General features: G+C 48.9%; 2 protein-coding genes across 3 annotated transcripts; one reads left to right on the top strand and one right to left on the bottom strand.

Annotated features, from left to right (window-relative positions):
- Nucleotides 1-66732: 66732 nt before the first annotated feature.
- Nucleotides 66733-72252, top strand: FABP6 (fatty acid binding protein 6). The gene is made up of 4 exons (XM_044241022.1): nt 66733-66802; nt 67977-68152; nt 69328-69417; nt 72153-72252. Exons 1-4 carry the CDS (start codon nt 66736-66738, stop codon nt 72204-72206), a joined length of 387 nt encoding a protein of 128 aa, XP_044096957.1. The 5' UTR covers nt 66733-66735; the 3' UTR covers nt 72207-72252.
- Nucleotides 72253-81301: 9049 nt separating this feature from the next.
- Nucleotides 81302-135353, bottom strand: CCNJL (cyclin J like). 2 transcript variants are annotated; one of them, XM_044230280.1, is made up of 6 exons: nt 134981-135353; nt 134093-134207; nt 106692-106905; nt 84557-84859; nt 83231-83390; nt 81302-81782 (listed from the first exon to the last, which is right to left on the bottom strand). In XM_044230280.1, the coding sequence occupies exons 2-6, from the start codon at nt 134156-134158 to the stop codon at nt 81359-81361; spliced, it is 1167 nt and encodes a 388-aa protein (XP_044086215.1). In that variant the 5' UTR covers nt 134159-134207; nt 134981-135353; the 3' UTR covers nt 81302-81358. The 2 variants fall into 2 exon arrangements, with proteins under 2 accessions (XP_044086215.1, XP_044086206.1); XM_044230271.1 differs by lacking the exon at nt 134981-135353 and adding an exon at nt 134604-134729.
- Nucleotides 135354-143084: the final 7731 nt, after the last annotated feature.

The following is a 143084-nucleotide window of genomic DNA, read 5'->3' as shown; positions in this document are numbered from 1 at the left end:
CTTTCTTCCATTCTTCCTTTTCTTCTCCCTCCCTCCCTTTCTATCTTTCTTTTTAGATAAAAGTCAGTGTTTTTAAAAGGACTGGAGATCTGGGACTCCAGATGACCTGATATTGGACGAGGACCCATGACCAACTAGGAAGAAGAGTATCTTGGGAGGAGTAGGCTGTTGTGGCATGTTTGAGCATAAGGAAAAATCAGAGTCAAAAGTAATTCCTCACAGGCCCTTGGTTTGCATGACAATGAAGGCAACTGGCAGAACGTCACCTGCTAGGGCAATGGGCCACTTATTTCTGAAGTCCCCCCAGAGCTCCGGTGAGAACAGGCGGATGGGCACATGGAAAGATTCCAGGCAAAGATCTAGATCCAAATGTCCCCTCCTTGGGGAACCTGTGTGGAGCAGTTGGTGGAGTGTCGTGCTCTTAGTTTCGACTCAGGTGGTGATCTCAGGGCTGTGAGATCGAGCCCTGCGTGGGGTTCTGAGCTCAGCACAGAGTCTGCTTAACAGTCTCAACCTCTGCCTCTCCCCTGCTCTCCCTCAAATAAATAAATCATTAAAAAAGAAACATTTTTATAACAAATACATGCGCATAATGAATAATTCAGACTACTCAGAAGAGTAGAGTGGAAGGTAAGCCTTCTTTCCATCCTAATTCTCAGGTTCTTGGGTACAACTATTGTCCTCGTCTTCTTCTGCTACTGCTGCTGCTTCTTTTTTTTAGTAATCTCTACGCTCAACTCAAGGCTCAAACCCACAACCCCGAGATATCAAGAGTCGCATGCTCCACCAATTTAGCCAGTCAGTCACCCCAGGACTATTGTCGTCTTTCCCCCAATGTATTACATACCTTCAGCTCTCCTAGTCCAAGCATTTCCTTTCCCATGAATTATGTCAATTGCTAAATATCTATGGAGCCTCTTCTATGTGTCAGACAGTAGACTAGACACTGAGGATACCATGATAAGCATGCAGACACAGTCCCTGGCCTCAGGAGCCTATAGGCTAGTGAGGAAACGCATAATAGACAAGTAATTGAATATGCATAATTATTCAACCATAATTGTGAAAAGTGCCATAAAGGAAAATTATAGGCATATAATATGGCTGGCCAAGGAAGTAACATTTAAGCTGGTGTCTGAAGAATGAGTAGGAATTAGAACAAAAGGGAAAAAGTGTTCTTGCCAGGGAGAACAGCATATGCAAAAGTCCTGCAGAGGGAAGGTGTTTGGCAGGAGAGATTGGGGGAAGGCAGGTGTGACAGCACAGAGTGAGAGGGGGCTTTGAGGTAAGGTTCAAGGGCAGGCAGGGCTGACTCAGGTAGCGATCTGGAAGATCTGGCAACCAGCCCAAAGCTTTCCAGAGTTGTCACATAACAAGACCCTATACCAAGCACTTTGCAGAAAGCAAAATCTTCCAGAAGTTATTTGAAAAAATAAAATATAGACAAATGAAACAAGGGCCAAGAGCATGGAATTGGACCCAGGTGGGCAGAACAGGGTTCTCAGGTGGGTTAGGAGTCAGATTGGAAGTTTCATGAGGTTGGAAGTAGAGGGAATGTAGTTTGGAATTAAATGCTTACTTATGTGTGTCCGCAGGAAAGCTGACAATTTCTCTCTATCTTGGGTTCCTTATCTAAGTGCAAAGATGTTATGAGGCAGCAGAAAACCTTCCAGAAGTTATTTGAAAAAATAAAATATAGATAAATGAAACAAGGGCCAAGAGCATGGAATTGAACCCAGGTGGGCAGAACAGGGTTCTCAGGTGGGTTAGGAGTCAGATTGGAAGGTTTCATGAGGTGGGAAGTGGAGGGAATGTAGTTTGGAATTAAATGCTTACTTATGTGTGTCCGCAGGAACGCTGACAATTTCTATCTTGGGTTCCTTATCTAAGTGCAAAGATGTTATGAGGCAGCAGAATAGGAGCTAATATGATAAGAAAAATTTGCTTAATTTTTTAAATTCAAAATTTGAGAAAACTGTAAATTCATATGCAGTTGTAAGAAATAATACAAAAAAAATCCCTTGTACACTTCAATGTTAGCATGTTACAAAATCATGGTATAGGGATATACCCAAAAGAATTGAGAAACTCACAAAAATCTTTTTCCCTCTTTTTTTCTTTTAAAGATTGTATTTTTTTTTAAAGATTTTATTTATTTATTTGACAGAGAGAGATCACAAGTAGGCAGAGAGGCAGGCAGAGAGAGAGAGGAGGAAGCAGGCTCGCTGCTGAGCAGAGAGCCCGATGCGGGACTCGATCCCAGGACCCTGAGATCATGACCTGAGCCGAAGGCAGCGGCTTAACCCACTGAGCCACCCAGGCGCCCCTAAAGATTGTATTTTTAAGTAATCCCTACATCCAGCGTGGGGCTCGAACTTACAACCCCAAGATCAAGAGTAGCAGTCTCTGGGGTGCCTGGATGGCTCAGTGGGTTAAGCCTCTGCCTTTGGCTTGGGTCATGATCTCAGGGTCCTGGGATCGAGCCCCGCATCGAGCCCCGCATCGGGCTCTCTGCTCGGCAGGGAGCCTGCTTCTCCCTCTCTCTCTCTCTGCCTACTTGTGATCTCTGTCTGTCAAATTAATAAAATCTTTAAAAAAAAAAAAAAAAAGACTAGCAGTCTCACAAACTGAGCCAGCCAGACACCCCTCTCTCTTGTTTTAACTCCTACTCATTCTTCAGATGCCAGCTCAAATGTTATTTCCTTGGCCAGTCATGTTATATGCCTATAATTTTCCTTTATGGCACTTTTCACAATTACAGTTAAATAATTATGCATAAGCAATTACTTATCTACTGATGCTTTTTGAAAGATTTCTTTGCTTTTAAAGAGAGAGAGGGAGAGTGTAAGCACAGGGAGTGATGGGCAGAGAGAGTCTTTTCTTTTTAAGATTTTACTTATTTATTTGACACAGAGAAAGTGAGAGAACACTAGCAGGCAGGCAGAGGGAGAGGGAGAAGCAGACCCCTGCCAAGCAGGGCACCTGATGTGGGACTCAATCCTAGAACCCTGAGATCATGGCCTGAGCCGAAGGTAGTCACTTAACCAACTAAGCCAACCAGGAGCCCCCAGAGAGAGTCTTAAACAGACTCAGTGCTGATGCGGGGCTCCATCTCATGACTCTAAGATCACGATCTGAGCTGAAACCAAAAGTCCAACATTTAACCATCTGCACCACTCAGGTCAGGTGCCTCTATCTATTGATACTTTATATTGATGTCTATTGAAAAGGGTCTTAAAGAGATATTTGTACACCCATGTTCATAGCAACATTAGTCACAATAGCCCAGAGATAGAAGCAACTCACAAACCATAAGAAACTTTTAATCTCACAAAACAAATGAGGGTTGCTGGGGGATACGGAGGTAGGGAGAGGGTGGCTGGGTTACGGACCCTGGGGAGGGTATGTGCTATGGTGAGTGCTGGGAATTGTGTGAGAGTGATCATTCACAGACCTGTATCCCTGAAGTCAATAATACATTATCTGTTAATTTTTTTTAAAAAGCAATTCAAATGTTCACTGATGGATAAATGGATAAACAAAATGTGGTATCAACACACAGTGGAATATTATTCAGCCTTAAAAATGAGAGACATTATAATAAGTGAAATAAGCCAGTCACAAAAAGACAAATACCATACGATTCCACTTATATGAGGTACCCAGAGTGGTCAAATTCAGAGAGACAGAAAGTAGAATGGTAGTTGCCAGGGGCTCGGGGTGGGGTGGGGGAAGGACAAAACAAGCATTATATTTAATAGCTACAGAATTTCAATTCAGGAAGATACAAAGAGCTCTGGAGATTGGTTGTATAACAGCATGAATGATGTGAATGAATGTACTTAACATTACCGAACAGTGCGCTTAAACATGGTTAACATGCTAAATTTTATGTGTATTTTACCACAATTAAGAAAAACCTTATAGTGTAATAACACTACCAGGATACTGACAGTGACACAGTCTTCTCATTTTAGTTAGATTTCCCCAGGTTTGGGGCACCTGGGTGACTCAGTCAGTTAGGTGTCTGCCTTTGGCTCAGGTCATGATCCTGGGGTCCCAGGATCAAGTCCCTCATTGGGCTCCCTGCTCATCTGGGAGCCTGCTTCTCCTCTCCCTCCGCTGCTCCCCCTACTTGTGCTCTCAAATAAATAAACAAATAAATACAATCTAAAAAAAAAAGATTTCCCCAGTGTTACTTGTACTTATTTGTATGTGTGTATTAACTCTATACAAAGTATCACCTGTATAAATTCCTGCTTTCACACCACAGTCAAGATACAAAATATTCCATCACCACAAGGATCTCTCGTGTTGTCCTGTTGTAACTACACCCATCTCCTTTCTGCCTCCCCTTTTCATCCCTCACCCTGCAACCATTCATCTGTCCTCCATTTCTAAAATTTTGTCATAATTTCTTTTTTTTTTTTAATTTTATTTATTTATTTGAGAGAGAGACAGAGTGAGAGAGCATGAGAGGGGAGGTCAGAGGGAGAAGCAGACTCCCCATGGAGCTGGGAGCCTGATGTGGGACTCGATCCCAGGACTCCAGGATCATGACCTGAGCTGAAGGCAGTTGCCCAACCAACCGAGCCACCCAGGTGCCCCTTGTCATAATTTCTGTTACATAAATGGAACCATACAGTAGGCAATTTTTTGGAATTGTCCTAAATTCCCTGGAATACTTCCAGGCTGTTGCATGGGTCAGTAGTTTTATTCCTTTATGTTATTAAGTAGCATTCCATGAGGGGTAGGTACTTCAGTGTGTCTGACTGTTCACCCACTGAAATAGGCTGTGTCTATTACACAGAATAGACAAAAGCCATGAGCATTTGTTATACGGGCTTTTTATGTAAACGTAAGTTTTTTATTTTTTAAGGGTAAATGCTTAGGAGTGCTATTGCTGGGTTATAGGGTAGTTGAATATTTAGAGTATATTTTCAAGAAAGTGCTAACCCATTTTCCACAGTGGGCATACCATTTACATGCCCACTATTAATACAAGAGTGAGGATTCTCTTCATCCTCACCAGCTTCTGGTGTCATCACTAGTTTCTACTGTAGCCATTCCGATGGATGTGTAGGGATAGGTCATTGTAGTCTTGCTTTGCTTTGTTTTGTTTTGCGAAAAAGAGGGAGAGTGAGAGCAGGGGGAGGGGCAGGAGGAGAGGGAGAGATATATATATCAACACATAATGTATTATTGGTTTTAGAGGTACAGGTCTGTGCTTCATCAGTCTTATATAACACCCGGTGCTCGTTACATCACATCCCCTCCTTAATGTCCATCACCCAGTTACGCCATCCCTTCAACCTCCTCCCCTCCAGCAGCTCTCCCTTTGTTCCCTATAATTAAGAGCCTCTTATGGTTTGTCTGCCTTGAAAGAGAGAATCTTTTTATTTTAAGTTTTTTTTTTTGAAGATTTTATTTATTTATTTGATAGAGAGAGAGAGATCACAAATAGGCAGAGAGAGGGGGGAAGCAGGCTTCCTGCTGAGCAGAGAGCCCAATGCGGGGATTGATCCCAGGAACCTGAGATCATGACCTGAGCTGAAGGCAGAGGCTTTAACCCACTGAGCCACCCAGGCGCACTGAAAAAGAGAATCTTTTTTTTAAAAGATTTTATTTATTTATTTGACAGACGGAGATCACAAGCAGGCAGAGAGGCAGGCAGAGAGAGAGGAGGAAGCAGGCTCCTTGCTGAGCAGAGAGCCCGATGCGGGGCTCGATCCCAGGACTCTGAGATCATGACCTGAGCCGAAGGCAGTGGCTTAATCCACTGAGCCACCCAGGCGCTCCTGAAAGAGAGAATCTTAAGCAGTCTCCACACTCAGGGTGGGCTCACTCTCATAACCCTGAGATCATGACCTGAGCCGAAATCGAGTCTGATGCTTAACTGACTAAACTACCAGACCCCCTGATTATAGTTTTAATTTGCATTTCTTAATAATTAATGATTTTGGATATGAAATGTGCTTGTCATCTGTATATCCCTTCTTTATTTTTTTTTTTTTATTTGTTTATTTGACAGACAGAGATCACAGGTAGACAGAGAGGCAGGCAGAGAGAGAGAGAGGGAAGCAGGCTCCCTGCTGAGCAGAGAGCCCGATGCGGGACTCGATCCCAGTACCCTGAGATCATGACCTGAGCCGAAGGCAGCGGCTTAACCCACTGAGCCACCCAGGCGCCCCTGTATATCCCTTCTGATGAGATTTTTTCTTCATGGCTTTTACTAGATGCTAATTAGCAGATTGTTTATTTTTTTACTACTGAGATTGAGAGTTCTTTCTATATTTTAGATACTAGTTCTTTGTCAAGTATGTGGTTTGCAAATATTTTCTCCCATTGGGTATTTTGTCTTTTCATTGTCTTTGCATGAGCTTTTATAGAACAGAGTTCTATACTCTTTTATTTTTATTTTTAATTTTTTTAAAGATTTTATTTATTTATTTGTCAGAGAGAGAGTGTAAGCAGGAGGAATGGCAGACAAGGGAGAAGCCTTGCTCAGTTCCCATCTGAGCAAGGAGCCTGATGGGGGGACTTGCTCGCAAGACCCTGGGATCATGACCTAAGCCTAAGACAGATGCTTAAACAACAGAGCCACCCAGGTGCACCTGAATTCTGCTTTTTTGTGTAAAGTCCAAGAACTCCTTGCCTAGCCCTAGATACTGAATTTTCACCTAGTTTTGTTCTTAAAGTTTTATAGTTTAGGGTGCCTGACTGGCTCAGACGGGAAAGCATGTGACTCTTGATCTCAGGGTTCTGAGTTTGAGCCCCACATCAGGTGTGGAGCCTATGTAAGTAAATGAACTTTATAGTTCTACATTTTATGCTTACATTTAGGACCCATTTTGGTCTAATCTTCGTATAAGCTGTGGGGTTTTTGCTGTGGTTCACTTTTTTAATCTATGGATCACTGACGAGATTAAGATGCATTCATTCAGGGTCATGATCAGACTATCTACATTGAACAATCAATAGCATGGATGTTTAAAAAATCTACATTAAAACCCTCTGATGAAATGATTTACAACTTTCCACAGAGCAGAGACTAAAATCACCTGTATAGATATTAATCACCTGTTATATATAATTAGTCAGAAATACAATGCTTGAGCCTTTTCCCATATACATGAGAATCGTCTAAAACAGGTCTTCCATGACTGCAGCGCTGCCACCATGGTCCTCAGGTGACTTCACAGATCTGTGGTGCCCCGCAGCTTCCCTGCCACTCCTCTGGCTCCTGGGCTGAGCTCTACTTCCAGGCAGCAATGCGAAACTTACGCCACAGTCATAGCTGCTGCTGCTCGAACCACCAGAGCCACCCTGGTTTTGTGGTTTGGCAAACTATTGGCCTCCACCACGACAGGGCCCAAAGCTTCTGCTTCTAAAGCTTCCCCCTTTCCTGGGACCAAAATGTGAAGATTGATTGTAATTTCCCAAATCATTTTAGCTTCCACCACTTCCCAAATTTCTTCCATTATTGCCAAACCTATTATAACCATCCCCATGGCTACCATATCGACCACCACCATGACCACCGCTAAAGCCACCTCAATCGCTGAAATTTCCTGCATGGCCGAAGCTCTCACACCCTCAAAACCACCATTACAATCACCACCAAAGTCTCCAAATGACTTCAAGGTCTCCACCTGGAGGAAGCACTAGCCTTTGCTCAGTTATGTAGGATTTCCTTATTTAGTGGATGCAGTCACTCATCACATGATATTTCTCTTCTTTTCCCCAGATTTATTGAGATATAATTGATAATATTCTTTGAGTTTAAGGTGCACAATGTGATGATTTGATATACATATATACTATGAAATAAATAAAGTATTTATTTATTTGAGAGATAGAGAGGGAGAGAGAGCATGAGTGGGGAAGAGGGGCGGAAGAAGAGGGCGAAGTAGACTCCACGCTGAGCAGGGAGTCCAACATGGGAGTTCATCCCAGGACCTGAGATGATACCCTGAGCCAAAGGCAGACGCTCAACCAACTGAGCCACCCAGGCATCCCTGTGAATATCCATCACCTCAATTACGTTTTGTGTGTGTGTGGCAGGAACATTTAAGATCTATTCTGTTCGTAAATTTCAAATACACAACACAGTTTTGTGATCTATAGTCACCACGCTGTCCATTAGATCCCCAGAATTTACTCAGCTTATAATTGCAAGTTTGCACCCTTTCACAATATGGTGTTTCTGAATGACAATCTTGTCTACTGAGTCATGGTCCTCAAAAATTCAAAAGCCCCTCTTCTTGCCACTGCCTTGGTCAGCCATGATTTCATCACTTCAATTTTCCCATTCTGTCCAAAATAACCTCTGGGGTGATGTTCCTCAGTGTCTTCTTGAAGGCTGCCAATGAAAAATTTTTTCCCAGTTTTAAGTGGGTGCCTGGTCTTTGAGAATCTTCTCCCTCTCTCTCTCTCTCTCTTTTTTTAAGATGTATTTATTTATTTGACAGAGAGAGATCACAAGTAAGCAGAGAGGCAGGCAGAGAGAGGGGGAAGCAGGTTCCCTGCTGAGCAGACAGCCCGATGTGGGCCTCCATCCTAGGACCCTGAGATCATGACCTGAGCTGAAGGCAGAGGCTTAACCACTGAGTCACCCAGGCGCCCCAAGAGAATCTTCTCTTGAGACAGTCCTCTTTGGTTCCCCCCACACTGCCATCCACCTCGTGTGGCCTCACATTCACAGCCACACTCACCTCTTCCCAGGGGTGACACAGGTGACAAACCCAAGGCTCCCAGAGCACTTGCTAACTAAATGAACCTCTCCTTACTACGGAGTCCCTGAGCCGTCCTGACTGTTCAGAATGGCTCCTTGCAATCTGCTGAGTTGTTTCAAAACCCTGCCTCCCAGGAAGAGCTTGTAGAGCCGCAGCTGTTCTGCTTTCCCAGAGCCTCTGACTAAGCAGGGAGGCGTTGGACGGGAAGCCTGTGAGGGTGCTCACTGGCAGTGACCACAGGCAGAAAGTGGACTTGCTGGACTCACAGTCATCACTTCTCTCTTCCTCACTCCTCATTCCCAGCACACAGAGCTGGTCCCCTTCCCCGACTCCTTTAGGGCATGCTGGATTAGGTTTTATCTAAAATAAATTTATATTAACTCTGTTTAGAGATATTTACATAATTCCCCTAGAGGACTAGAGACTCTCTTGATGTCCCCCAAACAAGTTTGGGACTCCTCCACCAGAAGCCTTTGGGAGTTTGATGTATTGTCGCTTTTCTGATTTATTCATTGAGTCCATTTTATAATTAATCATGCTGGACGTAACCATGTATGGTGTCTAGGCATGTGCCAATAAATTTGCACTATTTATCTTTTTCTCTTCACCATATGCCTGCAAGGTAGGCATTTTTAATGCCAATTTTACAAAAAAGAAATTGAGGTTGAGAGAAGTTAAATAACTTGCCTAATAAGGGAACTGAAATTTGAACCCATTCTTTCTGATTTTAAAGCCCATGTTGAAACTGAAAACCCACAGAACAGGAGAAAATTTTTGCAAATCATATATCTGAAAAGGAGTTATATCAATAAAAAGACAATCCAATTTAAAAATGGACAAACACATTGGCTAAATATTTCCTGAAAGGAGATAAGCAAATGGTCAACAAGCAAAAGAAAAGATGCTCAAAATCTTCAACCATCAGGTAAATGCAAAGTAAAACTACAAGGTGTCACTGATATCCACTAGGATGGCTATTATATTAAAAAGACAGGGGGGCCTGGGGGACTCAGTTGGTTAAGCATCTGTTCAAGTCATGATCCCAGTGTTCAGGAATTGAACCCTGCGTCAGGTTCCCTGCTCAGCAGAGATCCTGCTTCTCCCTCTCCCTCTGCTTCTCCCCCTGCTTGTACTCTGTCTCTCTCTGTCAAATAGATACACAAAATTTTAAAAATTAAAAAGACACAAAATAACGGGTTTTGGTCAGGACATGGAGATACCGGAACCCTCATACATTCTTGATGGAAATGTAAGGAAGTCCAGCTGCTTCAGAAAACAATTTGGCCATTTCTCAAAAGTGTAAAATAGAGCTCCCGCATGACACAACAATTCCAATCTTGAGTAAATACCCAGGAGAAATGGAAACATATGTCTACACAAATACTTGGATGTGAAAGTTCCTAGCAACGTTCTTCCTCTTCTCCAAAGAGCAGAAACAACTCAAATGTCTATCAATTGAAGAATGAATAAATAAAAGGTGGTATGTCCACACAACGGAATGCCATTTGCCAGTAAAAATAAATGCAGTACCACTGCAAGGACATGGATGGTGCTAGAGAGTACAATACTGACTGAAATAGTCCGAGAAAGACAAGTCCCGTCTGATTTCACTCAGATGTTGAATGTAAGAAACAAACAAACAAAAAGGAGTGAAGAACAAAAGAGAAACAAACCAAGACACAGATTCGTAACTGCAGAGAACAAACTGACGGTTACCAGCTCAGAGGTGGGTAGGGGGATGGGTGAAATAGGGGATGGGATGAAGAGGCGCTTGTTGTGATGAGCACGGGGTATTATGCAGAAGTGTTGAGGCACTATATTGTACCCGAAACTAACATAAGACTCTCTGTGAACTATACTGGAATTTAACATAAACAAACAAAAGCCAGACAAAGGACTGACGCATGCCATAACCTGGATGGAGTTTGAAAATGGAACGTTAACTGAAAGAAGTCACACAAAGGACCACGTACTGTGGGATTCCACTTACAGGAAATGTCCAGAATACGCAAGTCCATAGAGACAAAGTTAGATTAATGGTTGCGCAGGGCTGGGGGCTGTTGCGGGGAATGGGTAGTGACTGCTGGTGGGTAGAGATTTCTTTCTAAGTTGATGAAAATATTTAAAATTGATTTCGGTGATAGCCACATAGCTCTATGAATATACTAAAAAACACTAACCTGTATGCTTTACTTTTTTTTTAAAGATTTTATTTATTTGTTTGACAGACAGAGATCACAAGTAGGCAGAGAGGCAGGCAGAGAGAGAGGGGGGGGGAAGCAGGCTCCCCGCTGAGCAGAGAGCACAATGCGGGACTCGATCCCAGGACTCTGGGATCATGACCTGAGCTGAAGGCAGAGGCTTTAACCCACTGAGCCACCCAGGTTCCCCTAACCTGTATGCTTTAAATGGATAAGCGTTACTTGAAGTATATCGCAGTAGAGCTGTTATAAAAAATAATAACACTGTGTTACCACCTGGCTTCTCGGGACTTCGTTCCTTATTCAGGGAGCTGCTCAACAAACCTTAATGAGTAGGTACCACGTGCCAAGCACCATTCTGGTCACGGAGGATACAGTGGTTTGTAATGTAGAGAAGGGCCCTGATCTCATGAGGCTTACACTTTCATGAAGAAAGGCAAAATATAAACGAATAAGTTTTCAAGATTCTGATACATGCTATAAAGAAACAAATGGGGGTTTTAAGATGGAAAGTGACTAGGTCAAAGGGGAAGTGAGCTTCCCCTTCCAAATAGGATTGCCAAGCAAGACTTCTTTGAGGGGTGGCTTCTAATTAATTGATTCATTCATTCATTCATTTAGTCCACTCCTCTGTGCTCCCCCAAGAGTTACCATAGGAATTTGTTCCATTGCCAGCTCAGCTTCAACCAGTGTTTTTTCTGATTGAATGATCTGTTTTCTCGCTCAAGTCAGTGCCCCTCTGAGTTGTGAAATGTCTTTATGGCATCTTTCCCTTTCTCTGTCTGGTCGTGGCAGGAGGGAGGAATGGCTTTCCCTTGGGACAACAAGTAAAAATTATTCAGCAGTTGCAGAGAAAGCCCAAATATAAAGCAAACATTTTCTCAAAATCAGTGCCATGGACTAAACACTGGTTTTGTTGGAATTCCTGGGAATGCCCCTCACCCTCCAACACTTGTCGGCTAATGGGAAATGGAGAGCCACAGGGGATGAAACTTGTAGTTGGTCAGGCCTTGACGTCTGTTCAGTCCCAGGGGCCCTTTTGAAGAGCACAGTGAGTTCAGGGCTTTCCCTGTCTTGACGCTACTCATCGCCCAGTGGTGCATATAGAACTAGGTAACCCTGAAACCCCTGACTTTGGAAGGCTCACCGCCAAGTGGAATGCCACCAGAAGTGGGTATTTCTGAGCTTCAGCAAGCAGCTCTTTTGCCTGAGGTGGAGGGCACAAAATGCAGACTGATCTTGGAAGACAAGGGGAAGAATTGGTTGTCCCAATTCTGGCCTTGGTTCTGCCATTGACCAACCCTGTATCTTAAGTCCCATCAGTTTGGGAGGTTTTAGTTTCTCCATTTGTGAAGTGAGGGGATTGGACCAGTGCTGGGATGGCTAAGACCAGGCTTATATTCTGTCACACATACCCCTCCCATGGCAGATGGCACTGATCCATCATGGCCATGGGCGGGTGGGGGAATGGGTGAAATGGGTGATGGGGATGAAGGAAGGCTCTTGGGAATCAGTCTCAGAATCCTTTTCTATTTTTTTTTAATTTAAAAAAATTTTTAAAGATTTTATTTATTTACTTATTTATTTGACAGAGAGAGATCACAAGTGGGCAGAGAGGCAGGCAGAGAGAGAGAGAGAGAGGGAAGCAGGCTCCCTGCCAAGCAGAGAGCCCGATGTGGGGCTCAATCCCAGGACCCTGAGACCATAACCTGAGCCAAAGGCAGTGGCTTAACCCACTGAGCCACCCAGATGCCCTCAGAACCCTTTTCAATACAAATCACTATATTGTAGTGATTTTCTAGTCAGCTACCAACAATGGATCAGAGTTGGCACACAGTTTGGTGCCTACTGTCCATGAGCCTAAACTGGGCATAACCAGCTCTGATATTCTAATGAATCTGAACGCTTAGTTTTGTAATCACAAGAGAAGTAAGGCCTGGGAGGTGGTAGAAAAGGAAGATGGGTTTCAAGTCCAGCAATGTCACTTACTGGTTATGCAATCTTAGGTGAGAGCTCGTTCTCTTTGGACCTGAGTTTAGTTTTGTCTATAAAATGGGATTGGAGTCCCTAACACAGAAAGGATGGAACTCATTAAATTAGGTAATGTTTGTTATGTCCTTTTTACTTGCACATAAGTGTGCAGAAACACTCAGCATATGTGTATACCAAGAGACTTGACTTCTGTCCTGCTAATGCTACCCTCCCCATCCCAGGCTGCATGACAAGTGGTTTCTGACTTGTGCCACCTAGAGTCCCCTCCTCCCAGGCCTGTCTTTTCTGTCATTGTCAGATTGTTCTCTGGCCTCCCAAAGGTCCCTGGGGCCTGCTGGCATGTCAGGGAACTCAGGGCAGCCTCCCAGTCTTCTCTGCAAGGTAGAACCATCAGAGAACCGTCAAAGATTAATGAACTGTGGGCTTTGCCTTTGGCTTTCACTCTTGGCCTCTGCTTAATGACAGCAACATCAGATGCTGGATTCAGGTGGGAATGTAGTTTCCTAAAAGCAGGACTGTAGCTGGGCTGTTTTTTTGTCATTCGGTATAGATACCAGTGGCCATTGTGAGAAAGCTTAGTTTATAACTTCTCTAGGCCCTAGATGGCAAATGTACAACCCAAGTTCCACCAGTACCTAGCCCCCACCCCTTCCCCAACCTCACCATCACCATGCTGTCTTAGAGCTGGGTTCTCTGGGAAGTAGCGTCTGAGACAGATATGCATGCAGGAATTCCTGGAGATGCTTTCAGGAAGAGCAGCTGTCGGGAGAGAGGAAAGCAGGTTAGGGGATCAGGGAGAAGTTGCATTATGATGGAGCTCCAGAGCTGGAATGACCCGTGCAGAGTTGCCTCCTATTGTTGACCCCCATGTTGCTCAGTGGGGGTGGTGCTCTTTCAGCCCAGGGCCAGCCAGGCCTACCGAGGGGCTCAGCTGAGTTGGTGCTGATAATACTCCAGCACTCCTGGCAGCAGAGAGAATGAACAGTTCAGTCCTAGAGCCGTGAGCCTGCAGCAGCCCCTCAGAATCCACTGCATGGGTTTGTCAGACACTGCGCTCTTCCCTCCAGGTAATATAGGCCTTCAGAATTCTCCCCTGGCCTGTGCTCCAGCCAGCCCCCAGCAATCCATGAAGCATGTGATGCTGGAAGAGACCTATTTGTCATCCCTATCCTAACCTTAATCCTTCATTTTACAAATCGGGAAACTGAGGCTCAGAGAAGGAAAAGCCCTTCCTTGTCCAAAGCCACACTGATAAGTTAAAGTCAGAGGTGGGACTAGAATCCAAGCACCTTGACTCTGAAACCAATGCTCTAGACCTGTATTATTTATTATTATTGTTTTAAAAAAATATTTTATTTATTTATTTGACAGAGAGAGATCACAAGCAGGCAGAAAGGAAGGCGGGGGCGGGGGGCGGGAATCAGACTCCCTGCTGAGCAGAGAGCCCAATGCAGGCCTCAATCCCAGGACTCTGGGATCATGACCCGAGCCGAAGGCAGAGGCTTTAACCCACTGAGCCACCCAGGAGCCCCGACCTGTACAGATTTAGAATTAAATTATTCAAAGTTAAATAAGATAAAGAATTTTATTCTTCATTTGCACTTACCACATTTCAAGTGTTCAACAGCCACATTTCAAGTGCTCAACATCTAAGACCATGGGTTACTAGAAGAGTTGCATTACCATGGAAAGTTCTATTGGGCAGCACTGCCCTGCATCCACGACTCATGCTGTCCTTTTGTTCACAACTTCAAAAGTTCGGGCATCCCCCAAACACCTTTGTTTCCCTTAGCAACCCATCTGTCAATAGTTAGTGATGGCAAGGTATATGACAAGAGATGTCTAATGTGGATGTTAACAGAACTATCTGCCCAGGTGCAGGCTCTCCTGGGGCTATTAGAGACCCAGAAATGGATGGTTCTCCTCAAAAGGAAGTCACCGTTGTTCTGGAGAGATGGACAGTTTGTACTTCATGTACACATCCTTCCATCCAACAAATTTTCCTGCGCCCAGTATGGATAGAGCCAGTTACTGAGCCAGGTGCTGGGGACACCAAGGTGATTAGACACGGTCCTTGCTCTCAGGATGTTCAGAGTCTGGCAGTGGGGAAGGGGCAGGGCAAACACAAGATACAGCTGGATGGGAGCATCCAGGAGAGACACTTGAAGAGTGTGTATGAGTTTGCTAGGTGGGTGAAAGATTTTACAACCACAGTGGATAGGTGTATGGTGATCTTGTGTCCTAGGGGACCTTTGGCAATGTCTGGAGACATTTTTGGTTGTCACAGTTGGGGGAAGAAGGTGCTACAGGCATCTAGTGAGGAGAGACCAGGGATGCTGCTCAACATCCTACAAGGGACAGGACAGGCCTCTACATAAAGAATGCTCCTTACCCCAAATGTCTGTAGTTTCAAAGTGGAGAAGCCTTGGGTTGGAGCTGCATTGGAGATCTGTGCATCCTGACCTTCAGTCCTACTGTCACGGAGAGGGGAAGGTAAGCAGGAACACGCAGGAATGACAAGCCCTTTTGGAGGACCTCAGGAAGACACTGAAGGATCTTAACGGATTCAATGGCAGGCTTAGCCTGGCGTGTTAGCAAGGCATCTAGCTGCTGGGTAGGAAAATGGGCTGGAGGTGCATGGAAGCTGGGGGATTGCTGGGGAGGCTGTTGATTTTAGCAGCCACAGAGAGCAGCAAAGAAGGGGGACCTGAGAGCTGTGGAGAGATGAGGGGCTTAGTGACCAACTGTGGTAGTACAAGAGAAGACCTAGCACTTGTCACAGTTGTGACTGAGTAACATTTTGTGTGATTAGCTGCTTAATGTCTTTCTTCTCCCCCCACTAGACTGGGGAGAAAGCTCCCAGAAAGCTCCAAGAAAGCAAGGATAACATTGCTTTTCACTCACTTCCTGGCCTTGGGAAAACTGATTATTTTGAGCCTTGGTTTGCCCATCTGTAAAATGCAGATGATACTGGTATCTTCCAGTAATTCTATTTCTGGGTATATACCCAAACGAATCGAAGGCACAGAACCGAACAGCTCTTTGTACACTCATGTCATAGCAGCACGAGTCACAGGAGCAAAGAGGTGGAAGCGTTCCAAATGTCTACTGACCAATGAATGGATACACAACATGTAACAGATACATATGACAGAATATTATTCAATCTTGTAAAGGGATGATGTTTTTGTACGTGCTATGACATGAATGAAACTTGAGAACATCATGCTAAGTAAAATAAGCCAGACACAAAAGGACAATATTTTGTGTTCTACTTCCATGAGCTGCCCAGAACAGGCCAATTCAGAGACAGACTGTAGAATGATATTTACCAGGGGCTGGCTGTGAATGTACCTAATGCTACTGAATTGGACACTTAAAAAAAATAGTTATAATGGAAGACAATCTGCTGAATGGAAAAAAAAATATTTGTAGATGATGTATCTGATAAGGGCTAATATCCAAAATAAATAAAGAACTCTTATATACCTCAACACTAAAAACTAAATAATCCAATTAAAAATGGGCAGAGCGGGCACCTGGGTGGCTCAGTGGGTTAAGCTGCTGCCTTTGGCTCAGGTCATGATCTCGGGGTCCTGGGATTGAGTCCCGCATCAGGCTCTCTGCTCAACAGAGAGCCTGCTTCCCTTCCTCTCTCTCTGCCTGCCTCTCTGCCTACTTGTGATCTCTCTCTGTCAAATAAATAAATAAAATCTTTAAAAAAAAATATGTGTACTTAAAAAAAATGGGCAGAGGACATGAGTAGACATTATTTTCAAAGGAGACATACAGATGTCCAACAGATACATGAAAAGATGCTCAACATCACTCATCATCAGGGAAATGCAAATCAAAACCACAATGAGATATCACTTCACACCTGTCAGAGGGGCTAAAACTAAAACACAAGAAGTAACAAGTGTTGGCAAGGATGTGGAGAAAAAGGAATTTGTGTGCACTGTTGGTGGGAATGCAAATTGGCACAGCCACCGTAAATACAGGATGAAGGTTCCTCAAAAACTAAAAATAGAATTACCGTATGATCCAGTAATTCCACTGCTGTGTATTTGCCCAAAGAAAATGGAAACACTAATTCAAAAAGAAATATGCACACCTATGTTTACCGCAACATTATTTATAATAGCCAAGATATGGAAGCAACCCAAATGTCCATCTGTAGATCAATGGATAAAGAAAATGTGGTACACATATGTATACATATATATTGGAATGTTTGTGTGTGTGTGTGTGTGTGTGTGTGTCTGATGGAATATTACTCAGTCACAAAAAAGAATGAGATCTTGCCATTTGTAACAACGTGGATGGATCTAGAGGGTATAATGCTAAGTGAAATAAGTCGGTCGAAGAAAGACAAATCCCTTATGATTCCACTCATATGTGGAATTTAGGGAAAAAACAAATGAACAAAGGGGCACCTGGCTGGCTCAGTCAGTTAACTGTCTGACTCTTGAATTTGGCTCAGGTCGTGATCTCAGGGTTGTGAGATTGAGCCCCACAATGGGCTCTGTGCAGAGCGTGGAGCCTGCTTAAGATTCTCTCTCTCCCTCGCCCTCTGCCCCTCCCGATCCCATTCGCATACACTCTCTCTCTAAAACAAAACAAAACAAGAAAATGGAAAAAGGGAAAAAAAAAACAAAACAACCAAACAAAAAAGGATACAAGCAAAAAAAAAAAAAAATCAGACTTTTAACTATAGAGAACAAACTCATGGTTTTCAGAGGGGAAGGGGGGGCAGTGAAACAAAGAGTACACTTATCATAATGAGCACTGAGTAATTTATAGAATTATTGAATCATTATACTGTATACCTGAAACTAGTATAACACTGTACATTAATTATTCCTGAATAAAAGTTAAAAAAAATTTTTTCAGCAGTAAAAAGAAAAATAGCTACAATGGTAAATTTTTATGTTATATATATTCTACCACCACCACAACAAAGAAAAATTAAATGAGATCACAAGGCCTCTTAGGAAAGGGCATAATAGATATTCATTATCATCACTTTTTCCCTTTAAGTATTCTTAAAAAGGGAGGAAGCAGAGCTAGGGAATTGGGAGCAAGCAAACTGGCCAACCCTGCCTGTGGTCTGCACAGGGACCGTTTCACAGCCGAGCTGACACTGGAATGAGATTTTGCCATAGAGTTGGATGGGGAAGGTTGGGGAGGCCAAAACTACAGCTCCTGTGAGCTTGAAACCACCATATTGTAAAGCTCTAGAAAGAGGTTCTACACCCTTAGCGTGAGCGCTGGTGGCCTGCCTAGCTGAGCCCTTCCGAGAGACTGTACGAGGTCCTTTGTCTTCACAAGGCAGGAATTTCTGGGTGGGAGGCATTTGCCCTGGTAACTGGACTGCTGACCTGTTCCAGCAGCTGCTAAATCACTGATATGCTTTCTCCAAAACCCCAGTGCACAGACAGAACATAAGTAAGCCTGGACATCCCAGCCTTCTTGCCACAGGCATGTTTCACTTCTTGCGTATAGACAGAGTAGCCAGAGCACCCGCTCTTAGGGCGTGAGTTGCCACCAGATCTTTGTATGTTCTTCATATGTTTTATTTTATTTCACTTTATTTATTTACTTTTAAGTACGCTCTATGCCCAGCATGGGGTTTGAACTCACAACCCTGAGATCAAGACCTGAGCTAAAATCAAGAGTCAGACACTTAACCAACTGAGCCACCCAGGTCCACCCAACCCCCACAACCATATATATGACTTCAGAAGAAAGACCTTTAGAAGTCATCTTACTCTAATCCACTCATTTTTTTTTTTAAGATTTTATTTATTTATTTGACAGAGATCACAAGCAGGCAGATACGGGGCTCGATCCCAGGATCCTGAGATCATGACCTGAGCTGAAGGCAGAGGCTTTCACGCACTGAGCCACCCAGGCGCCCCACCTAACCCACTCATTTTAGAGCAATGTGAACACAACACCAGGGAAGTTATGGGACTTGGAGCACAAGGGAGGTGGTTCGAATCCCAGTCGGCTACTTCTGAGCTTTGCAACACGGGCAAAGTTTTAAGTTCTGGAAGCCTCATTCATCCTCGGTAAAATAAAGATCGTAATACTTTCCTCCTGGAGGTCTTCTGAGGAATGCTGGCCATGCTGGAGTGTAAACCCGCGGGCAGCCACACTGCCTCACAGAGCCCTCCCCACGCCCACTCGCTGGCAGATCTCACGTCCTCGGTGTTTACCCTTACCTGAAATTGCTTATGGAGGTACCTGTTGGTTTCATTCTTCCTCCTCCCTCTGCTAGAGAGAAACTCATTCACTCTGGCCTCACGGCTAGGGCCGTATCCAGCACATAGGGCATTTAATCAACATTTGTGAAAGAAAGGGCACTCTAGAGTCACTCTGGGATGAGATCAAGTTTTATTTATTCAAATCAGCACACAACAAATGGGCACTTTAGGTGAATTATTTCAGTAGCTTTTGAGAAGCCATCAGCCCAAGGGAGATATATTTAGCTGTGTGGACCAAGAGTAGTTCGTATCTCCAGGGCCGAGAAAAGAAGAGAAAATAGAATGAGGGCTTTTGGTACCCGGAGCTCTTTTGCTGGAACCCAGTATCCAGGCAACCCAGGAGTACGGAGGGTAGAAGCAGGAAGAAGAGAGATGTCAGGTGGATAAGCCAGAGTGGGGAGAATGAAACGGCTCAGAGTCAGATTGGCGTTCCGAGGATGTGACTCTGAGCTGCATATGGGGTTGGCGTATTGAGGTTTTTAGAAATCATTGTGTTAAACAGTGAAATACATAGGCTCTGGGTCCAAAACTAGCCCCAACCCTTATTTCCGGTGTGCTCTGGAGTCAACCTCTGAGCCTCAATTTCCCCATCTGCACAATAGACGGAGAATACTACTAGGTACTTTACAAAGTTATTCTGTGGTTCAGGAAGATCAGTCACGTGAAGGTCGGCACAATGTGCTGTGGAAATCAGCTTCTAGGCCCAGCATGGAGCCACTCCTGCGTGGGGGGACCAAGTCAGCGAGAGGAAATTGTGGCTGCTTTTGTGTTGGTGTAAATGCTTTGCCAGACCCGAAATGCAGTCTATCCGGGCAGCCAATCCCCAAAAGCCAAGGGAGTTCTGGGCTCTATACTCATTTCCTGTCCCTTAAGCATTTTCTACTTTTCTCTTCCTTGTCACATCTTCTCTAACCTGCAAAAGCTTCCTGCCTTCTGCCCCATTTTGCTATTCTCTGGGCCCTTGCGGACAGAGACTGCCTGCTTCATGAAGTGTTAAATAAATGTGTTTGTATCACCTAAATTGTCTCCTTTAATCATTGTAAGCAGTGATCAGCACAAGAGAATGGCTGAATAATTCTTAGCTACACTTTCTTACAAACGAGATGTTGAGATAAAGCAGAGAGAGTGCCAGTTCATGCCAGAGCCTGGCTTAGAACTCACTGCTCTTGGTTCGCACTCTTTCCACTTCCTGCGGTGGCCGCTGTTTCTTGTCCCCAAGAGCCTTAGGTCTACGAGGGGAGCCTGTATAAGTAAACAGGAAATTTCAGGAACCTACAGGGTGATGACTGGACTCGTATGTACAGCGCGGCACACCCGGCCCCTGTGGCTATAGGAGCTTGACAGAGAACACCTCACCCAGAAGGAGGGCCTGTCGTTTGTTGAGCGCTTTCTCGTAGGTGCAAGACACGGGTTGAATGCTTCAAATGAATTATGAATGAATTATGAATCTTTAAAGCAACCCTAGGAAGTCGGGGCTGTCCTGACTCCCATTTTATAGCTGTAGAAACTAAGACCATAAGAAGTTTACCTAACTTTAACTTAGGGTGAACTCAGGTCATGTTAAGAAAGTTCTGAACAGGGAGATCTGGCTGGCTCAGTTGGTGGAGCACATGACAGGGTCATAGTCGAGCCCCACGTGTGGTAAAAAGATCACTTTAAAAAATAATAAATAAATAGAGGCACCTGAGTGGTGCAGTCGGTTAAGTGTCTGCCTTTGGCTCAGGTCATGATCCCAGGGTCGTGGGATCGTACCCTGCATCGGGCTCCCTGCTCAGCAGGAAGCCTACTTCTCCCTCTCCCACTCCCCCTGCTTGTGTTCCCTCTCTCTCTCTCTCTCTGTGAAATAAATAAGATCTCTTAAAAAAAAAAAAAAAAAAAAACCTTTCGCAGGGTCCTGGGATCAAGCCCCACATCAGGCTTTCTGCTCAGCAGGGAGTCGGCTTCTCCCTCTCACTCTCCCTCTGTGCTCTCTCTCTCTCTCAAATCAATAAATAAAATCTTTAAAAAAAAAAAAAAGAGAGTCCTGCCTAAGGATCATAGCTTCACCTCCTGCAAAAACGCAAGACCATACTAAGCCTTGCCAGGTTTGCACATATTCAAGGGGCATGAATCTATCTGTTTACAGTAGAAGCTCAGAGTTGAAGGGAGTATTAGCAACAATAATAGTTAATCCTGTGTCAACTACTGTTGTAAGTTCACTTAACCTTTGCAATAAGACTACAAAGTAGGTGCCATTATTTTCCTTGTCTTACAAATGCAGAAACGAGGCAGAGAGAGGTCAGCTGAGGGGGGCCCCTGGCAGGATGCTGCTGATGGCCAATAATGGGGCGGGGTGGGGGGGCAGACCCCAGGCCACAGGCAAACTTGTGCTCCTTGCGTTGCACTGTCCCGTCTCTTGGCCAACTACCTGCCCATTTGCACAATAACCTATTTGTCAACTCATGCGAGCCTTGGGGAATCTGAAAAAGAGCCATAAATGCTATCCTCAGACACACAGCTCTTTGTGATTTTAGGGGGTTCCCCAAACCACCAAAACTTCTCAGAGAACCTCCAAAAAAATAACTTCAGCCCAACCCAAACTTTCTACCTCTTATCTCCCTACAACATCCCCACAGTAGGCTTCAGTCTTGCTTGGCCATCTCCACGAGCGAGACCTTCTGGCCCTCCCCCGGCAGCTCTTTCTTTGAACGGCAAGCTTCAATAAAAACTTCTGTCTGTGAGATGATGTCTGTCTCCCAGAGACCACTGCACAGAGCCCGCAGCCTCAGAAAACAAGTGGGCTCTCGGCTCCCAGGCAGCTTCTTCACGACAGCCCTCAGTCCAGCCCTCCTCACCCTTCCTTCCTGGAAGGCTTCTGAGAGCAGGGGCCCCAGGCCCATCCTGTTTTGGCTGGTCTCCTCAGCCAAGGCTCCCGCTTTAAGCCAGAGGCACAGAGACAAGGGTGATGCTGCTTCCGAAAGGACGTCCTCATCCCTGCTGAGGGGCAGGTGTGGATGGAGGGAACACAAAGCCCTCTCTATCCAAGAAATACGGGTTCAGATACCTTTCCACTGGCTTGGTATGCATCCTTCGCCAAGACACTAGACTAGACTGCACGTTTCTCAGCCCTGATTCATCTTTGGGCAAAATTCAGGTGTTCATGAGATTGGGGTTGCAAACCCAAATGCTCACTGGGGCCGGGCTAATGATAGAAACGTTTCTCTTCTGATTTGCTTAAATCAGAAGGACTGCCACTCTGTCAGCCCTTCATTTCCTATTTCTGATGGTGCCATGTAGGCCATCTAAAGTAATAAGAACAAAAATGGCAAGCGTGAAAGAAAATGGAAACTGGCACTTGGTCTTGGTGGAGAGGACAAAAGGGACCGTAGGCCCTCCCCATACACAGGAGCAGCTGACCATCAGCGTCGCCAACTGGGGCCAGGTGGACCCACGGGCCCAGTGTTATCAGATCGTAGCTTCCTCAAGAAGCTAGACTGTGAATTTTTATGTAAAATCTCCCAATTTTCAAAATGTTGGCTCAAATTTTTCTTAAACAGTGGGAGGGCCAAATACAACATGTTCTGAACTGTGAGCCGCCAGTCTGCAATCTCTGGAGTTGGTGTTTTTAAAGCACCCTTTATGCTGGAACATTCTATGTGAGAAGTGAAGGGGGAAGGGAAGCGGGAAGGAGGCCATGAAGGAAGGAAGGATGGCAGGAGCCACAGAGAAATCTCCCTGATATCCGATTCAACTTCTGCTGAGCCTCCAAACCTTTGCAGGTTTCGCGGAGGGTTGGGGCAGAGGGAGAGGAAGGCCGGCCTTTCCACTCTGCAGAGCTTTGTTTGGGTTAACTGTCTTTTCCTCTTGCTTTCAGCTCTCACTGGGGAGAAACACAATGGCCCCAAGCCCCAGAAGTGTCTGAACACGTCTGAACAGGATGCTCCAGTTTGTGGTTTAAGTGGCGGGCCCTGGCTCCTAGGGCTGGTGGAGGGAGGTGGGGGGAGACTCAGCAGCCTAGGTCCCAGCAGGGACCCAGGCCTCTGCCTCAGGCTGTACTGCTCCCTGCTTCCTGCCTGGCTTCTAGCTCCGGAGGAGCCCCGGATGTCTTCCCGACTGGGCCTCTGTGTCAAGGAGGGAGTGTATAGTCCATGGTCGGTGTGGCTGACTGCCAGGCTGGCAGATGGCCAGAGTCCAGAGCTCACCGGGAAGGAGCATGAACAAGGGCCCTCGTGGGCAGCTGTGACCCAGAATCTTCCAGCAGAAGAGCAGTGAGGAGGGAGGGAGAATACCAGGGGGACCCTTCCCCCTATACCCCAGGCCAGCCAGGACACAGGCATCAGCCCGTGACAGCACGGAACTCCCTGGGGCACTAGACAAGCAGCTGTCACAAAAAGGGCTTCATGAGACCATTTTTATGGGGCTTTTTAGCTCCAACCTTCTGCAACTCTGTGATTCCACGACTATGATTCAGCTTTTCTCACTGTAGACTTCTCTCTCTATAAAGGACATCTGTGGTTTTCCCTTGCCTGGAATCCACTCCACTCCTTCTATTAGTAGCACCCTCGTCATCCTTCCAGAAACCACCCCTCTCCACTCTTAGTTCATGCAGTTTGGGTGAGGCTGACCTAGACTTTTTACCCACCTGGCTCGGTGGTGGGCACGTGTGCCAGGCCTGGAGTGGCTCGTCAGCTAATTTTTCTGCTTGCTGGATCCAATGAGATCTGATCCAAGGTATTTTGCTGGAACTCTTGGGGAAAAAAGGAATTGCTAACAATTGGTCTGGTGCACATCTGGAGGTGCTAGAAACCATCTGGCCATGCCAGCTTTCTTGAGAATGAAGCCATCACAGAAGATAGCATGGAATGAGAGGGAGAGAATTAGAAGAGGAGAAAGGGAGAGTGGAATAGATTAATTAATTAACTGATATATATGAGAGAGAGATGGAGACCTAAGAGTTGATAAAATGGGTTGAGCCCCTGGATTCAGCTTTAACTGATTCAGTATCTAATTCCTGGACTTTTCTTTTCCTTCCTTCCTTCCTTCTTTTCTTCCTTTCTTTCTTTCTCAGCTAGCTCCATGCCTGATGTGAGACTTAAACTTACAACCTGAGATCAAGAGTCACATCCTCTACTGACTAAGCAAGCCAGGCACCCCGTAATCCTGGGACTTTTCAGTGACGAGGTCAAGGATATGCTACTGTGGCACCAAAATTATTTGGGACAGAAGGCATTTGAGTTCCCAATATGACATATCAGCTTGAATACATAGCCTCCTCAAAGAACTCCATTGTCCTAAATCCCTTCTGGGAAGCAACCAGGAAAGACTGAGTAGGGAATGGAATGACCACACCTAACCAGACAAAGTCACAAACTATCATTTCATCTGTCTCCTAAGGGCCCCTTTATCTTTCCTTAAAGTCGTTTGTTTTCCCATAAGTGCCTTCTCCCTTCTCCCATTCCCCTAGGAACATGGTGTGTGAATCCCAAATTCTAACCACTGCCTTGAGTCATTTTTTTCCTGTGAATTCCTGTCTGGATGTGATCAAATCTCTCTCTCTCTTTTTTTTTGTTTAATTTGCAGGCCTCAAAAATGAGCCTAACAAGGTATAGGAAAAGTTTGTTGTTATTGTTGTTGTTGTTTTTGAAGATTTTGTTTATTTGACAAAGAGAGCCTACCATCAGGGGGCAGGGAGAGGGTAAGGGAGAAGCAGGCTCCCCACCTAGCAGGGCCTGATACCAAGACCCCGAGATGACACCCTGAGCTGAAGGCAGATGCTTAACCAACAGAGCCACCCAGGCACCCCAGGAAAAGTTTTAGATAATCAAAAAATCTCCCTTTGACATCGGCTTCCATGACTCCGCCATTCCACATAAGTCTGTGATTTACTCTATAATTTGCCTAAGAACTAAATGTTACTGTATCTATTTTTTAGGGCAAAGAGAAGCCAGCAGAGACCTGGGCCTCCGAAGATCTGCCTCAGTTGCCTGAAATCAGAGGCTTGCCCACACGAAGACTCGAAGATCCTGGCTGCGTGCCTGACCTGCCTCTACCCCCAGGCACACCCCAAGCAGTCCTGGTCAGTCCCTAGACCTGCAAAGCAAATGCCACTGGCCCCAGAGTGCCCTTTATTAATTCATCTGTTAATTTAACACTCAGTCATGGAGCACATTCAGAAATGAAGTTCTTACCGTGAGAGGTCTGAGGGTTTGGTGAAGAAGACAAACCAGTAAAAAGAATTTCATCAGAATGTGATTAGTGGAGGCTAAGAATAAGCAAAGGGAAGAGGCTCTGATCACAGGAGGAAAGCAGCAGGCATGTCAAAGGAACTTCCTGAAGGAAGTGACCCGAGCTGAATTCCATATGTTGAGGGGTCAGCAGATAGAGGGCAAAGGAAGTGTGTTCCAGGTAGGTGAGAGGAACAGCATGAGACAGAGGCTCCAGGAGACGGGAGAGGTGTGGCCTGTCAGGGGAGCTGTCTGGCACAGAGCTGTATCGGGGAGATGTGTCGGGGATTTCCATCAGGAACAGGGAGGCTAGGCTGTGGCACACGGGCCTTGAGGAGGACAGATTCCCAAATGCACAAATGCACAGACAACAAGCAACATAGCTCAGCCCCAAACCTGAGCCCAGGGCAAAGCTGACTCAGGCCCACAGAGAAGAAAACAAGCTGGCAGATCCTAGTCGGGGTCCTGGGTTTAGGAGGGTACAACAGAGTCCTTGAGCACAATTACTGGTGAGAGCTCCTTGCTCACAGAGAAAGCTTGGATCTTCCTGTTGGAAATAACTATAGGTCCCTGAAGGCAGGGCCCTAAGCAAAGTCAGCCATCTTTTCTCCACTTCTCATTCCTCCTAGATTCTCCCCTTCCCACTTGGGCCCTGCTGGACCTGTGAGGACAGGAGCGATCATGGAAAAAAGTAGCCTTCTTGTTCAACCTCTCTGTGCTTGACTGTTCCTCTAAAAAATGAAGCTAATGATAGTAAAGATTAAATAAAGTAATGCATAACCAGTGACATAGTCATGAATTCATGCATTTACTCTCTTTTTATATTTCCCGTTCCCTGGGATCTAGATTGTTCTACGTGGCCTGTTGAGACTTTCAGTCACAGAGCCTTGGCCTCTTCCTGGACATAGGGATGGGGCATTGGTCATACCAGCCCATTATGATATCCCCTTCTTGGCAACAGCGATTGATCCCTTCGGTGGACTCAGGATTCCCGCAGGTCGACCAGCATCGGCCTTGGGGTAGGATCTCTCCCGCCTGAAGTTCCTGAGCTGGGGAACATGAGTTTGGAGAAAGTCCATCTGTCTGTGGATGAAATTACTTCTTAGAAGGAAACAGAGCCAAGATGGTGGCCCTAATGATGACGACGAAGGTGATGATGGTGTAGTGTACATCGCCATGTGCGGCTCGAAACCGAATCCACTCCTGGACTTCCCAGCTCCTGGAGCCAACTCATTAGCATTTTCCTGAAGCCAATCGCGGTGGGCTTTGTTATACACAGATCCAAAAATCTTAAGTTGTTTGTCATGAAAAGCCATGAGCTCAGTATCTGCCACCATAAGAAGCGCTCAGTGACTGGTCACAACACTGAAGAAGGTGAAAATGGTTCTATGCCTCCCTTACCACCACCTTGTTCCCTTCCAGAACACAGACGCTTCCCTTTTCTCCTGAGCTGGGGAACGGGCTGCTGGCTGTGTTGGCTTCTCATCTGCAAAGATGGGCTGGGGGAGAGGGGTACGGGGACAGGTGGGCCAAACCACCCAGTGCCTGTCAGTCAGCTTGGGAGCTGCGGCAGCCCTGCCCGGGGCCCCAGCCTGGCCACCGCATGTGATCTGAACTGGCGGCATGCTAGAGTGGACATCAACTGGAATCTGACTGGCCTGGTCTGAATTCTGTCACTACAGCTATGTGGCCTTAGTTACTTTATCTCTCTGGCCTGTGTTTCCATGTCTGGAAAATCAGGACAATGACAGCCTGGTTCAGAGAAGTTATGATGAGTAGATGGAAGATGGAAAACAAAACAAAAACAAACTCTAATATTATTGTTATGCTTACTATATCCAGGCATTGTTCTAAGCACATTACAAACCACTGGTCGAACGAACCTTGACAATAAGCCAAGGAGATGGGTACTAGTATCATTCCCACTTTACAGATGAAGGAACTGTGGCATGGACAGGTCAGGGACTTGCCCAGGGTCTCACAACTAGTATGTGGTTCAGCTGGGATTTGAACCCAGGCATTCCGACCAGCCTGCCTCCACATGCTCACCCATTCGTCAGTAGTGGTCCGGGCAGGAAATCGAAACCCAGGGCAGGGAGCTCAAGAGAAGGAGTCAAGATAAGCAACCAGTTAGAGAGGCTAGCAGAGATGGAAACCAAGCACAGGTGGGGCAACCTAGAGAGTAACAACTATAGGAAACCACCATTCGCCCCAGGCTGAGTCGGTATCACTGTAGCCCATGAGCCATGCCCCCCCCCCACCATGCAGGAGCAGGGGGCAGCTAGGACCCTGAGGGAAGGGGCCATCCTGTGGAGTCACTGCCAGAGACTGCAGAAGTGCTGGTGCTGGGGATACATCCTGCCCAGGACCTCCCATGGGCCAGACCTAATAGGAAACCAGTGGGCAGGGGAGCCTGGGGAATGTTGAGCCCTCGATGCGGAGCCCAGCCAGGGAAGGGCAGGGAACCACTCTGTACAGCTACCTCATCAACATGCAGGGCACATAAGGACGCTTGTGCTGTAAATGGGAATGGAAGACACACATTGTGGGAGCAAGGATTTAAGTCCCTGATTCCTGGCTCAAGACTGTGGTGAGCACGGGAGTAGCACGCAGCCGCTGTGAGCATCTCATGACACTGAAAAGCAAAGGAAGGAGCGACTGGTGCCCCTGACGATACCTCCTCCTCTTGGCCTTTGCACGTCTGGAAGCTTCTACAGATAGCTCTGCACCTGCACACAAGAAGCAAGCTCTCATTCTCTTTAAAGGGAGAACAGCCTGATTCTCCTCAGCAACTTCTGTGGGGTCTGAGACTGACAGACACAAATGCTGCTCAAGATCAGGGGGCAGACAAGCGGGTGGGGGCCTCCCGGCTCCCCACGTCTTCCTTTTGCAAAGGGCATCATCTCTGTCCCTGCAGAGTCCTCTTGTTCCCCTCCCCGATGCAGGCCCCCGAACTTCCTGCATGAGGAGCTAGGAGGCAGCTGCCACCTGCTGCCCTTGAAGCAGGCAGGATCCCACAGGTGACAGCAGAAACAAGGACAGAAGAGCCAGGCCAGGACACAAGAGCAGAGAGGGAGTCTGAGCCTGTCCTGCTGGGATGTAGAGATGGTCACAGGAACCCTGCCCTTCCACCTAGAATTCTGCCTCTAGGAATTTATCACACAGGTAATCTTACACAAGGGTATAAAGGTCTTGGGACAAGGTTACTCACTGTACTGTGGATGACGATTATCAGAAAACTGGGAGAAAAAGCAAGTGGCCAATTTGATTAAACAGATTATGGTGCATTTGAACAATGTAATGCTCTGTGCTCTTACAAGGAATGAGACCCTGCTCATATAGTCTGATCTTCTAGATACGCTGTGAAGTGAAAAATGCAAGGAACAGAACGGTGTGCCTAGTACGCTCACGTTTCGGGTGGGGGAGAGGTGTTTTCATGTATATTTACACAAGCATCTATTGCTATCCAAATCTGTTTGGTTTCTGAATTCAGATAATGAGGGTTCAGATAGCAGAGGATGGTGCATCATTGGAATCTTTGACTCCTGCATTTCATTTCAGATAGCAAACAGCAAGAGTTTGACAGCAAATAGCTTACCCGAGAGGCTATCTGAATCCATCTGGTTCCTGAGTTTAGGATCGTGTTTGGCTCACCAGAGTAAATACTGTGGATATCTGTGTAGACAGAGCGCTTGTGTCCTTGTATGTGTGGACTCTCCCTGGGAAGGCACACCGGAAGTAGGTCACTGGTTGCTACTAGGGAGGGTAATTCAGCTCTGAGGCAATGGGGTGGAAGGGAGACTTCTTTCTCAGCTTTGATATATATATATATATATATATATATATATATGATTTTTTTAAAAGATGGCCCCAACAGCGGTAGGGTCTGTGTCGCCTCCCGTTCAATCTCAGTGGATTTACATCTGCTGCGACCTATAAAGAACAGTGCACGTGCCACCCCGTGACATCAAGGTCAGGCAGCTACATCTGGTCCGCTTTCAGTGCTTCCTCTGGGACACTCTCAGCCCCCAGCTACCCAAGCTGGGAGAAGCCCAAGCCCCAGGGAGAGACCCCATGTGGGCACTGTGGTCCACAGCCCCATCTGAGCAAATGCCCGCTATGTGAGAAAGCCACCTGAGACGTTCGGCTCCCGTCGAGCTTTGGGTGACCACACCCCCAGTCACAGTGTGACCACGATGCCACCATGCTGGAGACCTCAGGTGAGAGCCATCCAGGTGAACCAAGCCACACACACTGAGGTAATACGACGTTGTAAGCCGCTCAGTGTGGGGGTGGTTTGTGCTGGGATGGCGGTATTACCTGTAGCCTTCATATACTACCACACATATTCACATAGGTGAATGGGGAGGGGTTTGGAATAGGTGAGGGGTGGAAAAGGCCAAGCCCACTGCCAGCCTGGGAGGGGGCGCAAAGGGCTGAGCAGCAGGGTGGGCTCTGTGGGAAGCTACCACTGCTCAGGTCTGGGAAAGCCAGCCCAAAGCTGCCGTATCTTTGCATTTTTTAAGACAAACTAGAAATCAGATTTTTATGTGCAATCTATTCCTGTTTCAGTGTTGGCAACTAACTCTTTCTTTCTTTCTTTCTTAACTGTGCAGACTGAAAAGCAAAACAAACACAAAAGCCTGCCGATTTGCCTCTCTGGACCTGAAGCTTCATCTCTAAGGAATTTTCAGTTCAGACATCTTGACTTTCAGCAGAACCTCTCTAGGGAGAGAGTGCAAATCCCAATCCCAAGCAGCTCCCATGGGAGGAAGGAGAGGGAGGGGTGAAGCTGTAGACCGCCCAGCCTCTCCGGCCACTCCCCTCCCCACCGGGGTGTGGAAGCAGGGGGTGCTGGGAAGCAGAGCCCCAGGGCACCGCCAAGCAGCGTGGGAGGGCAGCTGAGCCTGCTGGCAATCCTCCCCACAAACTGCCCGCCCTCCCAGAGCTGTCAGTCCGCTCCCTGGACACCAGGGGAGATTGGATTTCAGTTGCAATGGGAAACTACCCCAGCCCCACCCCAGCCTTTTCCTCACCACTTCTGTCCCCTTGCTTTTCTAAGGGGAACCCTGCCCCTGCCTCCTCTCCCAATCGACCCTCCTTAGCAGAGCCAGGGATGGATCCAGACCTTGACTGTCTCTCTGGGCCTCCTCCCCCTCTTTCTCCCCACAATACCTTCCATTCCTTCCTGAGCCTGAGGCCCATTCCATCTTCAGCTGACTTGTCTTCCTCAGATCCAGCTTAGCAGAGCACGGCGGCGGTGTGATTGATGAGCTCAGAAGCTCTGGCTGGCAGGCGGGTGGACAGCCAGGCAGAAACACAAGATAGCAGAGTTGCCCTGTAAGGTGGGGGGCGGGGCAGCCCACAGCTACCAGGATGCTACCTGGGGTCCCCCATTGCACAGGCTGATGGTAGCCATGCTAGGTAGAGCAGAGAACCAGGAGGGCCACTGGGTACAGGACATCACCCACAACGATCCTTCAGTCATTGAGAATGCTCCCTGCTTTTTTTCCTGCTTCAAAACAGTGACCCAAGGAGTTAGAGACGGTGAGCTTGTCTGTCATTCAAGCATGCCACTCCGTCCACGTGACTATCGTTTGCCCATTCCTTCATTCATTCTTACGACTGGACAGTTTGTTATGGGGATCAGCACATCCTTGTAATTGCTACTGTGGTCCTGGGAGGCAGGCCGGTTTGAAGCCAGGCTCCACGACGTCCTCACTGCGTGACCTCCCGTGGGTCACTTCCCCTCTTCAAGCGGCCGCTCCTCTCTCAGGGCTGCCACTGCAAGATTCAGTCAGATCCTACATGCAAAGTGCTTAGAACAGAGCCTGACATATAAAAGAGAGAAATAAATTCTTTCACTCAATACCCAAAAACTGAAAGCCTCTGATGTGCCAGGTTCTGGGGCTACAGCTCTGAGTGAGGCAGATGACTTCTCATACCGTTTAACTTTGAGAGCAAGAAGACTGACAGTAAACAAATAACTAAACCAAAAAACAAGAAGGGAACAGCATAGGTCAAGATCCTGCGGCAGGAATGAGTCTTAGAATATGCAAGCATCAGAAGAGAGAGAGAATGATCGGTGTGGCAAAAAAGCAAAGGGGAGGGGGGCGCCTGGGTGGCTCAGTGGGTTAAAGCCTCTGCCTTCAGCTCTGGTCATGGTCTCTGGGTCCTGGGATGGAGCCCTGCATCGGCCTCTCTGCTCAGCAGGGAGCCTGCTTCCTCCTCTCTCTCTGCCTGCCTCTCTGACTACTTATAATCTCTGTCTATCAAATAAATAAGTAAAATCTTAAAAAAAAAAGCAAAGGGGAGAACGTAGGACAGGAGCTCGGACCCAGGCAAGGCCAGATCAGCAAGGACTTGTAGACCAGGAAAAAGATTTTATTTTATTTTATTTTTTGCTTTTCAGTCTGCACAGTTTAAAAAAAAAAAAAAAAAAAAGACGTACTTGCCAACACTCTAAGCAGGGGAGTGGTATGATGGGGAGGTAGAAGAGAGAGCAGTGGAGCAGCTCTTGCGGTGGCCCGGGTGACGGCGTGAGATGTAGGTGTCCACCACGATGCCTGCGTTTGTTGTGTGAGTGGTGGAGCCCTTAACTGAAACGGGGCTGACAGGAGAGACAGTGTTTGGCAGCTCTATGAAAGAGAAGTGTCTTGCTTCATGCAGGGAGTCTGGAATCAAGGGTGCAGGGTGGCTGGCTGACTCAGTCGGTGGAGCGTGCAGCTCTTGCAACTCTTGATCTCAGGGTGATAGGTTTGAGCCCAAGTTGGGTGTGGATTACTTAAAAAAAAAAAAAATTAAAACGGAGGGGCGCCTGGGTGACTCAGTCTTTGAAGCGTCTGTCTCAATCTCAGCTTAGGTCATGTTCTCACAGTTGGGACATCAAGCCCCGTCTCTGGCTCAGCTCCCCCGTCAGAGTGCAGCCTGCTTGAGATTCTCTCTGTCCCTCTGCCCCTCCCCCTCCCCCTCTCTCAGAATAAATTTTAAAAATCTTTAAAAAAAGGAAGGAGGAGTACAACTCTTACAGGAAGAGGTCCCTGTCCTTAGGAATTTGTGGTTTCTTTGGGGGGGGGGTGTCAGAGAAATGAGCAGTGACGATCCAGTGTGATGTTTGCTGTGATAGGGAAGAAAGGGGGAACACCCACCCACACACACGGGGGAGGAGTCTTGGCTTCCCCACAAAGGACCTCCAGGCTGATGTGCTCCCGCTAGGCCTTCTCTCCAGCATCCCACTTGCCTTCCTCCCTTCCAATGCTCCAGCACACTGGCCCTTCCACTCTCCTAATAAGCCATTTGCTTTCCTGCCTCTGAGCTGTGCACGTGCTATTGCCTCTTCCAAGAGTGCCCCCACTCTACCTTCTGTCTCAGCCCTGTTTCTGTCCCGCTTACGTTCATTGTGACTTAAATTACTGTATCTTATTTTTTTGTGGAATTAATTGGCTGTTTCCTCCCCTAAGAATCTGTAAGCTCCCAGGGGACAGAGACAAAGTTTATCTTGTTCACTCCTGGATCCCAAATTCTTGGCACAGCCTGGCAGATGGTAAATGCTCTAGAAGTAGGGGAGGAAGGAAGGGAGGAAGGGAGGGAGGAGAAAGGCAGACAAGGTCTGAAAAATAAGTTGAGTTAGACAGGCAAAGAGCAGGGGAGCTGAGACTATTCTAGGCATAGGGAATGGCTTGTCCAAAGGCTAGGAGGTGAGAGAACATGGTATCATCAGAAAACTTAAAAAAAAAAAAGAAAGATCTCCAGCTCTCTGTACTTGCTCTGTACCCTGAGCCTGGCAGACAGCAGGTCCTCGGGAAGCCTGGAGGCCTCTCTGCACTCCTCCATTTGCAAACAGAAAAACTGGAGCAGAAAGCACAGGGCCTGGGAGCTCCTGGGGTAGGACAGTGCCTCCTTGGCACACCCAGGCCCCCGTCCACAGTGCCTGGCATAGACCGGCACATTGTAGGTGCTCCCTACTTTAGGGGGGTTCAATGATTCTGGAAGGACATTCAGCTGCAAAGTGACGGGATTGGATGATTCCAGAATGTCTGCTCTAGCCAGACCTTTATAGCACAATCTGTATGGGTCACAGATGAGGAAACTGAGGCTCCTAGAGGGGAATGGGTGTGTGCAGGCTCACACAGCTGGGAAGAGAGACAGATGTCGTGACTGCTGGTCCAAAGCCTCTCTCATCCTGTCCCCACTTCCCTGGAGCTGCCTCCTTCCCTCTCCAGCCTTTGCCTTTCAAGATGTCAGAAACCAGCACTTTGGAGCCAACAGGAAGTCCCTGAGTGCCTTTTACCAGGGTGAAGGCATTATGTTGCAGGGAGGGCAGATGGGGCGACCCATTAGTGAGCTAACACTGAGTTCCTGTCTGTTCCATTAGCGCCTCAGCTTAACCCGTTAGCAGCCAGGGGAAGGCGGAAATACGGCGACCCCCCCCTCAGGGATGAGTCACTGAGTAAGCCAAGTAAGCCGGCTTCCGCTTCGAGGGGGCTGAGGCAACAGAGCTGGAGGGTTGAAAAAGGGGTCTCTTTCTCTTTCCTCGGAAAGTGGGTTTCCTTGGAGACGGTGCCCAGGGGTGTTAGGGATGACAAAGAGCAGGCAGGACTCAGAATCACAGCACTTCGGGGCTCCTGAGAGGTGCCACCTGAACAGCAGAGAGAAAGAGCTGGTCTCTAACTCACTCCTGGAGAGCCCAGGGTTCCTGCCGGCTCCCTGCATCACAGGACCCACATGTGCTAGTGTTGGCTGCGGCTGAAAATACAGTCGCCCGCCCTCGGGGCACCGTGCTAACAGCTCTACAGCATCTTATTTGATTCTCGCAGCAACCCTGGGAAGGACACACTATCACCCCAATGTATATGGCAAAACTGAGGCTCACACTGGTGAAGTCATCTGCCCAAAGTCACACGGCTAATACATGGGAGTCAATATTTGGGCCCAGGCAACCTGCTCGCCCAATCCTTAGCGTCACCCCACCATTCTGCCAAGCGGCAGAAATAGGCAGAACCACCCTTTAATCAATACTGTCTGCAGAGCCCTTCCCACTGGTCACGCACTGGTCACGCACTGGTCACACACTGGTCACCCACTGGCTTTACTGTAACCACCTGGAGATGATAGTACCATCCTTCCAGGTGGAAAACCTCAGGCACAGGGAAGCCAAGGATCCACCTAACGTCACCCACACAAATACTGCCAGAGACAGGATGCAAACCCATTGGTCTCACTCCAAAGCCAAGGCTCTGGGCCATCCCACTGCAGGAGTATGACTATCGCATCCTAGGACAACCAAGTAAACGTGCCTACCTCCATGCCTGGTATCCAAACTGATCCTTCACTAGTTCCTCTGTTCATTCACTCATTCACTGCCTATAATGTTGAGCAGCTGCCCTGTCTGCCGGGCCTTTGTTTGCAAGGCCAATGGGATCCCAGCACTTCAGCTTACATTCTGCTTGGGGGACAGGACAGACAGACAAGCAATGCCACCATGGTAGGGATGAGCATTGGCTGTCACAGCATCATCTAGTCCTAGGGCACACAGAAGGCTAAACTGAGACTTCTGGTCCAATAAGCATTTGTCCAGAGAGAGGAACTGGGACCAGCCCAGCAGAGGCTCAGAGGGGTAAGACAGCTCCAGTGCTCCAATCCCAGACCCAGCTGCGGCCAGAGCTCTAGATCCGGTAGGGTGGGAAGAGCAAGGTGGAAGTGGAGATTCAGCAAGTGACTGGAGCACGGACTTGACCGTCACGACACTGGGGAGCTACTGCAGGATATTACGCATTTAGGAAGCTCAGGACCTGGAGTAAGTGTGCTGTGGGCTGGAGGCAAGTGCCTGGAGGTTGGCTTGGTGGAGTCGCCAAAATAAGGAGGGCTTTGGTGCCGGATTAGATCTGTGAGGCCTGTTTCTGACCGGGATGACAGGCGGATGGAGGCGGGGAGGTGGTGGTGAGGAGTCATGGAAGAGAAGTATGGGGGAGAGGCAAATTCTAGGGACCTGTGGAGTATGAAATGCCTGAGGGGCATCCAGTCGGTTCTGTCCAGAGTCTGGCTGGAATTTCTGACCTGGATTTTGGGTCTTCCTGGTCTTAAGGCTTAGCAGAGAACCGACTCCAGACTTTCTACCATGTTCCTCAATTTTCTCATCTGTAAATTGGGTAATAACATTATGTCATAGAGTTGTGAAGATTAGACGGATATATACAAGTAATGTATACAGTACCTAACATTAGTCCCAGGCACGTGGAGATTGCTTAACAGAGGTTAACTGAATACATACATGAATGGATCGTTCTCTGGGCTGTGGTGGCTTGAAGTTATTTGGGAAGAGTTGATGGAAAACTCAAGGAACATCTCCCTCTTCACTATTCAGGACGGGTTGGAGGGTCAGGGAAAAGTATCGTAATGCAAATGTTAAGCCCATCTGGTTAGTACTTCCTGAGAGTCTATCTCCCAGTGGTCAGATAGAACAGGGAAAGGAGATGCCAACGTCATCTAGCAAGTCAGGGGACAGACACCAGATACACTAGCCAGTAAGTGTCTTTGGGGAAATGTGAGCAAAGCTCAGGCTCCAGCACAGGGAGGGGTCCTTGACTCTGGAGGGGCACAGCCCTGGGGGACAGGAACAGTGCTGAGCAAAGGCCCTGCAGCAAGGCTGCAGGGGATTTGGTGTCACTTATTCTGAAAATACTTCCAAAGTGCCTCCTCTTTTCGCACTGAGGAGATGACATCGACGGAATGTAGGAGGTGAGGGGATGAGCTTCCCAGGCAGAGGAGACCATCAGCCGATGGCCCTGTGTGGGGAACGAGCATGTGGAAGGAACAGGGTAAGGAGGGCCGGTGTGGCTGACTGGGCTAGCAAGAGATGAGTCAGAGGGGGGCTGTGGCCCATGTGCTGGCCTCAAACTTCATGTCGAAATCCTAATCTCCAGGGCGCTGATATTAGGAGGTGGAGCCTTTGGGACATACTTAGGTCCTGAGGCAGAGCCTTCCTGAAGGACACCAGTGCCCTGATAAAGGGGGCTCCAGAGATAAGATTCCTGGCCCCCTTCTGCCATGTGAGACACAGAGACAGGCCCTGAAGAGGACCCTTCGTGGACCGTGCTGCTTCCCTGATCTTGGACTTCCAGCTTCCGGAACCGTGAGAAACACACTCCTGCTGTCGATCTGCCCCGCACTTGGTAGTATTTTGTTACAGCAGCCCTCACGGACTGTGTAAGAGGTCACAGGGCCCAGGCCATTAGGCCTTGTGGGCCACTGTAGGGACTTTGACTTGGAAGGAAATGGGACACATGCAGGGTTTGAGCAGGGGGACAGTTTGACTTGACAGATCCCTCTGGCTGCTATGTGAATAGATTGTAGGGCCTCAAGGAGGAAGCAGAGAGATCAGCGATAATATTTTGATAATCTGGGGGCAGAGTGTTCAGACCTACGGCAGGCGAGGATGCATTTGGAGTTGACAAAGACTCCTGAGAGGCTGGCTGGGGCCATAGAAGGGAGGAGAGAGTTCAAAGATGATGCTTTGTTTGGGCTTGAGCAACCGTGGTGTGAATGCCATTTATTGCAGTGGGAGGAGACTGGGGGGCACAAGATGGGAGACACAGGAAGAGAATCCTGTCAACACGAAACAAGCAGATTCACTATGATGAATACATGTTAGCTTTGAGACAACTGCTAGGCCTCCACGTGGGGGTGCCAAGTTAGTGGCTGGACCCCAGAGAAGTCAGAAATGAAAAAAGAAATGTGGGTGTGACAGCCTAGGGGTGCTGTCACAGCATAGGATGAGATCACCTAGATGTGCCTTGATTTAAGACATAGTTCAAGGACCACAGGTGAGGAAGGGGCGAGGGGCATGACATTCTGAAGCCTGAACGCGTTCAGGAGACTGAGAAGGGTCAGCCGGTGACACGCAAGGAAAAGGAAGACGTTTCTGCGGGAGAACAAAAGCGTTTCAAGAAAGCATTCTAGGCAAGAGGAAACACTACACACACAACCAATACTGGTGGTGAGTCTGGGAAGAACTGGGTGTGTGTGGATAGCATTGGAAGGAAGGGAGAAGGTGGCCAATAGAGACAGTGGGTTGGAGGTCTGGACGAAGTTGAAGAGATGCTGGTAGGAAGACAAGGGAAAAGGAGGGAGAGGAAATGCCAGTTAAAGAGAATGAGGACCCTAAAACTGTGATGCTGGTAATAAGAATTAAGGATACCAGGGAGGGGGTGCCTGGGTGGCTCAGTGGGTTAAAGCCTCTGCCTTTGGCTCAGGTCATGATCCCAGAGTCCTGGAATCAAGCCCCGCATAGGCTCTCTGCTCAGCAGGAAACCTGCTTCCTCCTCTCTCTCTGCCTGCTTCTCTGCCTACCTGTCATCTCTGTTTGTCAAATAAATAAATAAAATCTTAAAAAAAAAAAAAAAGGATACCACGGAGGGAGGAAGGGGCTGAGGTGGGTGGAAGGTGACAGGAGTAAGGGAAACGTTTGACCAGTGAAAGTCACTTTCAAGCAGCTTGCAGGAGAGAGTAATGCAGAGACCAAGGGGAGGTTGCGCCAAGACGGGCCACTTTGGCATATTGTTGATTTTAAATAAAAGTTACTGAAGGGACAGTCTGTGTAAGGAGGACACTCAGAGCCTGCTCTGTCCCCCTTGAGAGCAGGAAATAAACCTCCCACGTGAGAGACACCCGCCCTCTACCAGGAGGTGGAGAGACATCCTTACTCAGAGATGGGAAACTCAGAGCCCAGAAGGCTGTATGAACAGTCCTGGTATTTGTCACTGATTTACTCCCCCCGCCCGCAGCCCAAATTCTGTTTAGCATTCCTTACCGCCTGAAGTTTCCAAAGTTAAATTTTCTTTGTCCTGCTGATTCCTCACAGATTTATTGTCTTTTTGTCTAAAAAGTATAAAAACTGCCTGCCTTGTTGGGGCCTCAATTTCACTATTGGGCCTCTGGGGACCAGTACTAAAACTACGGAATTTTTTTTTCCTCCTGCCCATCTCTCCCACCTAAATTCTTAACCCAGCTGTTAGACCTCAGGTGTTTCCTTCCCTGTGGTAACAAGTCGGGCTGGGGCTGTCTGGGCTGATGGTAGTTAAGTCCACAGGCAGAAAGGACTTCGGGAGAAGGGAAGAGAAACGGGTTGCAAGGCTCCCCAAGGAGCAACCCAGAGAGTGACCTTACCGCTGCGCCCTAATCTACAGGACTGTGTGGGTAAATTAACAGCTTCCCTTGAAGGGGCTGTAAGGATAGGGCGGTGGCAGTGGGGGTGAAGGCGACATTCGGAGAAGAGGCTGAGTACCCAGAAGTTTGCTGTGGACTGCGGCTCTGAAGGGCCCCGGAGAAGCGTAGTCGCGGGAGGGGCTGGAGATTTGGATCAGATGAGGCCTTGTGCGGGGTTGGTGGCGGCCAGGGTTCCAGGTGACCGTCCGGGGACGCCGTGGGAAGCTCCGGCTTGCGGAGGATCGAACGGTGGCAAAAACGAACGGAGAGCAGCGAGCGGTTCTTGAGCCCCGCCCTTAATAAATGTTTGCTATTACATTTCTCATTTCTGCAGGCGACAATTGAAAGGAGCCTTCGAAACTCCCCGGGGCGGCCCTCCCGGCTCGCCGCAGGGGACTCGGGCGGGGCTCGGCTCCCGGGGGCGGCGGGAGGCACTGCGCACCCAGAGCTGCCCCGCCCGCCCGCCGGCTCCTGCCGAGTCCCAGCGCCCGCGCTCCCCCGCCGCGCGGGTCCCCCTGCTTTCGTAGCCCAGGGAGCAGGGCGTGTCCGCAAGCTTTGCAAAATAGAAAGACAAAAGGCGAAAGACAAAAGAAGGCTGGACAAATCCCTGCGCCCAGGTAGCCGCAGGCTGGGCACGGCGTCTCCTTAGAGCTGGGGGTGGGTTGGGGGTGGTGCGCGCAGGGGAGGCCCAGCGAGGGGGGTGCGGGCCGGCGGAGGCCTAGCGGAGGCGCCTCCTCTTTCCCGCCGGGTAGGCGGGCTGCCCGCTCTCCCCACCCTGCGCCCCGCAGCCCCCCGGGGCCCAACTGAACTAAAGAGGCCCCGGGCCCCCCCACCAGCACCAGCTACTCGGACTCCCGGTGCTGGCCCGCATCTGCCCGCGGGGAGGGAGGCAGCCCTCCACCCGACCCACCCCTACGCTGGCTGCCCGCCGCGTGCTTGGTGGCCTCGGGGAGGTTGCCGTCTGCCTCTGGGCCTCGGGTTTTTTCACCAAAAAAGCGGCTGCCGGACTCGATTTCTCCGAGGTCCCTCCAAGTTGGAGGGGTCTATGGAATGACCTCCCTTTTTCGGATTTGACACTCTTCTTCCCGGATGGCCTTCGAGTGGGGCCTGGTTTATTTCGGATGGCATTTATTCTGCCTCCTTGGGGCGAGAACTGTCCAAGTACAGCTGTGCCTCCCAGTAGCGGTCTGCCCGCTTTCTGCCCCACCCCCATAAAGAGCCAGAGTAAATACGGTAGGCCCTACCCTGTCTGTCACAACTACTCAACTCTGCCCTTGTGGCAAAGCAGCGATTTAAATGAGCCAGGCTATGTAAAGACCTTGTTAATGGCAGCTGAAATTTGAATTTATCATTCTCACATGTCAAGAAAATTTATTTTTATGTATTTTTTTAAAAACTTCAAAGCCATTCCTAGCTAGCCCACTGCACTAAACAGACAACTCAGCCACAGGCAACAATGGACAAAGCCTGGTTTACAGCCCAGGCTTTGGGGTGGGAGCTTTGCAGATGGTTCTTTAGCAGTTCTGGAGCTGTTTCCTCATCTGCAAAGTAGTGACAGATTGCAGCATGGTTGCAGGGATGAAGTCAGACCACAGATGAAGATACTGCATGAATGAGGTGTTATTTTTTGTGTATGTTGTTTTGTAGCTGATTATGTGTCCCCAGCAGAACATAGGGACTTAGGGGATAGGCCCTACACTCCCCTCCCCCCTTTTCTGAGTGCTTACTGTGACAGCACTGTGCTAGGTGATCACTGTGTAGTATCTCATTTAAAATCATCTCAGGCCTAGGAGATAGGCATATTCCGTAATCCCATTTTACAGGTAAGGAAACTGAGGCTCAGAACTAAGTTTTTAAGTTTCTTTATTCATTTGGGTTTTTTTTTTTCTTTCTTTTTTAGTTATCTTTTTACCCAATGTGGGGCTCAAACTCATGATCCTGAGATCAAGAGTCATATGGTCAGAGCTGAGATTGGAAGGGAGTGTTACATTGGCCTTCAGAGCCTCTATTCATCTTGTTTTCCTCTGAGCAAACTTGGAGGTACCTAGTCTGGGTATGGGACCTTAGGACAGCTTTTTTTTTTTTTTCTGGACATCTGTAATCTCTTTGGTCAAGGTATTCCAGGACTTTTTTCTGTCCATGCCTATAATTCTTGGTCACACCAACACTTTGAAGAGGTGGACCAGACAGAATGGTGGGCAGCAAAGCAAGGCTTACTGAGAGATACCAAAGTGATTGTACTGCACTCCCCAGGAGGAGGGGGGACCCGAAAGGGTGGCCACCAGAGTTTCTAAGTCTAGGGGTTTTTATGGGTTACTTGGGGGACTGTTTCAATGTGATTAGCCCTCCCAGCGCCCGTCATCCAATCAGACTTTTGTCCCCTATCTAGGCTATGGAAAAGGGTGCAGGGCTTCTTCCAGGGTGGTGTGAAATCCTTTTAAGGGTGGTTTCCTCTTGGGGGTGGGTGGCATCTTGTCCCTGCCTGCCTTCCAATTATCCTTCATCAAAGGGACAAGCCTTAACCCCATCAATGTGCAACTGTCACTGTAGTTTGTTGACATTTTTCAGAAGAGAAAAACCGACGCTTGGAAACGTTAAGTACGGACTGAGGTCTGGGGCTATCTGACTCCCAAACTGAGCTCTTTCTAGTGACAGCAGCTCAAGCAACTGCTGCACAGGCCCCAAATCCAGGAGCCCTCTAGGACTCCTCCCTTCCCTCCAGCCACGTCCAACATATTGGCAACTTGTTTTCATTCATCCTTGGAAATATTTTCCGAATCTTTGGGGCTGCTGTGATCTTTTAAAAGTTCAGATCAAGGGGGGCCTGGGTGACTTGGTTTGTTAAATGTCAGACTCCTGATTTCTGCTCAGGTCATGAACTCAGGGTTGTGAGATAACCCAGCATGGGGCTTCGCACTCAGTGGGGAGTCTGCTTGAGATTCTCTCCCTAAAATAAATCTTTAAAGATTTAAAAATTAAAGAATAAAAGTGCAGATCAAGTCCTGCCACACCCCTGCTTAGAAACTTGGAAGGTGGGGCACCTGGGTGGCTCTGTGGGTTAAGCCTCTGCCTTCTGCTCAGGTCATGATCCCAGGGTCCTGGGATCGAGCCCCATGTCAGGCTCTCTGCTCAGTGGGGAGCTTGCTTCCCCCTTTCTCTCTCTGCCTACTTGTGATCTCTCTGTCAAATAAATACATAAAATCTTAAAAAAAAAAAAAAGGAAAAAAAAGAAACTTGGAAGGTTTCCTCATGGACTTGGAGTAACAGGTGAAACCTTGCCTGGCCTACAGGGTGCTGTTCCCTAGTCCCTCCCTGTCTCCGCCCTGACCTCCCCTCCTGCCCTCCTTCCCTTCACTCCAGCCTCAAGGGCTTTCTTTTTGTTCCTAGGACCCCCCCCTCCCACTTACCTCGCCCTCAGGGCTTCGTATGGGAGATGGCCCAGGGATACCCTCCCAGCCAGGCTTCCCTGACCACCCCCCACCCCCGTTTATCACAAGCCTTGTGTCATTCTCTTCCTCTTTCCGGCAGTCCTGCTATCTGACATTCCGGCATTGGGTCCCTCCCCCAGGGGATGAGCTATAACTCCTCATTGCTAGATCTCTGTCCTTTTCCACGGGGAGATCATGAACTTGTACCAGAACCATTCAAGAGAACCTGATGGCATGCCTGGCCCAGTGTTAGCCAGTGCAGCAGGGCAACCACAAAAACATACTCAGTCCCAGGTTAGTGACGCATTGGTCCCCTGGGCAGAGAGAGGTGCACACGGTAAGACCAGACACTATATATGGGCCCAGGTTCTGCTGAAAGGGGTCCGGGCTCTAAGGCAGCTGGAGATTATTCACATGGCTCCTGAATCCTACCAGAAGTCCCCATACCCTGTCTCAGAGCTGGGCCTCTCACCCAGACTCCCTCTGCACTGCACCCCCAACCCTCCCTGGCTTTGATTCAGTCTTTGGACCTCAGTTTGCACACCACTTCCACCGGGAGGACTTCCTTGGCTCCTCAGATCCCACATTGATGGTAGGCCGGGTAGTAGGTCCCAGTTCAGCATTTTACACTGTCCACCTGTTTCCCTGTCTACATCTCACACACATGCCATAGGCCTGGCTGTTCCAGGGAAGCAGGGACCTTGACCAGCACACAGCGTGGTGCCAAGCACAAAGCAGGAGCTTAAGAAATACCTGTTTCCTGGGGTGCCTGGGTGGTTCTGTCGTTAAGTGTCTGCCTTCTGCTTGGGTCACGATCCCAGGGTCCTGTGATCGAGCCCCATAACAGGCTCCCTATTCTGCAGGAAGTCTGCTTCTCCTTCTCCCCTGCTTATGTTCTCTCTCTCACTGTGTCTGTCTCTGTCAAATAAATAAAATCTTTAAAAAGTACCTGTTTCCTGAGTTAACAAATGCACAGATAGGGAATTTCTTGGGAAGGCAGAATTTCATATTTTTCTTTCTTTCTTTTTTTTTTAAGATTTTATTTATTTATTTGACAGAGATCACAAGTAGGCAGAGAGAGAGGAAGGGAACCAGCCTCCCTGCTGAGCAGAGAGCCCGATGTGGGAATGTGGGGCTCCATCCCAGGACCTTGGGATCATGACCTGAGCCGAAAGCAGAGGCTTTAACCCACGGAGCCACCTAGGCACCCCAGAATTTCATATTTCTGAGGCCATGACAAAGGGATGAGACCCAGAGCCCTTCCACCTTTCTAGCCAGGGCCTACTCTGTGCTGTTGGCCTGGCCACCTCCCCATCCAGGGGCCCTAGTATCAAACCCCAAACTGGGGCTTTCTCTTCTTCCTCTGTTTTTTGTAAACAAACTTCACCCCCAACATGGGCCTTGAACTCACGACCCTGAAAGCAAGGGTCTCATGCTCAACTGACTGAGCCAGGCAGGTGCCCCATAAAGATGATTTGTTTGTTTTGATTTATCAGGTGCTTTTTTTTTTTTTAATAAAGATTTTATTTATTTGAAAGAATGAGAGAGCGCATGAGAGGGGGAGGGTCAGAGGGAGAAGCAGACTCCTCACTGAGTAGGGACCCTCATGTGGGACTCAATCCCAGGACACTGGGATCATGACCTGAGCAGAGTTGTTTAACCAACTGAGCCCCCACGAGCCCCCCACTTTTTTAAAGTAAACTCTATGCCCACCATGGGGCTCAAACTCATGACCCCAAGATCAAGTTGCATGCTCTACTGACTAAATGAATGCTGATGATGGTGGTGATGATGCTTTCTGTAATTTTTTCTTGAAAATCGGTCCACTATAGCGCGTATCTCAAGAGGTACAAAAGGGTATACATGACGTGTCTCCCTGCCTCTCCTCCCTGGAGGTCAGCTGCTGCTGGCCCTTCCCTGGGCTCTTCTCTCTGTGGTATGTGGCCCAGAGAGGCCTGCAGCCTGCCCCTCCTGGCTTCTCTAGCCACAGACAAGGGAGAACATCCCTCTTGGCAATAGTGGCCTCGCTCTGTAGCTGGGTCCAGGCAGAGTGATGGAGGGTGTGAAGACAGAGGGCCAGGATGATTCATCCCAGGCTGGAAGATTCCCAGGCTCTGGGCCACTGGGGAAACCCCTGCAGAGAGAACAGACCGTGCCTGCTGTCCCGCATTACAAGGTCTCTGCTGGTCCTCCTGGCCAGATCCCAGGGATGCCACCCAGCTTGACAAAGGGTGGGAAGAAGCCAAGGCCCTGAGGACGGAAGATGTCCCTCCAGTCCCCAGTCTGGCTCCTCTGGCCGGTTCTGGCTACAAGCCTTTCCCACCGAAGGGTAGTGGAGATGGGGAAAAAAAAAATCTCAATGACAGCCTCTCTCTGCCCAAACATAGGATGCTGGGTAAGTATCAGGTGATGTAGAAGCACCCAAAAAAGCAAACCTGCCCGGGTTCTGGGAAAGGGCATGCTGGAGGCTCTCAGGCACCACAGTGTAGCTAAGCCTCCAGCCTTGGGCGGGTTTTTTTCAAGCTGTGGTGATATCTCCATTTTCGAGTCACCACGGAGTTGTAAGGAGTAGAGAGTGGCAAGGCATCTCCTTGTAAAATTCAGTTTTGAGTTTTCTGTCTCTTAGACCAGGGAAGGCGGAGCCTCAGCGTTCGCAGCTGTCCCTGCCCCCCTTCTGCTCCTCGTTAGTTACTCTCGGCACCTCATCTAACCAGCAATGCATGTTCAAGACACCACCTGTTTGCCACCCCTGCCCTGGAGGTAGCTCGCCATAGCCCCACCAGCCCCAGAAGTAACCCCCAGGAATGGTGTCCCCCATTTCGCAGAGCACAGCCTGAGCTGCCCTACACAGTGGTCCCAAGTAGAGAGATGGCCTCAGAGGCTTCATGGGGAGGATGGAAGTGGGGGGATGGAAGGGGCTTTGAGAATCTGGCAGGCTGTTTCAACCTAGGCAGCCCTTCTTTGTCTCCTGTACCCTGGACTTCCCAGTATGACTTCACTTGAAACAAAGTGTCGCATTGATAGCAACAGTGACGCACCCTGTGAAATCCCTTTCCTTCACTGGAGAAGGAGGCTGGTTTTGGAGTCTGAGGACCTGCACGGCCTCTCTCTGTGTGACCTTGGGCAGGTAGTCCCTCCTACCTCGCTGATGAGAGGACTAAGGGAGCATCGCAGCCACAGATGGCTGCCCCCTGAGTCACGGCAGCGTGAGGACAGCAGGACCTTGGAGAAGAGGATGGGCTCTTCCATTTCTGATGGCAGCAAGCCACGGAGGGTTGACTTGGGGGCCAGATCCCTGGCCTCTCCCCACTCGATGCCTGTCTCCTTCCCTCTGCAGTCAGCATAACCAAAATGCTTTCAGAGGCTGCCCAGTGGCTTGAGACAAAACTGCCTCTAGTTGGGAATCGCAGGGCCTCTTGCTGCACCAACCAGGAGGGCGTTACAATGGAGGCAGCAGGAGGATGGAATGTGGAAGCCAGCAAAGGGCTACCTCCCTTGGAAAAGTCCACAGTCAGCGCCTCTCGCTCTGTCCCTGGAGACCCCTTGTTTGTGCTGCAGACTTCCTTCTGTTAAGGCTGCAGTAAACTGTGTGTGTGTGTGTGTGTGTGTGTGTGTGTGAGAGAGAGAGAGAGAGAGAGAGAGAGAGGGAGGGAGGGAAGGATGGGGAGAGGGAAAGAGGGAGGAGAGGGAGAGAGAGGAAGGGGGATGCGGAGAGGGAGACCCAGAGAGGAAATGGAGAGCTATAGAAGGCTGAGAGCACCTTTGGTCCCAAGGTCCCTAGTGAACACACCCACCGGCGATACAGCCTGGGGGGGGGGGGCAGCAGGAGGGCACCTCTGGCAGTGGAGTGTAAGGTCCTTTTCCCCTGCTGGAAGTGAGCTGAGGGAGAGGACTCAGTAAACCCTAGACCCGGGCTGAAAGGGGCATGGAGTGGGAGAGAAGGCACCCAGCCCGCTCTGGGCTCTCCCGGCCCCTCCCAAGCAATCCTCCAGCAGGTCCTGTCCACTGCCCACTGCCCACTGTGCCTCTAAGGTTCATCAGAACATGACTCCTCCTGCCCCACTGCAGAAACCACCTCTGTGTCTCGACACCTGGACTCCCCTCCTAGCTGGCCTCTTGCTTTCACCTCATCCCTTTTATCCTTTACTTTCCACAAAGCAAAAGGCACAGCCTACTAAAGATGCCAATCGGATCTTGCTGTCCTCCAGTTCGGAGCCCTGAAGTGACCACCTTAGCCCTCAGAATCAAATCAAACCTCTGGCGCAGTCTTGGAGCCTCTGTGGTTCCTGCCCTCTCTGACCCCAGCTCTTATTGCTCTTTCTCTCGCCCCGCCCTGTCCTTCCTTCTGTTTCTGCCATTTGCTGAGCTGCCCCCCCCCCTAACCCAGCTTTTGTAGGGCTCAACTTTTGCCTTTAGTTCCTGCGCCTGCTATCCGCAGTCCTGCGTCCCAAGCACTGAAGTGTCTGCACCCGGTGTTCTTACCAGGCCTTCCCTGCCCACCAGTGTGAAAATGACCTCCTTAGATGCTGGTGTGTCACCCTGTTGTATAGTGTCCCCAGCACTCCTGACCTTGTCCCTTTGTTGTTTGCCTCTCCCAGTCTGGACTCTGGATTCCCAGAAGTCAGGGACCTTGCCTGTTTTTAATTTCCACATCCCCAGACCCCGTTCGTCTGCACATTGTAGGGATCGATAAGATTTATTGAATAGACAAGGGAATAAGTGATAAGATGGTCTCAGAGCCCCTTTCTACACTCTGTGTCTCACTGCAGGCTTTGTCCTCCAGCTCAGCGGGGCTCACAGGTTGAGGCTGGTCCAGCCCCTGGTAATGGGGCAACAGATGCTCACCCAGGCAGCTCTGTGAAGGCACAGAGACGGCATGGGTGCAAATGCTGGGATGTCCCAGGTTACAGTGGAGAGGACATTTGTGAGATTTGTTACACTTTTCCTGTAACTCTGTTGGGCCAGTCATGGCTTCAAGAGTCCCCTTCCTCCTTCCAGTGGTCCCTTTGTGATTCTTTGTGTGAGTGCCTTGGTGTTACTATGCTTAAGCTGACTTTCCTCCAAGGAAGGACACTCCTGGATATAGTGGCAGGCCGGCCAGCCCGCCAGAGAGGATAGTGATGGGAAGGGCGCAGCCCCTCTCCCCTGGACCCAGACTGCCCCCCACCCCCACCTTTGCTGGCCAGGCTGCAGAGTGTGCCACCAGAGGGCGCTCCAGGTCTCGGCATCTGGGGCAGGAGAGGGTGCTCCCGGCTTTAGCCCTGTGTCCTACCTGCTATGGCTTCTGTCCCTACCCAGCTTCTCCCCACCCCTCACCTAAACACCTCTCCCTCATCTCCATCAGCCAACCCACTGTGTACCCGGTTCTGTGGTAAGCCCTAGTACCAGATACTAGGGTGCTCACTGCCTTGGCTGAACCGCAAAACCAGCGTGAAAAATCAGGAAAACTGCTGAGGATTCAGGTTTGGGGGCAAGAAGTGGAACTTGACAGTCTTCTCCATGGAGGGGGCCATGTGCCCACCTGCTCTACCCCAACCAGCTGCTCTTTAAGTCCGTCACTGCACCAAGGCCGTGAAACACAGTGTTAAGTCTGGGATCAAATCCTGACTCTGTGAGGGCTGGACCACCTTGGGTGGGTTCCCTAACCTCTCTGAACTCAGATTGCAGAAGTGTCAGCTCAGAGCTCTGCCTGGAGATGATTGTTATCATTATGGAAGGGGCTTGTCTACAGCCCCTCGAAAGTGGAGGTGGGAGCCCTGGACCCAGAATCCCATCTCCTAATTTCTAGGCCCCAGCTCCTCCTGCACATGTGGGCAGAGGCCACTGGGCACAGAGGGTGCTGCCTTATCTTGGGGAGAGGTCTCTGTCATCAGCTGATGTCCTAGGACCTTTTCCAAGTGTCTGTCATGTCCCCCCCTCCCTCCCTGGGTACATCTCCACCCTCCCTCCTTGACTGGCTATACCCGACCTCCCTTCAAAGACAGCACAGGGATGGAGCTGGGAGTTGGAGGAGGCTGGGAGATGCTCTCACCCATGTCAGAGGTGGGGGAGGGGGGGTGGTGAGCGGGGTGGAATGAACCATGCAGGGCATGATCTGCCAGCTTCCAGCACATCCTCTGACCCAGCTGTTGTACTTCAGGGGACTTGACCCTACAGATACAATCTTACAGATGTGAAACAGAATAATGCACATTTTCCACTGCTACTTTGTTATACCAAAAGGTTGGAAGCAACCTAAACATTCCTTCACTAGGCGATTGCTTGAATACATGATGGAGCCCCAGAATGGAACACCAGGCTGCTGGAAAACAGCAGGAGGACTCTTTGGCACCAGCATGGAACATTCTTCAAGCTCTACTAAATTTAAGAATCAAAGCATGACCGGCAGGGAGAATATATAAACACACATAAGTGTATACATGTTTGTGTATATGCATCACATTGCTCTGAAGGATACATTAGAAGGGATTGCTCTGTTGCCTGGGCAGGGCATGGGGGTCAGAATGGCAGAGGGGCCAGGAGTGTGAAGGGGGAATTTGCTTTGTAGCCTCTTTTCTTATTCTTGAATATTGAAATTTAGGAATATTTTACCTATTCCAAAAATTACTTTATTTATTCATTTATTTTAAGTAGGCTCCACACCCAACACGGAGTTTGAACTCACAACCCTGAGATCAAGAGTCAACATGCTTTACTGAGTGAACCAGCCAGGCACCCTGATTTTTAAGACTCTCCTTAATGAAAAGGAATTGGTGGCAAAAGAAGAATGATGTACCTTCTCTCCCCTCCATCCCCCTCTTCTTCAGTCCGGTTTGCTCTTTTTTTTTTTTTTTTTTTAAATTGTGTTATGTTAGTCAGCATAAAATACATCGTTAGTTTTTGCTGCAGTGTTGCAAGATTCATTGTTTATATACAACACCCAGTGCTCCATGTAATACGTGACCTCCTTAATACCCACCACCAGGCTCACCCATCCCCCCATCTCTCTCCCCTCCACAACCCTCAGTTTGTTTCTTGGAGTCTACAGTCTCTCATGGTTTATCTCCCCCTCAGATTTCCCCCCATTCACTTTACCTTTCCTTCTCCTCATGTCCTCCATGCTATTCCTTATGCTCCACAAGTAAGCCATATGAAAATCAACTTTCTCTGCTTGACTTACTTCACTCACAGCATAATCTCCTCCAGTCCCATCCATGTTGATGCAAAAGTTGGGTTTTCGCTCTTTCTGATGGCTGAGCAATATTTCATTGTATATATGGACTGGGAAAATTGGACAGCTATGTGTAGAAGAATGAAACTCGACCATTCTCTTACACCATATACTAAGATAAACTCAAAATGGATGAAAGACCTCAATGTGAGACAGGAATCCATCAAAATCCTAGAGGAGAACATAGGCAGTAACCTCTTTGACATCAGCCACAGCAACTTCTTTCAAGACACATCTCCAAAGGCAAAGGAAACAATAGTGAAAATGAACTTTTGGGACTTCATCAAGATAAAAATCTTCTGCATAGCAAAGGAAACAGTCAACAAAACAAAGAGGCAACCCATGGAATGGGAGAAGATATTTGCAAATGACACTGCAGACAAAGAGCTGATATCCAAGATCTATAAAGAACTCCTCAAACTCAACACCCAAAAGACAGATAATCATGTCAAAAAATGGGCAGAAGACATGAATGGACACTTCTCCAATGAAGACATACAAATGGCCAACAGACACGTGAAAAAATGTTCATCATCATTAGCTATCAGGGAAATCCAAATCAAAACTTTATAAGGTGTGACTGTGGGATGTTTGAGCATCCTTTCCCTTACCTGCTAAAAGACCCACTGAGCCCTTGCTTCAGAGCTTGCTGTGGCGACTGAGTGAAATTCCAGAGAGGACTCGCAGGGACCACACAAGGTAGTGCTCCATCCATGTCTTTTCCTCCCTGCTCACCGCCCTTCTGTCAGATTTTCTTTACCGGGAAATGTGCTATAAAAGAGAAGCCAGGGGTCAGCACCACCCGGTGACCAGCCTTGAGCTTGGGCCTCCCACTGTCTCTGAAGTCCTGTCCTGAGATTTACAGCCCCAAGGGCAGGCCTGGGATAGGAGATCACAGGTAGAAAAAACCTCTGGATCTCGGGAAATCAAAATAAAGGTAGGGGGTCTCCTCCTCTGTGGCTAGCAGTGTGGCTCCAGGGATGTGGAAAAGGCTGAGCCTTTTGCCCAACTTGAGACCCACAGTCCCCTAGTCAAGGATAAAATCCTAGTAATGATTAGATTGTTACCCAGGCCAGGATTTGCAGGCTCAGCGTGTCTACCCAGAAGTCCACAGCTAGGGGAGGTCCACTCCATCAGCTTTCCCTGCTGCGTGTGACGCTAGCGCAGGGGGACATGCGTGCCGGTACTCATGGACACCTCTCCTTATGTGTGCATGCACAGTGCTCCACACATTGCCACCCACAGGTGCATATGTGCACCTAAACAGGCACGCCGGTGTTAACAGACACACGCACACGGACACAGACACACCCACACTCGTTTCATGCCCGCAAATGAGGATCTACACGCTCAGAAACACCCACCTTCACATTCAATACATTTTGTTCCTGTTGTAGACCACTTCCAAAGATGGCGGCCGTGGATTCCTTTCTCCTCTGCACGTGCGTGCTTTTCTGCCTCTCCAACGGTCAATTCTATTTCTCTCCGCCTGAATATTTGTGGTAGAAGTAACACTCTGAGATTTCTAAATCCAGACTTGAAGAGGATTGGCAGCCTCTGCTTCCTCCTCCTTGTAAGTGAGCTGCTGTGTAGGAAGCTCAGCCTCCGAGGCCACCATGCTGTGAAGAAGCCCAGGCTCGTCATGCGAGGGGAGAGAGGAGCCATGCAGAGAAGCACTACCTCAAACATGGGAGGGAAGCCTCCGCCTTCCAGCTCAGCCCAGTGACTAGTGGAATATAGCGTCATGAGTCAGCACAGATGATGCTGTGTGGAGATGACCACCCCCACGCATACCCGGTCCAAATTCCTGACCCACAGAACTATGGGGACTGATCAGGTTTTGTGTCAGGTTTGGTCAGTAAACCCTGAGACTCCAGAACTTTTCTCCTACCAAAGTAGGAGAAAGGAGAGGGCCTGCAGGCCGACGCTCCAGGGGCAAAAGGCCACGAGCTGAGCTCTAGCTTGTGAGTTTAATCAATCCGCCACGTGCAAGGCAAGGAGTTCGTGACGTCTGTGACCGCTGCCCGTGCCTGTGTTGACTCCCTGGTCGAGAACCTTGAGCCGCGGTAAGAATCTGGTCGCCTTCAGCCAAGAAACTTCAGAGGAGGCCCAGGGTTCAGGGCACTCCTTCTCTGCTTTCCCATGAGTCTCCGCTGGGGAGGCATGTACAAGTCAGGTTCTATCCATCCAGGCACTGCGAATCCCCACAGTTTTGCTGTTTTAAGCCACTGTGTTTGGGAATGGTTTGTTATACAACAATGGGTCACGGAAACACCCATACATATTATACAGTCGTATGTCATACACACAAGCCATGTAGACTCAGAGATGTACTTGCATACACGCACACACCTGTCTACACAACATCCGTTCCCATTTGTCTTTGTTTAAACATTTTTATTTTATTTTTTAAAAGATTTTATTTGAGAGAGAGAACGAGAGAGCGAGTGGGGGGAAGGGCAGAGGCAGAAGCAGACTCCCCACTGAGCAGGGAGCCCTGGCTTGATCCCAGGACCCTGAGGCCCTGACCTGAACCTAATGTAGACCCTTAACTGACTGAGCCATCCAGGGGCCCCTGGTTTTTTTTGTTTGTTTGTTTGTTTTTAATTTATTTTTTTATGTTTCAAGTTTTTTGTTTTTTGTTTTTTGGGTTTTTTTGGAGTAATCTCTGCACCCAATGTGGGACTCAAACTCACTATCCAGAGCTAGAGTTCCAAGCTCTACCAGCTGAGCCCTGGTCACCCCACCCATTAGCTGTCCTGACAGAACTCTGTCAAATGACTGACATTCCTCTAAGCAGTCTTGTGCCCTTTTTTTTTTTAAGATTTTATTTATTTATTTGAGAGAATGAGCAAGAGAGAGCGAGAGAGCAAGCATAAGTGGGGGGAGGGGCAAAAGGAGAGGGAGAAGAAGACTCCCTGCTGAGCAGGGAGCCCTATGTGGGGCTGGATCCCAGGACCCTGAGATCATGACCTGAGACAAAGGCAGATGCTTAACTGACTGAGCCACCCAGGTGCCCCAGCCTTGTGCTTTAAAAAGCTAATTCTATCCTTAGCTCCAGGAGGGGATGTCTTGATTAGTTTAAGTGGAACTTGGTGGTCTCTGTCCTCTTAACAGAGACTGGTTTAGTTTTGACCATGTGACCAAGTTCTAGCAATGAGGCATGGCTGCCTGGTGGAGGGCAGGGAATAGGATTGGGATTTCTGGAAAAACTTGTGTTTTCCTTCTTAGGAAAGTCACCCCAAAAGCAAAGATGCATTTATATGTTACTGGATTCTTAGTGTCTCAGTGTGGGATTTGGAAATGCTGCAGTCACTTTGTGACCAGAAGGATACTGCATCCCAGCTGAGAGGTGGAAAGCACAGGTTCTTTTTTTTCTTTTTTTAAGATTTTATTTATTTATTTGTGATCTTGTACAAGATCACAAGTAGGCAGAGAAACAGGCAGAGAGAGAGGGGGAAGCAGGCTCCCTGCTGAGCAGAGAGCCCGATGTGGGGCTCGATCCCAGGACCCTGGGATCATGACCTGAGCCGAAGGCAGCGGCTTAACCCACTGAGCCACCCAGATGCCCTAAAAGCATAGCTTCTTAAAGATGTTTTGATCAATGCACTTAGTCAGCTTGAGAGTCCTTTCCTCCTTGTCTCTGAAACTCCAGTTATGTGAGATAATAACTATTGTTTGAGGGTTTTTAGTGCTCTATTTGTTTTCACTTGTAGTCTAGGCATCCAATTAATATCTCTCTCCCCTTCAGTAAACACACACTCCCACATGTCTGTGTACAAACAGACCCAGAGCCATTCACAGAAAACTACAGCTGAACACACACGCACTCTGCTTTGTATGTACACACAAGTGCATAACACTCCACATGTGTACACACCTTATACACAGGGAGAACACACATTCTCCCACACAGAGCTACAGGACACAGAGCTACAGGGACACACAGAGCTACAGTATGTATGTATGTGTACATACATACACTTTCACATGCGTGCCATTCCTCTTACAGTATCACAGACATGCATGCACCTGGGCAATGCACATTTCTGTACAGTGAGGCACAAAGATACACATACTGGTCACATTGTTATCAACACAAATTCGCCCATGCCTTCGCCATGTCTGAACAGCCATGATGAACATACCCACAGCTCCAAGGGTCTGCTTGGCTGTGAGCGAGATGAGAAACCACAGGCAGAGGCCAACAGCACCTCACCCAGGACTGACAGAAAGTTCTGGAAAGAGTTAGGAAAGAGGGACTTGCAGACCGGAACACAGCCCAGGAAGCATGAGGTCAATTCCAGTGTGCCTTAGATGTGTACAGCGGCTCCATGGTCATGGAAGCTGAACTAAACACAGCACTAAGAAAGGCCGGGAGGAGTCTGTTTCCACCTCGAAGGGGAAGGAAAACCTTTACCCCACCACCCAGCACTTCCTTCCATATTGACACAAAACCTACTTGGCTCTCTAAGGAGTTTTCTTTGCTTACTTCCTAGGCAAACAATGGACTTAGGTATTGCACAAAAGTGAGTTCTCACAATTTATGCCACTGGGCATTCTAGAGAGACAGAAAAGTATGTGTAAAGGCAAGTAGGTGCAAAGTAGCAGAGGCGGTGTGGGTGAGTCCAGTGATAATGAGTCTGTAGCTAGAGAAGGAGGGCACAGCAGAAAATGAGGCTGGGGAGCTGGCAAGGGCCACGTCAGGCCCCTGGGTTTACCTTTAAATTCCCATGGCCCATTCCCTCATCCTGACCCCTGGTGCCATGTGACTTTGCACTCAGACCTTCATCTGCCACCCATTGCTCTTCCCATGATATGCACAGTCATGAAGGAGATGCTGTGGAAGATAAGGTAGCAAGAAGCACATTGCCTTTCTGGCTTGTGTATGAGATGCTTTGGGCTTTATTTTCTAAAATCCCCTTCTTCTATATTTTCTTTTAACCCAGAGCAGTTGCCGAGAATATTCTGAAGTTAGCTTTTATTCTTTGACAATGTAAATTCATCTTTCAGAAATTTCATCTTCCCAAGTTTAGTAAAAAGCAATTTCCAGGGGCATCTGGCTGGCTGGCTCAGTCAGTGGAGCCTGTGACTCTTGATCTTGGGGTTGTGAGTTCAGGCCCCACATTGGGGGTAGAGATGATTTAAAAATAAAATCTTTAAAAAAAAATTCCCAATAGTACATATACATATAGTATATACAAATATATAGAGTAGAATCCCATTATGAATAAAATGTTCGTATGTGTGTTTATATGTGCATATCATGAGGGCTGAAAGACATTTATACCAACTGTTATACAACAGTTACACCCAAGTGAGAGGGTTACAGAGGATCCTTAATGTCCTTTAGAATTTTCTGCATTTTTGTGAATTTTATGCAAATAGCACAGGTTACTTTTATCTCCAGGAGAAAATGATTTCAAACTTTAAAAAAGTTTAATCTACATTTTTAAAAAGATTTTATTTATTTATTAGAGAGATGGAGAGAGAACACAAGTAGGCAGAGCGGCAGGGAGAGGGAGAAGCAGGGAGCCCAATGCGGGGCTTGATCGCAGGACTCTGGGATCACAACCTGAACCGAAGGCACTTGCTAAACCAACTGAGCCACCCAGGCGCCCCTACATTTTAGCTAAAAGTATAAAGCTGGTGGTGAGAAACCGGGAGAAAATTTCAGGGAGAGGCGAGAAGAGAACTAAATGAACTCTCGCATGAGAGAACACTCCAGGTCTTCAGGGGGCGTGTCCTGCCCTTACCAAGGGGGCCTGGCAGCCCATCCTCTAGACCAAGGCCAGTCAAACAGGTAATGGGGTCACAGACATAGCTCCAGCCTCAAGGGATGGCTGATCTAGGCAGGAAATGTGAGTCATGTGTGCATGAGAAGTGTGCCAGGCGGTATATGAGAGGTGAGCTGGAGAGAGAGAGCTCACTTGGGGGTCTGGATGTGGGTTCTTTTCTCAGATTTTACTTATTTGACAGAGAGAGAGAAAGAGAAAATAAGCGGGGGTGGGTGGGTGGTGGTGATGGCAGGCAGAGGCGGAGGGAGAAGCAGGCTCCCCGCTGAGCAGGGAGCCCCATGCGGGACTCATTCCAGGACGCTGGGATCATGATCTGAGCCCGAGGCAGACGCTTAACCGACCGAGCCCCCCAGGCGCCGCTGGAGATACAGCTCCCGTTGCCACTCTGGCACCCAGTGACCTTGGGCAAGTGGCTTCACCTCTGTGCACTTCAATCTTCTTATCTGTCAAAGGAGTTTAATGACAATAACAGGGATGCCCTGATGTTCAGATAAGATAGCCTATCTGTCACCCTTTGTGACCTCTGAGGTGTGGCACAGGACACCTCCCCCATAGGCAACAGAGCCTCAAGGCCCAAGCGTCAGCCCCGGCGGTGTAAATTCAGACACAAGCCGGAGACAAGTGGACCATTTGGGAAGAAGGCCACCTCTGGATGGGGCTTAAAACTCCCACCACACAGGCCATAGCCGGCGCAGCTCTGACATCCCCGAACAGAAGGTCAGAGAGCGCACCATCGCCTCAGCGCAAAGACCTGCACGGCAGGCTCCTCTCCACAGAGCAGTATAGCCCAAGGAGAAACAAAAAAAATAGGAGTAGCCACTGGCCAGCCTTCTCCGAATGTCCAATCCGTTCCATAATTTAACAGCCTCCTCCGGATAATTACTTTTCTCCTGCTTATGAGCTTAGAGCAATAGTAGTTTCCAATAACTAGAGACTTAATAAGGCTAAATTATAATGAGTGTCCTGCGGTATTACATACTGCATTAACACCAAATGAGTTCATTAGAAATTCATTAGGAGTGATTCCTATGATGGCCACAGGAATTAATCACAGTTAGCCAGAGGCAGGAGAGGGGAGGATGAATAATTGCACAGGCAACTGGATGAAGACCTTTTGGCACCTGACTTTGGCCTGAAGCCATATTTTCTGAGGGTCATGGCTGCTGGGGTTGCAAGTGTGGAGGTGAGGTTGTTTGGATGTTGCTGGAGCTACTTCCTGCACTTCTCCTCCTCCTTCCCGGCCATGGCCCCAGGCAGGATCAGACCTGTAGATGTCCGGGTGAGCAGTCTTCCTTTCCAGGCCTTAGTAGCTAAGGCATCATAGAGCGGACCTGCAGTTCTTGGAAGAACATGCACTCCCCTCTCCGTAAGAGCAGGTGCTGTCTCCTTTCTGAGCGTCTTGCCTTCATGTACGGGGTTACCAATCCTCCCGGCAGATGGGTTTGACTGTTAGCCCCATTCTGCCAGCGTGGAAACCCAAGCACAGAAATTTAATTGCCCGCCCAAGTGATAACGGCCAGTAGTTGGCCAAGCTGGGAATCGGAGTCTTAAGTGGAACACTGTAAGGATGGGGGACCGTTGAAGGTGAGTCGCTCATCTTACCTTCTTGCTGCCTGGGGCTATGTGCCGTCTTGAGATCTGGTGGTTTCGCTTTTCCAACCTTTCTATGAGCTACCCATACCCTCCCCAGAAATTTCTTTTTTGTTGGCTGATCCCTAAGAATCAGTGTCTGTTACGTGTATCTGCAGGAGCCCTGACTAATGTCTGAGTCGACCAGCAAGGACTGGTTGGAGTCCTACCACGGGTCCGCTCTCGGTGGGCTGTACTGATCACAGAGATGCATGTGGCAAACTTCCTGCTCTCCTGCTGCTTCAATCTCAGGTAGAAAAGCAACAGTAACTGTTCAATCCCCTGCAGGTTATAAGTAGAAGGAAGCCTGGCAGGGTAGACTACACCAGGGGCAGAAAAAGGCTTCTTGGAGAACACAGCACAGGAGCTGGGTAGGATCTTGGGGGAAAGGTCACTGTTGTGGACACTTTCTGGGCATCTGCCCGTTCCCGCAGTCCCCTTCCTCAAAAACTGTCCCTCTCCACCGGAGCGGGCGGTGGCCCTGTTGGTGGGTTGGAGTGTCTGCAGCCTCATCTATGCAGAACCACTGCATGGTTCTGGTGGAAGGTGGGGTTCACTTCCTAATAGGAAGCTGCAAAGGCCAGATAACTCCTGTGCCCCTCACCCAGTGGCAATGAGGTGCCTGCGTATGACCCTCTGCAGCTGGTGATGCCAAGAAGCAGGGACAAGCAAATCCATTCCCCGGGTGCCTGGGTGGCTTAGTCGGTTAAATGTCTGCCTTCGGCTCAGGCCCTGATTCCAGGGTTCTGGGATGGAGCCCTGAGTCTGGCTCTCTGCTCAGCGGGAAGCCCACTGTTCCCTCTCCCTCTGCTTGCTGCTCTGTCTACTTGTGCTCTCTGTCAAATAAATAGATACAATCTTTTTTTAAAAAAAAAGAGAGACTCCATTCTGGTGCAGGGCACTGGGAGATTGGAGGGGGCCATACCCACTGCCCAGGGCAACGGTGGCTGCAATGCCAGTGAGCCACGTTGCCATCGATAAGGACGCAAACTGCCCAACCCTGCAGATCCCAACAAAAGCACTGCTGTGATGTCACTGAGGCCATGGTTCTAGCTGCTTCTCCTCTCATGTCTGGGCTTGTTTTCCAAGCCTGACAATTCTGTGATCTAATCTATACTCTTTCAATAACTTTCTTTTCCGCTCACATCTGTTTCCATTGCTTGCACTAAAGACCCCTGCCTTCCTGCCCCCAGACGGCTGGACTAGAGCAGACACCTGACTCACGATGGACCCATCAGATTACATCTCCTGACTTAGCTTTTGTTAGTTGCTCAGAAGGCCCCGAGGGTCTGGGTGCGGGCGGGCAGGAGAAAAAGGACAGCAGGAAGCCAGGATTAAGTACACACAGAGAGAGAAGCTGCCCATGACGCCAGAAGAACTGGCTCCTGGCGCTTCCAGTTCCTGGTCCTGGTTTCTCCCTGTCTCCATTTCTACCCCTTGGGTTCTCCAAGTCGGCCGTGCATCCGTACATTAGATTGAACCATATGAAATTGTTTTGTAAGGTTAAGAAGATCAAATATTAGCAATTACGTATGGTTTAACCTAGTAAGTTCCCCCTTTTGGCCTAGCCCAGCTCGAGTGGGTTTCTTTATTTGCAACCTGGAGGTCTGTGTCTGCAACAGTCAGACATTCCATCAGTTCAAAAATAGAGCGGAACCATCGGAGACAGAGCAGAAACAGAAAACAAGGGTTTTCCTGTCTGCCCGATACTGTTTCCAGTGAGGGGCTGCCTTGCAGAAGGAAGGCTATAGGACTTCCCATCTCATCTCTACTGAGGTCACTGTCCTGTGCTGGCTTGCTTATTTATTTGAGAGTGAGCAGGGGGAGGGGCAGAGGGAGACGGAGAGAGAGAGTCCTCCCGAAGACTCCTTGTTGCGTCGGATCCCAGGGCCTTGAGATCATGACCTGAGCAGAAATCAAGAGCTAGCTGCGTAACCCATGGAGCCACCCAGGCACCCCCCACCCCGGCCCCAGACTGGTTTATGATCCATGGGTATCTTTTTTTTTTTTTTTTTAAGATTTTATATGTTTATTTTTTAAGTAGTCTCAACATCCACGGTGGGGCTCGAATTTATAATCCCAAGATCAAGAGTTATGTGCTCTACCCACTGAGCCACCCAGGTGCCACTGAATTCCTCTTTTAAAGGTTCAAAAATTTTTAGTAACTTACTTAGAGGTATACAAATGAAATTGAAGAGCCAGGATTTGACCCCAGGCCTTTGTGGGATTTAAACTCACATTTTCACTTCACTGATCTTTTTAATAAATTCTCTGGGCCTTTCTGATCAGTGCTTATGTTAAAAATTATAGACCAGATTAGTGGCTTTTCACTTTTGGGGAGGCCCCCTTGGAACACCTGACGAAAGCCAGGGACCCACTCCAGAACATTCATAAATGTGTTCAGAATGTTGCCTCCTGGCTCGGCTCACTGTTCTCCCTGGAGCTCACTCTCTGCCATAAATCTCAGGACCCATGAACCTCTACTAGAACCTCAGCCTCTTCCCGCCTTCCTCAAATAATACTATTCATATTAACTCATGGTCTTCAATAATGCCTCTGTTTTCTCCCCATCGTGGTGTCTCCCATTCATGCATGTACTTTTTCCTGTTGTCCAACAATAAGGACTGGTTGAATAAGTTGGGATACATCCGTACTGTGGATTGTTATATGGTCATTAAAGTGATGGCTGGGGCTGCAGTGGACTCGGGTGTTGGGAATGATGTACAAGAGTCGATAACTATCCAGTGATGAGGGGAAGGACTACTGAGTGTTGGAAACTTGACAGAGGGAGAACCATGAATTTGTGGCAGTGTTGCCCTCCCTTCCACTGCACTGGGCCTTTTCTTTTAATTCTAGACAGCAGTCCTGGAGATGGAACGTGGAAAGACAATTTTGGCAGGGGGCTGTTCAAGGATGGGGCCCAGGAAGCCAAAGTAACCAATGAACATTGACACAAACTGCCCAGCCCAGCCCAATTGACAGTCCTGGCAGAGGACATGATGCATCCACGGGCTGGATAGGAAAGGAAGTGAGCCTAAAATTAGGGGGTGGAGTGGGGCAAAGGGGATGATCTGGGAGGCTGGAGCTTCATTTACTGGGGGTGGGGACTGCTTTCTCTTGCTGTGTATCGCTGCCCCTAACACACACCTGGTGCTCAGGAAATGCAGATTGGATGAATTAACGAATGCATGGGTCCTAACTCTGCCATTAGAACCAGAGACTGACTTTCTGCTTCATCGGAGATCTGGCAGGATCCACAGCGGCGTTCAGCACCCCTCAGATCAGAGAGAACTGAGTTCAAATGCAAGCATGATCAACAACAAGCTGTGTGACTTTGGGTAAGTCACCTAACCTTTCTGAGCCTAGACTTTCTTTTCTGTAAATAGGGATAATAATAGCTTTTTTGGAAGTTCGAGGTGCCCTGTGTCAAACACTCAGCATGGTGCCTGGCACTTTGGTATCACTCTCGAAGTATGGCAAGAACAACAATGATCTCCAATACCTGGCTGGTTCTGGAAGCTCCATCCAAACTAAACTGCTGCATTTAGTCAGAGGACATGAGGGCAGGGACCTGAAGCCAGACTGTCATCTCCCCTTAACACCTTAGTGTGACATCTCTGAGCCTCCGTTTTTTCATCTACATAGTAGGGATGATGTCAGGACCTACCCAACCACTTGGTTGAGAGAACTGAGTATTAACTCCTGTCAAACATTTAGCACATTGCAGGTTTAGAATAGATGCTGGTCCCTCGGATTCCTCACCAGCTGAGGTGGAGCAGTGCAATCAAGGAGGCTTTGCTGAGGGCTGAAGACCAGGGCTGTGGGACATGTTAAGCTTGAGGTGGCATAAGACATGAGGCAAGGCTATTAGGTAGTCAGTTGGATTAAGTCCACAGGGGAGGTCTAAGATGAGCAAGCAGTTGGAGAGGCATTTGCATAGAGCTGGTCTTTAAAGCCTTGGTCAGGCGAGCTCACCAGGGGAGTAAGTGCTCCCAGAACAGACAAGAATGAGGATCAAACTCTGGGGCTTCTGACACTTAGCAGAGAGGGAGATGACTGTGACTGCAAAGCTGGTGACCAGACACAGTAGCATTGAAGCCACACAACTGGCCAGTCCTGGCAACACTGACCTAACACTTAAGATTTATTTTTTATTTTTTTTAATTTGACAGAGAGAACTCACAAGTAGGCAGAGAGGCAGGCAGAGAGAGAGGAGGAAGCAGGCTCCCCGCTGAGCAGAGAGCCCGATGTGGGGCTCGATCCCAGGACCCTGAGATCATGACCTGAGCCGAAGGCAGAGGCTTAACCCGCTGAGCCACCCAGGTGCCCCTGACCTAACACTTACACACAGACAACCCTCACAGACATTGCAGGTTCCGTCCCAGACCACCGCAAGTTGGACGACGTTTCCGGTTTCTGAGCACATATAAAACTTAGTTTACACTATGCTGTGATCCATTAAGTGTACAGTAGCGGCTGTCTGAAAAGACAACGTTTTATTGCTAAAAATGCTAACCATTGGGTGCCTGGGTGGCTCCGTGGTTTAAGCGCCTGCCTTCGACTTAGGTCATGATCTTAGGGTCCTGGGATCAAGCTCAGTAGGGATTCTGCTTCTCCCTCTCCCTCTGCTGCTCCCCAGCTTGTACTCCCTCTCTCTCTCTCTCTCTGTCAAATAAATAAAATCTTAAAAAAAAATCCTAACCATCATCAGAGCTTCCAGTGAGTCATAGTTACGAATCACAGCTCACCATCACAAATGTAATTCATGAAAAAGTTTGAAATATTGCTCGAACTACCAAATTGTGACACAGATACACAAAGTGAACAAATGTTACTGGAAAAATAGGACCGGTAGACTTGCTTAACATGGGGTTTTTTTTTTTTTTTTTAAGATTTTATTTATTTATTTGACAGAGACAGATCACAAGTAGGCAGAGAGGCAGGCAGAGAGAGAGGAGGAAGCAGGCTCCCTGCTGAGCAGAGAGCCCGATGCGGGACTCGATCCCAGGACCCTGAGATCATGACCCGAGCCGAAGGCAGCAGCTTAACCCACTGAGCCACCCAGGTGCCCACATGGGGTTTTGTTTAAAAAAAAAAAAAAAAAAAAAGGCAGCATCTACAAAGCAGAATAAAGCAAAGCAAAATGAAATGAGGTATGCCAGGCTCTGTGAAAAATGTTTTACAAAAATTAACTTATTTATTTTTTAAGGATTTTATTTATTTATTTGATAGAGAGAGAGAGAGAGCACAAGCAGGGGGAGCTACAGGCAGAGGGAGAAGTAGGTTTCCTGTTGAGCAGGGAGCCTGATGCAGGACTCTATCCCACGACCATGGGATCATGACCAGAGCCAAAGATAGACGCTTAACCGACTGTGCCACCCAGGCGCCTATTAATTAACTTATTTAAGTAACTCATGAGAAAACAGAAACACAGGAAGATAAATGATTTGTACAAGGTCACGCAGCCAGTGAGTGGCAGATCTGGGATTCAAATCCTGTCCTCTTAGCCTCAGAGTCTCCAACACGTCTGCTTTAAATGGTATGTTCACAAAGTCTTGACTGGGGGTCCCGAGGGATTGCTGAGTTTCTTAGCCTCTCTCTGACTCCTGAGAGCACAGCTAGGAAAATCATCATGGAATAAATTGTCCTCAAAGATCCCACTGAGCCTTGACACTCTAGGATCAACTCCAAGTTGCACTTGCAGATTTTTGGTTGAGGAAGGAAGTGGAAGGAGGTTTGGTTAAGGTATGTGTAACCCCAGTCAATCACTTACTCCAAGCAAGGTGCTAGAAGGTCCTGGGGTGGGGAGGTTAGGAGGAGGGCTTCTCCTCCAACCAGGGACTAAAGCATCTGCATTTCTCACTCCCTAGGCTAGTTACTCTCAGAATAATGGTGGCTGATTTGAGGCTAGAGCCAGAGTCCAGGTGGGAAGTGGGGGTGGCTCAGGGTCATTAGCCTTGGGGCTCTTCTTGACCTCCACTGGGGTAGAGTCGCTCTGTTAGCTCAATTGCCCCATAAAACCTCACTATGATATGGAGGCAGTTTGAGTTCATTTATCCCTCTTGGAAGGTTCACAATGAGTAACTGAAGGAACAGGTGGACCCCAACTGAAAAGGGAAAGGGGCAGGGCATGGGTGGGAGGAGGGATGGAGGGTCAGATGCGCTTGTAAACTCCCATGAAGGGGAAAGGAGCACCGCTGAGTCAGGCGTCCAGGTGCCAATGTCATCCTGTCCCACACCCCCACCACGCCTGCCTTGCATTTGATGTTGACCTTGGATGAGCAGCTATTGAGGAAAAAACAGTTCTGACAATGCAGAAGGAGGTCAATGGGAAAAGAAGTTAGGTGGGGCCCCGGGGAGGCTGTCTGGTCCATCCTGCTGGTTCTTTTACACATCCTCTGGCTTGGAGCTTCTCAGGGTAACTGCAGCACAACCACTGGGAGGGTAGTAAAGGCAGAGTCCAGGGGCCCCCCCCACCTGCCAACTCAGAACTTCTGGGGGTCAGAGCCCAGAAATTTCTATTTTTCACAAGCCTTCCTCTCCTTTCACAAGCCTGCACTGTAAAGAACACAACCTCAGGGTGCCTAGGTGGCTCAGTCGGTTAAGCGTTGGACTCCTGATTTCGGCTCAGGTCATGGGATTGAGCCCCTGCTCTATGCTCAGTGGGGAGTCTGCATCTCTCCCTCTCTCTCTACCCTACTCCTTCACCCTCTCTCTGTCAAATCAGTCAATCAATTAATCAATCAGTCAATATTTAAAAATAAAATATTCCAGATCCCATAACTTTGTGACTCCATCCTGGGGTTTTAGTTCAAGGAAATGCTTTCTAAAAAAATCATATAAAGAAACTCACTGTGGTCTCACATTTAATGGAGTAAGCTGGGCCCCCCAAAAGTCCACCAGTAAACATTATGCTTCCATTTCTAATAATAAACGCGGCCGCTCCATGGAAACATGGGACTGTGTTTTCAAACTAATGCTGAGCAAAGAAAAATAGAGTGGTGTATTGCATTTATGTAGTGATTATGGCCCTTATTTATCTGCCATAATTCAGGTCTGTGAGAAAGAAAACAAGGATGAGAGAGGAGACAGAAGCGCGAAAGAGGGAGGAAGAAAGCAGAAGAAAAGGAACGCTTATTGAGTCAGGGCGATGGGTTATGGAGGATTTTTGGAAATGTCTTTAGATGCTGTTGACAGTTGCTGGCATTCTCCACAGGGGCTCTGTGGCTTTGGGCAAGTTACTGCTCTAAAGCCCTGTTTCCTTCTTTGCAAAATGGGGAAAACGACTCTGACTGCATAAACTCCCTTTGAAGAATGAATGAGGTAATCCGTATAACACACTCAGCAGCGTGCCCAGTGCGTAATAAACACCTGATAAATGTAGCCGTTATTGCCGTTGCTCTGTCGTCATCAGTATCGAAGAGGGGAAATCCTCACATGCTCGAGGTGCGAGCGGACACGGCTCCAGGCTTTCCGGCAGGCAGCAGAGTAACAGATATAAACATAGATACAAAACCCCTTTGTTCCAGGGATTTCCCATCTAGAAATTCGTCCTTTAATAAATAATCTGACATGTATACCAGGGTGTGAAAGAGAACGTTTATCTCAACTTTCCAACTGAGCCCCGGCAGAGCGGCTCCGGCAAAGAAGGGCGGCATGGGGTCGTGACCGGAGAACACAGCATCACCATTCACAGGAGCGCCCACAGAGTGGGTTTCAGGAAGCGCGCCCCTCGGGCACTCAAAGAGTGCCATGAAAGAGATGGGAACTCCAGATAACACACATTTATGCCACGTTCAACAAAGCCGTCTGGGCCAAAGGAATGAGGAATGTTCCATTCCGTCTCGGTGTGCGGTTGTCCAGAAAACACCACAAGAATGAAGAATCACCGAACAAGCTCTCTAGGCTGGTTGCCTAAGTACCTGCCACCATTTTTAAAAAATATTTTATTTATTTATTTATTTATTTGACACAGAGAGAGAGATCACAGGTAGACAGAGAAAGAGGGGGAGAGCCTGATGTGGGGCTTGATCCCAGAACCCTGAGATCATGACCTGAGCCAAAGGCAGAGGCTTAACCCACTGAGCCACCCAGGTGCCCCACTTTTGAAAATCTATAGACAGTTAATGTAGATAAGAACTATTTGCTGACTGTCAAGGGCATAAAACTGAAAAAAAAATTATCTCAGAGTTATTTGTTATAGAAAAAGTTTAGAAATAACCTGAAAATCCAGCAATAGCTATGTAAATTACAACATACAGACAATAGAATATGAACTAAAAGGGTTTAAAAGGATTTACCTCCATGTCATGATACAGACATGTACCCATATCATTATGTAAAAATGAGGTCACAGGGCCGCACAGGGGGCTCAGTGGGTTAAGCGTCTGCCTTCAGTTCAGGTTATGATCCCAGGGTCCTAAGATTGAGCCCCGCATTGGGCTCTTTGCTCAGTGGAGAGCCTACTTCTCCCTCTCCCTCTGCCTGCTGCTCCCCCTGCTTGTGCCCTCTTTCAAAACAAATCAATAAAATTTAAAAAGCAAGCAAACTCGGTTACAATATAGTCTCATTTACATAAGAAGTATATGTATGTTTTAAGTTTAGAAGGATAGATACAAACTATTATCAAGGACCATCTCTGCCAAGCGACGGGACTGTTACTTGTTCTGACTTATGAAATGTTAATATATGTAACTTATCAGAAAATCCGTGACAATGATAAAGACGATGAGGATGTGGGTGTGTGTATGTGTGTGTGTTTATGGTCTTCTAAAAAATAAGGCCCCTGGCAGGAGTAAGGAATTCCAAGACTGGAGACTGAACACTGGCAAAATGGGGCAAAGTAGGTTTCACCTGCTCAGAAATCACTGGGTCCCAGAGCTGTGGTGAGGTCTGCTTTAGATAGAAATGATGTCGATTCAAAAAGAAAAAAAAAGAAAGAAAGAAATGATGGGGATTCACGCAGAGCTGATTCTGGAAAAGGAGACCGACTTGCAAAAATTTTCATATTTAATAATAAGAAAAAGGAAAGTCCTCAGAGAAGGCACAGTCAGTCGGATCTAGGGAGCAGTCCATTCAGACAGGTGGGACAGGACCTGGAAGTCTGGGGTCTGAACCCCCACCCTGCCAGCTGTGAGCTTCGAACAACACACAATCCACCGAGCTCCTGGCCTGTGGCTGGCAGGTGGCGGGTCTTTGGTGCACCATGGCAGCTCCTGCTCCAAGCTGCTCCCTGGGCCCCTGGGCTGCTGCCTGACCTTGCTGGCATTACCAGCACCTTGCTTCTGTCTCTCCTTGCAGGGCTCTTTGCTGCAAACTCATTTTTCCTTTCGTCATGGCCCTTCCCACCTCCACCACACTGTTCCCTCATCCTAGAGTATTGTCTCCTGTATTTCCCACCTTCTCCAACCCTCTGTTTCTCTAAACATCCAAGTCCTATGGTTCCTTCTGGACCAGCATCAAATGCCATCTCCTAGCAAAGATTCCCCACCCCCCAGCTGCCGTCTTGCTCCTTCCCTGTGCCCCAGGCCACACATCGGTGTTTGTCTAGGGACTGGTCACATTCTGCCTGCACGAGGGTCCTCCACAGTCCTGTGTTTTGTCTCTGAACTAGACTGGAAATTTTTGGGGGGAGGGCATATGTTTCGTCCATCCGTGTCATCTCGGTGCCTATCCTGCAAGCGGTAGGTGCTCCATGTGCTTTGGTGGATGAATGAGGGGCTGGAACACGTAAGTAAGGGGTGTGCAGAGCACGGCTAGAAGGTAGGAGAAGGATGAAGGGAGGGAGGGAGGGCAGAGGTGGCTGAGACCTCAGAAGCTCTGGCATTGCCATCGCCCTTGCTGGGAGTGGCAGAGGGAGCAGTCCCCCAGGTGAACAACCTCAAGGCTCTGCTGGGCTAGGTCCTGCCCATGTTGTAAAACAGCAATTGCTTCCTCTTCAGGGCTGGAGGGAGAGGTGGGGTGACTTAGGGGCCGAGCCCCAGCGTGTGACGGCAATTTATAAGCTGGGGCGCCGGGCCCCTCAGCACCACGACCCTTCTTCCTCATCCTCCAGCTGTCCCAGCAGCATGGCCTTCAGTGGCAAGTACGAGTTCGAGAGCGACAAGAATTATGACGAGTTCATGAAGCGCCTCGGTGAGTGAGGGCATGAGGACCCCTTCCCTGGGTTAGTTTGTCACAGCCAGCTTGGGGCCACCAATCCAAACTCCTTGTGACTCAGAGAAGCTGAGTTAGTAGTCCGAGGACACACAGCCAGTAGTTGGTGAGGTGCAGACTTGACTGGTTTACTCCTTCATTCATACATACGCTGCAGACCTGCTACAGGCGAGGGCCAGCCCGGGTTCCTGATGGGCTGCCTCAGCATGACATGCCCAAGGTCATGCTGTAGTTGGCGGCAGAGATGATGAGCACCCAGGACCCAGTGATGAGATGATGAGTGGTGCCGGGGGAGAGTGACCCAGAGGCCCGGTGTGACAAGCCATGCATTCATTTGGCCATTCAACAAACATGGGCCTCTTACTGCGCTAGGAACTGTGGGCCGAGATTAGAAAAGCGCTCCCCTTCACAGCTCCGTTTGCAGTGCCCATTGTGAGGAACCCATGGGACCGCGGCCGTGACACTCCTGCAGAAATCCTGGGGCACTCTCTAAGTCGAGGCAGTGCCATTGTCAAGAGTCAGAGGGAGGCCCCAGGGGATGAGAGGCCCTGAGAGCAGGGCACGTGCGCTCCGGGGCCTTGGGGAGACAAGAGCCCTTCTGAGTCAGTTACTGGGAGTGGCCCAGGAGGAACGGTGACTTGGTGTCACCTACAACAGCCTCATGTAGAATCGCAATGGCGCCAGTCTCAGTGGTAGACCTGGCTCTGCTGTTAGCCTCCGAGGAGAGGCTGGGAAGCCCGTTTCCTGCTCTGGGCCTTCACTGCCTCATCTGTGAAACACCAGTGTTAGAAGACAGTCTTGATGGTCCCATTCATCCAGGACCCTGGGGGCATGGCCGTGTCTGTTCTATTTGTGTTACAGTGCTGTTAGAAGAGCAGCTAGTATTTATCGTCAATTATATGCCAGGAGTTTTACAAAACACAATCACTTCAATTTCATCCTCGCAGTAGCCTTGTGGAATGGACCTTATTACCCCCATTTTGTTGATGGGAACACTGAGGCTCAGAAAGGTATCCAAGCTCTTAGTTCATGGTAGAACTGGGATTTGTGCTTTTGACCATCGTGCTAGCCAGCCACCAGGGAGGAAAGTCTTCCCCCAGAGCCACAGGCTGTCAGCAGCTCTTACATGCTGCTCTGCTCATCCCTGGTCCAGGACTCCCCAGTGATGCTATCGAAAAGGGCCGAAACTTCAAGATTGTCACGGAGGTGCAGCAGGACGGGCAGAACTTCACCTGGTCCCAGCACTACCCGGGCGGCCACTCCATGACCAACAAGTTCACCATCGGCAAGGAGTGTGACATGGAGACCACGGGAGGCAAGAAGTTCAAGGTGAGAGGCCACTAGCTGCCCTTCCCTCTTTCCCTAAGCCTTTGGCTAACGTCTTGGTCTCAAGCCTGTTCCTTGGGGCTGCACCCCAAACTGAGGCTCGGTTCTAGAGTCTGGCGTCCAGCCTTAAGCGCTTGAGTTACTCAGCAAGTTAGCCACCCCCCCCCCGTTCTTAATGCTTCGGCCTCTAACAAACACTGTAACGAAACTGTTAAAAACTGCTAACACTTGCCAAGCACTTAATGTATATTCCACACACCTGCTGAATACTTCACACACGTTAATGCAGCGAATCCTACGAAGTCCCAACAGTTACTATCCCATTTTACAGAGGAGGGCGTTAGGCTGAGCCCTGGGGTTCTGTCACTTGGCCCTGGTCACACAGCGCAGGCAGACCTTCACGCCCAGGCAGCCTGGCTTCAGAGACCATAATCATTTGCTCAGGCTGCCTTCCTGCATAGCCTACAGATGCATAGCCCTAGAATCGGACTCTGGTGGGTCCGAAACTGTAATCTTACGCAAGAAAGAAGTAAAAGGTGACTGTCCTGATCCCGCAGATCTTCCACCGATGCTGGGTCCCCTCTATTGCCCCCAGCCATGGCTGCCGCGTTACAGAATGAGTGCTCCTAATGTTCATCTTCTGGCACTTGTGGATTTTAACAATTTCTCAGGATGTCCTTCTGTGTCAGCACGGATCGACTTGCCTTATTCTTTTTAATGCTCACACAGTGTCTTACAGTATGGCAATGCTACCCTTCCTTTAACACGCCCTCATTGATAGACACTGAGGTTATTCACTGGTGGAGAGCTCGGAGGGCTGTTTCGGTTGCTTACAATGACAATGCTGCAATCCACATCCCAGAGGACATCATCATTATCCTAACAATAAGGATCCTAACCAACTCCACAGTTAACAAGGAGCGCTCCTCACGTGTGGGGCAGTGTTCCAAGCACTTTCCATAAGTCCTGTGAAATCCTTCAGTCTTCTTAGGAACTCTGCAGGAGGTACTGTTACTACCCCCATTTCAGAGGTGAGAAAGCTGAGGCACGGCGAGGTTGGGGGACTTGTGTGTGTCGTCTATGTCCTGCACCTCCGAGCCAAGTATAGTCCCAGAGGGGACTGGCCTGCATCTGGGGTCTTCGGCCAGCTCGGGTTCCATGTTATGCTTCTCTTCCAGGCCACCGTGCACATGGAGGGTGGGAAGATCACGGTGGAGTTCCCCAACTATCGCCAGACCTCGGAGATTGTGGGTGACAAGCTGGTGGAGGTGAGTGTCTGCTGGTTCCTGGGATGATGATGAGAACATTCTTGATGAGAACATTCTTCTGCCTCCAGCCCTGGCTCTAGGGGCATTTCCCACTTGCCAGGCTCTGTGCTGAGTGCCGGGGGGACATCATCTTGTTCAACCTTCACAATACCCTGCTAGGTAGGGATGTTTCCCTGTATCTTCCAGGTGAGAGCACTGAGGAGCTGAGAGCTGAGTGGTTAGCTGGAGGGCACCTAGCTTCTCTGACAGTGCTGGGAACTGACGCTTGGCAGTGACTCTGCTGCCTCAGCGGCCCAAGCGTGGAAGCCCATGGGACCCTCCCGCGAGTTTAAACCAAGGGGGGGGTCTGGGTGGGCCCCGAAAGGGCAGCCACCATGCTGCTCCACTCCCCCAAGGGACTTCAAGCCCTCCCTGCTAGATATTCTGATTTTTTTTTTAAGATTTTATTTATTTATTTGACAGAGGGAGATCACAAGTAGGCAGAGAGGCAGGCAGAGAGAGAGGAAGGGAAGCAGGCTCCCTGCCGAGCAGAGAGCCCCACGCGGGGCTCGATCCCAGGACCCCGGGATCATGACCCGAACCGAAGGCAGAGGCTTTAACCCACTGAGCCACCCAGGGGCCCCGATCTTCTGATTTTTTAAGAGAAGCTGGAACTTTGCACTTCTCTGTGAAACCTCCAGACTACTAAACGTTAGCAATGAATTAAACCTTTGAAAAAATGCTGGCAGCGGTAACACACACATCTGCCGCTGGACCCTTCCCACACCCGGTGCTCTGTCAACAAAGACTGGAGGTGCTGCTCTCCCTTTACCTCACTCCCGTTTCTTCCCCCGGGGTTCCAGAATTTTCCCCAGGTGAGAGAAATGGATGTGAAGTTAAAAGCAAAGGTAGGCTCTTCCACACTTCCTTCACCCCTTGGGAGCACATGTCCTGGGCCAGAGCTCCCTGGGGTCCAGACTACCCTCCCCAAGACTCTTCAGAAGGGAAGTGATGCGGGAGGTGGGGTTTGCCACCCCGTTCTCCCCTCTTCTCTTTTTCTCCCTCGTTTTCTTTTTCCTTCATCTCAAACCCAGCTAGAAGCCGAAGAGTCTCCATGACCTCCCATTATTCCATTTTTACAAAGAGGCCACAGAGGCTCAGAGATAACAAGTAACTTGTTCAAAGCCACACAGCTAGTTTGTGGTGGAGGCAGGTCCCAAAGGCTGACTTCTAGACTAGGCTCTCTGCCAGCTCTCCCCAGGCTAGTGGGTCTTTAAAAAAAAAATCTAAAACTAAAGAGATGCACTGTATTTAAAAAAAAAAATATATATATATATATATATATATATATATGAACAAAAATAACTCTCCATTTTTTCCTGGATGGAAATTGACCTCTTAGAAAATCAATAAATGCTTGGGACACATTGTTACATGAAATGTCATGGGTTCTGACTCCCAGAAGCAAAGCTCCCAGCTTGTGAGGTGTGTGGGGAGCACCCAGAGCAGCAGAACCAAAGCAGGATGTGTCCAAGAGGAGGATCAATCTTCCCGAACTGAACAAACCTGTTTCCTGCTTCCGAGAGGCTCCTGACTATGGAGCCTGTGTGCTGTGAGCGGTGCCCAGAGTTCAGGGTTGTCATGAGAGTGTGTGTGCGCGCGCACACACACACACACGTATGCACAAGGGCACAGGCATGCACACGGATTAGGTGCCAGAGAAAAGCTGTTTTGCTTGCCTATCTCCCATTCCTAGAAGCCCAGAATCATCCTGGACACCTCCATCCTTCACCAACAAGGATTGCATGAGGCGGGCATCCGTCCTCCCCCTCCAGGTCACCGTCACTCTAGACCAAGTCCCAGCCTCCTCCCTGCTTGCAGCTCCCCCTCCATGCCCTCTTGCTCCCGGTGCCAATCACATGGCCGCCCTTGATGGAATTGCTTACACAAGATGCCATTTGCCACCCACTCACTTCTTCTTCTTCTTCTTTTTTTTTTTTAAAGATTTTATTTATTTATTTGACAGAGAGAAATCACAAGTAGACGGAGAGGCAGGCAGAGAGAGAGAGAGAGGGAAGCAGGCTCCCTGCTGAGCAGAGAGCCCGATGCGGGACTCGATCCCAGGACCCTGAGATCATGACCCGAGCCGAAGGCAGCGGCTTAACCCACTGAGCCACCCAGGCGCCCCTCACCCACTCACTTCTTGTGAGAAGGCTGCCTCCTCTGCTGGGTCTCAGGGGCCTCAAGCTGGGACATAGCACTGCACCTTCACTGGAGAGTCCCCCCTTGCCTGCCTTCCTCCAGGGCAGGAACTCTATCTTCCCACCACCAAGCACAGGTGCCCCATAAATGCTGTGTGGTGAAGTTGAGTGTGGCCTCTCCATCTTAAAGGGGTTACTTGACTCCTCCAGACTTCAGTATTCACACCTCTATAATGGGTACAATCCTACAGCATTGTTGGGAGAATTAAATGGGGTAACACAAGGGAAGTGCCTGGAGTAGGTGGAATTTCAGTGGACAGATGGAAGGGTACAATACAAAGAGCCCCACCAGCCCTAACATCTGTTTAGCACTTTTGCCTCGCTGAGTCTACACAGGAGCTCGTGTAACAAATTGGGAAACTGAGGCTCAGAGAAGTGGTGTGACCTGCTCACTTCTGCTCGCGGCTGGGACTGCAGGCCTATCTTACCCGAGCTGTGTTCTGTCTCACTTAGGGACCCCTGCAATGACTCCCTCTTTCTGGCTGCTTCTTTCAGATCTCCACCATCGGAGGTGTGACCTATGAGCGTGTGAGCAAGAGGCTGGCCTGAGCAGCCAGGTGGGGCTCACAGGGGGCCCCAAAGCCACCAGGAAAGCTGGAAGAAGAAAACATTCTGTTTGCTCTGAACCTCTTTGTCTTTGTTTTTGTTTTCTGGTGTCGTGGGGCAGGTTCTAGCTGGGTAAGGGTGGGAAAGGCCGGAGGATGGCTACACAGGGCAAACCTTGGCCCTGAGACCCCTGTGGGCTCAGCAGTGTGGCAGAGGAAGGCCTGAATGTGGACAGCAATACTCCCGATCCCCTGCTGTTCGAGAAGCAGGGTGGGCACATTTCCTGGCACCCTTGCCCCACCTTGCCATCCACTTCTCTGAGGGTAGAGACACAGGGCTCCTTTAACACACTGACTCTTGATGTGGGCCACAGGGCAGGAGTATCAGATGGTGGGGGGGGGGCACTTCCAGGAGAGGCTCCTGCTGTTGGCCTCCAAGGCTGGCAGATGAAGGAGGAAGACACCACGACTTGGCCAGAAAGGTGTTTTGGCATAGCTGTGGCTCTGCTGCTCATTGGCTGTGGAGGCATCCCTCTGGGCCTCAGTTTACCTAGTGGCACAAGAGGGGGCCAGGAGGACCAATAAGGGAGTGAAGAGAAACGAGAGAGTATTAGATGGCAAGGGGGCCATGGGAGTGCCAAGAGGGACAAGAAGGACCTGGGATGTCCTAGTTTGGACAGCAGTGCCTGGGAGACACTGTGAGGGGCTTCAGCTGGCTGGGGAAGGTGGTCTGAAGGTGGTCTGACCTCCTGCTGGGTTCCTGGAGCTGAGTCCAGGATTCTGAGGAAGGCTTTGGGTCATCCCTGCTTGATTTTGTCTGTCCAGGGCACGGGAGTGGGCACAGTGGGGAGGAGGGTGGATGGTGCCCTGGCCAGAGAATCCCTAACCCAGAGCACTGAACGGTCCGTTTCCCATTCTCCTTCCTCCTTAGACCCCCAAGGACCCCTCCTTGACTTCTTACCCTATATTTTTCTGTATGACAATTCACTTATTTTTGCTACAATAGAAACTTTACATCACTTCTACATTTTAACATCATTTTCCACAAATTGATGAAAACTATCAAAAAGGCCAAAACTGGACAACAGCTACATCCCGTTAGAGCCCCGAGCCTGCGGCCTTCCTAAGTGAAGACAGATGTAACAGGAAAAGCAGCATCAAGTAAGCCACACTGTCCTTGGCGAAATCAAAATTACTGCAAGGCTACTGAAAAGAGAATGTACCCGCTATGAGAGTTATCATCTAAATTATCTTGATTGTCCAAGTCCCAGATATGGGGCCTTAGAAATTAGGTTTGCTAGTGCCTTGCACAAGGTTTAGCACACAGCAGGTGCCTCATAAGTGCTCCCAGCCTTTGTCATGCACAGCCTTTCAGTCACAGGCCATCCTTGGTGACATGGCCCAGCTTACTGGCAGCTCCCTCCTGCCTCCTCCCAGGTTCTGCCCTGAAACTTGTTTATCTTCCCAAGAACAGCACTCAGCCTCCCCCCAGCCCCCACCAAGCCAGTACCCGTGCATTCCATCGTTTTGCCAAGACTTATTGCTAATTAAGTGAACTAGGTAAGCATTAAATTAAACTAGCAGTGTTGCTGTTTCCCCTCCAGACTGAATAATTACTCATAATAAGCTTGGATAATAAGTCTCTAAATAACAGAGAGTTAACCATAATTAGGCTGAAAATTGAGAGATTGAGAGAAAGAGGGAGGAGGAGGAAGGGAGAGGATGGAGAATAGGAGAGAAGGGAAAGGGGGGGGAGGGGAGGGAGGAGTGGGGAGAGGGAGGAGGAGGAGGAGGGAGAGGAGAGGAGAGAGAGAGACTGTTCTTACTTTGGCGACTGATTCAAGGACAAATTCAAATGGTTAGCAGGGGAGGAATTCTTAAGCCAGTATTGTTACAGTCACACACGCATAGAGAAGCAGGACCTCAGAGCTCAACTAGTTTAAACTCTTTTTCACAGATACGGAAACAGCAGCTCAGAGAGAGGAAGACAATTGCCCACGGTCACATGACAGCGAGTGTCTCTGAAAATAATGTGCGTTTGGGTATTGCCACCTGATGGAGGCTAGAGTTTCTCAATCCAGCTTCTGGGGCAGGGGCGGGTGGGGGGTGGTGGTAGATGGAATAAAGCGAGCTGGAGGAAAGCATCACTCTGACGGCATCTTGGCAGGGAGGCTTTCTCAGGCTGACAGCTTTGACTCTGGGGACACACTGGCAGGGTTTGAAATATTTCACCCTCCTCCATGGCCTAGAAGCTTTGCCCCTTGGGGTAAGTTCACCCATTCCTCTGAGCCGGCTTCCTCACCTGAAAATGGGGATAATAATTGTACTCACCTGTAGAGCTGTCATGCTACAAGCTCACTAAATAGCTGTGGCCACCATGACCTCCACCATCACCTCCGCCATTCCCAGCCAGCATGATGAGAGGGTTAGCTGCTTCCTTCGCTGGACTCCAGGCACAGGCACAAGCTGCTGGCTTTCTGTGGGTCTTACCTTGTCCGTGTGCAACAGGGACTAATAAGACCTTTCCTTCCCGGGTCATGGGGAAGTTGCAAATATTAAGGGTAAAAACCCATGTTCATGGGCTTCCAGAAAAACTTCGTCATTTTGCTGCACTGTCCAAGATACTATAGTGACTCCCCACTCCACAGGCCTCAATTCGGGGGCCCCGTATCCCAGTCTCTTCGTGACTTTCATCCTGACCCGTCGGAGTCATTTCTTTCACTCCGCGGGAGGTAACTGCTTCCCTCCCTGAAAGCTCATCCCCCGAAGCAGGGGCTTTCCAAAGCCATCTTCACAGACCACCACTAGGTGGCGCTCCACCACTCACCTGACGCCCTGAGGACAAGGTGGGCGTGTCTGTTGGGAGGAGGGCGGGGCGAAGGGTGGGCAGTGAGATCCAAGTGATTGGGTTTTGGTGGCCGAGTGTTGTCATCTACGGGTGACATGGCATTGGAGACTACTTGGGTTCCTCAGACAGGCATTTCTAAATTTGAAACCAATTCCTACCGCTTACCCATACTGAGACCTAGAGCATTCCTGAACCCCAGTGTCTTGGTCTGGAAAACGGTGGTAATAATACAAGCTCTTGAGAGAGCGAGCATGAACCAAGTGTCAAATACAGGCCCTGGAACATTGTAAGCGCTCATTAAACAGCTCTAAGGGCCTCTCTTGCAGTTCTACTGGGGAGAATGGGCACAGGTAGGGTCAGAGCATTTAGAGCAGGAAAAAGTGTCCGAACTTGGCTGTGCCCGAGCATCTCCTGAGGGTCCTCTTAAAAGGACAGCTGGCGCCTGGGTGGCTCAGTGGGTTAAGCCGCTGCCTTCGGCTCAGGTCATAATCTCAGGGTCCTGGGATCGAGTCCCGCGTCGGGCTCTCTGCCCAGCAGGAAGCCTGCTTCCTCCTCTCTCTCTCTGCCTGCCTCTCTGCCTACTTGTGATCTGTCTCTGTCAAATAAATAAATAAAATCTTTAAAAAAAAAAAAAAAAAAAAAAAAGGACAGCTGGGCCCTATGCCAGTCCTCCTGAACTGTACTCTTAAGGATGGAGACTAGAGAACTGTCCCTGTGCAGTGCTCCCCAGCCACAAACGACTTTGGAGACTCTTCTGGGTCCCAAGCCTCCCATGTTTGCAGAAAGCATGACTTCTTGTGTATCCTGCCCATTGTGTCCATCCAGGGCAGCAGCCTGAAATACTGGTCAGAGCTGGCCCAGCAGAAGCCAGACCACTCGAGTTCTTCCTTAGAAGCTAGAGCTGGGTCCGAAGTGAAGCTCAGAAACTCACCTGAGTTCCCAAAGAAGGGAGAGGCCCAATTATTTACACTCTTTCTCATAGAACTCACTGTTGAATAATGATACTGTACATTCCATGCTTAGTTACCATAAGCCCAAGCTGATAGCCTTCCCACCTTAGAAATGGGGAGACAGAGAGCAGAATGGTGGCTTTTTTCAAGGTCATCTAGTTAAGATCAGACAAACTCGACCTTCTACCTCTGAGGCCCAATGCTCTCACCTATATACTAGAAGTTTCACACTTCCAGCCTAAGAACTATTCTAACTTACAATGTATTTTACTGGTCTTCTATTGTGTTAAGAGTTTTTAAAATTTAATTTTAAATTAAATGAAAAATTAGTAGGTTTCCTAGAAAGTACAGATTCCAGTGGCTCTGAACTCTGACGGTTCAGCAATGTGGAGCTTATGTCCCTGAAAGGTACTAACTGACCAGAGAGGAGTAGAAGCCACATCCTCTAGGGAGACGCTAGTTTCACCGCGGTACCCACTGCATCATGCTGTGTCGGTCACCCAGCTGGACTCACTGCCTTTCCTGCCTGGTCCTGGTGGGCATCTGGACTTGAGACTCCTGCGAAATGCTATGGCCTTTCTGCGGAAATTCAAGTCACAGAGGTTTTCCCTGAGAAACAGAGAATGAGGTGAATGAGGGCTGGTAAGATTCTTTCCTAGGCATGTGGTGCCAGGGATGGGAAGAGCCAGTCCAGAGGCAGGGTTCCTCCCAGGGGATGCTCTGGGAAAGCCGCAAGCCTGGTCCCAGCTCTCCACCTTTACATGGGGTTCAGGGACCCTCCCAGATCCAAGCCTGCTGGGGGAAGACAGCTGGAGCCAAAAATCACGTTAGCCTAGGGCAGATGTGCAAGAAGCCATTTCTGTGTTTCTGTTGCTGAGCTTGCCTGCCACGTCGTCCATCAGGAGAACAAACGGCTGGCAACCCTTTTCTTTTATGAACCCATATCCCTTATCCTGTCATGTCTTCCCCACCAGGTGAGTGCAGTGGCAAGCTGGGACCGTTACAGAGCCTTTTACTCATCCAAAGCCCTTGAATGAGGTACTACAAGGCCGCAGAACAGATTCAAACTGCCAGGGTGTGAACTGTGGCTCCTGCCTTCCTCACTGCAAATAACTTCTCCGTGCCCCCATTCTCTGATATGTAAAATACGGCTAATAATAGTTCTTACTTTGTAGGGTTACTAGGATGATTATCAACAAGAGGAGCAAATCCCTTAGCATTGCACTTTGTACACAGTAAATGCTCAATAAGTGCTAACAGCTATGATTCATGCCCCCGTCACCAGGTGGTAATATTCTTCATGTTCTACTGGGGGAAGGTAGCTGAGGGCACCACCATCAAACCAAGTAAGCCAACTAACAAGATCATTTCAGATGGCTTGAACAGCTATGAAGAAAATAAGAGTAACGAGTGACTAGGGTTCTTACAGACCTCTTTGGGAGGTTACACATGCTGAGGCTTCTTAACCTCCCTACTGCTGTTACTCTGGGCTCAACTGTTCTTTTTTGTGGGGGCCATCCTGGGCTGTAGGATGTTCAGCAGGGTCCCTGGTCTCTACCCGCTATATGCCTGTCACCCTCCACCCCACTAGTGATGACGCAGAACGTCTCCAGACATTGCCAAACATCCTCCAGGAGGCCAAGAATGGGCCCTGCTGAGAATCACGGATGGAAAGGATGAAGGGAAAAGGAGCAAACTGGTGGCAGAACGGGGGTGGGGGGGGGAGTTTGAACCCAAAAGGCATGAGGAAGTGGAACCTTGACCCCAACGCTAATCCAGGCATTTACGATGTTAAACCTAAAGGGAAGCAGGTTCTCCTTGGAAAATGATCTGCATGTCCCAAGCCTCCTCAAAGCTTGGCAAAAGAAATACTGCATAGAACAAAGAACTAATAAGCATGGAACAAATTCTATGTCTAGAACTCAGGTGGCTCAGAAATTCAGACAGGCATGCGGTTTCCTTCCTCTGTCTTTTGGGCCAGAAAGCAGGGCCTGTGTGAAGTCCTCTGCTGGAATGTCAGAGAAAACATGCGTCTGAGTCACCTGGAAGCCAGCTAGAAATGCAGATCTCCAGGCCCCACTCCTCTTGGAGAATGCCCCATGCCAGTGTGCTGGTTGCTCGGGTTTGAAAATCTCTGGAATGAACCAGTCAGCCCCAAAGGGGCCTTCAATGCATCTCTGCGCTTTTTCAAGCTTTCCCAAGTACTGCCCAGCATGGGCACGAATCAAATCCAACACGGACGGCCCATGTGTGGGAGAAGTACAAGAGGATCCCTCGGGGCAAAGGCGGGCAGGAGCCCAGGACCTCTGTGGCTCAGTCCCCTTCTTGAGCTCAAAACCACACTACTCAACCATCTCTAATGTAACTGGTGGAGAAACTGAGGCCTAAAGACAGAGGGATAGTGAAGTGGGTGCTCTTGGTAGAGCCATGACTTGCCTTATTGTCGAATCCCCAAAACCTAGAGCCTCCTGCCTTGCCTGGCCTGCACACAGCAGGTGGGGAGTCCTATCCCCAGACCTGCCCTGCCCTGTCAACACGCGTGGTTCCCAAACAGCTCCGGGGGCTGGACCTCAGCCTCATGCCCTGAACGTGTATCTCCCCACACCTCCCGTCCTCACTGAAGGCATCCGCGCTTTGTGAGAACCACTCAGCGCCACGCTTACACCGCGTCCCCAGAAGGGTTGACAGCAAATTCCATCATCGACTCTATGGTACATAAACTTTTACTTTGTAACCCTCCTGACAGCAGTGTTTCATCAGCAGTATCTTAAACACGGTGCCCTGGTCTACTTGGCAGGTTTTCCTTTAATTCTTCTTACTGGTACATAAGACAATGGTGCATCCTGAAGGGGACTTCATGTTTGGTTCCGACATGCATTATGTCGCTTAATCCTCAGGAGAACCCTCCGAGGTGAGGGTTATCGCCCCTACTTCAAAAGGTGAGAAGATGGAGGCTCAGGGCTGTGGAGGAAGCTGCCTCCTGACAGCCAGCAAGTGGCTGTGGTGAGTCGTACGTGGTGGCCTGGCCTGGCCAGGCTGCGGTGCGCGGCCGTTTAGTCAAACCCCAGTCCAGGTGTCGCTGGGAAGGCATTTTGTAGATGGGACTGGGACCCTTCTGATCAGTAAGCCTTAAGTACGGGAGACTACTCTCCGTGTGTGCGCATGGCGGGTGTGTGTGTGTGCTCATGCTGTCAGGTGAGGGCTGTAGAGCAAAAACAGGTCCCCTGGAGAAGGCGTTCTCCCCAGAGACTGTTGCAGAAGTCTTGAGTTTCTGGCTTGCCCCACACATTTTGGACCCCAGCCTCCTGGCCTGCCCTCCACAGTTCCTGACCTGTCAGCTCCAGCTGGGTGAGCCAATTCCTTACAACGCATCCCTCTGGCTACATATATCACGGGTTCCGTTTCTGTGGAGAGAGAACTGTGACCAGTACTGGTAGAGCTGGGGTGTCCAACCTTAACTTCCGCCGTGGGTGTCCCCAGGGAGGCCCAGCTCCAACTCGGGGGGGCAGCACCCAGCTCCACAGCGGCCAGTCTCATGTTGCCCACACCTACCCCACCCCCCTGGCCCCCCACCAACTTCCCAGCAGGAGGGAAGACACCCCCGGGGGCTGGCGGAGAGGACAAGGGCAGGAAGAGAACAGAGACCAAGAGCAGGTGACATGTTTATTGCAGGACGCCTTCTTCTGCTGCTGGGCTGGCTGGGAGCTCTACTGGGGGGCCCCTCACAAGCCCCCGTCCCAGAACAGATGGACATATTAGCTTGGAATCCAAACCAGTTTCACATAAATAGAAGGAGGTTGGCAAACGAAAAAGAAGAAAAGCAACAAACGAACGTGTAGTTATCCCACACTCGAGTGACAAAGGGGCAGCGGCGTCCTTACCCACGTCACCTCTTCTTACTCTGCTTCTACGTGGAAGCTTCCACTCGCTCTGGACATCACCTTCGGATCCGACTCAGCAGCATGTAGCTGCCTCCCTGGCAGGCCCTGAGCCAGTCTCCTGGACTGGCTCGTAAGCCAAGAAAACCAAGATGGGTTCTTCTTCAAACAAACAAACAAAAACTGCTTCTGTGGTTCTTTGCACCTCCCAGTTCTGATGGGTGAACACGGTGTCCCCCTGGCCCCAAACCAACAACAACAAAAAAAAAAAACACACAAAAACACAAACAAACAAAACAAGGAGCACAAGCCATGAGTCAGAATAGAAACATATTGCACATGGTGACAGGAGTCTTCCTGAGAGCCCAGTTGCGGCGGGGACCCAAATACTGGCTTTCGATCCAACCAATCGCTTGCCTGTCAGTGGTTGTGACATATACCCACGCACGAGCCCACTCCCCAAGTCAGCTGGCATGAAGCAAATACTCCCCATTTTTAGCCTTCGCTATTAGCCAAACTCAAAGCCACGGCTGGGTTTAACCTCGTGCACCATTAAGCCCATGGTGGAGGGAAATGGGGGTTGTTAGTGGTAAACCCTTGTCTACCCTTCAATCACTTTTTTCCTCTGGGTGGTTGTTGAAGTTCTACAGGTGAACACAGCATCCAAGACGTGGAATCTTCCGGAAGTGAGAGCCTGGAAACTGGCTTTCCCCAACCACATGCTTCTGAAAATGCATTTTCTGCTGTTACAAGCTGGGTTCGAACCTACAGCTTGCGTGGGACAGGCCGTGTAGCAATTCACCTTTTTCTTCTCCTAAGGAATTTTCAAGTATCATAAAATCCCTGATACAGTATGTAAACAAGATATCTTACTGAACAGAAAGCTAGGTCACTTTGGGAAGCAGCAGCGGGTGAAATATCTAAAAAGCCAAATAAGGTTTTAGATTTAACAACAAAAGCAAGACAACCACCCACCGTGCCTTAGAAGGCAGACGCTCAGGCAAAAACACATGCAGGCTCCTCTGTACGGAGCCAGGGAAAGAGCACCGAATTCGGCATCTGCTGGGGGTCCTGAGAACACGTCAGGCAGTCCCTCCTTGTTCAGTGTCGCCGATGCCAGCAAGGAATAAAGTCTTTGATGCCAGACACCAGACATGCTCGTGGACTGACCGGTGTCCAGTCTCCTGGCCTATCACCAGGTCTTTCTCACTCCACCGGGTCCCTCCTCCAGAGGACTTGGCCGAGCCGTCCCCCTGCACCCCAGCTGCACATGTGGAAGACGTTTTCCAGAGGAATTCACTCGGGGGAGGGATGGCATTGACTATTTTGCTCTTTTGTTGGCTTTCATTAAAAAGAACATGAACCCTCTGTGTTCGAAGTCAGCGAGGCTCTGTGGGGACGGCTTCCCCGCTGCCTCACTGTGTCCTCTTCTTCTGCCCAGGGGAGTTTCCAAGGCCTCCCTGTGTGGACCAAAGGTGCCCTATCTGTCGAAACAGCCTGTGGGGAACGCATGGCTTCCGCTGAAGTAGCTGCTTCCGTAGCTGGTGGTGAGGCAGTGCCTGGGCTCGGCTGTGATGGCCATCTGCACGCGGAGGGGCGCGGGGAGGGACACGGGGCACACATCCAGGGGCTGGAGGGTGGGGTACAGGGTGTGGAGGGATGAGCCGGATCCCCCAGAGAGCAGACTCCCGGAGCGGTGGGCCTGCAGCGAGTCCCGATAGGCCAAGCAGAGGTCCTGCACGGGGGTCTGGAACGAGGCCAGGCCCGGCGTCGCTGGCTGGCTGAGGGTGGGGTAGGCGGGCGGCTGGAACAGCACTTGGGTGGGGGCGGGGGCTGTGCTGGGCACCACTGCCAAGGCCTGGCTCTTGACTGCGACAGCGTCCTTGAAGACGTTGTCATAGGCTCTGAAAGGAGAGGACCTGGGTGAGACCTGAGGTCAAAGGCCATAGCAGCAGACCCCTGAGTGAGCCCCTAAGTGGAATTCGAGATCTGTGTGCTGTGATCCCACGGCCGTGCCCAGCCCATGCTCACTGCCCGCAAGGCCGTCCCCGCTCTTCCCTGACAAAACTCAGACCTCAGACCAAGCCCGGATCTGCTTCCTACGGAAACGCCTTCTGGCCCCCGGAGACTAGCCTCGCTGTCCTCTAAGCCACTACACTGGCCCATCTCAGCAGTCAACCCCCCAGATGATAAATTCCGGGTTACCATCCGGCCCCTTGCCGAGTGCAAGCTCCAGGAGGGACGGCCCGGCAGCTGATGAGAAAAACCTCTGCCTTCGAGGCACCCCCCCAACAGATCTCAAGCCAGCCACCATTGGGGCCTATGTTTCACCTTCTGAAAAGGGGATCAACAGGTTTATTTCCATCTTAAAAAAAAGCTTCCCATAAAGCTTCTTGAAATAACAATTCCATTAATCTAACAGGGACTCAGGTGAAGACTGGAGCACAGGGAGGCCTCGGATCTGAGAAGCTAGGCATCCCAGAAGCCACCACCACGGTGAAAAGGCAGGGCTGGTGGCTGCAAATCTGGGTGCACCTATCTGCATTCAGACCAGACGATATGCTCTGACTCTGAGCACCTTCGACAAACACAGATTTTAAAACAAGGTCCAGGGAGCAGGGTGGACGGCTTGGAACAACAACACAAAGGCAGCCAGCTACCAGTAAAGCTTCCTTCACCTGGAGGCTGGGAGGCAGCTCTGGGTGGGGGAGGGGGCCTAGCCCCTTGGTGAGTGGGGCCAGCATCTGGCAGATGCTGCCACCTGTTGGGCAAAAGAGGAATGGGGTGCAGCTCGGGGGACTTCTCAGTTCTCTCTGTCTCCTCCCTGAGGTCACCACTGAACGCTTCCTCCTTCAATACCAGTTTCAGAGTGATGGGTCTATGCTGCCCTTACGCACCTTCTCTGATACACTCAGTATGTCCTCCCCAGTATTCCCACTGAGGCCTCTTACGTTAAGCCCCTCTGAGCTTAGCTAGCTAAGAGGTCAGCTTTGTGGCCACGTCTAAGGAAAGTAGCTTATCACGAGTGTAATCACTCAGTGTAACCATCCATAAGTCTGACTGATGTACTGGGGCTCAGAGCACACAGCCCAGACACTCAGAAGGGTATGCACACACAGCTTCTCTTCTCCCCCACCCCTTGACCTTAACACTGCAAACCCAGAGCTACCCAAAACAGGAAGGTTCACCTTTGCAAACCTCAATTCTATCAGGAGTCACCATGGCTCACTTTACGGGAGACACTGCCTAGAGGAGCCACCACAAGCCTCTGACTTTGAGAAACTGTAAAGTGGGTCTCGAGAGCAAGTGCCTGCATGTTCTGGAAACACGGAAAGATCAGGGGTGAACTTACACCAGGAGGATTTCAATGCACGTGCTGAGATGTTCTAGGGTGTAATTTGAGATCCTCTGTAGGTCTCTGGTCCAGTAGGGAGAAAGCTGAAGGCAGATCCTGGCAGCCCCAACGCAGGCCGCAGCAACCACAGAGGGCGGGAATTTATAGAAAATATGATCTGAAAGAGAATCATGGCAGTCAGCACCACAGAACCTCGCTCTGGGCTCCCAGGGCCTCAATAAAAATCTGCTGAATGAGTGAACAGCCATAAGCATCTGATACTCAGAACTAAAACTAGCACCCGACTTCCGTTTACTGAGGAACCTTCTCCCACCCTCAGCTCGACAGATCTACGATTGGCCAATCAAAACTACACGTATGTCAGGAATATATGAGCTGTTTTGGTACATGGATACGGTGTGAAATGAATCTTAGTGTCCTACTAACATGTCTGGCACCACGGGGAAGCCGGCCCTTTTCATGTGCAAAGGCCAACTCCTCAGAGGCCCAGGATTTTCACAAAGGACACTGGGGACGAGTGTGTCCTCGTTCTTACATTGCTTATCATTTCTGACAACTTCGGTGTTGGCTTGTTAAAGTCAGAGTCAAGCAGGTGGCATTACGGTGACAGGAGCCGGCACAGAGCCAGACTCCTCCAATTCAAATCTTAGCAATGACCTTGGGTAAGTTACTTCACCTCTTGAGCACCCGTGGAGGAAACAGATTTGTAAAACAAGAATAACAGAGTGATTTTCATGCGGAGTCACTGGGAAATTCCAATGACATCATATAACCCAAAGCACTAAAATAAGTGGCCTGGTTCACCGTATATGCTCCATTAATGCTTGATATCCTAATTGTTGATCTTGTTACTCGGAACCATTTTGGTTTGGGGCGGGTTATCAGGGGTGGTTGTATCAACAGTATTTCTGATCTGGTATTTTAATATACAAAGATACTTGGATTTTAAGACAGTGGGACGAGTCAATTCAAATAATGTCCCCAAACAGGGTAACTTTATTGCTAAACATTATTACTAAAACTTAACTCTTCCCCACCCTACCTGTACAATGACAGCTCTTCTGGAATGACCTAAGACATAATGATCATAAGAAAAATTAGCAGGTGATCAGTACATCAGTAGGGTGCCAGCCGCCAGTATCCAAGCTGCTGTTTATCGTTACACAGTATCAGTAATGCTGGAAGACCCGCTGCCCCTTCCTTGTGGACCCCTGTGAGGTAGGAGTGTTCTGGGTGGATGGGCTCCGCTCAGTAAGGACTCCGTGCATGGACATGCCTCTGTGTGGTTGGGGAAGGGGAACAGGTCCCGCCGTCAGGCCTCACCTTGCAGGGTGACCTCTAGGAAGTAGTGGGCGTACTCCTTGAGGCACTCTTTGGTCTTGTGGGGGCAGGTGGCAGGCCAGCTGTGGCAGTGTTGATCCTTCTGGCTGACGGAGGCCAGGAGGTAGTAGTCCAGAAAATGGGCAGGCGTGGGCAGGCAGAGGTTCCAACTGAAGGCCTCCAGGAGCAGCAGCTCCGTGTTGAGCAGCTCCTTCTTGGTGAGGGTGAAGTTCTGGCCGCTCAGGACCCTCGTACTGTTTATCTGCTCCAGCTTGGGGACGTGGTCTTCCCTATCCTCAAACTTACCTGCGAGAGAAGGTAAGTTTACTGGAAGACGGCACTTGCCTGCCCCAAGAGGTAAAGACCCACCTTCAAGTGCCTCGACGGTGCAGGCAGGGAGGACAGAAAGCTACCTACTGCCAAGGGACCAAGAGCACAGATTCTGGATCTGACACACTAGGGCTTGGCTCCCCAAGCCATCACTTCCAGCTGCGTGATCATGCCCAGGTGTCTCACCCTTTCCGTGCCTCAGCTGCCTCCGCTGTAAAATGGCAACTAAACCTCATAAAGCTTGTCAGGGACAATGAGGATGTGCACACCACATGTTCAGGCCAGCACGTGGAACACAGGAGGTGCTCAGTGGCCATTAGCGACAGTAGCGAGGGCCTGGGAAATAAGGGAGCCCTCTCTCCAATCCTGTCTGGCCCTCACTAGTTCAATCTCAGGACTGGTCAGGGGTCAGACAGCCAGAGTCAGAATGACCTTACAAATCTGACCCTGTCCCCCCACCATGTAGAAAAGCCCAACAATGGCTCCCCATCCCCTCAGCATTAGGATTAAGCCCTGTCAACAGGTTTTTAGCTTGGATTCCCTCAGAAACGGTTTGCTTGGGAGGTGAGCCTAGGAAAGACGGGTAGGTGGGGAATGTGGGAGAAGACAAGAAAGGGAGGAAAGGCAAAAAGGGAACATTATCTTGAAGTTATCCATACCCTCACCTTCACTGCAGCACTGACTACAACAGCCATGACAGGGAAATGACCCAAGTGTCCACTGACAGATGAGCAGATAAAAACAATTTGGTCTTTATCTACAATAGAATAATATTTAGCCTTATGAAGAAGGAAATCTTGCCATTTGCAACAACACGGATAAACCTTGAGGATATTACGCTAAGTGAAAGAAACCAGGAAGAGAAAGACAAATAATGTATGATCTCACTTATATGTGGAATCTCAAACAGCTAGACCATAAACACAAAGAAGAGACTGGTGATTACCAGAGGCAGGGGTGGGGGAAACTTGTGAAGGTGGTCCAAAGGCAAAAACTTCCAGGGGCGCCTGAGTGGCTCAGTCAGGTAAGCCTCTGCCTTCAGTGCAGATCATGATCTCAGAGTCCTGGGATGGAGCCCCGCATCAGGCTCCCTGCTCGGTGGGAAGGCCTGCTTCTCCCTCTCCCTCTGCTGCTCCCGGGGCTTGTGCTCTCTCGCACATGATCTCTCTCTCTCTCAAATAAGTAAAACCTTTCTTTAAAAAATTCTCATCACTAGAAAAAAAAACTGTATGTGAGGTGACAGATGTTAACTAAACTTACTGTGGGGATCACTGCACAATACATACATAGATCAACTGGTTTTTACACACGTGAACCTGTAATAATAACCGTGTAATAATACAACGATGTGCTCGCTTCAGCAGCACATATACTAAACTAATACAACGTTAAATGTCACTTATATCTTAGAGAAAATGGGTGTGGGTGTGACATTACGGACTTCCTGCCTTCCTCCCTTGGAGTACCATGCTGGGAGTGCCACGTGAGGAAGGAGGTCTAGCCTGCTGGAGGTGGGGAGGCCACGAGGAGAACAGAAGTACCCAGGCAACAGCCAGTACCACCTTTCAGACACACGAATGAGCCCTTCCAGCCGCGTCCCTCCGGGGCTGGATGAATGAGCACGGATGAAACTGGCAGAGGAAACGCCAGGCATGCAACCCACATCACTGCTGTGTAGATCGCCGAGTGTGGGCACGATCTGTTTGGCAGGAACAGATAACTGCGATATATTCCTATCAAATGGCAGCGGCAAAAAGATGTGAAACCCCACACAGGCACGTCACACAGCTCAGAAGGTACTGAAGGAACCGAAGGAACCATGAATAAATACCGGAAGGTCCTGGAAACAAACAGCATGAAACAGAGCTGCATGGGGCTAGACACAAACACACATTAAACACGAGCCTCAGTGATGCCATTCCAGGGTCAAGAGAACCGAGGTATTTACACAGCAATCCTGGCACTCAGCAGGGGCGGGGAGCTCCAGGGGTGGCCCGCACGGTGGGAGGCTCTGCAGGTGGGGCCGCCACGGGCCTCCCGGCCTTAACCCACCAGGCCCTGCAGAAACCACACACACCTGGCTGTGGCTCCATCCGTGCCCTTCTCTGAAGCACCCGCCCCCCAACCCTGGTCTCCCACCAACCTTCATCTACACAGCCCCCTGCCTGGGGCACTCTTCCCCTTCCCCTCTTCGCTCTGCCAACCTCTCTCCCTGTCCTTCACCCACATCCCTGCCCCTTGGAAGCCTTCCCTGACCACAGTCCCCGTCCCACCTGACCCCCACAACACAGTGACTCCTGAGCCTAGCCTCAGCGTGGTCGCCTGTGGCCTCTGAGCCCAAGCTGACTGCGGACAGAACCGCGGAGTGAGTGTCAGGAGAGACAGGGCAGCCTGCTGAGCTCAGAAAGCAAGCGTCTGTCTGCGCCGATTAAAAGCACGACAAACCATCTACACACCTGTGCACCACAGTGAGCTCCTCGTGACCCAGTTCCCATCAGACTTCCACCCTTCTCAGGAGAGAGCAGGGAGTAACCACTTCGGGCTGCCTTCTAGCAGATATAATGCATATCCCAGGCAGGCCTCAAAAAATGTCCCTGAGAAATGAAACACGGCCTCTGGGAAGCAAGCATCTCTGTCTTCTCAGCGAGCCGTAAGGAGGTCACTATGCAGGCAAAGACGGTGTGACACGAAGCCTGGTTTCTGCCGGGCAGGAGCCGAGATGGCAGAGCGGCCCCTCCACAGCTGACCGCAAGCCCAGACCTTCTCTTTCCGGAGCTCTACCGTCAGGACCCAAGCCTGGCGGGGTGCCACCTTCAGGGTGCACACCTTCCCATGTCCTGCACGCAAGGGCAACTCAAGCAGGAACAGCAAGGTCAATGCTGCCCAAGGGGCAAGAGCCTCTTGTATGGCTGGAAATCCTGGGGTGGCCTTGCCAGCCCCCTACACCCTCCCTAAGCAGGGGACCCTTCCTCCAGCTGGGAGTACTCACCCCTCACTCACCCTATCATGCGTTCTCTGGTACCCAGTTCCGAGGCCACCGGATGTCATCAAGGCACTTCTCATGCTCAGACTACTTAGTATCAACTATTAATATTAATGACTAGCACCTAACCAATAGGTCATTAAATAGGCTGAAGCCCGTGAGGACAAGAATCACGTGTGACCCATCTGCACTATGCCCCCAGGTCCCAGCACACTGCCTGGTACGCAGAAACTGCCCCATGAATATTCGTTGAAAGGATGAATGGTATTCTCTTAATAGCTGAATTTTAGGCCATCTTAATTGTCCTCTGAGTCTCTCAGATTACCTGCATCCCCTAATTTTTTTCTCCAATGAGCCTATCTTTGTGCAATTTAAAAAGAAAGAGAAAATATTTTTGCAAAATGGTGATGTTTTCCCCGAACCTTGTGCTGAACTAAGCCAACTCTGTTCACAGACACTCAGGGGATACAAGGGCTCATTTCTTCCCCAGAGCAGAGGGTGGCACCGTGAAGGTCACAGCCCCAGCAAAAGCGTGTATCAACCTGGGGGTGGTGCTAAGACCCTCGCCCAGCAATCCGCTCTGACCCGCAGCTGTGCTCCATGAGATTAGTTTCCTCCCTGCCCTCAGAGCTTTTCAAACCTTTCAGAGCTCTGCCTTTTCCCTAGTCACCAGGCCCTAAAGGATTACACTCCAGTGGAAGGGGCCATGGATTACTAAGGCATCTGAATTCCCCTGCTCCTCAGGCTGGAGAAGCTGCTGCAGACCAGGGCCAGGCACAGAGGGGTCTGAATCCTCAGTGAGTTTGCTCTGGACCTGACATTTGTCAGAGCAAAAGCTCAGAGAACTTCGCTGCACATCTAGCAGGGACCTCGTAGTCCCTGCTCCTCGCGGCTGGCCGGCAGATCCCAGCTGAGCAGCTACTCCCCAGCACGAGACAGTTTGTGGCCAGGAAAGATTTTATGAGTTTCCTGGTGCTGCACGTGCCTGGCGGACACTTCCTCCCCTCCTCCCACGACGAGAGCGCGAGAACGCACCAGCCCTTTGTCCCGGGTGCCGCGGCCACCGAGCGCGGCCACTCAGCTGCTTGCTCCTTATCGACAAAATGCATGGACACCAAATGCCTGGAACTCTTCAGGCAGGTCCCCCGGGGACGCATGGAGGACAGACGTCTGAGTCTTTCCAAGTCAGATCAGAGCCACACACTCACAGACTATGACTCCTTCAACGTGCGTTGTATTTGGAAAACGTTCAAATCCACAGGAAAGATGAAATGATGTTAACAATGAACACAAATGGCCCTTCAGCCAGATTTACCAAGTGCTGACTCTGAGTCACATTTGGTGTGTGTGTGTGTGTGTGTGTGTATACACACACACTGGTTTTGCAGGAGGGACCATTTCTAGCCAAGCTGCAGACGTAACATGCCACCCCTGGACAGCATCCATGCCTGACGTCATTTTCCTACATAATCATAACGTTATTACCAACCCTACAAACATCAGCATTAATGCAGTAACATTTCCTTTCCTTTTTCTTCTTCTTTTTTTTTTTTTTTGTTTAAGTAGGCCCCACACCCAACAGGGAGCTGAAACGCACCATCCTCCACTGAGAGTTGCAGGCTCCTGGCTGAGCCAGCCAGGCGCCTCTGCAACAGCATTTTCTCATATTCGATCCACATCTGACTTTCCCCCAATAGTCCCCAAAATGCCTTTTGGAACTTTTTGTTTTTCTGGATCCAGATTCGACAAGGCTCACACATGGTGCCTGTTACATCTCTTTAGCTCCATCCTTTGCTCTTCATGACACTGACTCTGGGTGAATCTGCACCCATTTTCTTCTCAAATGTCCATGTTCTGGGGATGCCTGCCTGGCTCAGTGGTGGAGCGCGCAAGTCTTGACCCCAGGGTTGAGTTCAAGCTCTGCACTGGGCCTAGAGCTTACTTAAAAAAAAAAAAAAAAAGAAAGAAAAAAGAAAAATTACGCCCCATATTCTGGACTGTCTCCTCAGCATCCAACAGGCTGGGTAAGGAAGCTACAAAGGCCATATTCTGTCGCTTCTTACCGGATCCCATCAGGAGTTACATAATGTCAGTTTGTCCCAGCAATAGCGATGCCACATTAGATCACTTGGTTAAGGTGGTGGGGACACCAGATCCCTCCATTTTAAAGGTACCATTTTCCTGTGAAATTAGTAAGGAATCTGTGAGGTGGCACCCTCAGACTCCGTGAATATCCTGTCCTCCAACAACCCAACTCAATGCTTTGGCATCCACAAATGAGTCTTTCCTGAACAAATAAGTACATTGGGGTTGAAAAAGTATTTTTTTTCAAAGATTTTATTTATTTATTTGACAGAGAGAGATCACAAGTAGGCAGAGAGAGAGAGGAGGAAGCAGGCTCCCCGCTGAGCAGAGAGCCCGATGCGGGACTCGATCCCAGGACCCTGAGATCATGCATGACCTGAGCCGAAGGCAGCGGCTTAACCCACTGAGCCACCCAGGCGCCCGAAAAAGTATTTTTTAAAAAAAGGTTTTATTTATTTGACAGAGAGTGAGTGAGAGAGGAAACACAAGCAGGGGGAGTGGGAGAGGGAGAAGCACATCTCCCCCAAGAAGGCAGCAGCTTAAGGACTGAGCCACCCCAATACCCCCAAAAAAGAATTTTTAATAATTCTATCACTCTATCTACATTTTACTTTCTTTCTTTTTTAAAAAAAAGATTTTATCTGTTCAGTTATTGGACAGAGAGAGGGAAAACAAGCATGGGGAGTGTGAGAGGTAGCCTGATGCAGGCCTGAGCTCAATCCCAGGACTCTGGGAGCATGACCCAAGCCGAAAGCAGATGCCTGACGACTGAGCCACCCAGACGCCCCATCTACATTTTTCTTTTTGGATGGTCACACCGCCCAAATTTGAGCAAGGGGAACCTTATCAACATGCTTTTTTTAAAGACTTCTTTTTTTTTAATCCTAAAATTCACCAAGTGCTCACCCTGGGTCTGGAGCTCAGGCAGAGAAGCACGTGAGCCCTCAGTGCAGCGGAACCTGCAAAGAATGCTGTTGAGAGCCCTCTGCACACCTGGCTGACGGTTCCTCCCGCTTCTCTGGGGGCTGGTGCACAACCTGGAAGGCTGCAGCCATTCCACGCAGGTCACACAATTACCGTGCTGACCACAGTGAGTCCAGCCAAGTGGCCTAATCAACCACAGAGGCAAGACAGCTGTCAATTCAGCAAGCCTCCGAAGGGACTCTCAGAGGCCAGCTTTTCACGCCCCCCCCCGGTTTTTTTAAAAAAGATTTTGTTTTATTTATTTGTCAGAGAGAGAGAGCAAGCACAAGAAGGCAGAGGCAGAGAGAGAGAAGCAGGCTCCCTCCTGAGCAAGGAGCCCGACATGGGACTTGATCCCAGGACTCTGGGATCATGACCTAAGCAGAAGGCAGTGGCTTAACTGAAGGAACCACCCAGGCATCCCACCCCCTTTTTTTTTAAAATAGCATTTTTGCTTGTTGTGGCAAAATGCACATAACATAAAATTTACCATTTTCACCATACAGTTCAGCAGTCTTCCGGACATTCACACTGTTGTGCAACCAATCACCAGAACGCCTTTCATCTTGCAAAACTGAAACTGTATCCCCATGAAACAGTAACTCACTGTCCCTGCTCCCCCCTCCCCTGGTAACCACCATTCTATTTTCTGTCTCTACGAACTGACTCCTCCAAAGCCTGGCTTTTCCTCTTCCACCCAAAGTCCTAGCAAACAAGCCTCAAGCAGGGCAAACAGAATTCCTGACTTTTCTGAATGAGGGCCAAGAGACACAGTATTTTTAATTGCTGAAAGAATGTTTTATTTTGGAAAATTTTAAATATACCAAAAAGAGAGAAATGTTATAATGAACCCCCAAGAAGATGTTACCTACCTCCAACAATCATCAACATTTCGACGCCCTTTAGAAAAATTCCGATATGAAACAGTGCACGTGCAGAGTAGAATTCTGTAAAATGTCAGTGGGGCGCCATCTGTGATATCCAGGCATAGGGCCGCTTATCCATGACTAAGCAGGTGGCTTGACACACTGCTCCCTGTGAAACCCACCCCCCCCCCCCGTCCCCGCCCCAGTCAGTCCTTCAGGTCCAGCAAGATGCCTGTCTACAGGGGCGCCTGGATGGCCCAGTGGGATAAGCCTCTGCCTTTGGCTTGGGTCATGATCCTGGGATTGAGCCCTGCATTGGGCTCCAGCCCTCCATCAGGCTCTCTGCTTCCCCTTCCCCCTCTGCCTGCCTCTCTGCCTACTCGTGATCTCTCTCTCTGTGTCAAATAAATAAGATCTTAAGAAAAAAAAAAAGATGCCTGTCTACAGACTCATTTAGGAGCTAGACCTAGGTTCCAATCTGAGGCCACAGTTTCCTGGCTAAGGAGAACCAGGTTTTAAACAGCTGGCCCCCACTTCCTACCTAAAGAAATGCAGTTCTTCTCTCTCTCTCTCTCTCTTTTTTTTAAAAGATTTTATTTATTTGACAGAGAGAGTACAGACAGGCGGGTGAGGGTAGAGTTTGGAGAAGCAGGCTCCCAGTCAAGCAGGGAGCCCCACATGGGGCAGGATCCTGGGATCACAACCTGATCCTCAACAACGAACTGAGCCACCCAGGTGCCCCTAAAAATATTTTTAAAGATAGGCCTCACACCTGGCATGGAGCCCAAAGCAGGGTTTGAACTCACGACCCTGAGTTCAAGACCTGAGCTGAGATCAAGATTCAGACTCGTAAGGGACAAAAGCACCCTGACACCCTAAAATGCATGCTTTTAAAAACAGGCAAAGCTACTATTCCCCATGAAGGGCCACTCTCCTATTTTAAAGCCCCCGACCTTGTCATCTGAGAACGAGAACAAAATTGGGTTAGGAAATGAGACCCCCATGGCTACCCCACACCCCTCAGAAGCCCTCTGTCCTACTCTGTAGGGTGCTAACGTTAAAGGATAAAGAGCCACTCCAGCGGCTTCCCAGTCTCGCCTGGCCCTCTGGGTGGGCCCAACAGCTTTGGAGGTGACTGGGAAGGGCTGGGCAGTAGAGGTAGCAGAAGCCCAAGGGGAAGCTTTCCCTGGTACCCAGGGGTGGAAGCATAGGCCCATGAGTTCCCAGGCAGGACCAAGCTGAATGCAGACCTTTCGGCTGTTCTTTCTTCCACAGATTCTTCCTTCCTATGAGGGCAAAGAAGTGGCCACCAGAAGGGGCAAATATTTAATGTGAGCTGAGAATATTTAATGAAAGCAGAGAATTCTGTGACCAGAGAGAGCCCAGGTTTTGGAGAAGGCCCTGACTGGAAACAGGTTGGGAATGCCCTCCCTAAAAGTCTCGTAAGTTCAGGCTCAGGTGCCACTTTTCCATCCTTGCCCCCATAATACAGATACAACTGGTGTTGATCACCAGGAAACCCAGACATCCAACAGTGGTAGTAGGGAGGCTCAGGACAGCATGGGCATGGTGACTGGCTCTAGGCCTCGGGCAAAGACAGTACCCATAAACGGCAGCAACTGCTGCTCTGTAAGTTACAGGACATGGTATTCATCCTTTGCACCCCAAATCTGCAATCTTCTTCTAAAGTCCTGAAAGGTACAGATGAACCAAATTTGGTAGGCAGCGCTACAAGACATTTTTTCTTTTTAAGATTTTTATTTTTATTTATTTATTTATTTGGACAGAGACAGTGAAAGAGGGAACACAAGCAGGGGGAGTGGCCGAGGGAAAAGCAGGTTCCCCACTGAGCAGGGAGCCCAATGCTGGGTTTGATCCCAGGACGGTGGGATCATGACCTGAGCCAAAGGCAGATGCTTAACGACTGAGCCACCCAGGTGCACCAAGCCATATTCTTACAGGCTCTGAGAAAGGGGAAAAAAACCTCAATAAAAGGTCCCCTCCAACAACCCTCCCCTACCCCGGCTACCGATATCACTGGCCCGGCTGTGCTAGATGTAGATTGGCTCCAGCCTCCTTCCCCTGGACTGTGACCTTGAACTCCACTCTGGGGCTGGAAGTTCCAAGGTTCACAGACAGGGAGGCAAAGGGGAGTCTGGGGCCCACAGCCTTTCCTAGATGGGTCCTCCTTATAGGGGCAGGAATTCCCAGTCACTGCGCTGGCCAGCAAGAGCTAGAATGCGCACGCACCAGCATATGAGCGAGCTCCGGGAGCACAGTGACCGCCGGATTTGGTTCTCTGCTGTAAGCCTGGTTCCACCACATCAAGAAACACAGGCAGCCGCTGGGGAGGGCCAGTCTCCCAGTGCATTCCGGTAGTAAGCCGGGGGGGCTGGGAGTGTCTTCCACTTGGAATCAGGAACTCAGAAGGGAACTCAGAAGGACAGAGTCCTTTGTTCCCACCACCCAGCTGGTGAGGGACAGAGGAAAATTGGAAATCTGGTTATCTGATCCAGGAGGGCAGGGCTCCTGTGCCGTCTCCTAGGAACATCACAGCGCCCCTACACCCAGCACAGCATGCGGCAGAAACTTAATACAGATTTATTTTATTTTTAATTTTTAAAAAAGGTTTTATTTATTTATTTGACAGAGAGAGACCGTGAGAAAGCGAACACAACCAGGGGGAGTGGGAGAGGGAGAGGGAGAAGCAGGCTTCCCGCCAAGTAGAGAGCCTGATGTGGGGTTTGACCACAAGACCCTGGGATCATGACCTGAGCCAAAGGCAGATGCTTAATGACTGAGCCATCTGGGTACCCCCAGATTTATTTCCTTAAATAATGAATAAATGTCTCCACAGTCCAGAGCATCTCACAGTCACGGGGTCCCCGCTACCCCAGGAAGTCTCCACATGTCTGGGTGCATGGTGGATGCGGGTAGGAGGCCAGCTGTGCCCTGCCCTCTCCCCAGCTAAAGTCCCTGTTCTGCACACACTCTCCTCTTCATCCCCCCCTCTGCTTTAGTTAGCACTCCGATCCCAGAGCCTTTGCATGGAAGATGTGTACGCTCCACAGGACCCACTCTCCTCTTCCAATGACAGGACTGATGCGGAAGAGCCTGTCTCTACGGGGGACACTTTCTGTAATAAGGGACCACACCCCGACCCACCCACCCAAACCAGCTTTTCCACTAAAAAAATTCCTTGGCTTTCTGTAGTTACTGGAGGCCAGAAGAGGGCTTCATACTTGTCTCCCTCAGGGACACCGTTCCTAGGTCCGACAGGCACCGTCTTTCTCAGGAGCCACGGGAGACAGACTTTGAGTAAAGGGACTGACGGAGAAGCCAGGAAACTGCTCTGAGGACAGATCCTTCTCAAAGGCTGTTTTGCTTGGTGGAGCAGCAGAGAAGGCAGGATGATGACTCTGATGGTGACTCCCCCGGCTTCTACAGAGGCCCAGCCACTCGCAAAGTCTCAACATCTCGGCCCCCGTGACAGGCATAACTGACGTGGAACTATGGCAAAGGTGACGTGAGAGCTCAGCATTCTGGAATGGTGCCCGGCGCCCACCAACACTGGTCCCTTGCTCTATCGGTGCACTTCTGTCGATTTGGGGCCAACTGTGCAATTGCAGTCACAGGGACAATGACAGGTTAGTTTCTGGAAAGGGTCTGATAAAGGGGAGAGAAAAAGCCAGGGACAGAGCAGGAAAACCCTCCAGCTAAAGGGAGGCAGCCGTGAAGCCCACAGCGGGGGGGGGGGGGGGGGGGGGGGGGGGGGGGGCAGCAGGGAGCGTCCCCTCCCTCTCTGCTGCCCTTGACCTGCTGCAGAGATCTGGAGGTTAGGAAATGTCCTGGAGAAAAACCCTTTGGTCTCTGGGGCCAGCTGGGGAGACCTGGCATGAAGGTGCACCTGGGACCAGGCCTGGGTGAGTTTCATCCTTGCTCAGGACGCAAAGAAAGATCCTTACAGTGGCTGACAGCCCCAGGGAGACTGTGAGTAGCAGCAATGTCTACAGTCCCTGTCCCTGAAGAGGACTCATTCCACACGGATATGTGTCCCAGGCACCGAGCCTCAGAGACAGTGCAGCACACAACACATCTGGCCCCGTCCACAAGCTGCTTTACACTGTGTCCCCCTCTCAGCGCCTGTCTCCCTCCTCCCCCAGAGCAGACTGCTCCACCCACGGCTGCATTTCCAGTCTGCACAGAGCAGGGCTCAAATACCGGCAGGATGGATGAATGAGCGAACGAAGGAAGGAATGACAGCACATTTCTGACCAGCTGAGGCAATTCCCGAGTCCTACTTTGGAACCAGAGACAAGAGGGGAGGTTGTGGGTGGTTGTTCTCTTAGGAGGAAATCGTAAAAAGGGCCTCCCAGGTCAGAGGTGGCATGTGGCCAGCTGGGTCACACACCGGCTTCCTGTCAGGCTGCGAGGACTTCCCTGTCTCAGGACGGAGCCACGGGTACAATGATGTCACACAGTGGCTCTGGCAAATCCCGGGCTCCTTTGCGCTCTGGTTCACAAATTATTTCCCTGACTACTTAAGAGCAGGGGTGGCAGGGGGAGAGGCCCCTTGTCAGGGACACAACTGGCAACTGGGGCCGCGGCTGAGCAAGGGCTTCCTGCAGAGGGACGGCGTTCTCTTCTCTCCAGTAACAGAGGTCTCTCTGATCGGCCCCCTGCGAGCTGGTGGGTTGCTCTGCGGAATGCACCCCACCAGCTCGCAGGGGGCCGATCGGGACCAGGCCTGATGGGGCTGTGGCTGCAGGGAGAGCCAGGAGCGAGTCCTCCTGGCCTGCAGGGCTAGAGGTGTGGACATCAGGGGTCCCGGCACCTCCGCTGGAGCAGGGGAGAGGAGGAGGAGAGGCCACATCGGCGACGTCTCTCCGGGTTAGAAGGGGAGCGGCTTCCAGCCAAGAGACCTGGTCCTGAAGACAGAGGAGTTCACCCAGGTTAGCCAACACGTGGCTCCGCAGGCTCCACAAAGAGAGCCAGGAGTCTCCCAGCAAACCTCGCCACCTGCTGGCCTGTCTTCCTCAGGCGGCCATGAAAGGGAGCCATCCAGCTAGCTGTAGGACAAAGGTGGCTGTTGTGTATGGTGGCTGAAAGCAAGGACTCGGGGAGATGCCCGTACCCTCGGGCAAGTCACCTAACCACCAACGGTCTATTTTATAAGATTGTTCTGAGGATCAAATGAGTAAACCCGTGCAAAGAACTCAAAACCCTGCCTGGCATATAAACAATGTATTACCCTTCCCTGATCACTGGGCCCAGGATCTGCCCTCCACCCCCAAATTTTGATTACAGAAAAAAAATAATGTAGTGAATTTGCAAGTAATTTATTTTATTTTATTATTATTTTTTTAATTAAGTAGGCTCCACACCCAACACGGGGCTCAGACTCACCACTCAGATCAACAGTTGCATGCTCTACCAACTTAGCCAGCCCCTATTTTAATCTTGATCGTTTTCACTATTTTCTAATTTTCTACAAAGAAGAAATATCACTCTCCCACTGGAAAAAAAAAAAAAAAGTTTAAAATTCTCAGAGGATGCCACTGATGGGACCATAGAAGCCAGAACCAGCAGAATAACTGCCAAAGAAGGTTCCAGAACATGATTCTGCCTTAGTCCAAGACTATCTCAGTGTGAATCTGCTTTACAAATGCCCACAGTTTCCTAGAAGAGTTCCAGGAACCCCAACATGTCAGTGACAAAGAAGACACTTTTCCTGTCTAGACACTGACATGCCTGTAATTAAACACTCAGGAGGGAGAGGAAACAGATACTCCTTTAAGACAATCTTGAAAATACAGGCAAACACAACTACCATAAAAATCACCTTGGGGGTACCTGGGTGGCTCAGTGGGTTAAAGCCTCTGCCTTCAGCTCAGGTCATGATCCCAGGGTCCTGGGATCGAGTCCCACGGGCTCTCTGCTCAGCAGGGAGCCTGCTTCTCTTCCTCTCTCTCTGCCTGACTCTGCCTACTTGTGATCTCTGTCTGTCAAATAAATAAATAAAATCTTAAAAAAAAAATTCATCTCTAATCTCCCCACCCAAGGGTATAATGGGCTGGGTCTGAAAGTTTTAAAACAAGTGGACGTTGCCCTGCTGGTAGGACTCTGAGTCACGCTGACTGGGGGGGTGGGGTGTTGCCCAGCAAAGCACAGGCTGCTGGGACCAGCAGAGCAAACGCTCTGGAAACTCAGCGGTGGCTCTGGGGAGCGGCCCAATGAGTAAGAACCCCATAGCTCTGCCTCTTCACTTCAGCATTAACAGGAGAATATGTAAACTCAATCCTGGATGTAACAGGCGACAAGGTATGGTAAGACATGTCCAGAGAGAGTTCAAGGTTAAAGTAAATGAGAAGATGTTCAGCTCCCAGCAGCCAAGCTACAGGTAATGTGGAAGATCAGACAGGCACCTGACGTCAATCTTGGTCCTTTTCCCTCTAAGAAGTAGGCCAGACTATTCTCCTGAAAGTAAAGACACTTAGATCTTCTTAGAAGGGCCACTGGCTTGGGCTGGGCAGGTGCCCAGAGCCCTGCTGGTAATCCCTGGCTTGAAGGCTGCTTCTCTGGGAGATGCCTTCAGATCCTAAGCAACATGAGGACGGGGACTTGATCTGCTTTGTGCCCCACGGTATCCCAGGCTCAGCGCATAGTAGATACCATGTGTGTGGATTGAGTTATCTTCAGTGACAAGGGCTGTAGATATTTTGTTTGCCACCACCTCCCCAGATACACAACTTCTGGTATACAGCAGAGTCAAATACATGTTTTTTGAGCGACTTGCTCATGTAGGGGGTCAAGGGCTCCTAACACTCCCATTGTCAACTAACCCATGCACCTTAAGATTCCTCCCTTATTCTCCCCAAACACACACACACACACAACCCCCCCGCCCCAAAACCCCACTTGGATCCCAGAACCTCAGGCCCTGGACCAACAGGCCTGAGCACTAAACCTGCTATAAAGCAAACAACATTTCTGAGTTTCTGGCCCAGTCGGCTTTCTGACCGACACATCACCCAGAATCCTTTCCCTGAAAATAGCTCTAAATAAGCCTGCCAGCTTGCAGATAGGGGAACAGGAAATGGAAAGTCACCATGTCCTCACTCACTTCCCTGCAACATCAGAGCCCTGGGCCCGGATGTACTTGGTGTGACCCTCATGAGACAGGCCATTTTTTCCAGTGCGCCCCATGCTGTGTGACTGCCAAAGAAATGCCACTGATTAGGAGATGTACATCGATGTTGCTGCAGCTTTCTGGAGGAAATAATCGAAGGCTATCACATGAAATGCACATGTGGAATGTCAAAGCCATCCTGACTCCTGAAATGTAAGGCCATGGCAGGGAGGAAATGCTAGTACTCCTCCTAGCCACCTTTCTTTTCAAAGGTTTTTTTCAATTCTTCAATTTATTTTGTATTTTTAAAAAGATTTTATTTATTTATTTGCGAGAGAGCTAGTAAGCAGAGGAAGCAGCAGAAGGAGAAGGAGGCTCTTTGCTGAGCAGGGAGCCTGATGTGGGACTCGATCTCAGGACCCCAAGATCATGACCTAAGCTGAAGGCAGATGCTTAACCAACTGAACCACCTAGGCGCCCCTGCTACTAATCACCCTTACACAAATTACCTCCTGCAAAGGGAGGCAGCCATATTTCTTTCCTTCCAAAGGTTTAATCCTGTAAATAAATCTTAAGCTTTGTCTAAAGTACACCTAAAAAAAAGGACACCTGGGAAAATGGCCCCCTTTGCATCTGCTGGTTACAATCAGTGCCCTAGAGGCATCTCAAGCATTCCCAGTTTGGGGGGAGAGCTGTGTGCTTAACCTCCTCAGGCCTTCCTTCACTCCTGTCTACCAGGAGGGATTAACACTGCTTTCAAGTTTCCAGATCTCCAACAGAGACCCCATCCCACCCCCCTTGCCCTGCTGTCAAAGCTGCTGCTTGGAAGAAGCAGCAGTTGCTAAGTAATCAAAGCAGGGGTGACTGAGGGGGAGTGAAGGTGTTTGACTGGGAGAGATAAGGGCCTCTCCTAGAATTTCCTGAGGTCCAGAGCATAAGCCCTAGATAGGCAATGGCTTCTATCTGGACCTTTGCTAAGAGATGAGGTTATTGATTTCTGGCTTCAGGAGTCTTAAAATCCACTAGGTCTGGGGAGCTCATGTCTCATCTGGGCATGCTGGACAGGACAGGCAGACAGGTGGGACATGAATGCACCCCTTGCTGGGAGCACAGAAGAAAAGCCACAAGTAGGCACCTGTGAGGGGCCAGCAAAGGGGAGGGACACTGCAACTCTTCTGGTGGTTTATTTAGGTGGAGAAGCGTGGTTCCAAAAGCTCCCACAAATTAAGCTCAATTTAAGAAAAAAGGGATCTCATCATCTGTTAGTTAAAGCCTCTGCAAAACAATTTAGGACTACCCATCCGAATCTTAAATGCACAGAGTGCACACACCTCTGACCAAAGCAACGGCACTGTGGGGCAGTCTTCTCACAGACACACTTACACTGGCAGGGTTCTAGGCAAAAGGAGTGCTGCTGTCATCCTGTTTATTTATAGCAGCGAAAAAAATGGACAGCAATTGAAATGTCCACCGACAGGAGTCATCCCGCAGATAGTAGTGTTTATGACACGGAGAATTCTGCGATCGATCGAGAGTAAGGTAAACCCTGCAGACCGACAGGAAAGACGCTCCCTGATGGACTACAAAGAACGTGTTTTTGGTACTAACCCCCTTGCGTAAGGACACAGCTCATTCTGCTTATTCACAGAAGCTGTGTTGTATCAAGGCCCTGGGGACACTGTACCAGCGAACACAGAACCACATTCCCAGGGCACATACAGCCTTAGGCTCCTCTGAGCCTCTGTCATGTTTTCATCCATCGATCAACGCCGAACCGGTGTATTTCTGGTCAACAGACTGCTGATTCATTATCACCGAACCCACAGCCCGCAGCATGAGAACTCCCGCCCGCACAAACCTGATCCAGCACATTGTTTTCTTTGTATGACACATCACAGCCTTGTGCTCAGGAATGATAGACAGCGTGATGCTTGGGGCCCATTTATTTATTTATTTATTCATTTGTTTGTTTGTTTATAAAAAGATCCCCTTACTTATTTTATGGGGGGCGGGGAGAGCACATGAGCACATGTGCTTGTGGGGAGGGTAGACAAAGAGAGGGGAGAAGACTCCTCGCTGAGCATGGAGTTGAGGCAGGGCTCCATCCCACAACCCTGATATCACGACCTGAGCTGAAATGAGCTGAAATCAGACCCTCAGACGACTGAGCCAGCCAGGAGCTCCTTAAGGGCTGTATTATTTTTTAAATTTTTAAAGATTTATTCATTTATTTGACAGCCAGCACAGAAGCAGGTATAGCAGCAGGCAAAGGAAGAGGGAGAAGTAGGTTCTCCACTGAGCAGGGATCCCACAAGCAGGACTCCATCCCAGGATGCTGCGTTAATGACTGGAGCCGAAGGCAGACGCGTAAGTGACTGAGCCACCAAGGCGTCCCTTGAGGACAGTAAAACCACCAACAAGCACAAAAACGAGGAAGTGTGGCACTAAACAGAGAAAAGGACCCTCGTTTGTAGGTCCAAGAGCTGAAAACAAGAAGTCAGAGCCCTGCGTTGTTCGACCTCAGCTGTGAACGTGCACAGGGTATACGGGGTCACTGCCCGTGTCCTCAAATGACCGCCCAAGTTCTGTAAATACAGATTTTTGAGGTTACAAATAAATTTTAGTGAATAGGAAAATTCTCAAGTACAGAATCTTTGAATCATGAGAACCATGTGCCTGTACATGCACACAACTATTCTGAAAAATACACCAGCTTGGTTTTGGAAAAGACAGAAGAAACTACCACGAAGCTATCTTTGGTAAGTGGAATGGGCAACATGTTTTTTACTTTATTCTTTGGATCTCACTGCCCAGTAAATATACCATTTCTAGTTTTAAAAATCTACAGGAAAGGGGCACCTGGGTGGCTCAGAAAGTTAAGCATCTGACTCTTGGTTTCAGGTTGGGTCATGATCTCAGGGTCATGGGATACAGCCCCGTCTTGAGTTCTGAGCTCAGCATATGAAGTCTGCTGGAGCCTGTCTCTCCCTCTCCCTCTGCTCCTGTGCACATGCTCTCTCTCTCAAATAAATAATAAAATCTTTAAAAAAATAAAAATAAATAAAAATGTACAGTAGGAAAATGAGCCTTTCTCCGGGTACATGTAGCACAGCATGGCAGATTCACTCTGGGCTAAAGGACCTTGCTCCACAAGGGGACCAGTGTCTTGCAAAAAGGGCACGTGACCACCCTCTTGCTTGATGCCTCCCTCTCCTGGGGAGGAGGATAGCTGAGATGAAGGGTAGCAGAGGATTCGGCCTCACTTACAAAATCCTAGAAGTCAAAACTTTACCCCAAGAAACAGACATGTCACCCTTAGCCTTTCCTAGAAGTAGTCAGCAAGGGGCAGGATGGGGCTCACGGTCCAGAAGAGAAAGTATGATGGAACTAGGGTTACAGAGAGAGAGAAAAGAAAAAGAAGGGACAAAGGGGGAATCTTATAACTTTTGTTTACTGGGCAGTTCATATGGGCATAATCTAGGATTCATTTTTCCTCCTTGTGAATAAAAATAGATTTATTTTCCCAATTATGAAAAAAACACAAGTAAGTCTGGGTCTGGACGTATACACAGCAAACTGTGGCAACAGGACAACAGGTTTGGGGGAAACAAATTTTTTTATACAAGTGCTACTTATTTGGATTTTTTATAAAAATGTATCTCATACTTTTTTTTTAAAGATATTATTTATTTGACAAAGATCACAAGTAGGCAGAGAGGCAGGCAGAGAGAGAGAGAGGAGGAAGCAGGTTCCCTGCTTAGCAGAGAAAGCCCAGTGAGGGGCTCGATCCCAGGACCCTGAGATCATGACCTGGGCTGAAGGCAGAGGCTTAACCCACTGAGCCACCCAGGCGCCCCGACTTTTTTTTAATCATAATAATGTCTTATATTTAAGGTCATACTGTCCTAGCAAAAAGGCCACCCTGGTCATGCCTCTGGATCTTCTGATTTTCTTTCCCACCCTCTCCCCTTTCTTAAATTTTTTCAGGGAGAGAGAGAGCACACATGCAAGGGGGAAGGGAGCAGAGGGAGAGAGAATCTTAAACAGGTTCCATGCTCGGTGCAGGGCTCCATGCCCGAGGCAGGGCTCCATCCCAGGACCCTGAGATCATGACCCGAGCAGAAGGCAGAGGCTTTAACCCACTGAGCCACCCAGGCGCTCCTCCCATCCTCTCTCCTACCTCAGGCTGCTCCATGCCCGGGGCCAAAGACTCAACACCCAGTCATCTCTGAGCCAGGCAAAAGCAAAACTCTTAAGTTTCCTTAAAAAGTTCAACATTGAAGAGCCAATTCTAATCAGCAATTCCACTCTTGAGTTTACACCTACAAGAACTGAAAACAGGTGTTCAAACAAAGCTGGTAGTGAATGTCCACAGCAGCACTGGTCATAGCAGCCGAAAGGCAGAAAAAACGCAAATGTCCATCAGCAGATGAAAGGGTAAACGGTGGTACGTCCTACAACAGAATGTTACTCGGCCGCAACAAGGAATGAAACACTGATGTGTGCTACAACTTGGATGAACCCTGAAAAGTGAAAAAAAAGGGAAAGAAACCAGACATAAAAGCTCACAGACGGTGTGACTCTTTCAGAGGAAGTATCCAGAAGAGGCAAATCCAGAGAGACGGAAAACAGATGAGGGGCCGAGAGTGGGAAGGAGTGGGAAGCATCCACTTGGTGGATCCAAGGGTGCCTTCCAGGGTGATGAAAATGTTCTGGAATAAAGAGAGGGGACGGACAGTTGCACAACAATGTGAACGTATTATACAGCACGAAGCGGTATGCTTTATACCGGTTAAGATGGTAAATTTCATGCTGTTATGTATTTTATCCCAATTAAGAATAAACAAAACTCTGGTTGCATGGGTGGCTCAGTGGGTTAAAGCCGCAGCCTTCGGCTCAGGTCATGATCCCAGGGTCCTGGGATCGAGCCCCACATTGGGCTCTCTGCTCAGCAGGGAGCCTGCTTTCCTCTCTCTCTCTCTGCCTGCCTCGCTGCCTACTTGTGATCTCTGTCTGCCAAAAAAGTAAATAAAATCTTAAAAAAAAAAAAAAGAATAAACAAAACTCTGAGCTGTGTGACCCTCAGCAAGTTACTCAGCCTCTCTGCACCTCAAGAATGGGCAGATGATGGCACAACCACATAAGCTGGTTGGGAAGATCGTTCAGTGCTTGGCCCAGGGCTGGGCGCACAGAAAGGGACGGGTAAACAACAAAGCTTGTTGCCTCTGGGACGACAGGGAAGGAGTCCTGTCAAAGCCAACTCACCTGGAAGTTGTGGGGTCTCCAGGCTGTCAAATTATCCTTTTAATTAAGCAACTACAGCAACACCAACAAAAAGACAGAGGGGATGGGAAGCTGTATAAGATGGAGAAAGTGGAGAGAGCGTCTCTACCCGATTTACACTTACAGCCAGACTATAATTAGAGTGGGGTGCTCTCCTGTATAGGAAATGCAGTTAACTCAGGCACAGGAAGACCAAGGGGCGGCTCTGCCACTTGTCCGCCATGAAACCACCTAGAGGCTCTTGCTTTTCTCATCTCCTTCCATTGGCCTGTGGACATGGACCCCTTGACCGACCCCATTTATGAGGGCAGAGGGAATGTATGTAGGTGAGAAGGTTCCATCTGTGCCAAGTCCCTTATCTGGAAGCAGCTCTAAAACCCAAAGAACTGAAAGTCAGAGACAGGAACCACAGCTCTTCTTGAGAATAATTTGGTACTGAATTAGCAGAACTCCAAGCTTCCTGAGGCAAGGTGACCCCCCCTTGTGGCCTACAGTCAGCCTGGGCAGAGGGGAGGGAGCAATGAATAGGGTTTCAGGCTGTCATGGAAACTTTTCTTTCCGGAGGCCTCTGAGCATATGGCAGGTGTCCTACGAAATCCGTTCTTGCTGCTCCAGGCTGGCTGCTCCCCTCAGACATGGGGGCGGGGGACGGGCGGAGGGGGGGCTGGCGTCTGCCTCTCCGTCTGAAAGGCCCCCTTCCCTCCACCATGGCAGCAGCAGCACAAAGGAGTCTCCAGTGTGTGCCTCACGTCCCAGCTCCCCAGACAGACGCTGGGGGACAGCCTGCATGGCCCCGTGGAAATCTAAGTCCCCTGCCCCCATGGGGCCTGGATGCAGCCCACAGATCACAGACAGCAGCAGGCCAAAGGCCACAGTGCAGACTCTTCCCGGGCCGCCTGAAACGCGATGCCCGTTCTGCCCTAGGCTGAGGCTAGCGGGGATGCCTTGTAAGCCCAGGATGGAAGAGAGCGGCATGTTGATCTGGGACTTGGAAGGAACAGGCAGGCAGGATTCCCACCCCGCAAGGCTGCCCTCTCTGCAGAACACAGCCAGTGCAGCTGGCCCAAGGGAAAGCAAATCACAAACAGGGACGGCTGTAAACTGCAAGCCACGAAAGGGACTGGTGACAAGTCACGGCAAGTGGACGGTGCCGTGGCGGGAATCGAGAGTGTTTAAAACTCGAAAGCCATGCTTCCAGAACCGGGTGATCACGCCTGGAGAGGTTCATGGCAGTGTGCCAAGAGCAGACAAAGCCCCAGGAGAAAATGGGTACCATCTTCTCGCAGCACCCGTGCGACTCAAGGGTTCGGGAACGGCTGATATAATAAAACAAGACGATTATGTATCATGGAGGAGACTGTCAAATCTGACTGATTTCTATGGAGAAAACACTAGACGTCAAGGAAGAGTGATGACCACAGATGGCCACCTTGGAGAAGCGCAGGACCTAGCACAAAAGGAACCCCTAGCTCCATTCACTCCTTTACTCCACCAACATTTTTTTTTTTTTTTGGAGGCCCTGTGATGTACTCAGCTCCCTACCTTCCCTGAAGCTGTTTCTCAGGGGAGGTGGGTGTTAATGAAATGTACTTGATGCAGGGAAACGTGTACCAAGGCTATCTCATGAGGGCAGTGGGGGTTGGGTTCTCAGGGATGCAGGGCCCAGTGACATTTAATGAGGACCACACAGGTGGGCCAGGTTTGTGGTGTAGGGGAAGCTCTCCAGGCAGAAGAGACAGCGTGTGTTGTGTGCAAAGTTCTACGACAGCAGGGGGCTTGGCCAGAGATGCACGAGGTCAGACAGACAGGACCTGGACAGCTGATCCCTCTCCTCAGACTGCTGGTCAACCAAGGCAGGACAAAACCGTGTTTTAAGTGCATGACCCAAGCAGCACAGCCACGTGGTCATCTCCACCAAGGCAGACAGACAGAGGTCGAAACCACACTGCGTGTCTTGTGAGGCCTTGCTCGAAGATGCAAATCCTAGGCAGCCAGTGCCCAGGCCTAGTGACCACACAATGGGTCCCGCTGGGCCCCGGTCAAGCAGTCACATCTCTGAGAAGAGCGGTTGCTCAGGTTTCCCTTCCAGCATATTCAGAGCCCCTATGCCAGGAAGCAGGGGACACAGACTTCAGAGAACAGGTCTGGCATCATGCCATTCTGGGCTCAAATCTTGGCTGCTATCTACTAAGCTAGATGACCCAAGGCAAGCTTCTTAATCTCTCTGTGCCTCGGTAATAAGCGGGGGGGGGGGGGGGGGACTACAAGTATCTGTCTTCCAAGGTCACTGTGTGGATTCATTAAGATCTGCTACGAAAATCCTCATGGCTTAGTCCAGGACATTACTGATGCTGAAGAAAATGGTGATTATTATGACTACAGATTGCACTCAGCAAAGGACAGACACAGAAGACATGCAAAGACCTCAGAAACGTAAAATGACTCGGGAGCACCCGGGCTCCAAGGAGGGGGACGGTGGGAAGCCGCGAGTGCACATACTTGCGAGCAGGAGGCAGGAGACCGCCACGGCGTACAGCTGCTTGGAGGTGGTGATGTGATAGCGATCGAGGAAGTGGTCCAGCAGGTAGACGGCCAGGTGCCGGGCTGCGGGGCACAGCTGGCAGTGGCTGCTCAGCAGGGTCAAGATGTCGACAAAGAACCGGCGGCTCTTCAAGAGTGGGGAGTGGGCTCGGAAGGCGGGCAGCTTCAGCTCCTGCAGGACAGGCAGGATGGGGGTGGGGTGGTCAGGGCTGCCTCCTGAGCGCTTCGGATGCCCGGGGAAAGCGAGACATGAGGGCCTGCCTGCTGGCTGGTTAGGGGGCAGCAATCCATAACTCATCTGTTTTCCTTCAAGTCCCAGGATGGCAGCCATAACCCCCCGCATTCCAGAAACCCCTGGACCACCTCCCATCTGCCCTCAGTGAGCACAGGCCCGTGACGTGCCAAGAATATGATGACAGAGGCAGGTGATGGAGATAACAGGCCCCGAAGACAGTCATTCCCTGGGGAAAGGATGAGTATGTACAGGCCTGGGGCTCGGGGACCAGCACCCAAATTCTGGCTGTACTACTTCACCAAGTTGTGCCTGCTCGGTCACGGGCCTTCATCTTTGTCACCTCCTCAACAGCTGAGGAGCAGATGAAAAGTGAATGTAAACATCCAGAACACTGGACCCTCTAAGGGTCCCCCGGCTTAATTCCCTCTGTGGGTGGGAATGTGAGAGATAACTTTTAAAAAAATATTTAATGTACAAAAAAAAAAAAAAAAGCTGTTAAAATAAGAGTACAAAGAACTCCTAAAATACCCTTCGCCCAGATTCCTTAGTTTTCATTTTACCTTTGTGCTTTCCGCTTGTACATACACTTTTTTTCCCACAAGTAAATTCCAAACATACTTCCCCGCCAGGAGGCAACTTTTACTTTGTAATTTGGACACTGCCGTGTTATCTGAACGTATTTCTCTAACACCAGAAAAGCCAACAAAAGAAATATCAAACCAACCAAGATTTTTAGGACAGGAAAAATTTCCTTATATACCTACCCTATCTGCAATTTAACCAAAGCAGGCCAGACACGATTTACTGAGGAAATGCTGTAGTATATCTTGTCCAGTTGAGAAACTATGGAGGGAAAATGGGCAAGGAAGAGCTGGCAGAAAAGGAACCGAGGGAGCTCACACACAGCTGGTTCCTTGGGGGCAAGATTAAAACAAACCGAAGTTCCTCACCTGTGCAATGCAGCTTGCCTAGCCCTGGGGCTTCTCGTAGGGAGCAACAGTTCTGGGACAAGAGATATCTGTTCATTCATTCATTCAAGAGATTTTTTTTTTTTTAAAGATTTTATTTATTTATTTGAGAGAGAGACGGTGAGAGAGAACATGAGCGAGGAGCAGGTCAGAGGGAGAAGCAGACTTCCCATGGAGCTGGGAGCCTGATGTGGGACTCGATCCTGGGACTTCAGGATCATGACCTGAGCCGAAGGCAGTTGTCCAACCAACTGAGCCACCCAGGAGATTTTATTTCCTAGAGAAAGAGAGAGAGAGAGGCAGAGGGAAAAGCAGGCTCCCCACTGAGAAGAGAGCCAGACTTGATCCCATGACTCTGGGATCATGACCTGAGCTAAAGGCAGATGCTGAACTGACTGAGCCACCCAGGCACCTTCATCCAAGATAAATTAATTCCTTCATCTGACTCAGTAAGTATTGAGTACCTTCTATATATCAGACATTATTCCAGGCACTGGGGATATAATCTAGAATAAGACAGACATGCACCTAAACTTAAGATTAAAACCGTAAGACTCTTAAAAGAAAACAGAAGCAAATCTTTAGGACTTCGACAACAGTTTCTTTGATAGGGACACCAAAAGCAGAAGCAACAAAAGAAAAAAAGATCTAAATTGGACTTTGAAATTTAAAACTCTCATGCTTCAGAAGATAACATCAAGAAAGTGAAAAGACAACCCACAGAATAAGAGAAAATGTTTGGAAATCATGTATCAGTAAGAGGCTGTATCCAGAATATATAAAGAATTTCTACAACTCAACAATAAAAAGAGAACCTAATTTAAAAATGGGTTAAGGGCGGAATAGCTATTTCTGCAAAGACACAGAAATGGTCAATAAGCCCATGAGAAAATGTGCAACACTTAGTCACTAGGGAAATGCAAATCAAAATCACCCTGAGAGAGCACCACACACCCACCACAATGGCCACTGTAAAAACAAAAATCAGAAAATAAACGCGTGTTGGTGAGGATGTGAACAAACTAAAAACCTACAGCCACACAAAAACTTGCACAGTAATGCTTCTAGCAGCCTTAGCCAACAGGAGCTAGGGAAACTAGAAGGACCCTAAGAAAGACTACTTTTTTGTTGCCTCTACTCTTGCGAGGACCTATACCGCCCCACCACACACACACCTTACGGTACAGATAATGGCTGTCCTCCTTGTAAAGGTCAAGGAGTTAATGATTTCTTGAGTCTTTCAGCACAACAGATAACATCTAAAGAGTGATGAGGTAGGGTCATCGTGAACGGTTTTCCAAGACTCCTGGCTCCAGGGCACAAGAGCCTTCTGGCAGACACCTAAACACTTCTCTTTGTTCCTGGATGCCTGAGAAGACACTGCACCAGACCACCATCCTCAATAAAAACCCAGACTACAGGCGAAGATGAGACTCACTCTTCTTTGAGTCTCCCAGACACTCTTTATGTGCTCTAGGTCTCCACCAAACTGCTCTCACTTCCTCTTGTCTCACGTCTGATAGCTATCCTGTGAGAAGCTAAGGACCCACTTGGGGGGGGGGGCCCTGTGGGACCCAGCCAGCCGGCAGTGGCAGTAGCTTCCAAATGGAAACAACCTGAACGTGCACCAGCTGATGAATGGGTACACAAAACACAGTATATCCACACCGTGCAATTATTATTTGGCCACAAGAAAGAACATGAACATGACCCTTAAAAACATGCTATATAGAGAAAAGCCAGTCATAAAAGACCACATATTGTGGTCCTATTTAAACGAAATACCCAATAGAGGCAAATCCATATACACATGAAGTCCAACACTGGTTGCTGGCAGCTAGGGGTGCATAGAGGTTAATGGGGGGTGTGTGACTACTCGTGGATATGGGGTTTCTTTTTGGGATCATGAGATATTCTGAAATTAGATAGTGTTGATGGTTGCACAATTCTGCATGCACTAAAAGCAACTGAACTGTTTACCCGAAAAGGGTGAATTTTATGGCATATGAATTATATCTCAATACAGCTGTGAAAAAGAATAAGATGGACACATCACCCAAGCTCACGAGGTTTATGGCCCAGTAAGCGAGAGCTAGAAATCAAATGATAAGGCAATTATACAAGTTCAAACTGTGACCCATACTACAAAGGAAAGCCAGGGGCAGTGACTGCCTTGCACACCATTGAGGGAGCAAGGCCTTCCCAGTGAAGGGAAGCCTGACCTGAGCCTGCACGCTGGGACCTCTTCTCCTCTGGCGCGTTCCCCCACAGAACCTAGGAACCCTGGAGCTCCGCTCACGGAAGGTGCTCCCAGGTGAATAAATTACTGCCTCTCCCTTATGTTTACACATAAAGAAACAGAGGTTGAAAAAGTCCTGAGACCCCAGGCTTTACTTAATCTGCACCAGATCTGAGACCACAAGACTTTCAATGTATCTTTTTTCTCAACCCTGCATTTTAAGTAATCTCCATGCCCAATGTGGGACTTGAACTCACAACCCGGACATCAAGAGCTGAAAGCTCCACCACCCCAGCCAAACAAGCTCCCCCATCTTTCTGTTTGTTTAAATAATGGAGATGCCCTTTTATCATCAGTTTAACTTCTTTAAAGGAAAGACTTGACTTATGTATTATTCATCTTCACTGATGAATTTATGATGAATTTATGAGGCCAACAGGGGATTTCAAACCCCCTCAGGGCAGGGTTTGGGTCTGCTCTGGCTCTTCACCGTTCAGTCACCACCCTGAGGTGACTGGGGAACATTGTCAGGTGCCCAATACTCAGTTGTGGAAGGAATGAAGGCAGGGAGGGGGAGAGCTAGGGAGGAATGAGGGACTGAATTACAGTGAGCAGCAAATGCCCTGAGCCTCTCGGTACAAAGGAGCAGTCAGTGGTGACTTCAAGGAGGAGAGATGTATCCGGCCAAGATTTGGAAGGATGTCTAGGGACTGACCTGCTGAAGACGAAGGAAAAACAGCACTTGCAAAGCTACACAGGTGTTCTGCCCAGGGAATCCAAAGCACTTGGAACAGAGAGACAGGCAGGGTGTGCCTGGACAGAGCGGGCGGGGATGGCGGGCACAGTCCCATCTTATGTGCCCTGCTAAAATATCTAGCCTGTCCTGAGGGCACCAGAGAGCCATGGAAGGGCTCTGAGCAAGGCATCAAGACCGGCAGGATGACTCTGTGTGAAGATCCAGGCCCCTCCAGGACCACAGCCCCACGGCTGGGAGCAGCAGCCGATGGGGGACCACAGCTCCAACAGCAGTCTCCCTCTCTACCCTCCAGCAGGCCCTACAAACTTGCAGGCTCTGTGGGTATCTCCTCTCGGCCAAGAGCTCGGAGGCTCCCGACATGAAGCAACCACACTCACAGATCCTTGGTTACAGAACATCAGACAACTGACCTTCGGCCCAGGCTGCAGAGCCCTCATCAAGGCAGGTCAAAGTCCCAACACACAACAAGGAAGACCTGCAAAGTCCGGACTTCCCTCCCTGCTCAACTCAGCCAAACGTAACAGCTTCTGGACTTTTCTCTTGGATGAATTGGGAGGACAGAGCTCAGAGCAACACACTGTAGGTCTTCCCTCCGTCTACTTTCTGGGGAAGGGTCCAGTGGCTTGAGCAGATTCTCAAAGGAAGCCATTTGTGCATAAAAGAAAAAAAAAGAAGAAAAAGAAAGAGAAAGTTACGGACTTATGGACCTCTGGAACGGGCAACAATACACATCAAGGAGTTAGCAGACAGCTGGCGCCAAAAGTGGGCAGGATTCTGAAACGTACAACAGCTGCCCTGGGAGGCTCTTCAACCCATTTCTGCTCCCTCCCCATGTCCTGGTTTAAATGTCCTTTCCTGGGGCACCTGGGTGGCTCACTCAGTTAAATGCCTGCCTTCGGTTCAGGTCATGATCCTGGGGTCCTGGGATCCAATCCCCCTGGAGCTTCTCTGCTCAGTGGGGACCTGCTCCTCCCTCTCCCTCTGCCTGCCACCTCCCTATCAGCTTGTGCGCTCGCTCTCTCTCTCTCTCTCTGACAGATAACAAAATCTTAAATAAATATCCTTTCCTAAGGGATGTTTTCTCTGGCCTCTGACCATTCCAAATCAGGTCCCCCTGGTTCTCAGAGCACGCTACTCTTTTTTTTTTTTTTTTAAGATTTTATTTATTTATTTGACAGAGAGAGATCACAAGCAGGCAGAGAGTCAGGCAGAGAGAGAGGAGGAAGCAGGCTCCCCGCTGAGCAGAGAGCCCGATGTGGGGCTCGATCCCAGGACCCTGAAACCATGACCTGAGCCGAAAGCAGCAGCTTAACCCACTGAGCCACCCAGGCACCCCCACGCTACTCTTCATGGCCAAATTTTACTTATTTATGTGTCCTCCTGCTAAGCTCTTGCTCCCTAGGACGGGGGCGGGGCCATGTGGCCTATACCACTGTCCCAGAGTCCGGTGTGTGCCTGGCACCAAGGCAGCTGGTCCAGAACTACGGGCATGAGTAAAAAAGGATAGTCAGGAAAAGGCAGGAGGAAACTTAAATGCACATTACTATGGGAAAGAGGATGATCTGAAAAGGCTACATATTAATAGGATTCCAACTATATGACATTCTGGAAAAGACAAAACTATGGAGAGGGTAAAAAGAGCAGTGGCTGCTGGGGCCTGGGGGGGTGGTGACAGACAGAAGAGGCCAAGCACAGAGGATTTTCAGCGCAACGAAATGACTGTATCCTACTATGATGGCGGACACACGTCATCATGTATTTGTCCAAACCCACGGACGTGCACTGCCAAGACAGAACCCTGAAGCAGACCGAAAACTTTAAGTGACAAACACTGTGTCACTGAGCTCAGCGACTGGAACAAAGGTACTAGGTACTGCCTCATGGGGCATGTGAAGTGGAGGAGACTGTGGGGTACAGAATACCTTTGCACCCTCTGCTCAGTACCGCTGCGAACCTCACACTGCCCCAAAAAATAGTCTTAAAAAAACAAGAACAAGAATGAATCAGTTATGGGGCGCCTGGGTGGCTCAGTGGGTTAAGCCGCTGCCTTCGGCTCAGGTCATGATCTCGGGGTCCTGGGATTGAGTCCCGCATCAGGCTCTCTGCTCAGCAGGGAGCCTGCTTCCTCCTCTCTCTCTCTGCCTACTCGTGATCTCTCTCTGTCAAATAAATAAATAAAATCTTAAAAAAAAAAAAAAAGAATGAATCAGTTATGTACCTCCCTGCACCCAGTCCACTCCTGTCCCCACACACTGGGGAGCAGCCCAGCACAGACTGTGAAGTCGGGCAGCTTGGGGGGTCCCAACCCCACTCTTGATTAACCTGGTTGAGTTCTGAGCCCCGGCACCATAATAGGAAAAAATGGGGGTCACGCTGCCTCAACTGTAAAGGACATGGCACTTAAGGGCAATCAGCAAGCTTTAGTGGCCTTTTCCTCGCGCTGGGCGCTGGGCAATCAAACTTCAGATAAACTGAGCTTATCTGCCTCTGTGAAAAGCTCTTTGGACTCTCAAAGGAACCTGCTTCGGCCGGTGGAATAAAGCTTCCTACCTGAGGGTTTACAGGGGGGCTGGGGAGCCGGGGGGCGGGGGGGGGCCGCCGAAGGGCCTCCACGGGAAAGGAAACCAACCCCCCACCCCAGGTCTTCCAGAGAACCCTGAGCCAAATGCAATCAGGGGCTCTGAGCCTGGGCTTCTGCTGCAGAGAAGGGTGATTCCTTGGCAAACGAAACGCCAGCGTGCCTCCCTGGTTTAGTTGGAGGGCGCAGCTGATTCCTTCCCTAACCCAATTAGAGGAGGGAAAGGTCTTCATTGCAAGGGCTTTGCTTTAAAGATCCGCATTCCTCCCCAAGCACTTTTGACCTAAGGCAGCTTAAGGCCCTGGCCGCCAGCAGCCAGGGTGCACGAAGCCAGCCCCTCCTACGGAGGGGCCTGGATTCCAGAAACAAAAGAGCAGCCTGCGAGGGGCGGCCTGTAAAGCCCTCCCGGATTAGGGAGGCACTTGGCAGGCGCTCAGCAGCCAGTGTGGGCGGAAAGGGGCAGGAACCCGGCCAGGCAGAATGACCTTCCTCTCAGCAGCGCAGGGGCAACATCTCTGTGGCCAGCAGGAATTCGGGGGGGGGGGGCAGGAGGGCATCGATGAAGAAGGGCACCAGGACAGGCAGGGGCTTCTAGAAACTCCCCCTCCTAAGCCTCTGGCCCGTCATCACCTGAGTCCGACAGGAGAGCACACCGTCCTCCCTATTCGGAGAGGAGCAGGATGGGACACAGGGACAGAGGACAGTGAGGAGTTCAGGTGCGGGAGGTGGAATCCATCTTTATGAAAAACCCCTTCTGTTACCAAAGCACTTTATTTTGGTTTTTCAAAATAGTAATAATGAAAAAAAAATTGTAACAAAGGACAAGAAAAAAACAGACAAAAATGTTCACAGCAGTATTCTGGAGGGCTCAGATCTTGTGTGATTTTTATTTTCATGCTTTCAACACTGGATTCTTAAAAAGCACTTGAAGTACAACAAACCAACAAGCAAACAAACAAACTCAGAGAAGATTGGTAGTTGTCACAGGCGAAGGGGTAGGAGATGGGTGAAATGGGTGAAGATGGTGAAAAGATACAAACTTACAAGTACAAAGTAAATAAATCCTGGGGATGTAATGTGCAGTATGGTGACTAGAGTTAGTAACACTGACTCGTATTTCTGAAAGTTGCTGAGAGAGTCAATCTTAAAAGTTCTCATTACAAGATAAAAATGTAACTACGTGGGGCGCCTGGGTGGCTCAGTGGGTTAAGCCGCTGCCTTCGGCTCAGGTCATGATCTCAGGGTCCTGGGATCGAGTCCCGCGTCGGGCTCTCTGCTCAGCAGGGAGCCTGCTTCCCTCTCTCTCTCTCTCTCTCTCTACCAGCCTCTCCATCTACTTGTGATTTCTCTCTGTCAAATAAATAAATAAAATCTTAAAAAAAAAAAAGTAACTACGTGAAGTGATGAACACTATACTTATTGTGGTGATCATTTCCCAATATATACAAATATTCGGTCCTTATGTCGTACACCTGAAACTACTATAATGTCAATAAAAAAAGATGATTTCGAGGATGAAAAGTACAGCATGGGGAATACAGTCAATACACTGTAATAATGTTATATGGTGACAGACATAACTATACTTATGATGGTGAGCACAGCTTAATGCATAGAACTATCCAATGATAGTACAAGCTAGAACTAACAGAATGCTATATGTCCAACAAACCTTAAAAGCAAATTTAAAAATAACTTCCAAAAGAACGACTGAAATTAAAACAACAACAACAACAACAACAAAAATCCATTCAATGTGTAACCGGTTTGAATTTCAATGACTCTGTTTCCAATCTGAAAAGAAAAAGAGGCAGGGATTAGACACCCACTGTACTAAGGCCCCACTCAAAATGTATTTCCAAGGATTCCCTGGCAATCCCACATCTTAACTGTGAGAAAATCAGCCCTTTCATAAGACCATGCCCCACGCCAGCACTGTGCTAACTAGCCTATTTCATCCACACAAGACCTAAGATCCCGCCCAAGTCTAACCCGGAAGCAGTGATCTTTCTTTTTCTTTCCTCCTTACTAGTTATAAATCATATATTCGCCAACAAATTTCCGAAAGTAGAAAAAAGTAACCAATAACACTTCTGATCCCTTGTGCACAGAGAAGTCCTGTTAAGTTTTACATGGACTCTTCAGATGTTTTCTCTGTGCAAATGCCCACAAAAGGGGATCATAATCTACAAGGGTATCCCAATTTCCCTTCAAGACAGCTCCGGAAACCATGTTTTCAGCAGCTGCCGAGAGTTTTATCACCGTAAGGTTGTGTCGTGACTTCACCAGAACCCCCTTCTGGACGTTTGGGCCATTTCTCCTCCTTGCGGTGTCTGTGCTGGTCACTTATCAGAGAGGTCTTCCCTGACCTCCCTCCCATGCCACAGCAGCCTTTCTTCCCACACTGCGCAGTGGCTGTCAAGCAAGGGGTTTCACCTCTTCCCTCCATCCTGCAGAATGTGACCTCTGGGAGAGAGAGGGAGTCACTTTTCCCTCCATGTCTTGGCCGTGCTCCTGGGACTTGGCACACAGCAAGGGCTAATGAGTGTCTGCTGAATGAGTGAATGAATGTTTGAATGAATGAATGGATGGAGAGTGTTTCGTGATGAACACAGGAGTGACCTCAGCCAACACCAGCTGGGGGAATGCTTTTTCTGCCTGTGGCCATCCCTGCCTTGCCACAGTTTCCCTTATACAGCCCTGAATCCTTCACTAGGGTAACCAATGAGGGAGAGGCGGGGACTGCTATGACACAGGACACTTCTGTGACTAGGGGCACCATTCTGGGGGAAAGGTAGCTGGTACATGTCCAGAAAAGGCTGAGTCCTTTAATAAGTACTCTGCTTGCTGAAGAAGAGCTCTGTCTGCAGGCTGCAAAGCAGGAGGATTATCTGAGAGGGACAGTGCTCCCAGAAAGGCCACCGACAAGTGAATCACAAGGCCTACCAAGCCCAAACTGGGATGCACACAGAGGGAGCAGGGCTGGCTGGACGGGCTTCCGAAGATTCCAGGCATAGATCTCGCCGCCATTGCTCTCCCCTCCCCCACAGAGGCACTGACCTTGGCAGAGGTGGCAAATATTCTACACCTGGGCTAGTCTCAAATGTGCCTGGGAGAACGGGTGAGGCCAGGCTGAAGTGTAGTTAGTTAAACGGGCCCCGAGCACACAGCCAGGACAGCCGGGCAGGGACCCTGGCCTGTCATTGCTGCAGGACAGATGGGGGAGAAAAGTCAGCCTGTGTTCTTCACACACAGGCTCTGGCGGCATTTTGAGGCTAACCTCAGAGAAGTTTGAAGGTCACATGCACTATAAACGTTCAGCCAGTCACCCCTGGTTTCTCCTATTAAGGGAGGAAGGGAAGTCTTCATTTTAACCCTTGGTGTCTTGCACTGAGTTGTTTCTAAATGCCTTATGGTTTTACTTCTCATTATTAATCTACTCTTCCTTTGGATCTCAGCTCAAAAGTCACCTCTGAAAAGTACATCCTAGTCATGCCCTGTCAGATATTCCCCAAGCATCTAGAACTTTTCTCCATCCATCCATCCATCCATCCATCCATCCATCCATCTATCCATTCACTTTTAGTGTCTTTCTTTACTCCTCAACTGTAATTACCATGAGGAAAGGGATGGTTTCATCTTGTTCAGCTCTGGGACCCCAATACTTGACATAAAAAAGACACTTAATAATTAACAAAACATTCAAATTTGGACAAGGCAAATATTTGAAATGAAAAGGTAAATAAAAATTATTTGTTCCTTATCTTAGCTTGAAAGAAACGATCATAATGTGCGATTTCAAATACTCAGGAAGACCAGAGAGGTGGTTTAAGAACCTGAGGACGCTGAATTCTAGGACAAAGAGGAAGCTCTGTCCTTGCCTTGGGGTGGTGTGTGCCTCAGTCTACCCAACAGCAGCAGCAGAGGGTGAACACAGAGGAAGCAGGTAGTGTTTTACAAGGGACTGGGAACTTCAAGAATGGTCAATTATGCACTCTGCACTCAGTCATTTCCAAGGCAATGTTTCCTAATGTGTGTTCCATCACATCCCAGACCCAAGGTTCATTCCCTGAAGAACAGAGATCTGTGGGCCACACTTTACACTGCATCCTACTTTGTTCCTTCCTAAAAGGGATCATGTATTACCTCACTAGAAGCCCTGAAACACTTGTTTGGGAAAAAACTTGAACACAGTTTTAGGACACTCTCAATTAAATCTGGTTACCCACAGATCTTCCTTTCCACCCTTCCTTTTGGGGTGCAGGGAGAGTAACAACCACCCAGAGAGCTTGGGAACTCCCAGAACTCCAGAACTCCCAGAGTTCTGGGAGATGGTGCTTCAGGATGCTGGCCGCTGGGCATGGGTGTGCTAGGGAAATTAAACCCCAATGCATCTGCAAGGTGAGACTCCCGAGAAAATTCCTGGCTCAACTCCCAATCAGTCAATGATGCTAAGCCGAGAGATTTACTGAAAAGTTCGCTGAGATCAAAAACCACTGCTTCTCCCCACAGAATTGCCCTGGTAAGAATTTCCACAAAGCCATGGTTATTAGGAGCCCAGGACCAGCACAAGAGGCTACAGATGCCACCAGGCAGCCAAGGGCTGAGTGCCCTGCCCCATGTCTAGGGACTCGGGTCCAAATTAAATGCCGCCCCCAACCTGCCAACTGCCCCACCTCATATATCATGTACACATATCTTTTCTATATATTCTTTAGAAACTCAACTCTCAATCCTCCTTGGAAAGCAACAACTGATTCTTCCTTGGAAATCGTCTCCTATTGGGTAGACTGAGGCATATGCCACCCCAAAGTTAAGGACAGAGCTTTCTCTTTCCCCTAGAATTCAGTATCCCCAGGCTTTTATAACTCCTCTCTGGTCTTCACAAGTATCTGGAATCACCCATTGTGGTCAATAGTTCTAGACAAGCTTCCATTTTATATACATGTGTTGCACACATCATCTCAAATACATATGTATCTCATTTGCCAGATACTGTGTCCCATGCATTCAGTCCTCAAATCCTCCAACAAGCCCGCGAGGTGGGGATTCTCCGCATCCTGGTATTCCAGACAAGGACAGCTCAGAGAGGCTATGGAACTTCCTTAAGGTCTTAAGTGATGGCTCTGAATCTGGTCTTTTGACTCCATGCTTCTAACATGGTTTTGTGGCCTCCACGGGATAGTTTAGGTTTGTGTTTTCCTTCCAAAGTAATGTTATCTTCAACCAATTACAAAATAACTCATTCCTCCAGAAATTTTAGGAAACACATATATGAATACAAAGAAAATTAGATTCACCAGCAATCGCAGCACTGAGAGGTAAGCCTGAGCATGTACCCAGAGCTGGTTCTCTACACACGCATGCCCCCACGCCTCTCGCTCACTGTCTCTCGCCCTACGGACAACTGTTACTCCTGGGCTCTCCATCCCAGCACTCACCCTGCTGAGGTGGGCCCAGTGAGCGGTACCACGACCAGGATCAGTCGGGTACCCCGAAAACCGAGGCCACCCTGCAGGTTAGTGGCAAAGCTTGGACTGGGACATCAGAGGAACTGGCCCGGGGACCTGGCGTGGGATGCTGTGCTGTGTGTGACCACCACTTCATAAATGGCCCAAGATGCAGCACGGGGCGGAGCTGCTCTCCCACACCAGCCGCTGAGGGCAAACCACACTGGTCTCCTCTGTGCTTCCTGCCATGCTCGTCTCCGTGCTGCCAACTGCTGCCTCCCTAGGGAGGCTGGGCCTCCAGGCACGGGGCCAGCTGGTTGGGAAAGAGCTTGAGGGATCGTGTCTGCCTGAGAACAAAGAGTAGCAAGACATGAAGAAACACCATGTGTAACCAAGGTGACCAACAGGAAGTGGAGACTTGCAAATTGAAAGGGAAAAAGAAAGGGGAGGCGGGTAGGTTGGTTCTTCAGAGGCCTCAGGAGCGCACACCACCGACCTAGGAGGCCCTGCGAGGCCCGAGGCTCACCTTCCTTCCCCTATCCGCTCCAATTGCTTCATAAGGCCCTAGGGGGTATTTTCGGTAAAGAACCAACATCTCTGCGAGAAAACCATTTCAACACTCTCGAGAGGGTGGCTTGCGGCACATGGAGCCCACAATGCCAGTGACATTCCCTCCTGCTGACCCCTGGTTGGTAGCATACCTCCAGCGGACAGAAAGGTCACCACAAGCCACCGCATGGATCACGGGCCCCCTGAACTCAGGAGAGGGCCAGCTCCAGACACACCTTATTCCCAGAAGCCAGAGCCTCTGCCCTCCAGAGCACATTCAGTGACAGGCCCCTGACAGTGGCTGGGTATCCAGTCGTGGCCAAACACAGGTGCGCCTGCCTCTCCGCAGTCCCTTTCCCACTCTGCTCCCCTCCCAAGACCTCCCAACGCCTCCACAGACAACACTCATGGCCTTTTATAAAACGTCCCCCAAGTTCTTCACTTCAGCAGCTTCTCGATATGACCACATCTCTCACACCTTCTCAACTGGGGGTACCCCTCATTCCCCCACACCCTCCTTTATTTAGGTGCATGGGTGGTTCTCTGTAAGAGGTTCAACCCTGGATTGATCTTCCCTCCTGGGTCCCCATTCCTAAGTGGTGGCCTCAATAGATCGTCACATGACACTTTCAGGTCCCTTCCTCAATTTTCAGATTCCTTCTAATGGATCCTCCACCCTGACCCAACCATTCAGCCCAAAACAGGTCAGGAGGGTAAGCATGACCACAACCCCTGAGTCTCTCCAGGTGGAACTCCATTCCCCTGCCCACCTACCGCCCAGGATTTTTGCCACTGTGGTCAGCCGATCACAGGTACTGGACTCTTCTGAGAATTCACAGAAAAATGAAGGCTTCCCCCTGTACGGAGTTGGGTAATGTCTCCCCAAAATCCCTATCTACCCACAACCTTAGAATGTGACCTTTTTTGGGAAATAGGGTCTTGACCCAGTTACAACAAGGTTGTACTAGATTAGAGTGGGCTCGTAACCAATGACTGGTTTCCTCATGAGAACAGAAAACGGAGACACACAGACATACAGAGGAAAGACTGGGCAGAGAGAGATGCAGGAGGAAGACCAGGTGAAGATGGAGACCAAGAATGCACAAACGCAGCGATAAGCCAAGAAGCACCAAGAGGCAAGGAAGGATCCTCCCCGAGAACCTCTGGTAGGAGCACAGTCCTGCAGACACCTTTATTTTGAACTTCTAGCCCCCAGAACTGTGAGAGAATAAAATTCTACTGCTTTCCGCCACCCAGCCTGAGGCAGCCTAGTGGTCTAGTGCATTCCCCATTTCCAGACTTACCGTTGTCTCAGATTTCCCGGGGACACAGCTGGACACCCACCTGGGCTCTACATGCACTTCACGTGAGCCTGATGCTTGACTACAAGCTCCGTGAAGGTAGAGAACATAGTTGTGTTCACCACTTCTATTCCCAAGAGATGGTACCACTTGGCATGTCATCAGCTTTTAAACAATGTATGTTGAATCCAAGAATGAACGCAAGATAGGCAGAAGGAGAAGCAGGCTTTCTGCTGAGCAGGGAGCCCGATGTGGGGCTTGACCCCAGGACCCCAGGATCATGACCTGAGCTGAAGGCAGATGCTTATTCACCTGAGCCACCCAGGCGTCCCAACTGGTCTTTCTTTAAAGCAACATTAATAATCAATGAGAGAATGTGCACCAAGCATTTAAAAGCATCTGGCCTATCACAAGCACCCAAAACACATCAACTCCCTTAACTAAATGAAGTCTTTAAAGAGGAAACCGAGGGGCACCTGGGTGGCTCAGTGGGTTAAGCCGCTGCCTTCAGCTCAGGTCATGATCTCAGGGTCCTCGGATCGAGTCCCGCATCGGGCTCTCTGCTCAGCAGGGGGCCTGCTTCCCTTCCTCTCTCTCTGCCTACTTGTGACCTCTCTCTGTCAAATAAATAAATAAAATCTTTAAAGAGGAAACCGAAATTAGCACACGCTAGGAGGAGCTTTCTTTTCTTTTCTTTTTTTAAAAGATTTTATTTATTTATTTGACAGACAGAGATCACAAGTAGCAAGCTTGCAAGCCTAGCAAGCTTCTGCTTATTCTTTGAACCCCGCCCAAACTGCACCTCCTCTTTGAAGCTTTTCACACATCTCTTGGCAACGAGGTATCACCATCTGTACAGCCGTTAACAAGGTGAGCTCTGGAGCCAGGCTGTGTACCTTCCAATCCCAGCTCTGCCATCTTCTTAGCTGTACGGCCTTAGATAAGTCATTTAACCATCTACTTAAGGATGTCTCAGCTGTAAAAAGGGGATAATTATAGTACATACTAGAGGGGGCTGCTGAGGACTTGGGTTGTGGAAGGCAGTATTTGTCAAGCAAGCACCCATAAATGCACGGTAATGTGGACTATCGTCACACTACTGTTGGGGGTCCCTAGGACATGGCTGAGTCTACACTACCCTGGCTGAGCCCCCTATAGGTCTACAGGCTGTATATGGGGCTCAGTAAATGCTGAATAAAGAGGCTATCTGCCAATGAGGTCATGGAGATGGCCCAAGGAAATCGGCCAGAATTCTGCCTTCCCCAGACTCATGGTCTAGAAAGGTTACCTGTGGCCCCTAGGCCCTTCTCACCAGAGTGCTAAAATCCCTTCCTCCCCAAACAGGCCTCCAGGGAGGTTCCTGACACCTAGGAAGATGTCCCTAGTGGCCTGACAAAAATGCCCCCCAGAAACCACTTCATGGCCAATCCCATACAAAATGAACCCCGAAGAGTTAGGATAATGGAGTATGATGCCTACAACTTGGTTCTTTTTTTTTTTTTTTTAAGATTTTATTTATTTATTTGACAGACAGAGATCACAAGTAGGCAGAGAGGCAGGCAGAGAGAGAGGGGGAAGCCGACTCCCTGCTGAGCAGAGAGCCCGAGACTCGGGGCTTGATCCCAGGACCCTGGGCTCATGACTTGAGCCGAAGGCAAAGAACTCCCTGAGCCACCCAGGCGCCCCATGCAACTCGGTTCTAGAAGAAAAAATGAATAAAGATGGAAGGAGAGAAGGGTAAGGCAAACATGTTAAATAAAATGTTCACAATTTTTGTACCATGCTTGCAACTCTTCTGTAAGTCTGATATTATTTCAAAACAGAAAGTGAGCTCCAAAGGAGATACTAACAAGAGATTATCAACTCAGAGCCAAGGGCTTTAGGCCACTAACCCGCACATTCTCAGATCGCTTGAAGGGAAGTTCACGTTACGCCATCACTGACTTCAAGGCTGGCTGCCGTTCTCCTGCCATCCTAAGGCAGACTCCGGACAGCATGTCCATGGTTTTCAAGTCCCAGCTCTCCCACTTAAGAGGGAAACCCTGGCTGAGCATTTAAGCTCTCAGAGGCCTCTTCTCTACCAGCAGGATGGAGTTACTGGGAGCCATGCTACCCACCCCATAAGCCTGTTTCAACAGTGAAGTCCGCGAAGACAATGCGTAGGCTATAAGGCAGAGACTCCAGATAAGCATCCATGACGTGCAACAGTCACTCTGCTGGGAACTGAAGAGACACAGCCCCAGACTGCCCTGACGGGCCTGCCCTTTATGGGGGGAAGCTGGTTCTAAATCAAATATTCCCCTTAAGAACTGTGTAATTACAAACCGTGCTGAGCAATGAAGGAATAACATGGGGCGGTCTGAGAATGTAATAAGGGGCCCAGGCCCAACCTCGTCGTGGAGTCAGGGAAGGCTTCTCTGAGGAAGTGCTGTTTGAGCCGACAGCTTGACAGCAAGCAGGCTACAACATACTCAAATCCCACAAAAGTAGGAAAGTAGGGACGCCTGGGTGGCTCAGTTGGTTAAGTGGCTGCCTTCGGCTCAGGTCATGATCTCAGCGTCCTGGGATCGAGTCCCACATCGGGCTCCTTGCTCGGCAGGGAGCCTGCTTCTCCCTCTGCCTCTGCCTGCCTCTCTGTCTGCCTGTGCTCGCTCTCTCCCCCTCTCTCTGACAAATGAATAAATAAAATCTTTAAAAAAAAAAAAAAAAGTAGGAAAGTATAGGAAACAAACTGTGAACCGTGAACTCAAGTTAAATGATACCATGAGGAAGTAACAGGCCAAATCAAAGGTAGGGGCCATTTATCAGAACAAATGACCTGGCTTCTCCAAAAGTCAACATTATAGGAAAAAAAAAATGGTTTTAAGGGACTTGGGCAGGGAGGGTGGGCAGGGAGGCCATCAGCAAATAAAAAACTTAGGAGTAATTAAAAAAAATTCTTTATTTATTGGTGAGGGGCAGAGGGAGAGGGAATCCCAAGTAGATCCATTACTGAACGCAGAGCCCATTGTGGGGCTTGATGCCACGACCCCAAGATTATGACCTGAGCCAAAATCAAGAGTCGGACGCTCAACAGACTGAGCCATCCTGGCACCCCAAGAGTAATTTTTTTTAAGAAATGTAATATGTGGACCTTATCTGGATAATGTTTTGACTAAACCAATGATAAAAGCCATTTTTGAGACCCGTAGAGAAGGTAAATATGGGCCGGACAGTAATAGATTATCAGTGATTGTCGTTGATTTTGTTAGGTGTGATAATGGCATGGTTGCTACATTTAAAAAAAAAAAAAAAAAGTCTGTTACCAGATATTTATGGGTAAACTGACATGCTGTCTGAGGAACAGATGAAACAAGTACTAAGCTTGGTGGAGGGTACATGGGGGTTCATTTTACTATGTTCTCTACTTTTGTGTATCTTTAAAAATCTCTATCATAAAAAAATCAAAACAGAGGGACACTCCAGAGTCAGACATGCTGAGTTGAGAAAAAAACCAGAAAACCAGCAGTCATTATGTGCCAAGCTGTCTTCCATAATGTCACATCTCATAGGTCCCCCGTATTTTAGTGTACTAGACACATCACAGTAAAACCAATTCCTTTCTGATGGGCATTTAGGTTCTTTCCAACTTTTCCTTACAGTCACTGAATCTAGTTCCTGAGGCTTCTCTTTTAATGACCCTCCCCGCCCATCCTTGTTGCCTCAGCCCACACACCCAAGTCACTGCCCCGTCACTTCTGGATTGGGTAGCTCGTGATACAGTGTGGATGTCTCTATCCCAAAGAATGCCCAGCCTCTGGCTCTGCCTGCTCCTGTGACCTCCAAGAGAGCCAATCCTCAGGACAATGCAAATTTGGCCTCAAGAAGGATTCAATTTCTAAGGAACTGCTCCTTCGGGGCCAGTGGCACCACACACGGAGCGGTCTAAGAAGGAGCACAGTGCGTTTTCCAGCCAAGGTAGGAGAGGACCTCAACAGCCCTCCCCCAGACTGACACGTGCCCCAGGCTGGTTCCCTCTGCAGACAGGGCTCCCCAGGTCCTGGGAATATCTATTTTAGAGTTCCCTTCCCACTCCCCTCCACAGCTTCTTCCACTCTGGGTTCCCATTCCTTTCCAACAAAGCCAGGCGACACCCTCTGACCTATCCAAAGGGCACTGATTTTTTTTTTTAAAATAAAAGCCAATACTTAGGTCTCGCAAAGCTGCTAGGAAGCAGGCACCATTGGAAGTGCAAACAGACACAATCTTTCAGGAAATTTATTAACGGGCAATGTGCAAAGTTCTTAACATTTTACCCTGTCACCAACAATTTCATTTTAAGAATTTATTCCCAAGACCATACCCACAGACAGACTAGGATCACCACCACGGTGCAATTTATAATCACTAGGAGCGCCTCAAACAAAGACTTGTGTTATACACATAAACAAATGGAGTATTACTCAGCAGGAAAAAAATAAACTCCTAACAGACACAACAACAGGGAAGGACCTCAGACACATTATGCAAAATAGAAAAAGGCAGACAGGAAAGAGTCCATGCGGGTAACTACATTTACATGAAACTCCAGGAAAGACAAATACGGTCCACAAACAGCAGACCATGGCCTGGGACTGGGGAGCAGGATGGAGAGTGACTGACTGAGAAGGAGCACAGTGGAGCTTTCCAGGTTGATGGCAATGCTCTGTATCTTCTGGTAATGCTTGTATCTTTTTTTTTTTTTTAAGGATTTAAAAAAAAAAAAAGATTTTATTTGTTTATTTGACAGAGGGAGCGATCACAAGTAGGCAGAGAGGCAGGCAAAGAGAGAGAGAAGCAGCAAGCTCCCCGCTGAGAAGAGAGCCCGATGCAGGGCTTGATCCCAGAACCCTGAGACCATGACCTGAGCCAAAGGCAAAGGCTGAACCCACTGAGCCACCCAGGTGCCCCTTTAAGGATTTTCTTTTCAAGTTTATTTATTTAAACAATCTTAATAGCCAAAGTGGGGCTCGAACTCATGACCCAGAGATCAAGAACCACATGCTCTACCAACTGAGCCAGCTAGGTGCTCTGGCACTGTTCTGTATCGTGAATATGGTGGTAGTTACATGACTGCACACATTTACCCAAACTCGCCGTGCACTGTAAACTGAATGCACTCTTAAGATCTGTACATCTTACTGCAGACTGTAACTCAGTTTTAACTCAAAATGAGTAGTAACTCCACCTAAATATCCAAGAAGGAGATGAGCCAACCAAATCCCCGTGTATCCACAAAATAAAACACGATGCATGACATCATAGAAAAATAGTTAATGACATAAAAAGTTATTTAATGTATACAGTTAAGAAAGAAAAAAATTAAGTTCTAGAAATATAATACATAATGGCTTATTTTTTTAAAAGATTTTATTTATTTGAAAGAGAGATAGAGAAATCATGAGCAGGGGAAGGGACAGAGGGAGAAGCAGGCTCCCCTCTGAGCAGGGAGCCAGGTGGAGGGCTCGATCCCAGGACCCTGGGATCATGACCTGAGCAAAGGCAGATGTTTAATTGACTGAGCCACTCGGGCATCCCTACAGTGCATTTTGTAAGATGAAATATATATGTTTAGATTAAAAATGACCAAAAAGAAATATCTCAGCCATTTATTCAATAAAAATTTATTAGTATCTACTATATAACTGAGCAGAAAAGACAGAAAAAAAAATCCGTCCTCATCATGGAGATTCTGTTCACTGGTTTCACAGATAATATTTGAATTATTACAAAATATACATTAAAAAATCAAATGGTACAAGAAAGTGTAAATTTTACTACACCTGTGTTAGAAAACACACACACACACACACACACACACAGGTGTTCTTGTTTATGCAGAGAATAACTCTGGAAGGATTCACAAGAAGCTGGGATCAGTGGTACCTTTTAGAAAGGGAGACCAGGGTAATGGAACAGGGTGGAAAGAAGCCTATACACTATCTACCCCCTTTTCTTTTTTCAAGATTTTATTTGAGAGAGGGTGTGTGTGTGTGTGTGTGTGTGTGTGAGAGAGAGAGAGAGAGAGAGCGAGCATGAGTAGGGGGAGGGGAGAAGGAGAGAAAAGCAGACTCCCTGCTAAGCAGGGGTCCTAATCCAGGACCCCAGGATCATGATCTGAGCCCAGCGCAGCCGCTCAACACACGAATGAGCCACCCAGGCGCCCCACTATTTACCCTTTTGTGTAGCTTAATTTTTGTTACCATGTTCTTATATTACTTATTCTAAATAAGCACAATCACTTGTTTCTACTTTTTTTTGCTAGTGTCCAATAGCCAGGAATTGGGTACAGAAGGAGGATACAGAAATGTGGGCATGATACACTGTGAAATGAACAGAGTGTTTAGAGACAAGCTTTTTCCCGCTCTTACCGAAAAAACAAAACACAGAAAACAAAATAAAACGTATGATGATGACATCCACACAAAGGAAGAGAAGAACCTAACCCAAAGTTTCAACAGAGATTACTTCCAAGTGCTGGGACTGGAGGAGGAATTTGACTTTCTTCTGTTTGCTTGTATTGGTTTTTGCAGTCTCCTAAACAAACAAGCAAAAAAACCCCACCCCACTTTGTGTGTGTGTGTGTGTGTGTGTGTGTGTACACGGTTTAAGAACTTTAAAAAAACAAAAAGAGAGAAAACTGCAGACCCACAGTGTCACCTGCCAGGTGCTCAGATATACGAGAGAATCGTTGGCTGTGCTCGCTTTACCCAAGGGGGTGTGTGGTTTAGGAAGACAAAGAACAAGTCAAGGGCAGAGGCACAGGGCCAGCTCAAAGCCTGAAACGTCCTCCCCTACTTGGCACAGGCTTCCTCAGTCAGCTGGGGCACCTGCCAACCCCCGCCCCACCCCAAAATCCATGAGGCCCCAAAGGCTGACTGAGTACGTCCATATCCATGTATTTTCTCTGGGACACCTGGGAGGCAGGTGGGGCAGGGATCACACCATCCTGACGGGCAGGCGAAAGGAAGACTCCAAAATAATGTGCTTCTTCCATAGGTAAGGTGCAGTGAGACCAAGCCTCAGGTGAGTGTTGTGGGCCCACTGAGCACGCCATTTCCCAATCCGTCTTCCATCCCCTCTCTACAACCCAGGGGTGGGGGAGTGGGGGAAGCCCAACAGTGCTGCGGGAAGTCTGCTTATACTAAAAGCCTCACCTTGCCCTCCAGGAAGGGGCCCTAAGGGATCTCCCTTGAAGACCACAACCGTAGGTAGCTCTGTCAGTAGGTAAGGGTTTATCCAAACCAGCCAATGGGGTATGACAGGCTTAAAATGACACATTTCTGGAACTAAGCTGGGCAGACACATCTTGTGGCCAGTGTCAAGAGCATTTTGGTATTGGTAGATCCAGTCTGGGCTCCTGATTTGGGAAGAATTCACTCCTGGGTGTGCAGAAGCCCCAAAGGAGGGGAGGGGAATAGAAAAACCAAAGAGGGTGTGACCCAGTCAAACTGCGGAGCAGGGACTTGGATCAACACTTTCTATGAAAAGTCATTAAGTCGGCCTTGCAGTGGGGAAGTTTAAGGAATTAAGGGAGAAGAATGAGTGGAAGAAAAAAAACAACCACGGACATTGGAAGAGATACATTAAAGGATGTGATGCTTTAGAAGCCACTAGAAAACGATGTGGCTTTAACCCAGGGGCAGGGGAGCTGGGGTGAGATTCTCCCACCTCCAGCTGTCAGAGTTCAGGTCAGAGAAGCCCTGGAGGCATCCCTCCCCTGCCCTGACAAGTCAGAACACCATCATGTCCACCCCAGGGACACGTAACAGCAGAGGCCAAACCGCTTCAAGGTGAGAAGCATCACCCACAGGTGAGGGGCCAGGACCAAATAAGGAAGGCCCCGGCCGGGCAATCAGCCCTTCCAAGGCCCAGGGCAAGGCCAGAGCCCGGGACTGCTAGCTTCTCAGCATGGCTGAAAGAAAACCCAACGTGGAGAGTCATCCTCACACCGACTGAAACCCAAAGCCTATGGTGCCATGGACGGCAGAGCTTGGATGGTCTTGTGCCATGGATTTCCAATCTTTGTTAAAATGGATGATTTTGTAAATGTACAAGCTTTGATACAATGATCTGTTTGCTCTCAACAATTACTCACACCCTCTGAGTGTGGTAGTTACCCATCTGTAAAAACAAGGTCAATGCCAGCGCTCGGGGTCAATGCTTGGGGAACAGAGCACGCTCCGCACACCGCCGGAAAGTGAGTGCTCAACAGACAGTAGCCGCCAAGATTATCATCACTAAACATCATTTTCTTGATGGTGTATAGGAAGAGCTTTGTATAAATTCAGTCACAGATCAGTAAAAATGTCCTCTGTCAGTCTACTGGCTCGCGAAACGTGTCTCGGACAGGTAAAGTTCTCTAAGGACACAATGAGGCAAGCTTCAGGAAGTAGGCGACTGGAGGTCTGGGGCAGGCCAAGAACACCCCCACGATATCACATGACCCCGACCCTAGGAGGTGAAAAAGATGGAGGGAGCCTCTGGCACACAGATTCCCCAGGGTCCCGAAGATAAAGCTAGGAGATTATGCCAGGTAGGGCTTGTCCACATGGCTTTGGGAGGGTGGGGGTCTTAAATTTTAAACTTAAGGTGGGTTCCTCTTTTTGGGGAAAAAAGAAAAGGTGGCTCTCAGGTTTTTTTGTTTTTGTTTTTTAATATTTTATTCGAGAGAGCAAGCAAGAGCAAGAAACCACAAGCAGGGGAGAGCAGAAGGCTCCCTGCTAGGTAGGGAACCTGATTTGAGGCTTGATCCCAGGACCCCGGGATCATGACCTGAGCCAAAGGCAGATGCTTAACTGACTGAGCCACCCAGGCGCCCCAGGTTTTAATGGGCTCTCAGCTTTAATCTGAATATTCATGGGGATATATACACTTGGTTACGGGGAAACATCACCAACAGCCTCACTGTCACCATTGGCCTTGCAGTGGGGAAGTTTAAGGAATTAAGGGAGAAGAATAAGTGGAAGAAAAAAACAACCACGGACATAGGAAGAGACACATTCAAGGATGTGATGCTTTAGAAGTGAGATCTGTTCCCTGCCTCGTGCTCACTGAAGTTCAAGGGCACAGGTGTTACAAGAAAGAAACCTGACCACTACCGCCACCCCCACCCCGGTACCGGCTGGCAGCCCGACCCCCAGCAGGAAGGAGCTGGAGAAAGGGGTTCTAGGTCGGTTCCAGCAGAAGCAATAGAGCCAGGAAGGATGACGAAGGGAGCAATTTAAGGCTGAGCATGGGAATAAAGTAGCTAGAGAGGGAGACATTTCTCTAGAGGGATGTGGGCGGGAGGAGGGTTCCATTCTCCCCCACACGGTCAGGATGCTTTAGGCTAACTGCTTAGATTTTGCTGATGGTGTCTAGCTGCTGGGTCCCAAGGACGTGACTTTTGGCAAACTGAAGGCTTTCCCAGCCTCAACCCCCTGCCACCCAAAACCAATGGGATAATGATGCCTTTCCTAATAAGGATTACCTGTCACACTTGTGAAGCCTTCCGAGGGTGGTCACAAGCCCCAAGCCTTACTCTGACCACACACTACGTGAAAGCAATGATCCGTTTCACATTCAGCTTCACGTTTAACAATCATTAAGTGGAAAGACACAGTGCCTGTCATGTGACATATGTCCCAAGTTCTCAGGTCCTCACTCGCTCCTAACATTCCTATAAAATATCCCAAAGGAGGGGCGCCTGGGTGGTTCAGTCATTCAGCGTCTGCCTTCAGCTCAGGTCATGGTCCCAGCGTCCTGGGATCGAGCCCCACATCAGGCTGCTTGCTCTGCGGGAAGCCTGCTTCTCCCTCTCTCACTCCCCCCTTGTGTTCCCTTTCTCGCTCTGCCTGTCTCTCTGACAGATAAATAAACAAACTCTTTAAAAAAAAAAAATCCCAAAGGAGATTCATTCTTCTTGCCACTCTGCTCAGATCAGGGAGACTCTATTCTGGATACTGACACTGGCACTGAACAAGACAGACACAGGCCAATTCCTGCAGAACATACATTCTAGTGCAGGGGAGAAGATAATCAACAGAAAATAAATCCAGGTACTGGCAAATACTATAAAGGAAAGAAAACAGGATGATTTGATGGAGAGACACAGAGAACAGTAAAAGAGGAATACAGACTTCAAGTACAGGGAACAGCCAGGGCGCAAAGACCCGGAGACGCTGAATAAGCTTGACTCATTCAAGGAAGAGAAAGGAGGTCAGTATGGGAAGGAGGAGGAGACAATATCGGAGAGCGGGCCAAGGCCCAACGTGTCAGGTACTACAGGCAGAGGTCACTGTGAGTGCAACAGGATGACACTGGAGGTCTTTAAGCAGGGAACCGACACAATCTAAGTTCTGGTGCTAGTGGGGAGAATGGACAATGGGGGCCAGGTTCCAAGTTTTGAGAAGTTAAACAAGTGTCTCAGAGTCTGACCATGGTAACTAGTTCGCATCCAACACCACAGTTCATTTCCACAGTGTCACATTTTGCACGCGATAGTACAATGTTATTCTGGAATCACACATCTGACAAACTGGGGCTCCCATTATCTCTGTGATCAGCCTTGCTTCCTGCATCTGTCAGGGAGCAGACCCACTCCTGGTTCAATGACTGACAATTCAACAGTACATGAGCAAACGTGCTCTGTGTTCACCTGGCAACATGTGACAAACAACGAGGATCGACTAAGTGCCAGACACTTGCGAAGTTGTCCTACAGCGTTAGAAACGTATTACTGGAATAGACACCTACCAAAAAATTACTCTGGGGAAAATTAAAGGCCAGCCTTCATTCTTAAGAAAGGTGAGAGGCTGGTGTGGGTTCCCCCTAGTCCTCACTTTTCTCTGTAAACTCTCCATAAAGCCAAATTGTCTCGAGGGGCATCTGTTTCTTTGAGCAGAGAGAAGAAATAAAGGAGAAAAATAGTTAATATATTGGGGAGGTAGGACACCATAGCCAAAGGAACATGGAATTTGCCCTTAAAAGACCCCGGGCATCAACCCCTGGGTGAGGTTTCTATTTCTAACCTGTAAAATCTGGACATATGTGTCCTCGCTGAGATGGGTAGCCCATAAGAAATTACCATGGCACCGCGGTGTGGCTGAGGCACAGTTAACAGGGGACTGTCAGCCCCTGCTCCTCTGAGCGGCTGGAAGGCTCGTATGAAAGATGGGGGGGTTCTCGGGTAACTGAGCTAGTTCAGTTTAAAGCCTTCCTGCATCAAAGGGACAAATCAAGGATAGTCATTGCTCCCAAGATCTGAGCAGAACTGACTACACTCAAGCCTACGAGAAACTAAGGAAGCCCAGTTTCCATGGCAGTTCTTACTACTTCACTTAGCCACCGGCTCTGGGAAAGAACCAAGACTAGACTGCCTGGTACACCAACGGCTATCCCTGCTTTCTACCTGACCACCAAGACCTGGATTCCTTCTCCAGATGACTAGAATGGGCTGTACCCTGGCCATTCTGCTCTCCCAGAAGAGGAGCAAAGGAAGCAGAAAAAAACTACAGCCTGGGGAACCAATGTCAGACAGAGGTAGATTAATAGATAAAGGAAAAAAAATTAATAATAATAATAATGGAAAACAGCTACTCCCCCCTTGAGGGAGAAAAACCCTTAACAGCTGGGGACTTTTTTTTTTTTTTTTTAAGATTTTATTTATTTATTTGACAGACAGAGATCACAACCAGGCAGAGAGGCAGGCAGAGAGAGAGGAGGAAGCAGGCTCTCTGCTGAGCAGAGAACCCAAGGTGGGGCTCGATCCCAGGACCCTGAGATCATGACCTAAGCGGAAGGCAGAGGCTTAACCCACTGAGCCACCCAGGTGCCCCAACAGCTGGTGACTTTTTAAGCAGAACTCCATAGACAATGGATACAAATGCACTGGTTGTGGAACCTGTCTGTGTAGGGACCCAGGTACCCCACAAGGAAGACCTCTCCCTCCCTATGTTGGGCTGAACAGTATCTACTTATGTCCCCAATTTCATGTCCACCTATAATCTCTGTAGGTGGTCCTATTTGGAAAGAGGGTCTTTTCAGACGTAATTAATTAAGATGAGGTCTTACTGGATTAAAGTAGACCCTATTCCAACGAGTGGTGTTCTTACAAGGAGAGAAAACAGACAGAGACATAACCAAAACGCCCTGTGACAACCAAACTCACTGGAATGACACATCTGCAAGCCAAGAACTCCAAGGGTTAGGATGGCCCTTCCAACACCTTGATTTTGGATTCCTAGACTCCAGAATTGTGAGAGAACACATTTCTGTTGTTTTAAGTCTCCTTGTCACAGCAGCCCTAGAAAACCAATACACAGGGGGCACCTGCGTGGCTCAGGTCATGATCTCAGGGTCCTAGATGGAGCCCCTTATCAGGTTCCCTGTTCACTGGGGAGTCTGCCTTTCCCTCCCTCCCCTGCTCATGCGCTCTCTCTGTCAAATAGATAGATAAAATCTCAAAAAAGAAAGAAAAAAAGAAAACCAACACACTCCTCTATTTCACACCTGTTCCCCAAACCACCCTTCCCAGTCTCAGCCCAGAAACAGCAGGCAAGACACACAGGCCATGCCACCAACCTCGGAAGTTCTACCTTCTCCGTGCCCATCAGCACTTCTCCCTTTAAGGTGAGGAGAGTGAGTGTAGGGATCATATTTCAGCTGCCCCCAGAGGCAAACTGGCAGGGGGAGGGGAGTGTTTGTTTTCTCCCCACATTCTCCCAGTTCTGCAACATCTCTTTTAGACTAGTGTTTCTTAAATTTTATTCAGTCCCATCCCAGAGATTTTTTTTTTTTTTGAGGAGGGCGTAACCATATATACCACGTACTTTCATTTACCTATCATTTCTTTACATCGAGTCACAACTTTTTCTATCTTAAACTGCTACATCGTTACAATCAATGGGAATCATTATCATCTAGCCTATGCAGAACTTGCTAGATATACATTTTTAAATTTCACATTAAAATAAATACACAGTCTTTTTTTTTTTTTTTAACGCACTGTTTAAAATTACCTCAGCTGTCAATCCTATGGGAAACGCAGCTTTAAGGAGTTTAGTGACTATCTCCGTTGAGCCGTCTGGGTTCTTAGTAAGTAAGACCAGTTAAAGCTCTCCCAATCTCGAATGTCTCGCCCCACGACACTCCGGGAGAAGGGGAAGGGCGGGACGAAGGCAAGGCACCGGGAGTTTGAGCACCTACGCGGAACGACGTGAGGACATCGAATTGAGACCCCATTAAATGCCCAGCCCCACGACCGCGGCGGGGAGGAACTGACCTTCTCGCGCAGGGTGCAGTGGACGTCCGAGGCGACGCGCCCTTCCCACCACGGCTCATCCATCATCGGGTTTGCAGCGCAGCGATCCGACGCTACCGGGCCCTCAGGGCGCACCCTGCGTGGACACGGCAACTCGAGCAGCCGCAGCACGCCCCCTTCCCCGGCTCCGACCCCCGGCACCCCTACCCTAGCTCGTCCCCAGCTGGGGCCCGAACGGGCGCCCATTCCTGCCCCGCTCGGCGGAGCTGGTGGTCGCCTCCGGCCCCGGCGAGGGTACGGTGCCCCTCTGCCCTCTGCTCGCGGGAGCCGGAGCGACCTGGAGCTGTGCAACAACTGGCAGAATTTTTATCTTCCTTTTTGCAAAAGTTGCAGAGAAAGTTGTCGGCTCCGGTAGGTCGCCCGAGGCTGGGGCTCCGGCAGCGGCCACCGGCTCGCCGTCCCCCACTCCTCCCCCGCCGCCCAGCCTTTGTCCTGCTCCCACATCCTGCCCTAGAGCCGGGGCGAAACTCACTCATCCCTCTTCGGCCGTGGGGGGCTGCGGGCGCCAGGCCCCTATCAGGGCCGAGCCGGCGGTGCCCTCGGGTGCCTGCACGCGTCAGGGCGGACGAGCGGGGCGCTCCACGCTCTCCGCCGCCGCTTCCGCAGCCCCGCTCGCCCCCGCCGCCGCGCCCCTGTGTGCGCTCGGGTCCCGCCGCGGCTCGCAGCCTCCCGGCAGCCGGGGGCCTCCCTCCCTCGCTGGGGGAATTGGGGGCCGGGCGTCGCGCATGCGCCGCCGGCCCGCACCCCCGCGGGGCGGGGGGCTGGGAATTGGAGTCTTTTCTTTCGCCAGGGCTGGCTCCGCTTCCTGCCCGCCCTCCTCCCCCGCCTGGGTGGAAAGCTTCCTCTCACCTTCGCGGAGTCTCTGGGTGGCCTCCCGGGCGCCTCGTGGGCTTGCACGCGGAGCGCAGGGACCGCAGCGCCACCTGCGCGCACCACGCGTGAAACGCGCGGGCAGGATGCCCCCAGAAAGTTCTGTCTCCCGCGTGCTCCGCTGTAGCCAGCCTTACGTAGGTTTCACCTGTTTTTTCTTTCCGGTTTTTTTTTTTTCTTTTTTTTCCCTAAACTTGTCCTGCTATCGGGAGGTAGATTCCCAAACGGACAGTTCCCACGAAAACTCGAGAAAAGCCACTCTTGGTTATCCACGAGTCCTTAATAATAAAGGAGGATCACTGTACCAACTGGTGTTTACCACGTTCCTACAGAGTGTAGGTCTCGTCTTAGGTTGGAGGAAAACCTATCTCCTGGAACCGTACGGTGGATGGAAAGCATTGTTATTTTAATTCAGCTGACTGTTTTCGGAAAGGCACTCCCATGAATCAGCTGATCTATTGGCTCATCTGTGAGCGGTCCTGTTGGCTGACTTTTGTGTGTGTGTGTGTGTGTGTGTGTTACTTTTGGAGAGTCACAGATGTGTTTCAAATCCACCTACAAAGTGTATGTTTTTTGCCAAGTTCCTCACACACTCTGAGTCTGGGAACCTTCTTCTGTAAAATGGGAATAAAAATTGCACCCGCCTGCTGGAGATAATGTATTATCACATGAGATAATTCGTGTAAAAGGATAATGGCCATGACAAGTATAAAAAAACAAACAAACAACAACAAAAAAACAATAAATAGCCACGCCTAAAGAACCTTTAGTTCTGATTTCCTGCAAGCACATAACCCACCTGGAAAAAAATTTTTAAGTCAGCATTGATAAGCTTCAACTGGAGCTTAAAGAGCAGTTGTAATGTAACACATATATTTATTGTAGTATAATATATATGTAATATATATGTGTGTATGTATATATATACATATATATGTATGTATATATGATATATATATATACTCTTGTAAAAGTATAAGATACCTAGGAATAAACTTATTGTTAAGTGCAGGCTCTTAATGAAAAAATTAGAAAAGTTGAAACGTGATAAGAAAGGTTTGGAGGAATAGAAGAAGGTGAAAATACCGACTTTACTCAAATTAACTTTTTTATTTTTTAAGTGGGCTCCGTGCCCAGCGTGGGGCCACCCTGGGCCTTGAACTCAGAGCCCTGAGCTGAAATCAAGAGTGTGATGCTCAACCAACTGAGCCACTCAGACGCCCCTCAAGTTAGTTCTTTTAATAAAATTCTAATGATTACAGATAGATAGCGGTGGGTGAGGGAGGACACATAACACTTTTTCTAAGACTCAAAGGGAAAAAACTGTGAGAAAAAACTAAGAAGGGAGGCTAGACCTGCATTACCAAATCTTAGAGCATATTGCCAAGCTGCAATTGTAATAGTGTGGTGTTGGTACAACAACGGGCAGGTAAGCATCAGTGGAATACTTGGAAGTCAAGATGTGTATACAAGATATTTAAGTATAATCCTTAGGATAAGGGCATTTCACTTTTGTGGGGAAAAGGATAAATTCTTCAATAAATTAGGCTGGGGAAATTAGTAACTATAGAGATTTATTTAGACCGTCTCCAAGGTAAATAGAAGAACCTGTCAAATGACTAAAAAAATTTAGTGGCAAGTTTGATGTCCTTTATTCAAGGGAAGACAGTCCATGGAGGAAGGGGTGGGGAATACAGTGCCTCACCAGCAGCGGAGCTGTCTTCCGAAGGGATCTGGGGCAAGAACAAGTTTTCCAGGATGTTAGAAAAGGCAATACAGAAGCAGGGTATGATTGGCTCAGTAGGAGGATGGGGATTTCTTTAGAAGGCTAGCCGGTCCTATTTTCTAAGGTAAGGTAAACTAGCTGAAGCTAATTTGGAGATTCGTGATTGGTGTATGTTAGGTTTCCCTGCCAGGTGTTTCCGGAAGCATGCAGTCTGACTTAGGTTTGGGTTTGTGATGTGGAACAGGTCACTAGGGTAGCCTCCATTTTATGGGTCCCTACCTATAAATTAGCTTTATCAAGCCCAAAGAACTACAAGCAAACAACAAAATCACAAGACAATTAAGAGAAAACATAGGTGAATTATTTCAGAGGAGAAAGCCCAGATACAAAGCACAGGAAGAAACCAAAGGATGAGTGTATATATTTGAATGAGTGTGCAAGACTTAGACATGTCGAGTATCACTGAGAAGGCAAATGACAAATTGGAGAAAATGTTTTTAACAAACGTGACTTAATTTTGTCTTACTACTATTTGGGCCTCTTGTAAATCAGTACTACGTAAAACACTAACACCAAAATTCAGAAATGGATGAACAGGCATGCCGTGAAAGAAGAAATTCAAATGGATTAGTATCATTTTGAAAATGTTCATACTCACTAGCAAAGACATTACAAAAAAATTTTTTAGGGGTTCCTGGGCGGCTCAGTTGGTTAACCATCTGCCTTCGGCTCAGGTTATGATCCTAGGGTCCTGGGATGGAGCCCACATTGGGCTCTCTGCTCAGCAGAGAATCTGCTTCTTCCTCCCTCTGCCTCTTCCCCAGTCACACCCTCTCTCAAATAAATAAATAAAATCTTTAAAAAAAAATTTTTTTTAGAAACAGTGTGGTACATCCTTGTTGAGGATTTTTAGAAACACAACGTGTAAATTTGACAAATGTAAGTGTTGTTGGGAATATAAATTAACACCCTCTTACTAAAAGATAAAACACAAAAAAATTTAAATGTATCCTTTGACCTAACTATTCCACTTCTGGAAATTTATTTTAATAATTAATTTAAAGATTGTATTTATTTGACTGATAAAGAGCACACAAGTTGGGGAGCAGCAGGCAGAGGGAGAACCAGGCTCCCCACTGAGCAAGGAGTCCAATGCAGGACTCCATGTCAGGACTGTGGGATCATGACCTGAGCTGAAGGAGAAGCTTGACCAACTGAGCCACCCAGGCATCCCTGGAAATTTATTTAAAAAGAAAGAAGCAGATGAATACAAAGGTTTCTTTACAGGGAGTTTTATCACATTTTTTTTCTATTGTACCAGACTATTAGAACAGGGACTGGTTAAACACATACACAAAAGAAACTGAAGAATATCTGTAAAAATATTAACTATAATCAGAGTGGTGGGATTATGGGAAATTTTCTTTTGCTTTTTATTCTAGGACATCTGTATTTTCTTTTCTTTTCTTTTTTTAAGATTTTATTTATTTATTTGACAGAGATCACAAGCAGGAAGAGAGGTAGGCAGAGAGAGAGGCGGAAGCAGATTCCCTGCTGAGCAGAGAGCCCGATGTGGGGCTCGATCCCAGGACCCTGCGATCATGACCTGAGCTGAAGGCAGAGGCTTAACCCACTGAGCCACCCAGGTGCCCCGACATCTGTATTTTCTAATTTTTCTACAAGAAACATGTATTACTTTTATAATCGAAAAAAAGCCAATTTTTAAAAAAGGATTTTATTTGTTTAGAGGGAAAGACCGAGCAAGGCAGAGGGAGAGAGAGGGAGAAGCAGACTCCCTGCTGAGCGGGGAGCCCCATGCAGGACTCAGTCCCAGGACCCCAAGATCACGGCCTGAGCCGAAGGCAGACGTGTAACCAACTGAGTCACTTAGGTGCCCCATCAATGTTGTGTTTTGTTTTTTTTTTTTTTAAATCACATGATGTCCTTGCTCACTGGTGGGGCCTTCCATTGAATAACAAGTCACAGTGTGGTTTGGCTTTTTGTCAGTGTTGCTGTTGTTGCTTCCTCATAGCTGCATTATCATCTCTCTATGCAGGATCCACCAAATGAAGAAAGGCCTTGATGATTCACTAACTTGGACTCCTCTTTTTTTGTACGTCCACTCTCCTTATCGGGAGTTCTGTCGTATGGCCCACGGAGGCAGATACTTGGCTTTTCTCCAGGAGCGATTTTAAGACGATTCAGGAAGTCATGCGTACTCTGCTGTCCTTTGCACATCATTCACAGGAGACTCTCTTTTTCCCGGTATCTCTGAAGAACAAATATGCAATGCACAAATGGTTTGGGTGGTCAGTCCCTGTCCACAGGGAGAAATGACGTCGGTGCCCCTAGCAGGAGAGGCTTCCGGCCACCAACCCGGAACCACACAATTAGTTACTCTCCCGCCACTACATCCCACCCAAGCCAAGAAGTATTTGTTGGTTCACTCAGTCATTCATTCAAAACCAAACCTTTATCAAGGGCTCACTGTGAGCCACTTAACACCTGCCCACCCCAGTCTCTGAAGCCCACAGGTTGGGAGCCAAAGGTTCAGAGCAAGACCATCCTACCTATCTGCAACTTACCCATGTATAAAATAAGGAAAAAGAAAATTTCTCTGGCCTTTCCCCTCTTCTTCAGTGGACAAGTCAATCTAATATTACCAGATGCTCACTTTAATTTTTCTTTTTCTCTCATTTTTTCATGGGATACAAGCTCTCACATTAAAATATGTAGGGCAAAATGTTTGTCTTCTCACTCTGGTCCCAGAACTTGTTCTCCTCCCCGAGGAAAACTGGCGCCTTATGTTTCCTTCCAGAAGTGATCTGTGCATTTAATAACTTAGACATTCCTGCCTTTTTCCTTGTACATGAACGACAGTCTACGGTCCACATCCCTCTGCACCTTATTATTTCCTCCTGGTCCCACACCTGTGGCTGCAGAGACGCGCATTATCCCGTGTCCCAGCAAATGGATCCATCATGAGACATGTAAGCAGTCTTCTTCTGCTGGACATTTAGGTTGTTTCCAGCCTTTTGCTGGCATGACCACCCTGCAGGGTCAAGGGGGTCAGTGATAAAAATTCTTCAGGCACTCGGCTTTTCAGGGGAAGATAAGCATATACTTTGAGCAGTGTTTCTTTTGGGTCTTAATGGTTTGCATTTCTTCATTTAGGACTCGACTCATGAAGGCTGGCTCTGTTTATAGGGACAGAAGGAAGACATCTGGACCATAAACCTAGAGACATAAGCCTTGTTTACTTACCCCTTTGGTTTTTAACCAGAAACCAAGCCAACACTCTCAAACTGTTTCTAGAAGTATGCTGTACATAATCAGAAGAACGTTGGCCAAATCCTTTATGATCCTTGGCCAGAAATTCTTGAGATACAACTCTATAGATTATCTCTGAGAACCAGGCAGGAAGAATAAAAAGACAGCATTTTGCAAACAGAGCTCAAAACCTAGGACATTTGGAAAGCTGGCCCATATTACTTTTTTAATTAAAAGAGAAAGGTAGGGGCACCTGGGTGGCTCAGTAGTTAAGTGCTGCCTTCGGCTTAGGTCATGATCCCGGAATCCTGGGATCGAGTCCCACATCAGGCTCCCTGCTTCGTGGGAATCCTGCTTCTAACTCTGCCACTCCCTCTGCTGAGTTCCCTCTCTCTCTGTGTATCTCTGTAAAATAAACAAATAAAATCTTTAAAAAAAAAAAAGGTAGAAGATCAAAAAGTAGATAAACAAATCTCCCTCCCCACTGGAGGCCAGTTCACACGTGTGTAACCTATGGTTGCACAGACCAGTGCTCAGAAGGGCCTTGTACTTGGTTTAATACCCTACCATCACTGCCGGAAATTCTGGAGTTTTACTTTCAAAATGGTGTTTGTAAATGAAGTCTGAGGGGACAGTGGAGCGGGCACGTGGGCCGAGGAGACTGTCTGCTGTTCCTTGCCGCCCTTCCCATATGATATTCTCCATGTCCCATGAGCACAGAATTTCAGTGGACCTATTAGACATGGGCGTTCCTGGAGGCATCCCAAGAGGCCATGCTTCCTGGTGCCTTCTGGTGGTGGCCGTCAGTCCTTCATGTCACTTGTTCTGCAGCTGCCTAAATGTGATCTCTGCCTCCACCTTCACAGTTTTCTTAGAGGACACCAGTCAGGGACACAGGGTTGAGACCCTACTCCAGTCTGGTCTCATCTTAACTCCATTGGAATAACCCTATTTCCAAATAAGGTTACATTCTGGCATCCTGGGTGTTAAGATTTCAACATCTCTAGTTGGAGGGACACAATTCAACCTATAACAGAAGGCAATAGTGTTCTAAGACACATGAATGACCAAGGATCCCTCTCATTTCCTTTCTTATTGGTGCTGTTTCCTTGTATTGGGCAACCACATCTATGACACCAAAGAAAAGGAAAAGATGGGACAACCAATTGTTCCTCTTCCTTTTTGCCCTTCCTTAGCCATCAGTTAGCCAAAGGTAGAGTATTGATAAGATGTGCACAACTCAAGAAGTTCATTGCAGCGTTACAATAGTCAAGACATGGGAACAACCTACATGTCTATGGACAGATGAATGAATAGAGAACACACACATACAATGGGATATTATTCAGCCTTAAAAAAGGAGATGGTGCCATATAGAGCAAAACGGATAAACCCAGAGGGCATAATGCAAAGTGAAGTGAGCCAGTTACAGAGTGAAAAGTAACTATGTGGTATCATTTATATGTGCAATCTAAAAACGTCCAATTCATAGAAGCAGAGAATAGAACAGTGGTTACTGGGGTCAGGGAAGTGGGGGAAAAGGGAAGATGTTGCTCAAAGTGTACAAAGTTGCAGCTATGTAGGATGGGTAAGTTCTAGAGATCTAAAGTATAGGACAGTGATTGTAGTCAATAGTCACTGCAGTGTATACTGGAAATTTGGTAAGAGAATAGATCTCAGGTGTTCTCACCATCACAAGAAAAAAAAGGTAATTATGTGAGGAGATATGTTAATTAGTTTGACTTGCAGTAATCATTTCACTATGTGTTTGTGTGTGTGTATATATATATATAAATATCATGTTGTACACCTTAAATACAATTTTTATTAAAAACAAAAACAAAGCAGAACAAAAAAGAAAATAAACAAAAAGAAGTGAAATTAAGAATGATTAAGTTAACTTTCTGCAGCATTTCTACCATTATTGTACAAACTAAATACATGTGCACATATGAGCTATGAAACATGAATTGTGTAACTTCTGGGGTTCTACATAGGAGTTAAATACTCTTATTTTTGTATTGAAAAGTGACATTGCATAATATAAAGATGAACAGTACAACTCATGCTAATATTTTGGGGCCTCTGGGTGGCTCAATCTTTTAGTGTCTACCTTCTGCTCAGGTCATGATTCCAGGGTGCCGGGATCGAGCCCCACATCAGGCTCCTCCTGCTCAGCAGGAAGCCTGCTTCTACCTCTCCCACTCCCCCTGCTTGTGTTCCCTCTCTTGCTCCTCTCTCTGTCAAATAAATAAAATCTTAAAAAAAAAATGAACCTCTATGCTAATATTTTAAGTTTTTTTATTTAGAACATTAACTAGCAACTAAGAAAATCCATGGCAAGTTGAGAGATGGCAGGAGAAAGGAGAAACCTTCATAGTCTACTACCCTCAATAGCACATTTCCCTGAGTTATGACCCAGGGCCCCCCATTTTCATTTTGCACGGGGTCCTGCAAATTGTGTCGCTGACCCAGCCCCTGCCTCTGTCTTCCTTGATGTCTACTCCAGAGGAAATCCACAGCTATGGTCTGAATGTTTGTGTCCCCCCACACACAACCTGCCCCCTCCCCACCAAATTCGTATGTTGAAACCCTAACCCCACCAGCCATGGTATTAGGAGGTGGGGCCTTCGGTGATTAGGTCATGAGGGTGGAGCCCTCATGAAGGGGATTAGAGACCCCAGGGAGATCTCTAGCCCCTTCCATCTTGTGAAGACACAGCAAGAAGTGCTGGCTGTGAATCAGGAAGAAGGCTCTCAACAGAACATGACCATCTTGATCTGTGTTCCCAGCCTCCAGAACTTGTGAGAAATAAATTCTTGTCATTTGTAAGTGACCCATACTGCGGTATTGTATTATTGCACCCCAAGTGGACTAAGTCACCCACGAATGTTTCCTCCCAAAGACATTCTATGCTGTATCACTTAATCTGAACTCACCCCTCCTCCTCCATGGGTAACACCTGGGGAAAATTTTCTCTTTTTCCCCACCAATGTTATTATTTACCCTCACACAGTGTCAGCTCCTTGAAGACAACAAGCACAGTGCCTGATTTAAAGGAGGTGGTTGGACTCCTAGGTGGCTTTT

Source organism: Neovison vison, chromosome 1, assembly GCF_020171115.1.
Source record: "Neovison vison isolate M4711 chromosome 1, ASM_NN_V1, whole genome shotgun sequence".
In the NCBI taxonomy this organism is placed as follows: Eukaryota; Metazoa; Chordata; class Mammalia; order Carnivora; family Mustelidae; genus Neogale; species Neogale vison.
This window is presented reverse-complemented; position numbering and strand designations above follow the sequence as displayed.

What these genes read in the sequence shown, in the direction of transcription:
- CCNJL (XM_044230280.1), bottom strand. Translation starts at nt 134,158, where the DNA reads ATGATGGATGAGCCGTGGTGGGAAGGGCGCGTCGCCTCGGACGTCCAC. An exon ending in CCTAGAGGTCACCCTGCAAG is followed by an intron (nt 83,391 to 84,556) that starts GTGAGGCCTGAC and finishes ATTCTCTTTCAG; the next exon opens with ATCATATTTTCTATAAATTC. An exon ending in TGCATTGAAATCCTCCTGGT is followed by an intron (nt 81,783 to 83,230) that starts GTAAGTTCACCC and finishes CTCTCCTTTCAG; the next exon opens with AGCCTATGACAACGTCTTCA.
- FABP6 (XM_044241022.1), top strand. Translation starts at nt 66,736, where the DNA reads ATGGCCTTCAGTGGCAAGTACGAGTTCGAGAGCGACAAGAATTATGAC. An exon ending in CGAGTTCATGAAGCGCCTCG is followed by an intron (nt 66,803 to 67,976) that starts GTGAGTGAGGGC and finishes TCCCTGGTCCAG; the next exon opens with GACTCCCCAGTGATGCTATC. An exon ending in TGGGTGACAAGCTGGTGGAG is followed by an intron (nt 69,418 to 72,152) that starts GTGAGTGTCTGC and finishes TGCTTCTTTCAG; the next exon opens with ATCTCCACCATCGGAGGTGT.